Source organism: Clinocottus analis, unplaced genomic scaffold, assembly GCF_023055335.1.
Source record: "Clinocottus analis isolate CAN_PGR_092001 unplaced genomic scaffold, fCliAna1.0.p SCAF_23, whole genome shotgun sequence".
NCBI lineage: Eukaryota > Metazoa > Chordata > Actinopteri > Perciformes > Cottidae > Clinocottus > Clinocottus analis.
Genome location: NW_027175965.1, coordinates 2,126,647 through 2,268,135, shown reverse-complemented (window position 1 = coordinate 2,268,135; position 141,489 = coordinate 2,126,647). Strand labels below are relative to the sequence as shown.

The 141,489-nt window shown below is 43.2% G+C and overlaps 8 protein-coding genes across 11 annotated transcripts; 2 read left to right on the top strand and 6 right to left on the bottom strand.

Annotated features, from left to right (window-relative positions):
- Positions 1 to 24,519: 24,519 nt before the first annotated feature.
- On the bottom strand, positions 24,520 to 27,986 carry LOC137793479 (chymotrypsin-like elastase family member 3B). The gene is made up of 8 exons (XM_068589657.1): positions 27,947 to 27,986; positions 27,472 to 27,560; positions 26,485 to 26,582; positions 26,255 to 26,380; positions 25,704 to 25,840; positions 25,155 to 25,297; positions 24,906 to 25,058; positions 24,520 to 24,537 (listed from the first exon to the last, which is right to left on the bottom strand). The coding sequence occupies exons 1-8, from the start codon at positions 27,984 to 27,986 to the stop codon at positions 24,520 to 24,522; spliced, it is 804 nt and encodes a 267-aa protein (XP_068445758.1).
- Positions 27,987 to 31,548: 3,562 nt separating this feature from the next.
- On the bottom strand, positions 31,549 to 34,205 carry LOC137793772 (alanine aminotransferase 2-like). Its single transcript, XM_068590127.1, has 8 exons — positions 34,150 to 34,205; positions 33,809 to 34,052; positions 33,639 to 33,718; positions 33,417 to 33,553; positions 32,604 to 32,778; positions 32,278 to 32,433; positions 31,726 to 31,838; positions 31,549 to 31,630 (listed from the first exon to the last, which is right to left on the bottom strand). Exons 1-8 carry the CDS (start codon positions 34,180 to 34,182, stop codon positions 31,549 to 31,551), a joined length of 1,020 nt encoding a protein of 339 aa, XP_068446228.1. The 5' UTR covers positions 34,183 to 34,205.
- Positions 34,206 to 38,474: 4,269 nt separating this feature from the next.
- LOC137793594 (1-phosphatidylinositol 4,5-bisphosphate phosphodiesterase gamma-1-like) lies at positions 38,475 to 60,098 on the bottom strand. 2 transcript variants are annotated; one of them, XM_068589858.1, is made up of 32 exons: positions 59,237 to 60,098; positions 52,496 to 52,645; positions 51,983 to 52,076; positions 50,469 to 50,516; positions 49,099 to 49,183; positions 48,930 to 49,010; positions 48,554 to 48,588; positions 48,191 to 48,263; positions 47,994 to 48,089; positions 47,783 to 47,901; positions 47,100 to 47,185; positions 46,793 to 46,913; positions 46,510 to 46,678; positions 46,100 to 46,219; positions 45,898 to 46,008; positions 45,625 to 45,809; positions 45,014 to 45,214; positions 44,762 to 44,896; positions 44,461 to 44,644; positions 43,868 to 43,945; positions 43,551 to 43,654; positions 43,348 to 43,444; positions 43,179 to 43,245; positions 42,916 to 43,082; positions 42,719 to 42,815; positions 42,400 to 42,624; positions 41,537 to 41,682; positions 41,300 to 41,414; positions 41,025 to 41,186; positions 40,019 to 40,107; positions 39,746 to 39,930; positions 38,475 to 39,453 (listed from the first exon to the last, which is right to left on the bottom strand). In XM_068589858.1, the coding sequence occupies exons 1-32, from the start codon at positions 59,505 to 59,507 to the stop codon at positions 39,393 to 39,395; spliced, it is 3,957 nt and encodes a 1,318-aa protein (XP_068445959.1). In that variant the 5' UTR covers positions 59,508 to 60,098; the 3' UTR covers positions 38,475 to 39,392. The 2 variants fall into 2 exon arrangements, with proteins under 2 accessions (XP_068445959.1, XP_068445960.1); XM_068589859.1 differs by having other exon boundaries at positions 44,762 to 44,881.
- Positions 60,099 to 63,086: 2,988 nt separating this feature from the next.
- naprt (nicotinate phosphoribosyltransferase) lies at positions 63,087 to 69,954 on the bottom strand. The gene is made up of 13 exons (XM_068589860.1): positions 69,696 to 69,954; positions 68,313 to 68,440; positions 68,140 to 68,222; positions 67,270 to 67,400; positions 66,881 to 66,996; positions 66,183 to 66,379; positions 65,457 to 65,597; positions 65,250 to 65,334; positions 65,079 to 65,159; positions 64,886 to 64,988; positions 64,447 to 64,604; positions 63,732 to 63,839; positions 63,087 to 63,626 (listed from the first exon to the last, which is right to left on the bottom strand). The coding sequence occupies exons 1-13, from the start codon at positions 69,943 to 69,945 to the stop codon at positions 63,540 to 63,542; spliced, it is 1,668 nt and encodes a 555-aa protein (XP_068445961.1). The 5' UTR covers positions 69,946 to 69,954; the 3' UTR covers positions 63,087 to 63,539.
- Positions 69,955 to 70,226: 272 nt separating this feature from the next.
- On the bottom strand, positions 70,227 to 73,830 carry cunh8orf82 (chromosome unknown C8orf82 homolog). 2 transcript variants are annotated; one of them, XM_068590064.1, is made up of 4 exons: positions 73,629 to 73,830; positions 72,248 to 72,422; positions 72,073 to 72,121; positions 70,227 to 71,420 (listed from the first exon to the last, which is right to left on the bottom strand). In XM_068590064.1, exons 1-4 carry the CDS (start codon positions 73,634 to 73,636, stop codon positions 70,918 to 70,920), a joined length of 735 nt encoding a protein of 244 aa, XP_068446165.1. In that variant the 5' UTR covers positions 73,637 to 73,830; the 3' UTR covers positions 70,227 to 70,917. The 2 variants fall into 2 exon arrangements, with proteins under 2 accessions (XP_068446165.1, XP_068446166.1); XM_068590065.1 differs by having other exon boundaries at positions 70,231 to 71,420; positions 72,248 to 72,417; positions 73,629 to 73,829.
- On the top strand, positions 73,772 to 77,380 carry si:ch211-191a24.4 (uncharacterized protein LOC100150331 homolog). Of its 2 annotated transcripts, none has more exons than XM_068590063.1 (5): positions 73,772 to 73,974; positions 74,235 to 74,343; positions 74,979 to 75,097; positions 75,775 to 76,429; positions 76,538 to 77,380. In XM_068590063.1, exons 2-5 carry the CDS (start codon positions 74,243 to 74,245, stop codon positions 76,542 to 76,544), a joined length of 882 nt encoding a protein of 293 aa, XP_068446164.1. In that variant the 5' UTR covers positions 73,772 to 73,974; positions 74,235 to 74,242; the 3' UTR covers positions 76,545 to 77,380. The 2 variants fall into 2 exon arrangements, with proteins under 2 accessions (XP_068446164.1, XP_068446163.1); XM_068590062.1 differs by having other exon boundaries at positions 74,204 to 74,343.
- A 1,081-nt stretch (positions 77,381 to 78,461) lies between these two features.
- LOC137793545 (PH domain leucine-rich repeat protein phosphatase 1-like) lies at positions 78,462 to 94,458 on the bottom strand. Its single transcript, XM_068589777.1, has 17 exons — positions 92,486 to 94,458; positions 88,767 to 88,963; positions 88,054 to 88,179; positions 87,776 to 87,924; positions 86,118 to 86,264; positions 85,423 to 85,650; positions 85,030 to 85,232; positions 84,866 to 84,926; positions 84,667 to 84,762; positions 84,019 to 84,174; positions 83,634 to 83,834; positions 83,020 to 83,182; positions 82,410 to 82,540; positions 82,182 to 82,298; positions 81,357 to 81,551; positions 80,991 to 81,228; positions 78,462 to 80,439 (listed from the first exon to the last, which is right to left on the bottom strand). The coding sequence occupies exons 1-17, from the start codon at positions 94,083 to 94,085 to the stop codon at positions 79,219 to 79,221; spliced, it is 5,229 nt and encodes a 1,742-aa protein (XP_068445878.1). The 5' UTR covers positions 94,086 to 94,458; the 3' UTR covers positions 78,462 to 79,218.
- Positions 94,459 to 96,192: 1,734 nt separating this feature from the next.
- Positions 96,193 to 136,244, top strand: tns3.2 (tensin 3, tandem duplicate 2). Its single transcript, XM_068589962.1, has 27 exons — positions 96,193 to 96,276; positions 99,658 to 99,832; positions 100,571 to 100,621; positions 100,712 to 100,834; positions 100,956 to 101,020; positions 102,482 to 102,565; positions 102,872 to 102,984; positions 103,249 to 103,309; positions 103,399 to 103,474; positions 104,173 to 104,302; positions 104,517 to 104,582; positions 105,872 to 105,976; positions 109,832 to 110,788; positions 114,491 to 114,621; positions 115,632 to 115,740; positions 115,835 to 115,903; positions 129,820 to 129,979; positions 130,204 to 130,667; positions 131,607 to 131,690; positions 131,843 to 131,974; positions 132,361 to 132,456; positions 132,977 to 133,054; positions 133,426 to 133,503; positions 133,696 to 133,864; positions 133,951 to 134,019; positions 134,520 to 134,549; positions 134,822 to 136,244. Exons 2-27 carry the CDS (start codon positions 99,683 to 99,685, stop codon positions 134,961 to 134,963), a joined length of 3,792 nt encoding a protein of 1,263 aa, XP_068446063.1. The 5' UTR covers positions 96,193 to 96,276; positions 99,658 to 99,682; the 3' UTR covers positions 134,964 to 136,244.
- Positions 136,245 to 141,489: the final 5,245 nt, after the last annotated feature.

Genomic DNA, 141,489 nt, shown 5'->3' with positions numbered 1-141,489 from the left:
CTGAGATCTGGATACCCCGCTAGTGTTGGTTAGCGTTATCTTTTATCAGGACGGCGTTTCAATAAACGCTCTTTTAAACTTAAACGTCCTTCTTCTTAGGAAGTCAGGTGTAGGCAACAAAAAGACTTCGGCTTGGGCAAAGAGTGCGGTTGATATTAACTCACGACAACCCAGGTGACAAAATGTCAATGTTTACGGCAGTATCTGACAAGTTGGGGTCCCTTGGATTTATCCCAAACTAGCACGTTATTTGTAACAGATTTTTGGAATCAGCTATCTGAAAAATTAGATCATGAAACTGCTCAAACGACAAAACATCGAGACAATGCTTTGAAGCTATTTTGGTTCAACGCGAGACATCTGATTTCCAACAGCCACTCCGTTGATCATTCAGGAATATTAATGCAGCGTCCATGCGTCCCGTGTTGTTCCTATCTGATGCGTAACGCTTTCCATTAGAGGGGGTTGAATGAGGCAGAGGCCGTCGTCTTGTCAGGGAGATGAATACTGGACGGCCGCTGCGAATGTTCGGGAATGTAAATATAACGCATCCCTCCTTCTCCAGCAGTAGGTCCTCCTCCTCATGCTGTAGCGTTAACAGCGATTGGAATCACTATGGCAACGTAATTTCTACCTGAAAGCGAGGCTGACGAGAAGCAGGAGGAGGAGGAGGGATGGACGGTCGGAGGGAAAGAGAATTAAAAAGAGGGCTGGGGCCCCTTATAACGCAACATGATTTATGAAAGTCTGGTGAAGGGACATTTACAACACGACCACTTCACACCCTGAAAGAAAAGGCTCTGAGGCATTAAAGGCCAGGGAGCCATTCAGCAGGATTCTTACTCTCTTTCCTCTTCTCTTTAACCCAATTTCTCTTTTTTTCCCTCATAAAAATGTATAAAATGCTTCCATCTCTCGGTTGCCTTTGCTGCAAACAAATTACTCCCTGGGACAAAAGACATGTTATGCATTGGGCTTATTCAATAGGAACTTAATCCTTTGTTTTATCTGATGATGTGAATAAATTACCGTGCCTCACCCTAATCCCAGTGTTTTACTCCAACCATCCTTTTCTCCCCGACACCCCCACCAGCTCACAAGCAATGAAACCAGACTTGTTTAAAAAGCTAAGGAGGGCTGAACCTGACCACAGCCTAGAGGAACGTCCAGGCCACTGTTTTATTCACGGCGTCACTGGTATCTTTGGCAATTGCTTCTAAACTATTACTCCCGTTAACTTGACTGGGTAACAAAGTGACTGACTTAGGCAATGAAATCCACACTGCACAGAACATGGCTGACAAGAGAGCAATGAGTGATTTATGAGCGTTAACAAAACGGCCCTACAGTCTGATTATGAGGCTATATCTTATTCTGGCCCCCGCTGACAAACCAGTGACTGAAAGGGTGAATTCAACAAGTCATGGCTGTCTTTAAAAGGCTCCTCGCTCTGACCCGTCCTCGTGCTCTCTCACCAGCCTGCGCTCTTGTTTTCTTTTGTCGAGTGAGTGAATCATCCTCTTTAGCGAGAGTCTCGTCCAGATCAATGGAGATCTCCACATGGGTCCTCAAAAACCTCCCCGCTCTTCCTCCTCGCTCTGCCATTGCCATGGAGACTCCAGCGAGCGGCCTCGCTGCACGGCGGGACTTGACAGAGACACGCAACGCTTCCCAGTGGTCCCACGGGCCCACATGGATACATACACTAACACTTCAAGGAGATGAAAGAAATAGATTCTTCTTCTCCATCCCCCCCCCCCCCCCCCCCCGACCGTCCAGCTCTTGGCCTCCGCTCCCTTTCAGCCAGCCGCTCACCCTTTCACAGTTCAACATTTATTTTCTGGGCTTTCTGAGAGGCCCCGCGTTACAGACATCTTTAGATTTCCCCAGCGTCTGCTGGGTAACAGGTTTTAGACAAGTTCGCACAGTGACAGTGAGGTGTAGAGGGAAATAGAGCACTAGGATGGTGGCGCACACAGAGTAAGCCCACCACAATAATAAGTTAATGTGAGGAGGCACCGGGGAAATAACCCAGGCAATCTGAGTAATTCCAAAGGTCGGGCAGTAATAATTATTGCTTTGTTGCGAAAGTGTTTTCTTGCAACTTTTGTGGTCTCTTGAAATTCAATTTTAAAGGTTAACAAAATTGAACAGATTGGAGGCAATTAACATTGAGGGGAAGTGAATACAACCAATTTCATCAGATTGTCCCAAAAGGCAACTCAGCAAAGGCAACAAAATAGGCATGCAGGGTCAAAACAGGTCTCATCATCAACCAGTTGGAACTACCGACAAGCATTTATATGGCAATGGGTTGGTGGGCACAATAGTGTGGATTTGGTCCGGGGCTGTTTTCATGGCTTAGTCAACTTGAATGGAGAGAAATCTGGATTCTAAAGCATACAATGACACTTTAAAGGCAACAGTTTGCGTAGTCCAGTTCCTCTTTCATGATAAACACACGTTAAAACACAACAACCTTTCAATGGTTTACCATGGCACGTTGTAAAGAAATTCATGATCCCCAAAAGATGGATCTCACTGACTTTTTTATTCCCTTGTTTGCCTCCTGGAGGTTCCTATTCGTGCTTTTGAGTGAAATATTTCGACGACTATCACATCTATTAGAACGACATTGCCAATAACATGATTCCATCTGATGAGCATTGTACTTTGTTCAACAATTTAGTTGATGACCAAATACCTGTAAAATGAATGACATTGCCATGTTCTCACAGAGCGGTTCGCGTGACCATGAACTCTTAGTATTGTTAACGCTTCTTTTTCACCGCAAGTGTATTCTTTTTTTCCCGATAATGGCAAATCAATCAGCAAAACTGCTCGTTAGCAAACACTGCGTGCCACGTCATAGTAAGCGTGCTGCAGTCTGTGCCTCTTTTGCCCTTGCCTTGGTGACCAATTATGTCTTGTATACACACCAAGCCCCCGACATGACAGCGTGGTGTGTGTGTGACAGCTAGTTACTCAAAAGCGCTGTGACCCAGGCATCCAGCAGACAGAAGAGAGCGTCTACCCAGCGTCAACTGGCGAATCTACAGCATGAGCACTCCCCCAATGTGCTGCTGCGACGGGATGGGAGCTAACGGAGAAAGCTCCATCTTTACTGGGAAAAGAGGGGCGAAAGAGGCATTAAAACTAAGTTTGACAACCATCTTCAGAGACGAGCTGATCGCAGAGTTAAGCATTAGCAGTCCAAACAATACAAGGAAAAACTCTCTCTTGATGAATAAAACATTCAGCTTTTCCATTAATGCTGATCTACAGAGGGCTCGACGGGCCAGGAAACAGCGAGTACATTTTTCATTGTCTGTGTGCAGTGTGTGTGTGTGTGTGTGTGTGCCTGCTCTTGCTTCCCACGACAGAGTAATTTGCTAATTCTCAGAGGATGGAGGATGGAGGTTAGTGCCGTCACAAACCCCTAGCCCTTAAAAGTTTGTTTTTTTCCTGTCAGTATGCCATTGCGTCGCACTGCGTGAAATATGCGTCAACTGTCACTCAGTCAGGATCCGTGACAGCGGATCATCCAGGCCTCAGTAGGAATAGACCTACAGAAAATAAGCAAATGAGAAGCTGCAGAGATTATTCCAGCCCATCAAGCTGTGGGGGTAAATAAAGCTCAGAGGACTCCCAGAGCTCAGACCACAGTCTCTTTAAAACCAATTACTTTCATTGACGTGAAATGTATTCTGCTGCTTAACTTTATTTTATTTTGTTAAGTTGTTTACACACTCGCAGTATGGCTCTATATGGCAATGTTGATCTGTTGGCAAGTTGGTCCACTGCTTTGGTGCAGACAAAATAGCTCTCCAACTATTGGATGGACTACATTTTGCTCCAAACATATTGGTTGCGTGTTCAAATAAAGATGACCTGACTTTGACTATAATAAACCTATTGTGGTGGGAATCATGATTGTTGCCTCTCAGAGACAATGGCATTAGTAGTACGTTATTATGATAAAACAAAACCTGTGAGAGATAATTACATTGAGTGATGCTGTGGCTAGGTTCAAACATAATAATAAGACAAGTTTATACAACGAAACACAAAGTAGTGTTAAATGCTCCTTTTAAACTTTTACTCACCTGGTGTTTCCATGTAATACTAACCTGAAATCCTTGTAAAGAAAGACTTAATTGAGGGTTCAAAGAAAACCTGTGAAAAGAGAATTGAGATTGGTATTAAGAGTAATATGTGTGTATGGCATTTGTATAAGTTGTCAATGTCAGTGCAATGTTTGTTATTATGAGTAATTAGAAAGCATACCAACCAGTAGAGTAGAAGAAAGTCGTAGATGTGATGAGTGAGTTCAAGTAAACACGGACACAGAGCACTTCTGACCTAACCTGTATTTTCATATTCCAAAAGAATGGGTGCATTTCCATTTCCATTTCCTACAGTCAACGTTGGTTTACCTTTAAGCAGGGCCACAATCTTTTACCAACCACAACTAAGTTGTTTTCGTAAACCTAACCAAACCTCGGCCATTACGGTGGCCAATATGTCAGCAGCACTCATGTGAGTCCTTTCTGTAACAGTTGAAAACATTTTTGGGAGCCAGTGGTGAAGGATTTCATGGTGCTAATATGTTGCTGGATAGGAAAACTATTTCATTGTCATTTAGTTTGGAGGTCTTGTTGCAAATATCTCCAGTGAAATAACCAGTTTCTTCTAATTTAGGTAGATAACAGAGAGCTCATTTAAAACCTCATCATTTCTAATACGCTGATAAAGAAAAAAGGTTTCCAGAGCCTTGAAGGTTCATGAACTCTACAGACGACTGATTAGCTATGGTAATGGTTGGCGGTCTGGAGTTAATGGCTTGACTGAGATGCACTTAGCAGAAACCATCTTCAACCAAAAAAAAAGGTCATGGAGGACCTTCACGAGCGTGTGTCACTGTGTTGAAATACAACACAGTTCTTCTTATATAAAGACTTCTGCATTCTCGGGGCTGTGCCATACACACACACGCATGCACGCACACACACACACACACACACACACACACACACACACACTCTGGCCAACCACAATGAAATTACTGCCTGCATCAGACTGTAATCACTGTTATTGTGCTGTCTCCCCTTGCACTGCCACACAGTCTCTTGCCTGGAATGGATTCAGACTCTTGCAATCAGTGTGCTGCCAATAAATAAATAACATTGTCAGATCTGCACATTTAATGCCAGCTGTGGCCCTCCAGCTTTTCATCCTGATCTGCAAATGAGCCTGTAAAATAACCTGTAAAATAAGGTACAAATAAAGTACGCACTGAGTTTCTACTTTCGCCGATGGTCCTGCCGTTGCGCAAGGTCGGTGTCTTCACTTCAGAGACAGAACACTGCAGGATGAGTTCGTATTGCCAGGCGAAGCTTCACTTGGGATGAACGTGGGCTGCGGTTTATTTGAAACGTAGATTCTGTGCCTCTTTCATCTTGTCCATGAAAAATGCATGCTGTGATCTCATTATCCTGCTCTCCTTGTGGAGCGCTACATAAAATCAATCCAGGGCACGAGCAGGTTGAGAACACTACAGATTCTTCTTCTCTCTTCACAATGGCTGAGAAGAGGAGGAGGTGCAGAGGTGTGTGTGTGTGTGTGTGTGTGTGTGTGTGTGTGTGTGTGTGTGTGTGTTTCTGAAGCGTTACTCTAGTGGTTTTCATTTAACACATTTAATTGCATGACTTTCTGTCGGTCAGGAAGCTGCTAGACAGCATTTGTTTTAGCTCACAAACAGTTAGTGGTGGAAGGAGAAGTTAGATGATTTACTTGGAAGCTTTATGTACAACATTCCGAGCATTAATAAATCAGCACAGATCAATGCATGTATCACTTTATCGGTGCAGCTGGTAAAGGCGGAGCTGATTTCCATTAATGTTTTGGATTAATCATCTGAATCGGCAAAGTAGCCAGTGACTAAATTGATCGAATAAATGTAGTGAGCTAAAAAAAAAAAAACAATGACCCCTGACATGAAGTTGAGTAGAAGTATAAAGTTAGATGAATAGGAAATATTCAAGTAAAGTACAAGTAGCTTGACCACGCAGGCCTACTAAAGCACAGCTCTTGAACAAACGTACTAAGTCAGTCGCCACTTTACTTTTTACGTCAGGGAAGGGTTGTGTTCATGGTTCAGTGTTCATGGTTCAAAGCTTTAAGATAAATGCATTTTTCAGAAAAGATCTGAAGGTCATGGTCCAGACCTTATGCACCACACCTGGGAAAGACGACTGCAATGTTTTGGAACTTTTACCTTGCACTAGCATCATGGTCAAACCTCTCCAAGTCACACGCTTCGTCGATCCAATCATTGCCCTCGTTCTCCTGCCAATCCTCCGATGTTTCATCATGGCGTGACAAGTCGCGCTGGAGACTCTTAAGCAGTTCCTTTTGCAGTTTTCTGGTTTTTGATGTCTCTCATCAAGCCAATGCTTTTTAGTTCACAGTCAAATACATTTGTTAAGTCAATGAATGGCTGACAAATGGATGTATACTTCCCAACATTAGTACCATAGTGACAACCTGCAGTTTCTACTCTTTTTGTGTCATTTTCCATGGAAAGAAATCAACATTTCAAATCATCCAAAACTAACAATACTGTCATGTGTATTGCTCGTGCAAAAACATCCAGAGTGTCTTGAGTGTGTCAGCGTGGGAGGAAAATAAAAATATAACTGCTTATCTTCTCCTCCCAGGAGAAACTCACCCGTCATCTTTACTTCAGCATCACAGTTATTTGTGTGGTGATAGTTTTGTCTTTTATCCTCTACTGGATGCTCTCATTGCTAAATTGGCAGCAGGTGGGAGAGATACATGTAACGGCAATTTAGCCAATTACAGTAATGATAGTTAAGGGCTGTGTCTCATTTCCCACTGTAATGGGCTAAAGTGAGCACACCTCACCAAATGCACTGCATACCAATGGTACACCTGTACAGTTACGTGTGTGTGTGTGTGTGTGTGTGTGTGTGTGCGTGTGTGTGTGTGTGTGTAATTGTGTAATTGTGTGCGTGTTCAGGTTCAAGACCAGGGTGTTCATACTGTTAAGTGTATTGTAGGGAATCCCTATATATTACAGTCATGGTTGCCATGGGAACCATTGGCCAAAGGCATTGCCCTTGACCCTCCATAAAGATTAATGGCCAGTTCAGTCCCCTTTTAAATGTAAGCCTCCGTCTTCCTCCACAATCAATACACACACAGCTGTCTTTCCCATCTTCACAGTTAGATTAACGTACAGTCTTCAGGCCTCAGCATCAGCACCGAGGGTCTGGACCCGGCTGCTGTGTGGTGTCGGCAAAATGGCCATGGAAGTCTTTTCTCCTGAGACCTATAGAGCCAGTGAGCTGTCGTCTGGTCTGTAAGTAATGGAAAGCGGGCAGAAAAGGGAAGCGCAACATCCTGCTACAGCAGAACGCACCCAGTTGAGAATTGTGGAATAATTTCAGCTTGTTTCCATCAGTGCAGGTGGCGGCCGAGCCCCATACAAACAACAACAGAGGCTGACTCATTGAAATGTCCCTTTAAGGATGTGAATTGCATGTCTTTTGCTCATTTTGACTACTTGTATCACATGCTAGTGTTAGACGCTTGGTCCCGGCGGAGTTTTTGACCCCTTGTAGCGCTATAGTGTGTTTTTTTGTAAAGGTCCCTGTTGGGCTTGCATTGTGCACGTGCAATAGGACACACATACGAAATCCTGCTTCTTGTTTCAAGCTATTACCCTAATGAACTGTTGTTGGAGTAATGATGTGAGTTTTTGCATATTCAATATTTGTATCATCTTCATTTATGTATTTATCCTTCTCCTGTCATTATACAACATACACACACAGATTCAGCACAACCGGCACATGAAGTACTCTCCAGTAAAACACGTCATTGTAGCTTCGTGTAGCCGACAATTTTATTTTTGGGGAGGATAATGAAGCATAACCAATCGTTTATCTGTCCCAACTCTTCACAAACAGACGCTTAGATGCCCTTTGCGTCACTTCGGCAACACATATAGTTGGTTAGGTTGAATAAAAGATGATGGTTTACACCGAAGTACCACTTGCTGGTATTGCTGTAATGTTGCACTGCTTCCTTTAAATCAAAAGAAGCACATTATTGAGCACTATTATGCACTCTGCATGGCTGCTACTGTCATATAATGTTTGTCTCTTCTATAATCTCATTGGGATAATGGAGTGTGCAGAATACTTTTAGTCTGTTCTCAACCCCATAGCTCAGTAGGAAAGAGTGTGTTTTACATCATCGTTATGGTTCACTATCGATGGGATTAAACCCTGCAAAACGGTGCAAATGGATGAACTGATTGAACAAGACATCGAGCGACGTTTATAACGAGACAGTTTAGTGACTGGGTTTAATTTGAGCTCTGACATAAACATGAAACGGTTGACATTATCCAGAGTGGCGCCCGGATGCAGGTGGAGGGTGAACTCTCTCAGCTCTGAGCGCCGAGGCTGTAAAGCCGCAATCTTTTCTTCTGGTGTCACCGAAGTCACTTCATGTGAAAGACAACACCGCTACCCCCTCCTCCCCGAACCCTCCGTTGAACTGACGAACCGGCCGGTGGAAATGTCAGGTGATGCATGTTAACTTGCTTACGGGTCTGCGGGTGATCCTTGCGCGTCATGTTCTACGTCCCTGAAGCGCCGCCTACGGCATGAAGCGCACGGTACGAAGGGAAAGGATCATTCCAATTGCATCGTCGAGGAAGTCCTCCAAAACAGCACTTACATGCTCTGTGAAACCACGTGTAATGATATTCTTAATGATGATAATGTGTGTGAGCAAGCATTGAAGCAAACGGTGTAATTTGAAGATGAGAGAGCATGTAGCGTGGACTAATAACGATTAGAGTTTTGAATGATTCAGAATTGCAGTGAGTCTAATTTGCATTGTCGTATGAGAGGAGGCCGCCGTTACGTCTAGTCAGGTGGTGGAATCCTTTTGTGCTGGATTCTTCAGCGGAACTGAGCTATCTCTTCTCAACCAGCCACCTCTCAGCCGGCGTAATTTTCTGTTGGATTGTTTGACTAATTAAATTGTCCGCGCTTGTCTGTCGGCAATGACAGACAAAGATCAAGGCCCCGAGGCTCGGAACATGGAGGGCAGACACGAAACTGTAATGTAAACTGACATTGGTGCAGATATTGAGAGGTAAAAGAAAGCTGAGACGTCGGGGACGAGCCAGAAATTAGATCAAGAAGATGTCGCATTGACAAGACGTTTCGTTAAAATAAGGTGGCTAAGAGACATCTCCCAACAACGGAGGGGGGGGAGGAAGTAAAACAATCATACGAAAAACACAAAAGTGACAACGTTTCATCTGTTCTCATCCAGCGTGCGTAGCTATGACTGCGCTGAAATGTGTGAATATCCCACGAAATCTATTTCGGCCAATTAGCCAGACGACAGCTGTGTGAAAAGTCAGCGATGATTTATTCGTCACCTGACGTTTGCACTTTTAAGTGAGGTCACATCTGTAGTAACCTTAACCCAAACCACAATCTTCTCCTCGTCGGAACCAAACTCAGTTGTTTCCTGTGAAGTTTCCTGTGTTTATATTGAAAACACTGTGTGCACGCGGCGATGAAAACACACATCTTACACATCTTGCTGGACTACTTTCTCGGAAAAGCAGTAACTTCTTTTCGTGAGATGTCATACGAACCGCTTTATATATGTTGCGATAATACAAATGACCCTCACAGATATAGTTGATTATACTGAGAATAAAAGAAAGAGACCAACAGTCAACAGGAAGTCGGAGTGACATAAAATCCGTGTGCCACGAGTGTAAAGCGATTGATCACGTGATGTCCTTCAACATGATATCCTTAAACACTCAAGTCAATCGCTAAACTCCTTATACACACACACACACACACACACACACACACACACACACACACACACACACACACACACACCTACACACATCTCTTAAATAAATCCCCCTTGAATAGAAGGAGCAGCGTTGGGAGGTTGTTTCACAGAATAAAATCATCTCTCTTCCATTTCACACCCCGGTGGAGACGTGTAACCGATGCTCCATGATCCCAATCCAGAGGATGATGTGTCTGTCCAGCTTCGGGCTACGATGCAGTCGACTGCTGCTGCTGCTGCTGCTGCTGCTGCTGCTGCTGCTGCTGCTGTATGTGTCTCTCTTGGCTTGTTCAAGCTGCAGGGGAAACTATAACAGCAGCAGAAACAGGAGCTGCACTGAGCACTGGGGAGGATGTATTACTATGCACTCAGCCCAGGAGCTACATATGCTGGTACTTTTATATACTGCCCATAAATGCAAGTTGCCTGCAACACCACCCAAAAAAAAAAAATTGCAGACTAAAATCATCAGCAGACAGAAAATCCTTAAACGTCTGACCCCTTAATTTAGCATGAATTTGAATGTGGCTCATGATGAATTTGTCTGATTATAATCATCAACCATTTCTATTAACATTTTGCTTTGATTTTTTATTTTTTTGTATTAGATTTAAACATTCGTTTTATCTGCATTTTTTTCCCCCAGAAGGTTCGGGGCTCATCCAGTTATAGTTTATAGTTTTGTAGTAGTGCAGCAGCGGGCCCGCTAAGCCTTCTCTGCTGGCCTAAACAGAATCACAAAGTTATAGCTATTTTATAATTTTCTTTTTAATTAATTTGTTGATTAATTTTTTATAATTAAAAGTTATATCTATTTTATAATGTAATTGTTTTTCAAAAATACACTTCATGTATTATAATGATGTTTCCCTATTTCTTATTTTCTCATTGACCAGCTCCTGTCTCTTGTTTGTTACTCATGCCTCGCTCCGCCGCCAAACAGCATCCCGTCATGCGCATATTCATGTATATGATATCAGACAGTCGGCCTATGTAAGAAATGCACGGCCTGCCACTGTAGTACAGTATAGTACAGTATAGAATATTTGTAGAAATATTGTATTTAAGCTTTGGCTTTGCCTGCATTTGTTTTGTTCAGAAGGATTGGGGCTTCATCCAGTTCTAATCTTTTTTCCTAGTATTGTTTGTGATGTCTGAAAAGTTTGCAAAATATATCCAACGTATCCCTAATCTGTCTGCAAACATATCCACGACACCCAAAGGGGTCTGTCATTCAGTCTCCTTTGTAATTAAAAAAAAGTAGAACTGTTTGTTCCGTTAACAGTTCACCTTGGTTTTATATATGGACAGATACTTTGAGGACTTCTAAAAACTATCCGGCAATAATATAACGTGTAAAACAGAGGCTTTGTTCACAAATGAATTAATAATCAAGAGCCCGGCAGGTGCATTTTCATAATGCTACTAATATGCCCAATGAGTGATGTAATATTGAAAGGATTAGGCCCTCCATTGAAACCAAACTCGTGCCAATAGCAAAACCTGCACGCCAGTAAACCCGATACAGATCCCAGCTATTAACATTTCACCAGAGATGAGCTTTGTAAGCAAGTTGATAGACCTTCCCTCACGGCTTCTAATCATAGCATAGTGTTGGCATGCTGCGTGGCCCCTCCTGAATGAAATGTGAGCGAGCGGCACCGACACAATCCGTTTGATTGCATTGTTTCCTAGATTGGAACGTCCAAAACTTGCCCGTTAGCGACGTAGCGCTGCGCGGCTGAACATGCATACGTGAAGCAGTTCTGTTCCGAAACCAATGTACTATGTGCCTGTTTTGAAACACGTGTGCTTTGAATATATGTGACATTTCATTTTGAATGATGTGTCTATCTGCACGTGCGAGTTGAACCGATCAAAAAAAAAACCATACAGAAGAATAAAAACAAAAAGCACAAACAAGAGCACTAATCCAGAGCAAAGATAAACAATCTAAACGATCACACAATTAAATACTTTTAATACAACATACTTTCCGTGTGAAAGTTTATCTTTTCCTGTTGCTCCAGTAAATATAGCCATGACTAATATAGAGGCCTGAACTTCTTTAAACTAATCTGCTGTTATCTGTACCGCGGGGGCTGAAATGAGCTTAGACCTCTTTTCAAGTTTTAAGCTCCGTCCTGTTCATACTCCCCAACAGGAATAAAATCACTTGTACCGCCGACAGAAATCCCCTGAATGACACACCTCCCTGCACCTATTGTTCGGATACCTCTTGAACTGAGAGGAACCGTGATCACTAAACCCATATAAGGACAGAGCGAAATTAACAACTAGACTTTAAGGGTCCATAAGCCCAGAATCCCTCAGCAATTTAGACTGGGCTTTTGTTCCCATGACAGCGGCAGCGGGAGGATTCGGTCTGCGCACCAGGTGTGCCGCACAGCACATTAGATGCTCTTGAAGATCACGTCCAATGTCGCGCTTCAAATGAGCTCCTCGCATGAACGTCGACTGATTCGTCAGCTGCGGCGCGTTCAGATTATCAAGGCGATTAAAGTGAATGTAGTTCTGATTCATGATGAGATTGCACTGCCGGCTTAGAGCTGCGGAGGGGAAAAATAATCAACAGGGTGGAAGTCGAAAAGGAAGGTAAAACCAGAATTCTGGGCAGCCACATCCCAGGAGTCTGCTTGGTAGACAGACGGGGATGTTGAAATTCAGATCACACACACGTCTGGTAAGGATGAGAGACCGGGGGGAGGGAGGAGAGCAAGAGGGGAAGGGAGGGGAGTGAGAGAAGGACAGAGGTAGAGTGAGAGCCGGTATGACAGCATGAGGAGGAAGAAGAGGCTAGACCTTGATGAACATGCATATAACATGCGTCATCAGATATTCATGTTCATTAAAAAAAAAGAAACTGAAAAATTACTGCTCCACGGACAGTCAAAATGGAATAACAAGTAGATGTAAACTCTACAACAGAAATCGTGTCAGGCCATGCAACACTATTTATTAAAGTGGTCAATTCATGACACCATTCATTCAGTCTTTGATGGTCTAGTTTGATTAACAGAAAGGAAGCGCATTACACTTGTGATTCATGCTTTCCGACTGACCAGACTAACTTGGACTAAGTTTGAACAGTAAATCTACATGTTAGCATACAGTCAAAATGTTTATACAATATCAGGTCTTTTCATCACAGCAAGGGTTTGAGTGTCATGATAGACCCAGCGCCTCGGCGGGCACAAGGTCAATTGAGGGGTCAACCACTTCGTGACCTTGGGAGAGGTTTTCTAAATTAAGATTTTGTCATCCTTGTTATCGTCAGACTTCCGTTTTTGTCATCTTTCCGTCGGCATTCGCTACATTCAGTAATACATCTAATTTACTGGATTAGATTCTGTGTAGTCGGATCTGATGGGGCAGGGATCTCACAAGCCTATTAAATTCCCCTCTCACACATTCAGACTTTTTTTTCTCAGCTGTCTAGGCATTTGTAGTAGTACTGTTAAATCTTTGTATGTAGACTATAAATCTCTTCTAACCCAGGTTAACAAAGATAACAAAAAGATAACAAAAAAGATATCTGAGATAACAGGAGCAAATCTTAACACAGATTGGTAAACACAAGACTAGTGTCTCTTTATAATTGATATTACAAGCAGAGCAGTGCAGTGCCACAAGTGAGGCAGATCTTATAACACATTTACTCATGTGCGGAGCCAGAGCTCAGCGGAAATTTTGGTTCGTACCTCTTAAGTTTACTCTATCCGCCCACCAGGGTTGGCGTCCTCATTTCTGCTTCCAACTTTTCAACCAAATTCCGTCTTTTTCTCAGTTTATTTGCTATTCTGTGTAAATGTCAGCATGACTAAATCAACAAACACTGTTTCTGTTGGATGGCCATTTTTGTTTGAGGATCTATCTTCTTAAATGATTTTTACTCTAACGCTGTAGCTCAACAATTGTCTCATAATCTTCTCTAATTTGTTGTAGTTGATTGTAGACTCCGTCCTTATTGTCAAGAACAACCTGCATTCTGTGGGGTTTTCTTTTGGTAATTTGCCTCTCTTTGTGCAGAGATAGTGAAAGGAACGCAGGGAACAATCTACGAGTTTGTTCTCAGCTTCTTTAAAAAGATACACTTCAATTTTGAAAATCATATGAAGAGCCCTTACACATCAAACTACACTCCCTCCCCCCCCGTCTCAGTTATTCTACATCACATTTTTATAACGTGGCGTGTCGACAAATGTGCACACAGGGTGAAGGTTAAGAGCGTGCAAACACAGACAGGTGAGGCTGGTGGGAATGACAGTGAGCCGGATGAAGAGACAGACCGCTCGTGATTCTGCTGTGCTCTGTTGTTTACATACTGAGGAAGGCAGCTGGGTGACAAACACACACCCTCACATACACACACACACACACACAGAGTTCTGAATCACCTTTTATACACAACATAGCACAGCAGATTACCGACGTAGTATCTCCACACCTGCTTTGCTGCCAAGTTAAATATCCAGAGGTCAGCTTAAAGGGTCATTGCTGACATAAAAATAGACAGCGGATTTTCTGTCGGACTATTTCATATCAATGACCAAAGTGCACAACCTCCAATCTACAAAATAATCCAGGAAAAGTGTTAGGGGGAACCACCTATATCTGCACTTTGTGTATATATATATATTTTTTTTTTTTATAATGTATTAAAAATTAGCATTCTGAAAGAAAACAACAAGATGTTTTTGTGTTCTCAAAAAAGATGTGTCATTTTTGTTCTTTGGCCTTCGAAATGTGATATTTAATATACTGCCATCATCATGAAAGCCTGATTACTAATGTGATCATCATTTATTAAAGTAAATAACATGTATGTACTCGTTCCTGGTTTAACCAAACCTATATCCTTGCAAATGTTTTTACATAATTTAATTCCTCTTTTTTCCTCATTCTTTTTTTGTTGTTGTTGCATTTGACAATTTTGTCTACTTTTCTTTCTCCTCCATCTCCATGTCGCTCAGCCCATTGTTCGTGCTCCGGACTCAGCAAAGCTACATGATGTTGATTACGTCTCATCAGGAGCTCCCTTCAGCAGCATCCACGCAGCGCAATAACGGAGCAAAGACGAGGCATGATGGGTGAGGGAGAAAAAAAATCAATGGAAGGGGGGAGAGAGAGGACTGTAGCAAACTGGCATGAGACAGACTTTGCCAGTTACCCACTATACATACTGCTTTGCCCTCGCCCCTCACCGCCTCCATGCAGCTCTTGTTTTTGTTTGCGCTTGTTCATTCCGGTTAACAAATAAGGGGCTTCACTCAGAGCAACACTCAATGCCCTCCATTGATCTGCAAATGTGAGAAGGGGGCCCAAAAACACTTTTAGCTCTTCTGTCCGGAAAAACAACAAAGGTCTGAGCGTGGTTATTTGTTTACTGTCATGCAATATTTGACTCTTCTTCTGTGCCATGTTTGTTTGGGCCTGCATAAGGTGCAGGGGCCCGGAATACACACCATTGTTTCTAAAAACAGAGCAGGGAAGTTGGACAGGAGAGCGAGGTACTGCCGGGAAAGTAGTAAAGACAGGCGGAATAGAAGGAGAGCAGAGGGAGGGATGATTTGTAGTTGAAAAAAGAAAGTAGAAAGAACTTGCAGCAGTAATTATGGCTTACCATTTCAATGTGCCTGAATCAAGATGATTTCGAGAGCTAGACAATGTGGAAAGAGGATTAGCTGTTACAAAGAGGAGCAAAGACTTTGGGTCTTTTATCTGAACGTGGCAAAAGGGGCTGTGTGGTGAACTTACAGGAATTTAAGAAAATTCTAATCATTTGTTCAGTTTAGCACAAATGTAGATTTGGTAAAAATGTTGAGCAAAATTGATTGCTGTTCAAACTTAGGTTCACTTCAACACCTCCCTGAATAAACACTGTTTATTAGGTTGGTGACTCAGTATCATCAATATCCGTTACGACAGAGTTCATTGCGACGGAAAGTTAAACCTGTTCTAAAGGAATGAATGAATCTACTGTAGATAATAATATGTGGCCCGCAGCTACTGTTTGTGTATGGATAACCTATCAATTACATCTCAAGTGCAACATGATATACAGTGTGTGAGTCAATTGTTTGTCAAATGATTATTAACATAAGCTGCTATCACTCCAGAGGGACACATTTACCAATTAGAAGAATGACCACAGCCAACAAAACAGCTTTAAAATTCAATGACACTTTATGAGGTGAGTTGAGACAAAACATAGGGTTTACTGACTAATATAAAGGCACTGGTTTGTGAGTCAGGAGCCTCCAAGCAGAGCAGAGAAGGACAAAAAGAAAGAGGCCAGCAGGAGCAGAGGGCTCATGTGCAAAACACCCACAACTCAAGCCCTGTTTACACGAGGGGAAAACGCATACGCATTCATGCGGTTTGGCCTTTCATTTATTTCATTTAAATATCAGTCTGTGTGTTACTGGTTAAGAGTAAATGAAGATGACACACAGTGTGTAATGTAAAGTTTTCAGGTCCGCCTAGAAAAAAAGCACTTTTAGCATGATTTTTACCTTGAAATGATGCATTTGTAAGCTTTAAACTTCTCCCAAATCCTACCTCAAAGTTTTAACATAATTTTTGCATTGTTTCACTTTGATAAAGTGAAGCAGAACAAAGTTAGAGAGGATTTAGTACAGAAAAAAGTCAGGCGAGGGCTCACATTTGGTATCATTTGGTCACATTTGGAGAAGAAAAAATAAAAAAATTCAGATTTTTTTAATTATTTTTTTTTAATTCATAAAACAACCTATATTTTCCTTTAAAATAAAACAAGCACACACATTAACAATTATCAAACTGTAAAACAAAGGTCAGCAGTATTTGCTGATTGTACAGCAATAAAGCGATTCATGTTTCTGTGTTCTTTGGCTCATATCTCCCTGGTTCTTAGAGGTGGAAGGACTTTGCATGTGTGGCATCTGTGTGGAATTGTCTTCCTTCTGGACATGAGGATTTTTCTGATAGCACCAAGCTAAGGGTTGCTGGTTCTGGAAACATGCTGATTTTAGGCTGATTTTTGGCTTTTTTTGCTTTATACTTTTATGATTATCTTTCGTTTTTTTTTTTAATGGCTGACTGATTCTTACAGCAAAGGCTTTGGTGTTTAATTTGGTGTATAACATCAATATATTTTCTTGTGATTTATATGTTGTATTTGTAAAAAATACGTAAAACACCCATATATGGGTGCCATGGTTTTTAAAAGGTTAGGTCCTCAAACATCACCGTACGCGACTAAAAATTCATCACGTCATATACGTCCTCTGTTTACAGTTTGCTTACTAATCACGGCGCTCGGTGGCGTATTTATGCGGTTTCATGTAAACAGAAACCTTTTGGAAAACTGTCATGTGTGTACAATGTTATGTTTGAAAACGGAGGGGCAAAAATATTTGTTTCTGTAAATACCCGGCTACGTGTAAATGTGGCATCAGTGCAGCACCGTTTCCTGATTGTTTATTCTCTTCACCTGTTCTCGTTACAGACTCCTCCCTCCTTGTGTGCCTTTCCCCTGTGTGATTGCAAAGCCCCGCCCTCATTGTTTCCACCTGTGCCTCGTTGCCTGTGTATTTGGTATGTGTCTTCCCCTTGTCAGTGGGAGGGTTGTCTTCTTTGCTTTCCATATGTACATCGCCTTCGAGTGGTAGTTTTCTACCGTTTGTTTCCCGTGCCAGTCTTTATCTTTGTTCGTGACTTTGTTTATGCAAATACCGTTTTGGTTTTGCCCTCCACCTGGCCTTCTGTCTGTTTCCTTTGCTCCTGAGTCTCTGCCGGAACAACTCCCTGTGGATGCATAATCATTGAAAATTTGAATTTTGATATTCAAAATACCACTTTGATTTATAAAGCATTTACAGTATTTTATTTGAATTGAAGAAATCTGCATTGTTAATAATAAAAAAAAAGGCCCTATTATTTGCCAGACATATGCATCGTTGCACAAGCAGACACTTGGACATATTTTCCCGTGCGCCGGCAACAGTTAATCACTATGGCAACCGGCTGGGTCCACAATTTCCTCCCAAGCGTCTCACCTCATTTGAAATAACAGTAATTTCACAGCATAATGCACCCACTCCTTCTCGCTGTGTGCCTCTCCGTCACACGTCTACTCTTCCAGCGGTTCCCTGCTCCATGCTGGTAATTGTGTTGCAGTCTTCTGCTCCGTGTCTGTCATCGAGCAAAGTGTAGCTATTCATAGAGGCAATCAATGCCAACCGGTGGGGAGAGTGACAAAACAAAGCTAAACGATGTGCGAGACTGCTTTTTAAGGCATGTATAAATAAACTGTACACGGCTGCTCACCAGTGAGTCTGTTCAAAACAATTAAAGAATACATTTAGGTTTAAAAAGGACCGGCCCCCCTGGTCTGTAGCCCAGTATTCATTGTTTCCTGTTAACTGCTGAGGGAGGAGAACGTGATGGGTGGTATTTTATCTGAAGTGTAAAAGGCAACACGTTAATCTGTGCGCATTGATCAAATAAATATGTGGTTCTCCAGTATAAGAGAGCTATCAGGCTCAGGGTTGCGTTCATCTTCCTCGTCTTCCTCGACAGAAGCTGAAACACATAATAACTTTTGTCATGTATATGGTTAAGCTATATAATGTCAGAAAATTACCCCAAAAAAAGATTAGTTAAAAAAAAAATCTTTAACCGATTTAAGAGATTATCAAAATAGGTGCAAATTAACTTTTATTTAATGAACTCATTCATAATCCACTTTTTCAGCTCTAATTATGTAATAATACAAGAATAGTAGCTCAAATAGTACTTGTCCTTTTGTCAGCACAAACTCAAAAAGTGTTACTTATCATTTTGGCAATTCAACAAATTAAAAAAGCTATCGGAAGCTTAAGAAATGAAACGGGGAATTACAAATATACACCGCTTTTATAATAATCACTCAAATTATTAATAGAAAAGTTGTGATATAAATGAACAAAGCAAAATAACAAAAACAACATATTTGTTGTTTTTGGGAACTGTGTTGCTCTTTAGATTTCATTGGCTGATGAAGTGGTGTGAAGGTTGAGAGACCTGTTTTGGTTGAATGCCTTCCAAGTGCACAAAACAATGAAACAAATACTGTGTGGAAATGATGTCTGTGTGTCCTCCCAGCTGGTGCTATAGCCTGAGAGGAGCGGCGGCTCGATAAGGCACATTACTGTGTAGGCTGCAGCAAGAGCGCAGGAGATGAGAAGGGCTGATGAAGGCACAGTGTTTCCTCAGGTTGTTTTGTTTCTAAAGAATAACAGTTTATGGGTAATGTGTCGACCACAACAACCTCACACACACACACACACACACACACACACACACACACACACACACACACACAGTCATAGTCAGTCTGCAGTCCCCAGGCTGGCACAGTAAATGAGGTGGAAATATATGAAGCCTAAAACATCCCCAGGGAGGCATTATGTGCAAGCGCCACCATTTCTCTAAGGAGAGAGACACACAGGGCCGACCGAGACGCGGAGGAGAAATTAAGCTGAGAGGCAAACACAGGCCACTTATAGCTAAGCATGTACCATGTATGTGAACGTTTGAGGCTGACAAATACCTTTTAATGTTTTCAGTCTAGGAGGAATTACATGTCTATACCACCGGTAAAGGCTGTGAAACACAAACACTAAAAAGCTTGTTTGAAGCTGGTAACATGGGAGAAACCAGCAAGAGGCCTACGCTGTAGATAAAAACAATATCCATATGGAAAACCCATCCCAGTGTTGCCAACTCTTTTACAATTAAAGTTGGTAGCGGCACTTACTCCAACAGTCACTCAAATCTAGCAAGAAAGTTGCCAAGTCGGCAACTTCCGTCCCTTCAGGCTTCCCTCCAAAGCAACTCTTCAAAAATGTTTACGATGAACGTAAACAATAAACATGGATATTGTTAGTACTCACAGCTGTTCAGCTCGCAGCCTGTGGAGGACAACGGTGACGAATACATGCAGGTAGATAGACATCCATGTAGACTGTCCCACCTATACATTTAACCCACAGAAAGAATTGGACTGGTTTATTACTAAGCTGCAACTGTCAAAGATATACCAATAATACAAATTCACAATATCTAATTAATTGAATACTGTTGAATATGACAAAATGTCTATAATACATTCTAGATTCAAGGTAAAGGGAGAAAAAAAACAATTTCTGGCTTAGCGACAATCTTTTCCGGTCCCTCAACTTTACAAAACATGTAAATAGTTTTCAATTAGGCAGCTAATCCCAACATTCAGTGCCAACACAGAAAAATAAGGGTTTGAAGGTTGGAGAGTTGACTGATACCATACTCGTATTAATCCTAACCATGATTTTTCTCGACCTTGACCTTAAGCATTTATCCAAAAGACAGTGAAATGCGAAATAAAGTTATCGTTTCGTACAAACTGTTTCTGTTTTCCCCAGTATTTAAACAAAACATGTACAGTCCCACAAGACTCTATAAAACAATAACGACTCCTGGACTCCAGACAGAATGTCAATGCACAACCCTGCAGACATCTGCGGTTGTATTTCCCCGCTTCCTCTGGCAGTAATACGATTATGTATTCCCGCAGGCTTCGTGAACAACATGCTAACCGTCTAACCCTTGACCCCGGTTTCCAAGGAGCTTCTCTCTGGCTGTCACTCATCCCCGTAGCGGCCACGGGGGCAGCTGTACCTGCCAAAACCCCATCAAGCCCCCTGCTGCCCGACAGCCGGCACCTCTCACCCCCTACCAACACCTTCCACCACCTGCTGGCATCCAGCAGCTACAGCCAAGATATTTAGAGCAGAGGGAGCTGGTTAAGGGAATAGAGGAGTGTGTGTGTGTGTGTGTGTGTGTGTGTGTGTGTGTGTATGCCGGTGTGTGCGCAGTTTGTCTTGCACTCATACCTTTTTGATTTCAAAATAACATATTTATTCCCAGAATACGCATACTACGCGTGTCCTGGATGTCTTTCGCAGCAATAACATGTCGTTGGAGCGAGATGTGATGGAGTAGAGCCCGCAGAGATGGTATCCATGGCAACACTTTGTGTGAAGCATCGCTTCTCAGTGAGCTCGCTCAGCTTCACTGCGCTCGACAAGAGCATCCCTCCAACGCGAAGCGGTTCTCGAGTCCAGTCGCCTGACCCCGGCCAACGAGCGCCACATGCATCCTTCGACGAGCCAATTAGATCACACAGTGTTGGCAGTTTTTAAAAAAAAAAGGAGCACTCAAGAAGCTGTTTGTGCAACTGCGTGGGGTTGTCTGCTGGTCTTGGCCCGGCCCTCTACTTGTAGGATGATAGTAAGCGACACACAGAGAGTTAATCAGTGCAACAGCTGATCTTGAATAGTCACGGTAGTGCAGTTTTGCATGTTTCGTACTTCTAAGCAGCTCTCTGCAGCGGAGGAGACGAAATCTGAGAAAAGAAGCAAATGGAGGGTTGAGATGTGCTGGATTCACATCTCAAACTGTTTCCCCATGTGATCGTATCATCAGTGCATATGAAGAGGCAGCTGTGAAGTACTTTTAATGAAGTACGACATTAGGGAGAGCACTTAAGAGCGGGGACTCCCAACCTCGGGCTCGGCCGGGGCGTCCCCAACACTGAAACCAAAACCCCAGCCAGTTATCGCATAAGTCTTCCTCCACCCGTATAAAGTTTTGTATTTCAAAACTTAGTTTCAAAAGGGATCAAAGGAAAACTAAAACCTTGAATAACGTCAAGCGAAATGCATGATATATAAAGAGAGCTCCACCAGTTGAAGTCCCTATATCTGTGCCAGCTGGCGTGTAATACAAGTGAAGCCACAATGGGCGCTGCGAGTTGAGACACTGCATCGATAATTCTGAAAGAAGGGAAGGAAAGACAGTTATACAGACAAGAGGTGTAGGAGAGAACAGAGAGATGAGGGGAATGAAAACAAGCAGCCTGTCCTGTCAGGTCACCACAGTGAGCATCACGACAGCTCTCAAGCTCCCGCTGAACTCCTTAGAGGAGGAACGCTCCTGCTTTCTGACAGCACATTCAGTTTTCTACTGCACACTCCGTCCCCGCTGACGTCTTATTCCTGTGTTCCCATGTCACCCCTCGTTTGTCTGCTATGTTTACAGTGAGGTGCATCGGACCTGCTGTACCGTGGACGTGTGTTAACTGCCATCATGTCCACGGTGGAAATCCAGGCAGACAGGCAGGCAGGCAGGTCAGCAGGCAGATGGCCGAACAAACAGACAGACATTCGGTGCTGGGGATTGGATTAACAGGAGGATCTAATTGCATTTGAGGAACCAGAGAAAGCACATGAGGAAGAATTAAAAGTGGCATCCCAATGATTGCTCAGTTACACAGCAACACAGGCACAAACAAGAGAAGTTTACAGCAAATTTCCCTCCAACGTTATTACAGAATTTAGGTCTTGTAATGTGAAGGAAACCAATTTTGTGTGTTTTAGGGCGTTTCACGTCTACTGCAATGAAAACAACGCACACACAAACAGGGAAATGGTTGACTATAATAAACAGGAGAAAGACCAAATGAAATAGGGATTTCTCAAGAAAAACACTTATTCATCAAAAATGAATAATACATTTTATTTACATGGTGCTTTACAAAATTCTCAAAGACACTTTACAAACATTATACTCATCATAAAAGAGCTATACAATAAAAAATACACTTCCTGCCATTCCACATGTAAAAGGAATGACAGGAAGGACTTTCCATGTTTCTTATTACATCAGTGTTCATTATGGTTATATAAAACCAGTGTCTCTGCATTTTTGTAGTCCATACATCTCCTTGAATATCGTTAAACTCTTTGGTCAGGGATACAGATATGTTGCATAGGAGCTTAATGCTGCAATGCCTCTATATGGAGCTCATTGTTCTGTTAGTCTGATTTTGCTCTGTGTTTCTGAAGACTGAAACGCATATGCGATAAACCAATAAGTAAAAAAGAAGACCGTACTGTTTGAGGAAAGCTCTTTTAATTGAAACAAAGAAACAAAGGCAACGGTTCACTCAATCTCGCTCGCCATGAAAAACACTCCAACATAAAGGCCCTCACGCTAAAAGTGTAATTTGTATTTCTTAACATGCGTTTTGTAGCTACCTATTCACCAGAGCAAATTAACCTGCTCTATACCTGGCATATCTGTGGAATTGAAGCTCATGAGTGTTTTTATTTGTTGCCTTGGTTTTCTCTTATGAAAAGCTGCTGATCTTGCGTTTCTGTGCAGCCGTGCATATAATGCTGTGGTTTCCCTCTGCCTCGTACAGTGGAGCACCACGAGCTGAGCGGCGGATGCTGGGTGGAGACACGGGGGAGGGTGAAGGAGGGAGTGGATTGTGGGGCTTTGCTTTTAAGGAATGAACCCCCTCTCTCTCTCTCTCTCTCTCTCTCTCTCTCTCTCTCTCTCTCTCTCTCTCTCTCTCTCTCTCTCTCTTTTTCTCTCTCTCCCTCCTGGAGCAACTGGGGTGGAATGTGCAAAACTGAACTCCACTCTTTGTGAGGGGATAGAACGAGTAATAAAGAGAGAAATGAAGCAGGGGGGAAAAAAAGGAAAGATGGCCGCCCGTTCCTGTGGGTAAGGCAGAGCCCTGCACAGCAGTGGTCCCATTATTTACAGTTGAGGATTTAATGCGTCGTTCAGTAATGAGCAGCTAGCCAATGGCCTGTGATCTGAAGCACACTGATTCACTCACTGGGCCGAACTCCAGGCGGTTAAAGGCTAGAGGAGTCCCTCCAGATGGAAACCAAGCCAGCCAGCTGCTGCGTTTCACTCTATTCCTTTGCATTCAAGTCATCTATTACATTGGTGTGTGCGTGCGTGTGTGTGTGTGTGCGCGTGTGTGTGTGTGTGAGTGTGTGTGTGGCTGTGTAGTGTATTTTTGCGAATTCATTCCTTGCTCTAAATTTAAAATCTGGATGATCAGAGTAATTGTTTGGGGGATCCTGAATGAATTCTGCAATTTCTCTTGGTGTTCACGGCACACATAAACCCATAGAATAGTGGAATAGAATAGAATCCACGTCGCTCATCAGTACACCAGCATTGAGCTACTACTGACATCTGTTGGTCACGCACTAAAAATACACCACCTCCAGTTGAAGGTGGGTGTGAGTACCAGGCCTTTTGGCATCTGTGAACAGGTTGTCTAACACATTGTTGTGCCTCCAGAGGGAGCTGTGTGAAGTCTGATTACTGTCCTCAAGTGACATCACTCGAGTCAAACAAACACAGTTCCTACTACGTCCAAAACGACAAGGAACCAGGAAAAAACGTGAGGCCTCACGTTTGACTTGAGGCTGCAAAAGTTGTAAGAGTACAATGGTTAATCAGTATAATACGCTTAAAAAATAAATGTTGCATTACCTGTGACATTCAAAAAAAATGTTAACTTTAAACAACTACGGTTTTTAATTCTGACAAATTGTGACCCTTCTGAGTGTGCTTTAAATTTAAATGCACTGCTGAGAAGAAATTCATATTTGTTTACTGTATTATGGCTTGGACCAAAATGGAAATACAAGCGAAACATTTTTGAATAATTTGTTTTATTGATGTTTAAAAGGCTCCAGGTCTTCAGTGCTGCAGCATAGTCTGAAAGATAAAAATAAAAATAAATTAAGTAAGAAACAAGCTTTCCTCAGCAAGTCCACAAGTCCCCAGAAAAAAATAACAGCACTGTATTCCAAAAAATAAATATTGCTTTTACCAACTCCCCGATAATGCAACCAGTATAAACTGGTGTGTAAACTCTGTTTCTACATCGTACTTGCATTTATCTTAAGTTAAGTTTGGGACTAGCAAGAAAAAAGTTTAAAAGTTCCTAATAGAGGACTTTATTTTGAAAAAACATTGTTCCTCTCTAGTTTAGGCTGTTCTTGAGATTCATGGTGACCCAACACTCGAAACACTAATTAACGTTTGTCACAAGAATCTGAACTTTTTCTCTAAAGGAAACTCACATCACTGATCCACTTGGTGAAGGAAGAGGTGCGAGTGAACACTGTGGGCTTCTTGGGGGTGTTGCATCCTCGAGAGGAGACGAAGCTGGTCACACCCTGCACGTACCACCTGCCATCTCTGCCCCTGCAGTTCAGAGGGCCTCCGGAATCACCCTGAGGAGACAGACAGGAGACATGTGGGGTCTTCAGACTGAAACCGAGGGAATCAGCAGTCCTTATTAAGTGGGGATGAACGGGAGAGGTGCATACATGGCAGCCAGAGCGGAGTTCACCGCCACCGCAGATCATGGTGGTTTTCACAGAGCTCCCCCACCAGCCGCTGCTGCTGCAAACGCTGTGGCCGACCACGGGAAGGAGCGCCTGCTGGAGCTTGGAGGCAATGGGACCGCCACCTGCAGGAATAAAGATTTAAAAAAACCCAGAAATGCTTGAGGAGACACCATCACGTTAGCTTCATGGTTCTGCAGTTCAAGCAACTTTGTAATGCTGAGATGGCGAGCCAAATCTGAAATCGAATTACATTTTCTTTGAATATTTCCAGTTGACATATTATTACAATTTGATATGCCCAAAGAGTAATTGCAATTTTGGTTTTGTGTTTTCCTGCACTGTAAATACTGCTGAGGGGCGCACCATCTCATTGTAGTGTCAACGTGATCGTTAATCTGATCCCACATCTGCCATTTCACATTTCTATTTCACTACGTCACATTCAGTCCTGCGCTGCCGAGCTGCCTCACGTTAAGAGTCCCGCCGTCGCATAGAATCTCAGCGTGCCGCGACATTACAAACACTCACTGTAGATTCTTCCCCAGCCAGTGATGTAGCAAGGGTCGTCGTGAGGAGCGACCTCTCCGCTCTCCGGCACGCAGGAGGGCTGCACCTTGTCGTTCAGAACGACGGGCGAGGCCAGTTTGATCATGGCGATGTCATTACTGATTGCAATAAAGAAAAAGAAAAATAATATTATGAAAAGAAAGAACTCCAAAATGTTATGCACCAGGGGGCACCAAACTTAAGTTACCAAAACTTAAGTTCCAACCATCTGCCACTATGGCCAATTAATCAGTTAATGCAGCTTTGAATGTGTGAGTGAAATGTCATGGTCTTGGTGTCTATTTAGTTTTCAGTTGAAAACTACTATACTTATATAAAAGTTGTGTTATAAGCCGCTACTAGCTTCGGTAGTTGTCCTCGGTGTAGCCAGCTAGCACGGCTACTATCTCCCCGCTGCTGTCCCCGCTGCCCGCATCGTTCGGTGGTTGTCCGGGAGCTAGCGGGGAGCTAACTCTCCGCTAGCTCCCAGATAGCGGTTTGTAACCCAGCCTTTACATATAGTATTCACTGACCCACAAGACAAGCAGTTGTCATTCCAGCGAGGGTGAACCACGATCTTCTCCACGGTTCTGATCTGCTCGTAGCCCTCCTCTTTGGTGAGGTCATACTCGCCCATCACCACACGGTAGGTACGCGATCTGACACACAGATATATATATATATAAACGGATTTGTAAAAAGACACACTTTAGATGGAGTCGACTAGCATCGTGAGACATAAACAGAGTAAACTGTGATCCACCCGATGCAGTGACCAGCGGTCATGACCCAGTTGGGAGAGAGCAGGGTTCCTCCACAGGTGTGACGGTACGTGGAGCCGCTGAGGTACTGCAGAGAGATCTGAGAGCAGAGCAGCAGTCGTGCATCGCAGTAAGAAAGTACATTTACTCAAATACTAAAACACAAGTTTAAGATTCTTTACTTGAATATTCATAATGTTAGTCCCGCTCGATTTCCACTTCTACTAGCATATATTAATTTATCTATAGAAACCAGTCACTCGTTAACTTTCAGATTCTACATGAAAAATAGGTAAAATATATATGCAATACAATGATGAAAATCAACCAAGTGGTTGCCAATCTTTTTGGCGTGTAACCTCTTAAAAAAAAGCAGTGCTTCTTGATGTCTGTGAGTTCTTAGCAGTTCCACCAAGTAACGTATTCACTAAACCTCTCACAATGCTTATTTTAATGACTATTTGAGGCCAAAACAGATTTTTCATCTCACAAACCCTTAGATGTATCTGGTGACCCGTTGGAGGGCCCCAACCCGTAGGTTGAGAACCACCAAACTAATGTATTAATTGTATGTAAACTCCCTCTCCGTTCAACAGTTTATTGCTGCTTATGCATCGACTACATCTACTGTTTAAAATGCATTCCTGTAATTAGATGTTTTAAACATAAGGGTGAGAGATATCATATCTTCTAAAATGTATTTATAATTCTGATAAATTTGTGGACTATTCTCTATTATTAATCATTCTGTGTGTTCCTGTCCTTTTCTTCCTGTTTTTTTTCTATGTAACTTGCATTGCTGAAAAATAAACAATATAGGTAGCAGAGCTGATTATTTATTTGCAATTTTCTACAATATAACAATCAGACATATTCAAAAAGATACCAGATATCCGATAAGTAAAATGTGTAGCAGCTGGCAGATCTTTGTCACCTCATGGGACATGGTGTTGTATTATATCATATCACCATTAACATTAATAACTCACCTGCCAGGGCCAGCTGTAGGGTCGAGCATCTTCTCCGTTCACAACGCGGCTCACAGCGGGCTGATAGGTGGGCGTGCCACACCCGTGAGCTGGGCCACACAAAGAACTGCAGGTTACACAGGTGGATAAAACTCTGCTCCAGTACTGAAAGCTGTAACACCTTCTGTAACCCCAATTTTGACCTAAGCACCATATGCACAGTTCTCTGTGATTCCGTCGCTTTTCTTGAACCAAAATGTAGGGGGGGAAAAATAGCTTTTTGCTGCAGAAAGTTTCATATTAAAAGATATTATTGTTGTGTGAAAGACGTCCTCTGTCTGTCTGTCTGTCCATGGAAGTCAAACGGTATTGAGAGAAAGACAAACACATTGTTTTCATGGGATATGTTGAAGATAATAAAAAATACAGGACAACTCAAGACTAATCCTGCGAGAGGAAGAGATGCACCTCATTGAATCAGATAGACAAGACTCACCGGAGGCAGCGAGCAGCAGGACAAGCACAACGGACATCATGATTTCTTCGAGTGGACTGTCAGTGTGTCGTATGGCTTTTATAATCTCAAACTGAAACAGTTATCAGACACAAATACACACAAATACACACACGCACAGTTCAGTCTTTGACCTGGGAATCTGTGTTCACTGCTACATCTGTTTCACTCGTCCTTACATGACCCCTCCAGAGCACAATATCATACAACTTCATTACCTAATCCACTACATCTCTCACACAAGTATTACTCCACTACAATTATATGACTTCATTTTTAAATTAACATTTTTTGTTCTCTTTCTGTCCGGTAAAAACATGAACCCCAAAATGTGGAATTTTTTTCTTTTTTCACAGGACAGCATGGGTTCTCTCCGGGTTCTCCGGCTTCCTCCCACAGTCCAAAGACATGGCGCTCAGGTTATTAGGACTCTAAAATTGCCCTGAGGTTTGAATGTGAGCGTGAATGGGTTGTCTGTCTCTATGTCTGCCCAGTGATGGACTGGCGACTTGTCCAGTGTGAACCCTGCCTTCGCCTTTTGAATATATCTGAAATATAATATATCTGAAACCCTCCACCACTAGTTATGTCTGATGTGTAATATTCTGCATGTTAGTAGTACATTGTGTTGTTTGGCTTAATCTTGTGCATTGTTATGAATGTGAAGCAGTGTAGGCCTTAGGACGCAAGATACATATCAAACATCCATTGATAATAATGGGAAATCAAATCAAGTCTCGTGAATATCAATTTATTTTATTCTTCGCAGAACAATTTTACTGAATGATGATTAAAAGGATTTGCAAAAAAACATATCAGCCATGCTTTCGTGTTTTTCTCCAAACTCCGTCTCCTTGACCTCGCCGTCAGGGGAATGTGTCCAGCAGGCGCAGGTGGAAAGAACAAAGTCTTGCCAAGATCTCCTTCAGCGTGGCAGGAGGAGCCAAAACACACAGCCTGTGAGGGAAAAGTATCCCCCAGTATTAACATATGCACATATCAGAAGTACACACTGTGCTGCCCAGTTCACAGCCCAGTGTTCCTGGTCAAGAGGGCTGTGCTCAAGACCAACCAATGCTCACATTAACTCGTATAGGAAGGATTAACTTAAAAAAGGATTTCTGCCCTCGTCCCTGCTGCCACTGACCGACCTCCAGTCCGGAGCTCCTCTCCCCTGCAATTAGCTCTACAACTTTCCTAATCTGAGCGCAGGGCGATGGAAAGGTACACATGGGCCACAGTTCATTTGCAACTTTCAACTTCTACGATGCAGGGTGCTTTGTTTTTTTTTGTTGTTTTTAAAAAAAAAAGGATGGGCCCTTGAGACCTTGTCTTGACTTCTGTGGTCTTGATAAGATCACTGTTGTTACGTGTCAGTGTGTTGTGTTCTCCTTTCCCCTCTTGTCTTCCCCCACAGGTTCCTATCTGTTAATTGGTTGCCACCTGCGAAGACCAATCAGAGGCGTGGCAGCCATTTTAAAAGGAGGAAGCCAGAAGAGTTTAGGGGAGAGGGGGTGGTCTTTCTTTCTGACTATGCATGTGGACACTGTTTGGGGTACCCGGTACATGTGTGAAATTGACATAAGTACTTTGTCTCTAGAACAATAGGTAAATAGTCAGTACTCCCTCTGTATCTGTTTTGGTCAAACTCCCTCCCCTCCTGTTTTTCTTACCTAACGTGGTAGTTTCGATCTGCCTGCCCATTCTCACAGCCGGCACCCAAACACACGCCTTCCTCCTCCAGTAACCTTTGACAGTAAAGCACATTCTTTCCGTAGCGAAGGAATGACTACAACTGAATAAATATATTATATATCTCAGACACTGGGTTTAATGATCAACAAGGGGAGGAAAGTACTCCGTGTCCAGTCAAAATCTGCTTTGAGGTCTCAACTTCATCGTCAAATTATAGAAATAAAGCTCCTTACACTCTGAATCGACAGGGTTAGTCATTCTTTGCAGCAGGGGGTCGGTGACTGTTGTGCTGACATCTTTACAGAGACTTTGCCCCATCGTGGCATCCCGGATCAAGACGCTGACTGCCGGACAGAACGCAGGACTCCAGTGGGACGAGAGGAGGCGGACATTGATGCCGCTTAGAACATTGTTGATGGACTATAGTCCCTGATGTGTAATTCCTAATGTTAAGCTGTCGGCCAAAATATCAGCAGAGAAAATTATGCTGCTGATACAAATTTAAAAATAAGAATGCGGGACAGGAATGCACTTCTGTTTTTGTTTTTTCCTGTTGGTCTTGTGTAGCATACTGTATTTTGACTAGGTTACAAATTCATTTTGTTGCATAACCCTGTGTTGTAGAATGACAATATAGGATCCAACCAATAGCGGGCTGTCAGGGCCTGCTAAGCCTTCTGTGCAAAACAGAAGCATAACGTTATAGCTATTTTATCTTAGGGGGAACATTTTAATGAACGCCTCCTGCAGCGGCCGCCTGCTCTCGTCTGCATTCAATGCGAGGAGCAGCTCTAACGAACTAGCCTATTATCTGCTAGCATTTTGGAGGTTGTGATTCATCACAGGGTGTGACCATTAACATGCACTGTGATTGGTCAGTGAAGCTAGAATTTCAAACCTAGAATCTCAGGTTTTACTTGATTAATTGATGGCCCCTTTCCCACACAGGGTTGTGTGCATCTGATGAGTGAAATGTTGGTTACAGTTTTTTTTTTTTTTATTTACATTTGCAGTGGTATTTATTCATAAACAAGCCACGATTAGATGTTAAACTAAACAGCTTGCGTACGTACCTGGCGCAGGCCCGCCGCTGGATCCAATCGTTAACTTTGATAATGGATAATGATTTAACAAGTGTATGGTAGTATTGGCTGACAGGTTGAATTATAAAACCTGTTCTGTGCTTTTATATTGTCATGTTGTTACGTTGAATAAGGAAAGGACATGAATTTGTCTTCTGCTGATAATTATCTCATATTTTCCACATTCTGATCAGTTATTTCTTACAGACATAAACACACAGCTCGGATAACCTTTTTTTTTCTAAAAGATAACATTTAATTTGATATAATCACATTTGTCACAACATCCGATGTATCAAACCTGTGACTCACCTGTTCAATCTCTTTTCTGATGCGTGCAGCCAGACTCTGCAGGCCTGTTGGGGCTCTGATCCCCCGCACCGTGGGGTTAACCTCCTGCAGGGAACTCATATCTGTCTAACCACTAGTGTCTCAACAAGTAGGCAGCAACTTACACACTGTTACAACCTGTTTGGCAAGTTGGAAGACAACAAAAATACAGACCTCGCCAGTAAAATAAGTCAGACAGAGTGGCAGATGACACACCTGCACACATGTCATTTTAAGATTGTTTTATTTGCAGTTTGCAGGAGAAAAAAAATAGCAATGGCTTGTTTTATGTCCAAAAAGGTATGAATCAGTCACAGCACAGTCAATGATTTTCTTGCGAAAAAAATTGTAAAGCAAAGAAACAAAGTAAAGTTGAGGATCGATCCTTCAACGCAGTGGGGACATGGGGACACTTTGTGACCCAACACACATGTTGGGTCACAAAGTGTCCCCATGTCTCAGCTCCTCACACGCTTGTTAAGCGTGTCCATGAAGATGAAAGGAGCCGAGGCCAGCCAGGACCTCCTCCAGGGTGTCCGGAAGAACAAGGATACATAACCTTAGAGACACAAAAAAAACAAAAAACGGAATACATATGTATTTTTGAGGAAATAAAATATTCCTGATTAATCTGCCGAACTTCATGTCTCTCACCTCAGATGATGGTTGCCAGCTGTTTCACCGTACTGACACCCTGCTCCTAAAAGAACACCCTTTTCTTCGAGTAACATCTGACAATACAGAACATCTGCCTCCACATCCAATATCTAAAAGCAGAGATGTGAATATTTTAACATAATTACTTAATACATACCTTATTTCAGACCTGATTGTCGCTGGGAAAATGTATGTGATGAGTTTACAGTAGATTCAATGCCAATTAACTTCATATGTTAACTGTACTCCGAGGCTGAAAACAACAATTTGACCACCCACTGGGAAGCCATATCTGTATCATACCAATGTTTCTTCATTTACATGTAGCGATAGTGTGCTGTAATGGATTAGGCCAAGTTGATTCATTTTTTTATATCTTGAAATGGATGGAACTATGACATGGCAGACTGAGACGGTCTGTACCAACCACTACTTTAAAGAATAGTTGTGAGGAATACAAACGATATAACACTCCTTGTAAAATGTCTTAAACAAGCAAAAAATACCTAATGTCACCACATGACATTTTGTCACATGAAGGTTCCTAACCTTGGCCTTCTCTATAATCTTGGATGGTATATGCAGGCGGGGATAAAGGTAGATTCCCCCCATCGCTGGCTGACAGCTCATCCCTGGTAGATCATTAAGGAACTCCTGCGCCCGCTGAGCATTCTGGGACAAAGTAGCCTGAGAGAGGAGAATCTCCTTTAAAAAAAAACAACAACAAAAAAGATCAGACATCATATCATGAGTTACGCGACACAGGACAGGGATCTCTACTGCATAAGGATACGTCTGTCTGAGCGAACGAGGCTGGAAAATGAGCCCCGATGTGAGACTCTAAGGATCTTTTGTAGCCCAAAGAAGTGCCTCACCTGGGTGAATGTGTCAAAGGAAATGTCCCTAGGCTGTGGTGGGTTGACCATGAGATCCAGAGCAAGCTGTCCTGTGACTGGGGTGCTGATATCAGTACACAGCATAGTTTCAACAAAATGCATCACCTCTGGGTCAATGTTGACCAGCTCCATGTACCCTGCCCTCAGGCCGCACCTGAGACGCAGACACAGAAGATTTTTGGTTACTCGTTAAGTAGATTTTGCAATGTTGTGTTTGGTAGTGAGCGCTTCAGCTGCTGAAGCTGGAGGTTGCAAAACTGATTAACTCCTTTCTATTTTCTTCATTGTTGTGCAACTTCTTGTCGTATTTTAACTATTATTCAAGTTATGTTATTTTATATATATTTACACTTGTGTTCGACGTGAGCTCTATGGGCCGTTGAGGGTTGTGTGGCCTGAAAAAAAGATGCTCAGTTTTTGCCTCGCCACAAAAAAAAGTATGACAAGATTGTATTCTGTTCCCTCCTTTTATAAACACAGGATCAGTTTATCTGCCTAAGTGCCTTCTCTTCCCATGAAATCACCTATCAAAGCACGGCCCCACATGATATGCTACGTTAATCAGCCAAAGAAAATAGTCCCCTCCTATTTGAGTGACTACAAAAAAACTACAAAGCTACACAAACTATTAATTTGGGAGCTGTTTTTATTTTTTATTTTATTTACATCTCCAGTTGGAATGGTCAAGGTTACCTGTTGTATATGACGCTGTCAGCAAACACATTAGCAAAATATGCTCAAAAAGCCAGATATGCAAGCGCTCATAATACAGATATGCGATGCAGAACTCACTCTCCCATGTGGGCGCTGGATAAAGAGTGGAAGGAGACCAACTGCACCGTCTCTGAGTCCTCCTTGTCCATCTCAAAGAGGACTCTCTTATAGGAAATAAACTCTCGGCCCTGTCCATACACACTGTCCTGGTACACCTGGAGTGCAGAGAAAAGGAATTGATAGATGCTGACTGAATGTGTGAGCGAAAGTCTTTTGCTATTAAATCCAGTTTGTGATCACCTCATCGACCAGCAGTAAGAGTCGCTCAGCGGCTGCAAACTGAATCACTTCCTCTATTGATTTCCAGTCCTGCACATGACCTAAGGAGCAGGATACACAGCAGCATACACACAGTGACAGCAAGGATGTTTAAACAGGTGGCTTTAATGTAGCTACTGTGTGTTGTTTACCTGTGGGGTTTCCTGGGTTGCTGATGTAAAGGGCTCTGGGATCGCATCGCCCCCTAGCAGTCTTTAAAGCTCGATGCAGCTCGTCCAGGTCCACAGCCCAGCCTTGGCCCTCCATCAGCTGGTATGGCACCAGTGTCACTCCAGCCTGGTCCAAAAGGGCTGGCATCGTGTGCGGGCAGGGAATTGGGGTCAACACGCCTGTCTGGGTCTCCTCTTCCCCTCTGGCTAGCAGCTTGACAACCACCTTAACGCCACAGATCAATAACATGTCCCATATGTATTCAGTCTTCAATTGTTCCATAATTATCACCTTCAGAGCTTTAAAGAATCATTCTATTTACCGTAAAAGTCGGCTGACGAGCCGCTACAACCATCGGTGGGTGTGCCCGCTAGCACGCTAGCTCCCTGCTGTAGCCAGCTAGCTGATAGTTCCCGCTAGCTCACCCCGGCTCGACGCCCAACTCGGACAGCGGGGACGCGGGCAGTAGCAGCAGTAGCAGCAGGAAGCTAGCAGTAGCAGGGAGCTAGCAGCAGTAGGGAGCTAGCAGCAGTGTTAGCTTGCTATAGCGGGGACAGCCACCGAAAGTAGTAGCGGCTTGTAACCCGACTTTTACAGTAGTAGCGATGTGTCTTATTTTGAGGAGTTTGGCCTAATATTTCTACTAGTTATGACATTTTAAATATGGCAATGGTGACTTAGATCTGGGAATTCCAGCTGGTCGAGAAACACGAGTGGTCAGAAGATCAATGGGTTGTAAACATCCAACACGCTGTATAGCCTGATGCCATGTCTTTGAAAGCTTTTATTGGTTGGATTTGGCTGACCTTTACAGATTAACATTTTTTTGTCCCATGCTTAAACTATAATTAATTGCAATGAAATGGAGAGTGGCATGGGGCTAGTTAGAAACATAATAATGACTAAGACTGAAAAACTAAAATGAATGGACAAGTATTAAATAGTATGTTATTGACCCATCAGTTAAAATTTTTCAGAAAATTCTAAATTCAATTTTTTATGAAATGTAAAGGTTACATTTGTAAAGCAAACTACATGTATAGTGCAAACATGCAAGATTCATAGAGGACAATCTGCCACATTTCACGATCTACAAAGATAAAAGTTCCCCCTAAGCTTTTTCAAACTCTCACTGTGTGACATCTCCAGTTTTTCTTATCTTTGTTCTCAAAATAGCCTTGCCGGCACCAGAGCACCAGAACTCAGAAATTATGGCCAGAATAATCCTTAAACATCCATGTACTTTTTGTGAAAAGTGTTTCTGGACAATGAGTAGTGGTGGTACATAATAAATAATGACAGTGTGTTTTTATTTTACCATCAGGGCCCTTTGACAGCCAGCAGAAATGAAGATGTTTTGGACACAAGAAGGCACTCCAACGTCTCTTCTCGTGATGAACTCAGCAATGCTTTGCCTGACATGAAGCATGCCAGAGGAGGCTGTGTAGGAACCTGTGGGTGGATTAATTGTTGAAGAGGCTACTGTATTTTTTTAAAGTTAAATGCAAGTATGTCATGTTTTTAAAAGTTGGACGCATTGTACAGAAAAGGCCTCTCTCAAGTCCTCACCCACACTTCCTCCATCGCAGGCCTCCAGGAGCCTCTGAGCCCTCAGCCTGACATCCCTGGGGAGTGTTTTATCTTTTAGCAGCTGAGGGAGTAGGCACACTGCCAAGACCTGAGGAAATAGGCCAGATGAAGGGCAATAAACTGGAGATTATGTATGTAACTTTGCTTACCAGCAGGGTATCTTGCTGAAAAGAGTATCGAAGTCAAGAAATTTGCAGCACGGAGAACATAGTTTAGAAAAATACAACACAAACCTAACATAACGAAGAGAATATAAAGAGAGTAATCAAGGATCAACAAAACATGTGGGGTTGGAAGGATAATATAAAATGCCTCAAATGACAGCAGTCAATATACCATGAGAATGAATACCAATAAAAGGAGGAGAATAATGAGTGTAAATGACCTGAAACTAACCTGGCGAACAAATGTAATGGGTTTGATTCCAGCTCTGTGGGGATCACCTGAGCTGACGTCGATAACTTCTTCGAAGGGTTTCAGCACCCCCTGCAGGATTATATATTAATGCATTAGTTTTGAAGACCATAACTTTTACAAGAAACACAAATCATGGGTTACAGGAAATGCGTACGTATGTGTCAGCTCATTATGACACTTTTAAATTGTACAGTATATAAAAATGAATTGTTTATTGTTACTCTGGTTACTCTGGTTTGATGGAAGTTTTTTTGACACATGGACTCCACATCTTAAGGACCACAATAGGAATAAATCTTTAATTGTATTGTACAGCCCTCCATTTGTAAATGCACAAACATATGCAAAAGAAACCCACACACCTATGTCTCCAGTATATACACACACTATACACACTGCTTGTGAAGCTGGATAAATACAGATAGATGATTGGCACTTACCAGTGTGATGTCCATTGTGATGTGTGCAGCCAACTGCTGCAGTCGACTGTGTGGTGACACTCGGATCCCCCTCACCCTGGGATTCACATGTCGCAGGGAACTCATTGTCTTTTCGCTAAAATAGCATTTTTCGGATTTCCAAAGTTTTCACCTTCAACTACCGACTATAATTTGGAAAGATGGTCCTGAGAGGTTTTAGCCAAAGTGGCAGAATATGGGAAATACTTCTGGGAGACACTTTGTGCATGCAGAGTCACCCAGTGCTCCTGTTTGATGAGTTACCCTTCATGGTAATGTTCAGCTTTAGTAAACCAACTGATTTCTGAGGTGGACTTTGTACACGAGAAACCTCTCCACAAAACATGTTGTGTCCAAAATAACTCTCTATAAAGTGTGAGAAAACTAGGTTTAAATGACGCTCCTAGTGGTAGCTATTATGTATTACAATGGGTTTACAGGTTAAAGGTCGAGCCAAATAAGTAACACTAGATGTAGGATGGAAGTATGAAACTGGACATGTAAGAGCCGCCTGCAGAGGAGCAGGAAGAGGACTTTCTATCTTATTAAAACTTCAGACATTCTGAGGATTGACGGCTTTTACTCACAGACTATCGATCAGACAATGGTAGTCTGAACGATTGGATGCACATGGGGCCCTGCTCCGCGGCATTTTTTTTATCGTACTTTAAAGCGTTATTCTACCTCTAATTGTTTTTGCTGTACTTTTTCTATACACTTTTTTTAATTGTAACTGGAACCATCAATTCGGCCTGATTTTCTTGAGAAAAAAGAGCACCCTCTTCTGTACTTTAACTGAGGATTTCCACGTTATGCAACTGTATACTTCTACTTTACATTTGGATTAATATTGTAAATGTTTACCATGCTACGTGCATTTGTCAGCTTATGTAATAATTAAGTGATTAAGCTGCTGAACATTTATTGCTGTATATTCACCAAATCAGTGTTTCTTACTGGGTTTGCCTGCCATGAATATATTCGATAATGGCCATTCACCATGATGACTATACTGTTGTTTTTGGTACTTATGCTATATTTTTATTCAAATATACTACATTTTGAAAAGAGTCATGGTATAGTATGTCCTGTCCTTGCTTACACGTTTCAAAGAGGCATTGAAGACAGGTGTACATTAAAGAGCTTTATTAAATGGAAACTTGCACAGCGTTTTAATAGAGTCATTATACTAGACCGTTAGCAAAGGTACGAAGAGATTTCAATTTGCGTCAGCCTAATAAACAATGGCTATAAGCAAAGAAAACTTTTTTTGCATAGAAGTCCCAACTCGGCATCGGGGGAAAATAGGTTTGTGTCTATGGTGACCTCTAAAGAGACACAACATTAATGCATAGAGTTACAGTATCATTCATCTGAAGTCCATTATCATTCTCTGATTATGTTCTTTCATCTGTTATAACAAGATCGCCACTGGTTTCATAAATAAAAAGTTATATACACAATGTGACATTAGACAGGAGAGTGATGAGGGAGAGGGGCCTTAAGCCATGCTTTGGGTAGATTTGAAGCAGTTTTTTTTTTTGGAGATCTAGGACCAGTTGAGTCACATTTGTTGATTAGAGCCAGATGGGAACTGATCTTTGTTGTGTTCTGCTAGTTTTCATAGATAGCCTTTGTTTGTTGACTGTGTCTGACTGTGAGGAACACACCTGAACCCCTATGCAGGTGAGAGTGTGTGTGTGTGTCTCTTTAGTGTAGGTAGTTTATTTAGAGCCCTTTGAAGAGATATTAAAAAGACCTTCTTGGTGTGGTTTGGTGAGGATGTATTCAATACAGGTCATCCAGTTTGGGCTCCCAGGTAGAACAGCAATGTCTGACCACAGGTAGAAAGAGGAAGTAGAACTCGTCAAATTGGTTTTAAAACCCATTTCATGAGTCGTGGTCTGAGCCAAATGAGTGGATTTGTCCTCCAGTTTGTTTGTAGTTTTCCATAAAAAGGTCACTATTTCAATTGTAGGGAAAGTTTTTTTTACAATATCAAAAGGCACATACATGATATTCACTTGTTTTGCACTGCTCCCTTTAATTCATCCATTTGTGTTTCCTGAGTTTTTTCCTACCTTTATATATTCTGAGATATATATATATATATATATATATATATATATATATATATATATATATATATATATATATATATATATATAACCTCAAAACACAGTAAGAGTGAACTTCAAACTTAAACTGATTCAAATGCCTGGATCTGATACCATTATTTTAATAACTAACAATTCAGGACATCTCTATCCTTGTAGTTATATTTAGTTTTAACAATACAGAAAGCAATATTTAAGTCAAGAGCTGAGGTTACCTTTCACATAAAAGAAAGATCACAGTCACTGGGACACGAGACTGGTATCTGTTTGGTGCTCTGTATTGCTGACAGGACTTCCCCAGTTATGTGCTGTTATACCAACTACACTAAAAAGTTCCAGTTTTGAAAGTGTCAAGTAGCAGCCAGGTCAACAAGATTGATCTTGTACTGGCCTGGCGTTGGACAGCATTAATCTGTGGATGTAAAAATGGACAATGTGCAGAAATGTACTTTTTTGTTGTTGTGGCAGTTGTCCAGCTGCACATTTTATAATTAGCAGACGTGAACTACATTAAGTGTCTAAAACCGTCTTTCAACTAAGGAGTAACATCCTGATTATTATTTCCATTAGTCGATTTAATTGTTTGGTTCATAAAATATAAATATGTATTTCCTTAAGCTCAAGGTATAGCATCTTCAAATAGCTTATTTCTAAACAATCATCCAAAACCCAATTTATGATTGCAAAACACGACTGAGTAGTTGTTTGAGGTCTAATCATGAAAGAGAAATTCATCTCTCCTGTGTGTATTGTTTCTATGAAAACACCAGGAGATAGATATCTCACTCTGAAAGCGTCTCAGCATTGAGTCCGTGATTGGTTTTACAGCTTACGTTTGTGAGCTGCTTCTGTTCGCCACGTTTTGCTCTGATGCCATCAAGTTTCACAATGTATTGTTTACAGTCCAGTTATGAATAAGCCCGTTCTCCTCTTTGGCTGTCGAGCTGGTATTGCAGTGTAGCGCCCTCTGGTGGATCTGAGCATTAGCTGCGCTTTGCTGCCACCTGCTGCCTCAGTTTCTCTCTTCTCTTTTTCTCCATCAACCTGGACACAGCACACAAAAAATATAAAACTAATACAATGTCATCCCAGGCCTGAATTTTGCAGATGAGAACATTCTCATCCAACACTCACTTTTCTTTTCTTCATCAACAGAAGCTTTGAACGTTATTTAGCACAGCTCCTCTCGTTAACATTTTGTTTGCATGACTAATCTATTTATTGTTTCCGGATTAATAATAAAGAGTGTGTGTATAATATATTAAAAAAGGTGGAATTGAAATAGCTGTCTACACAAAGACTTCCAGCTATCTTTTTCCTCTATGTCATCAGTCACCTGTGGTTTCGCGCCTCCACCAGCTCACTCAGCTGGTCCTGAGCTGCTCTGAGCTCCTCCAGACTCTGCTGGTAACCCAGATCCCCTGAGCCCGACCTCTCCAGGAGGGAAACCTGGTTGGACAGCTCGCTGGTTCGATCCCGCAGGCGCTGGATGGTCATGTACATGTTCTCATCGTCTTCCTCCTGCAGCCACAGCGAGCGAGACAAGTGTGAGTTAACAGGTATGAACTTGAAGGAGAATCCACGCGTCTGTCTCTCAGCGGCGGTTTACCTTTGCATTGACAATCTCTATGTGGATCAGTAGTGACGCCAACTCCAGCTCTTCGCTGTAGCTGTTCTTCAGAGGGATGCTGCGGTAGCCTGACAACACAAACGACACAACAAATTCAAACTTCAGGTGACAATTGTCTAGATTATTAGTGTTGGAAAGAACAAGTAACAATTCCCACCCCTCAAAAGCAGACTGGCCGATCGTAGCATCCGACAACTCTGTGCTCCATCGTCTCTCACGCAATCGGTTCAGGTTCTTTTCATATTTAGAGGTTGGAAGGAGAAGTGGAGCGTTCATCTACCACTGTTGCTAGGTAAGCTTCTGGGGTCCTTGCTGCTTTTTAGTGCGAGTATAGATCGACCTGAATTTCTATACTATGATCTGTAGGCTTTAGTTTTTTAACCCGTTTTCACTGCTGAATCAATTAGACATCCTGTATATGTCATTCAAACATATGATGTAGAGCCTTCTGCATCACTCGCCACTTTCAAAACAGCCCTTAAAACTGATTTATTTAAATCTGCTTTTTACTTGTAATACTAGTTTTTCTTTTTTTTTTGCCACTATTGTCATCTTTCTTGTTTTATTGTTTCCTCTATTGTTTGTCTTCACCATGTAAAGTGTATTGAGTACCTTTTAAACCACTAAACAAATAAAATGTATTATCATTATTATTATTATTATTATTATTATTATTATTATTATTATGCGGGGTGCTTCTCCCTAAAATTGCGTTTTTGATAAATTTGAGAATATTCATGCAGACAGTGACACTGTGAGCCAGCTGGTAATTTTAAACCTGACCCCTGTGTGGAAGTGAGTAAAACGTCAAAAGGTATCTCCGGGTAATAAGTTGTCACTATTACACATTACCCGCGCACAATGTTTAACCATGACAAAAGCCACAAAATCAGACCGTGTGGATTAGTGCCATGTAGTCATCAGGCCCTGTTCAGAAATGGCCGATGCGATGATTGGCTGTTCGTTAAACTGGGGTGACGTTCACCTGTTCGTAGCAGACGGACAGGGTAGGTCGCCTGTGCCAGGAAGTTAGGATCACTGAACATGTCCTCCTCGTAGACAGTAAAGCGCAGGATGGAGAAGGTGGGGTTGTGGATGTCAAACACAAACTGCTTCTGCACCCACACGGGATTCAGTCCGTTGTCAGCTGGGAGGGTCAGGAGGAGACAGTTGGTACAAATGCATTGGAGCCCAGGACTCAAGGCGCACACATTACCGCAGGACTGTGAATCTTATGAATTGAGACTACAGCTTTCTGACCTACGACGTCCGTCTTGCATTTGCAGCTGTCGTAATCGGCTCCACAGATCTCCACCTCCACGAAGGGGCAGACGATGCTGCGGCCATTTTTAGGGAGATGACGAGCTCCCAGCAGCTGATCCAGAGACAGTGGAAGAATGTGAAAAGCAGGTAAAAGACTGTGGAAACGAAATGATTCTCACCACTAGTTAATATAAGATATACTAGTTAAACTTGTACTTCTATGATCATTTTCACCTGTAGCTGGATGGTGATTGGCTCCACGTGTAAGGTTTCCTTATCGAACGGGTCAAAGGCATCGTCCCTCATGACATCAGGCTGTGGGACGAAGCCGCTGGCTCCTCCCAGCATGAACAAGGCCTGGTTCAGCTGCATGGGTTTATCTACACACAGACACACACTTTCATCCCCTGTTGCATTACCTAATATGTGCAATATCCATTACGTTGAAGTACTTTTACACACATTTCTTTTTCCATTTAATATTCTTCTTACTGTTAATTGTGTTTATTACAGTTATATTGTTTATTTATATTACTTGATTTTTTTAAAATCTTTATTTACTTGTGAGCAATACTGCTGTAATCCTGTAATTTCCCCACCGAGGGACTAATAAAGTACTATCTCATCTTATATTGATTCAATCGGTTTTTGGATGCGGTCCATCAGAAGACCGCGAGGCTGAACCTGATTACCCTCCCCCCAAAAATAAAGTCTAGCCTCACTAAGACCAACTGTGCTCTGGTTCTCTGTCACCTTGCAACAATGTGAACGTGGAATCGTTATTATAAACATAGTGTATTGATCTGTTGTCCCTGGTGGGCTCATAATACCAGAGGCAAAATGTGACGATCGGGGTTGACTTGCTAATGAGGAGATACATATTTTTACTATCAGTGCATGTCAGTTATCTAATCTTTTACTGCAACATTCAATTCTATAATGTAGTATGCTTGATGAGAAAAGTGAAGTACCTACTTAATCAACCTCACGTCTGCTCAGCTCTCTTTGTGAAAAGAGATGTTTATCTCTTATACATGCTATGTGTACTTGCTTTGACCTTGTCTGAAAGTACACATACTGTATACTTGTACACCGACCTGGGGTCTGGAAATTGAGTGCGACCAGCTGGGAGCCGCAGAGCCACACGGGCAGCGGGTCGTAGTTTGACGAGTCCAGCCTCTGTCCTCTGGGATAAACTCTGGAAAGCTGGCGCCGATTGTACTGCAGGAAGCGCTTCCCTCGACTGCGTGTCGCTAACTTCTCTGCCTTCGTCTCCGGGAAGGAGGACATGTCCCGGTAAAATGCCCTCTCTGTCCCGATCTCTAGCAATAGCAGCAAATAAAAAAAGAACGTTTCAAAACAAAATCTTGGGAAAAAGAGCGGCAAGAGAAGAAGTGAGAGCAGTTTGATCCTTACTGTCCTCGTTGAAGGGGACCGGCCTGCAGTAAACTACGAGCTCAGACAGCTCCACCGCGATCTTCTTCCTCCTCTCCATTTGCTTCTCCTCCTGCATCTGTCATCGTGAAAGATAAGGTTCCCGATTTCAGAAAAGCGTTCCCATCAGGAAAATGAAGTCCCAAGATGTAGCTCTGCGTCACGCCGGTCATACTAACCCGTGCATCCGCGTTCTGCGTGGCCTCTCGGATCTTGCTGACCCAGCTGGTCACGTCCTCCAGGCAGTCGGCTGCCACATCGAGAGTCTGAACCGGGTGAGACGACAGCTGCTGGGAGTGGATCGTGAACACGTGGGGACGAGAGTTCTTTCCATCCTTGTGCACCACTGGACAGATGCATGGTGGGGGTAGAAGAGCTTTGTGAGAGAGGGTAGTTTTTGAGAATTGAGAATTAGATGCTATTGTCTGTTTATGGGACTCACCGACATGGCAGGTGGGTACGTCAATGAAGCCCTTCAGGAATGTTCCAAGAGGACTATTCTCTGTTGACTGAGACAACAGAATAAAGTGACGGAAAGTCAACATTTTGGTTTCGAAAAGCAGGCTGATCGTTTGACATTCTTGCAGCTACAGCTGAGAGTCAGAACTCACGGCTTCGTCCAGCTCTCTAGTGGGAGAACTGGGAACCTCCTCCACGTAGTTTGCAGGAAACCACAGCTGTTTCTTTCCTCCGTAGTCACCTTGCCACCTTAAAACACATCACTCAGCTTCAGGACAAGCTGCTCTTCATGTGAAGGAGACAATGCAGTGTAGCAGACGCACAAGAGGTCACATGGCCAATGAGACGTACTCACCAGCTGCCCTCCTGCTTATCCACATTGAGGATGAGAGCCTGTTTGGGGAAACAGAGCTCATCTTCCCTCTGAGCGCGGTAGTCGTACAGAGCTTTGACCGTACACTGAAACGCAGCAGTGAGGGACACCATCAGCTTCAGATGTTGAACCGCTGCTGCTGCTATGGGTTGTGTAGTTTTACTTCTAACGATATATATAAATATTTTTTAAAGTATAATCATATTACCTTAAAGGACAATCAAATTTGACTATACTTTACTAAATAACAAGATACTGTTTAAAAATGTGGGTCCACAATTCAGAAAGATCTCACTTACCCGTGCTGTAGGCATCTTATTGGCTTCCACATAGAAATGAGGACTGCGGACCTCATAGAGCGCCCCGTAGTCAAGCTCCTGAGAAATACACAAGTTATGGTTACTTCTGCAGTTTAATGCCGTTATTTAATTTAATGAAAGGTGTCATAGTATAGTATAAAAAAAGGTTTTTACGAGAGTGTCACGGAAATTGTGATTTTAAAAAGTTATGGTATAGTATGTTGGACCAAAAAAATAGTCATAGTATGGTACGTCAAAAAAAAAAATAAAGGTAATGAGAATGCCATAGTATAGTATTTAGAAAAGAAGTCATACAAAGTCAGATTATAGTCTGTTGAAAAAAACACCAAAAGGTTGAAGTATAATATGTTGGAAAAAACATTAGCAGCCGTATTATAGCAAGTCTATAGTGTGGTAAAAATAGGAAAGATGTCAAAAGTAACAAATAAGTTCTAATATTGTATGTAAAAAAAAAAAGAAAAGTCACAGTACAGTGCGTCATGAAAGTCATAGTATAGGATGTCAAAAACATCCTAAAGTTGTTTAGTCTTCTTCCATGGTCACACGCGATTCCTGGGCGGTGTCGGACTCACCGCGGTGCCCATGCGGTCCAGCGTGTCCTCGTTGATGGGGTACCGGAGCCTCATCTTGCGGTACAGAGGATGCTTCTCATAGTAGCTCACAAGGTCCACCAGACTCTCGAACTCTGCCGAGCTGCCCAGCATGAAGAGACGGCCCTCCTGCTGAATGCGACAGTGTTTGATCTTCCCCTCCGCCCTGCAGAGAGGTGGACGCAGAAGGAAAACTTGAGCCAAAAACAAACAAAAAAAGAGAGACTAAATATTTTTGGTGGGCATCACGCGATCGTCCCTCAGGGTGCGTTGGTCTTTCCACCTGAAGGAGATGGCGTAGGAGTTGCTTTCGCTGCGTTTCCGCACCAGGAACGCTCCGTCTCTGGGGACGCGCATCAGCATGTGTTCTGCCTGAACGCGGGACAGACTGGAGTGGTACCACCTGGAGAACACAAAACTATCCATTCACTAATTGGTGAACTTTATTCTCCTCCATCTTCTCTCACTTCAAAAAAAAAAGAAAAGAAAAGAAAGCGAGAAGGTGAGACATCTTTACAGACTTTAAATCACTCACTCTCTGCTCTCGTGTGCGTTGGGCTGAGGCACGGGGCTGCCCAGCCTCATCTCGAACTCGTTGCAGCGCAGAGGCGTGTCTCTGTAGTGGCAGATGAGCCGGTAGAGGCTGTCAAACACCAGGTTGTCGGTGAGGTAGAAGCGGGTGGAGCCGGACTCCTGCCGTGAATGGATCCTGCAGTGCTGGACCCGTCCGGAGCGCCTGGAGGAGGAGGAGGAAGATGAGGAGGAGGAAGAGGAGATGGATATGGGGGAGTTAGCAAGGTAATCTCCGGTCCGTCACAAAACTCTGGAAGGCTGGAGACAAAAAATGTATCAATACTGGATTGATTTTCCAACAACTACATTTAGAGAGATATGTACTTTATTAATCCCCAAGTGGAACTTTTTGTTATAGTAGCAGCACCACACACTTTACAGACATACCAAATGGAATAAACCAAACACCCAAAATCAAATCATTTTTAAAAAAAAAGGAATAATTTAAAGAAATACTGAGGTGTCTAAATATGTTTTCCGCCTCCATGATTACATCTTTCCTCCACTGACGAATAAAAAGGACAACGAGAGGAAGCGGAGATTACTTTTAGTGAGATGTTAAGTATCACCGACCAGAACGAGAGGGTGTAGTCTCCGACAAACGTCTCACTCTCCCGAACCAGGAAGGTGCCGTCTTTGGCCCCGCCCTCGCAGTACTCCTGCAGGAGCTTCTCCGCCACCTGTCGACCATCACGGCCTCCCCCCAGCTTTCCGTGGAACCAGCGCTCTGCACAGTGCTGCTCGTTGTTGTTGCACTCCTGACAGATTACAGGAAAGAGGAATTGAGTACAGTCTTTATCTGATGAATACCTTTTTTTTCTCCATATTAGAGTATCATTTCCCTACCTCCTTTCCTTCAGCGTCCTCCTCTTCTTCTTCGGCTGACTGGTAATGAGACGTCTCCTCTGAGTAGTAAATCTTATTACTGGTCAGGACGAAATAGTGCGGCGTCCACGTCTGGGAATTGCACAAAACCACGAATTTAGTAGCGCCACACAATACTGCCCGTCACTGACACTCGACGCAGAAGAACGTATGCACAACGCACGTGGTCGATGGGGTCTTCAAGGTAAAGGATGCCGTTCTTCAGCGAGTTGCTGATGTCGTTTTCGGAGCAGCTGGCTGAAGTCACCTCTTCGTACAGCGTGCCCTCGACCAGTTTCTTGTGCTGCGACACGGTGATGAAAGTTGAGACGCACTGTTCAATGTGGGAGCCTTTTTACTGCTTCCGACAGGTTTTGAAATGGAGGTCACGGATCTTGCTCGAGGACCCTGTAACTTTAACTTGGGTCATTAGCTACTGTTGGTCCTTGACCATTTGTTACAAGCCGCAAGAGCTGCATACTAGATCTTTCTAAGGGCCTTTGGGTGGGGGCCCTGAAATCATTGCTCAGTCTGTTGGCTTATCTTATACACTGCTGACCTTGCAACGAGAGACGAGGGTGTCGGTCTGTGTACCTTGATGAGGATCTTCCTGCGGAGCTGGTACGGCGAGGGCAGCTCCTCCGCGTTGTTATCGATGGGCTTGGTGAGCAGCAGATCCCCGAACACCTTCCTGAAGTGCGTGGCCATGTTCCTCTGCTGGACCACACTGCAGTGGTCCTCGATGGACAGGATCACAGGATACCTGCACAGACGCGACAGCAGGACGGTGAACCCGTGCGTTAATCTCCAAAATGAGAATCGGCAGGTTGTTCCCTTCGCACTGGTGGGGAAGTAAAAGAACCCTGGCCAAGCTCACTCGGACGTGACGAAGGCTTGTTCTTTGATGGTGTGCAGCACATCCAGGAATTTGATCTTGGAGGTCAACGTGTGGCCGTGGTAGATGATTGGCAGGTCGTCAGGTCCATCCCAGCAGTCCACTGCGATCAGAAAACAGAACAGAGGTGTTTAGCGGGACCGGACCAAAGCAGACCACAATGCAACGCTGTCAGTCCACATGGGGCCAGTTTTTTCAGGGGCGGCATTGGAATGAGCAGCAAAATCCCCGAAATGTCATCACCCTATCATGTTCTTGTTCGGTAGAGTCAAATGCTAGAGACGCTTACGCTCAATGCAGCGGCAGCCCATCCTGAGGCAGCGGGCGTAGGCTTCTAGAGAGGACTCACTGGAGAACTGGTCACCTGTCAGGTAGCTGAGAGAAACATGGAAACACGTTTAAAAATGTACTTTTCTAGTAGAGGAAATTTGATTATTTGCCGCCTCACTGGGAGTTAAGCTTTTAATTTTTGGTGCTGTAACTATAATGACGGTCCCTACTGATGATTGCTGAATTAGGTCATCATTTCTTCTTAAATCATTTCGATCAATTAAATTATTTTTTTTCTAACCATTTAAAAAGAATCAGATTTTTTGTAGTTTTTGTTTTTGTCTTGATTAAAAAAATAAAAATAAGAATAATATAATATAATATAAATGTGACATGGGCAAATGCTATGCTCTTAAAAAGTCTTACCAAATCTGGTTTGGTAAATAAAGCATTCATTCAGTCGTTAGTACATTCAAGAAAAGTTAGCTCATCAAAGTTAGTCAATTTTGGACACACTGGGATGAAATTGATTCTTTCATATGAATCTTAATAAGAGTCAATAAGTAGATTTTCCTAAACGTGGAGTGTTTAAAACCCCATTATTCCCATGAAGCTCCCTTAAATATGATAACAAGATCTCCCTACGCAGTACAGGGACTCCTGAGACAAAGATGTAAACATGTAGGAACCTGTGCGACCTACGTGTTGTGTGACGAGGAGATCCAGTACTGAGACAGCGGCCTTTTCATGTCGTCAGCAACGACAGGGGAAAGTCGAGGATCACACACAGAATTCTCCTTGGAGAACAGGAACGTCAGAAACTGAAGGGGAAGAAGAAAAAAAAGGAACGTGATCAGGCGGTGCGCGAGGAAAGAAATCCCCGCAGCCTAATTCAGTCGGGTCTCCGCTTCACCTCGTCGAGCTGCAGCATGGGCTCCGGCTGCGGTGCGCCCCTCATGTACCCCGTGAGGAACTCTCTGACGCGACTCAGATCCGACGCCCAGGACTCCTGAGACCAGTCGGATAAAGCAGTGAGCACAGGGCGGTTATTTTTATTTTTTTTAAAGAGAGCATTTTCTGTGTGTTGTGCATGTGGAGTCCGCTCAGTACCTTCTGGTCCATCTGTAAAAACTTCTGGAAGTCGTAGAGGGAGATTTGACAAAGCTCCGGTCGATCAACATTCCTACAAACACAAGGGTTTTTTACAAGATGTCACGCAGCAGGAGTGGAGCTTCAAGAAAAGGTTCATTTTCCACTACGTTAAATGTTTCACCTCCAAAAGTACCGTTAAAATGTCAAAAACACATGGCAATGTTCCACTTTTGTGAAAGCCAAAACCTCCCTTAAGACACTGATAAATTAACTGTGTGGACGGGTAGAAGGACAATAGCGATAGGGGTGGAGGGGGTGGGGGGGTGAAGATAAGGGAGTGCACACCGAGGAAGAGGAGGTGGTGGAGGTGAAGGGACTCACCGCAGTGGGAAGGAGAGCTCCAGCTGCTCAATAATCTGGGAACAAAAGGGAGGAACCAGGTGACAGACAGGTGAGGGGAAGCCAGGTGAAGCATTCACGGTAAGTGAGCGTGGAGTGGTGCGAGTACTCAAATACAGTACTGAGGTGGGACTCTGATGTACAAAAACTTTACTTTTCCACAGAGAGGGATTTTAAACTTATCCATAATTAAATTTCAGAGGGAAATACATGATATCTGATGGCAGATGAATCTTTCAGAGTCCTATTTTTCCCCACTGTGATGCAACTACTTCAATGCAAGTAAAAGGATTTGAGTACTTCTCCCACAACTGTGGTAGTGCGTGTACACGTGTCCAAACACAAAACTGACACTCACAGTCTTCTGGGCGTCGAACATCAGCGTTCTGTAGAGCTGTGAGAAGTTGGGATATGACAAGTCACTCCGGGCCTCCACCTCCTTCGTAAACAGAGAGGATGAGAGTTAGTGTGAGACGTGAGTCAGAGCATCCAGGACAGGACGTTCACAGAGGCACAGAAGCCCTGACCTGCAGCTTGTCTTTCAGGAAGCGCATGTTAGGGACTCTGTAGTTGACCTGAGGCAGCAGAGCTTTCACATCCTTCACTGTGATACTGAAACACAAACCAGAGAGGAAAGGTACGTCAGAGGCATTCAGGAACCGGCAGGTGGTGCTGCTTGGTTTAAGGCGCTGATGTCAATGTCGAGATTCCACATTTCCAGGCTGAGCGTCCAGCTTTCATTGTTTAACTCTGCAGACACTTTTACGGTACTCTACTTTCTCATCATTTAACAGCACTAACTCTTCAGAATCAAATACCTTTTCATTCAAAATAGTTCAAAACATGTTTTGTTCAGTTTCTAACGTCAGACATTGTGTTATAACTATGTCAAATGTCATTCGATGAGCTAAAAATGTGTTGACAACATACGGTTCCGATGCATTTAGCAGCTGTTCAGGAGCTTTTGATCACATCACACCCTCCTTCACAGCAGTTGGAGTTTTTCCAGCTGTCCGGGAAATGTAAATGTTCAAAATTTCCATTTTAGTCTGAGCACTTTGTTGTCCACGTTGGCTAAAGAGATTAGCTCTTTTCACAGGGGAACTTGGACTTTTAAGCCAACACAGAAAATCCTCTAACTACCTGTTTCACCACTGTTGGTCCTTTACAACTGGGCAAACTCCATTTGAACATATGAAGTGCATCAATTAAAGAGATGATGAATTAACCTCGTTTCTATCAATTAAAGAGCTTATTTTCTTATTTTGCAGTTTCTTCTGTGGAGTTGCTGATGTCTTTACCGCAACATCCTTTATTCCTTGGACAAACAGCACATGGATAATCCCTTTCACTGATTAACAAAGCACATGCGCCCGTCAGCCGTCTGTCATCGAATAGGGAAAAAAGCAAGAGGCAGGTAGCAAAAATAATCCAGGGCAGTGCGCTGAGAGGATCTTTTGGGGTTAACGACCGCAATCACTGCCAGGTCTGATTCCTCTTTCCACCCGCTTCCCTCTGTCTAGCTACTGTTACTATTTTCACAGGAGACAGGAAGTTGCCCTCTCCCAGCCCATCGCATCACTTCCTGCTCCTTATCAGGCAGTGGCAGGTTGTTTGTCCTGGAGCGGCTTCCACCCAAACAGAAGCCTGGATTTATCCATGCGAGCGAGAGAGAAAGCGTGCGCAAGAGATACGCGGAGCTTCTGGCTGTGGATATGTGGCGAGGTCAAGGTCACTGCAGAGCCCTGACAGAGGTGCGACACGCCCTTTGATGACATCTGGATCTGGTTTCACATCCACGTGCCACCTGCTGTGACAGACGGGCCGAAGAGCATCCATCACAGGCTGCTGTGAAGGCTCCGATTGGGTGTTGACGTGTTTGAGGCGAGTCACCCACCTGCCCTCGTGGCTCCGGTCCATGACTTCAAACTGTTTCCTCAGCCACCTGCAGCGGCATGGGGAGAGAAAACAGGAGACTGAAAAAGACATTACAAGAATCCTGTTGGCAATAAAACAAATATAAGTCATACACAATTTCTTTCTCAAAGAAAAAGCGTGTGATCGCTTAAGATTAAAGGTTGCACTGCAGTGCTGGAGACGGAAAAAAGGAACTCATATTCTGATTGTTTTTACTTGTGCACTTCGCTGATCAAATGTTTCATTACTAAAATGAAGATTTTACATTGAACCCTCTACTTTAAATGTTTTCTCGTTGTTTTTGTAATCTTTTTTAAATAATATGTCATTGAGCTGAGAGGAAGGCTTTTGCAGACTGTTGCTAGCTCATTTAATCAGGAATAGCTAACTCGATAAGCCAACGTTGGCACCATGAACACTCCGGTAGAGTTTTAAAATGAAGTTTCTAGAAAAGAAAGGTAATGCTAACAGATTCGAGGCAAAGAGTCAGCATGTTCACCAGCTATAGAAGACATAGGATTAAGCAGCATTGTTCTTGTACCGTAAAGCTATTTAGTGCTAGTACAGCTAGCATGATAACACTGTTTGAAGGCTTATCTTAAAGACATGATTGTGTATTTTTTTTAAAAGAGTGACTTCTTTTATGATGAGGACATGGAAATGGAATAACAATCTGGAACAGTTTTTAAAATATGTATTTCCGTACACAGAGAGTGAGGATAATTCAACTTAAAGCAACATGTTGACAGTAAATGGTCTGTTTTTGTCAAGTCCAGCGAACACTGTTGAATCTACAGTTTACTTAAGTGTCATAGACAGACAGAATTAGCCATTTCATTTCCTCTGACCATTTCCAAATATATACCGCTCACATTATGTCGACAGCCACCTTCTGTTCTCCTGCTCGCGCCACGAAAGCCAAAACTGCCCCCGCACATTCATCTAGGGTAAATAGTTTCATCCCAAAACAAATATTTGTCCTCTCCTCCTCTGACCAGCACCTCCCTTTCCCGTCCAGGTCTCTGCATCTTTTGATGCAACCCGTTATCATTTAATCACACACACAGGGGGTGTAAGAACGTGTTAGGTGCTTTAAAAACACATATGTAATAGTTCAGTGATGGAGGCTTATGACTCAGCCACAAATTAAGGAAACAAGTTGCTTTCAAAATCACATCACTCACACCGCTGATTCATTTCCCTCCATTCATTGTTTGACCACTGAAGCTTCCAATCAGTGAAGACGACAATAACCAGTAAATATTCATGTTTGAGTCACTCTCTCTCGTTATTTGCTTAGATTTGATCAAAGTTGCTGCCAATACATTTTCCGTTGATCAACTAATCAAATATTTGACTAATTGATTCAGTGCTGGGAGCCCTCTACAAACGCTCAAGCATACCTGAGGTCAGTTTGACTATAAACAGTTGAGCTATGCACTGGAGTGATCCTTTAAGTCAGCGCTGCAGACAGTTGAACACACCGACACACACCTGTCTATCTGCTGTGGTGCTGGAGCTCTCTGAGTGTCCACCATCAGCCAGTTGAGACCAGTGATCCACATGTTGACCTCCTCTTCGCTAAAGGCTGCAAAAGAGAGCGGACGCTATAGATGTAGTGTAAAAAAAACAACATCTGACTTTGGTGACTCAATAGTTTAGGCAAAACACATTTAAAAGCATATTTAAATTAAATAAGGTTCTGTGTGTGTCAGAGATTTAAAGTGAAATGTCATTGTGCAATCCTGCAAACATGTAAAATGACAAATAAATGTATTCTTGTAACATGCTGTAATCACATCAAAAAGATGTTTTGAAAGTAAATAATGACTGTTGGGTGATAGACGACGAAAGGTTGTCAACATGACAAAGGGAAATGTAAAATTGTTAGGAATAGTGCCAGTGAAAATACATTGGGAGTCACTTGTACACACGCACGCACACACACACACACACACACACACACACACACACACACACACACACACACTTCTTAAGCACACTGACCGGCCACGCTGAGCGTCCTGAGTCGAAACTCCAGCCCGTAGAGCACGATAAAGCAGTGGGCGGAGTCAAGTTTACGGGCCTCCTCCGGGTAGCGCTCAAAATCCCGGGAGCCCTTCCCCAACCGCAGCTCCCGGATCTCTCGTATGTCCACTGGAGGAGGGAGGGAGAGAGAGAGGCAGGGAGGAAGGGAGGGAGGGGGCAGGAAGGAAGGAAGGAAGGATAGTGTTGCATGAACACAAATATGCACACAACCATGAATCACAGTTTGGTACGTTGTTCGTTTCCCTGCCAAACACAGAAATCTGCCGCTGGAGAGCTCAAGAAATGTAGTGCGTGCATGCGTGTCTGTGTGTGTCTGTGTGAGCCCACAGAGCCAAAAAACAAACACACAAACATTTCAGCTGTCAGTGGCAGGATGCTCCCAAATCTGAAGAGGTTTTCAACAGCAGCCAAACAAACAGACATTTTCTGCAACCTGGCCTTCATTCTTTTAAGAAAAAGAAGCACAGAAGTCCCTGAAAACCTTGATGGGTCGGAAACTTGAAGTGTTTGACCCCTAAAAGCAAATACAAAAGCCCTAAAGATGTTGTTTAAGCTCCTTAGTCAGCTCTTACATTAATGTTTAAGGTCGTTAATGACCAAGTTGTTCTATTTTTACTAAATAAAACATGATTATTGAAGCTGCTTTTCACAAAACCCCATGTAGCTTACATTCAAGTCAACGAGTTAGTCATCTATTTTTAAGAAAACAAATACAAAGTTAAAAAAAAAAAGGTACTTCAAGATTTCTCAAAGACTCTTCTGTCCATATTGATGCTAAATTAGTAACTTTGGGACACATATAATCATCATCGGTTTAAGTCGTCACTGACAGCTGGAGAGTCGCTCAAGGGTAATTTTCGCATCCAGAAAAAGCAGCAGACTGCAGTGTCGATTGTTAGAACGACACCAAAATAAAATGGCAGACCGTAAAAATGCACAATATTGGAAATAGGCAGTGATTTCGGAAACAGCCTAAGTATAGTTCTAAGATAGCCAAGTGGTTATGGTTCACGAACGTAGCCTTATATTTAGATACCAAGACACCCTGAACAAAATGTTTTCATCACTTACACATGCCACCAGATGTATTTCTAGTTGTGCTAATACTCCGTGTACAAAATAGCTCCAAATATTGTTTTTGTCCCACAAAACCTTTTTTTTTTAGATGTTTGTGACAGGATGCAAACCAAATTTTCCAAGGATCTGCTCAATACGCATCTCATTTTATTCAATGCGAATTTGTATTCAATGTGAATACAAATGAATGTTATACAAATGAATTCATTTGAGCTTGATGTTCCTTCATCATACATTGCCATGACAGAAAAAAAGATATAAAAGGAACTGCAAGTTTATATTATGGAGTATTTGTACAGCTTCTAGGATAATTAAGGCAAGTTTGAACTAAAACAAGTTCTACTTAGTTTGGCATTTGTTTAATGGGCGAGTTTCCAGCTGTAGTTTGGCCTCATCGCTTTTTCTTCTTACTGGAAACAACCTTTTAAAAAAAGGGTATCCCCACAAAGAGAAAAGTCACTGGGAGCTTTGGTTGCACCAGAGGGGTTAACAGAGCGGACGAGTCAGGCGACGCACCACAGAGTCTGATGTAAACGCTGGACTCTACTTTGACACTTGCAGCAGTCGACACGCCCGCAAAGAAAACTGTGGCTTATTGACATAGCAGATGTCTTGTGCAAACGCACACACAAACACATGAGCACACACACACACACACACTCAGAGATGCTCTGGCATTCGCACACCAAACACAGGCCCGCTTGAGCACATACACACAATTAACCTGAATGTGACTTTTGTAAGCCTCAATGCCATTTTCAATTCCGCCACAACTGGACATATTGAGAGAGAAAAGAGATGTTTCACATCCAAGCGTTCTGTCCGGCACGAAGACAGTAGAGGGGACGCAGGACGGGACAATCGGAGCCCATTGCTGGTCTTCATTGGGCCAAACGAGTCTTCCTCAGCAGGTTGTATGTGATCCTGAACCATAGAGCCAAGAGGAGGAATGTGGTTCCTATCCTAGCATGCATGTGCAGAGGACAGGGAGTGTGTTTGGCATTAGATTAAGAAAGAAATCCATTATCTTCGGATGGAAACGTGTCCATGATTTAGTGGCCGGGGGTTCAGAGCTGGAAGCAGCAGGAGAGCACATAAATTATTCCCTAAAGACGACCTGTTCTGTTTAAGCTTGTAAGGAATATTCTGCCACAAAGCGCAGCAAAACCACTACATGATGACTTCTTAAAGGACACGTCTGATGACGTTTTACGTTCTTCTTATCGTCAACAAATCCCACTTTTGAAAAAGCCCAAACAAATTAAAATATAATAAGTATACCCACTAGAGCCCCAAATGCAGATTAATATGCCTCTGAAAATAGTTCCAAACAAACGTGTGTTTAAGTAATGTCTAGTGAGAACTACTTTAGGAACTAGCGAGCAACTTGTTCTTAAAGATTTAACTCTTAATTTGTAACCAATGGGCTTGGGGCTGAGAGCCACAGACAGGAAGTTGGTGTTTTCAATGGATTTGTTGACAAAGAGAAAAATATTCAATAATATCAGCCTTATTATTTGGTTTAAAAAAAAGAAACTCCCAACATAATGTTTGGCCACTAAACCTTTAAGGGGAAAAAAGCTGTAGAGCATCTGGACCAAAATCCGTCCAACGTATTAACATATTTCCTGCTTAAAAAAAAAAAGAAACCTCAAAACAATTTATCTTGTAGGATGAAAGTGAATGACTCCCTCTTCAAGAACAAGGACATTAATCTCTAAAGCTGCAGCTTTCAAGGGCGAGAAAAGACCATGAAGCTTGATAATGTGGCTAGTTTCAGACTAGACGTTATGTTACACACAGACATTTGATACATACACATGATTGAATAAAAAACAAATGAATTTCTTGGATAACATGTTTATAAAAACAGTTCAGTGTTGGTACTGAAACTCAGGTGTCTAAAGACGTTGGTAAGTTATGTTAGTACAAAGTTCCTCACAGTCAAAGTCGACTCAATTTCCTCCCAAACCGATACCCCAAAATCTGTATTTGCTTTTCCTCTGGCCATTCCCTTTATTACTTCCTGCTATGCCATCTGGACGTTGAACATACTCCCTGCCTGTCTCACTCTACAACACACACAGACGGCGTTAGGCACACACACGCACACACATTTCCCACCACTGTGACCTTTGACCCTGACACAGGCTGTAAGCATGGTTGTGATGAAGACACACTCGAAGAACCGGTCTGATGTAAAAAAAAAGAAAAGTCTGATGTAAACCTAACAGGAGAGAGGTGTGTGTGTGTGTATGTATGTGTGTGTGTGTGTGTGTGTGTGTGTGTGTGTGTGTGTGTGTGTGTGTAGGTGTGTAAAATGTACTGTCAGCAGTCTCATAGAAAGAAAGAAAACGCAGAGATCATCGTCAGAGAAGCTCGTAAACGAACCGCGTGTCTGTCTTCAGTACGTCTTCGGAGCTCACTGCTTGGACTGAATGAAAGGTTCCCTGAACGCACCACGAGTTGTGTGCACTGCTGACCTGAAACCACCAGCCGTGGATAATTGCAGTGCATTTCCAGTGAAACAAACTGTTCTTGGTACAGCTGGTGACATCACTCCTGACCAGATGGCAGAAGTCGACTTGGAGATTATAAATCACAGGGAAGCGAAACTCTGGGATACGAGAATGAAAAATAAGCTTGGGGGCGAGTTATAAAACGGACAAAGAAATGGGTGGCTGGGATGCAGATTGAAAATAAATCTAAATAAATTGATAATAAACAGAGAGGAGTCAGTATAAGGCATGACGGGGGGGTTTCACAAACTTATTACAAATTCAAAAAATGTCCATTGAACAGGGGAAAATATGACTCAAACTGTAATCAGAGTTTAACCTCGTTGACCTTTCAGGAAACTAGTTAATCTTGACCTTAAACTCAAAGTTGCTGCAAATTTCAGTCGCACAGAGCTCGAGGAGGCTGATCTAATAGAGGTATATATATATGTCTAAATTATTTAAGGGCCGCATCAGTGCGTTAGCAAACAGAGCCGTGGGCCTGATTCCGCTTTAAACGTCTTCCCATTGGTGCAAGCCACCAAAGCGGCGCCTCATTCATGGTCCATGTCTCCGCTTCCTGTAGAAGATGCTGGACCTTTTGTTTTCCTGCAGCCAGCCAGTCCTTCAATCTGAGACGGGAAGCGAGACACTCCCTGATAACCCCACACTTCCTGTGCCTCGGGATTTAATACCTCCACTGTTTGCCAAGGAGCTCATCTCAAAGACAAAACAGCAAGGCCGAGGGAGAAACTGTGTTTGAAAGCAAACAGAGCGGGGGCTGGGGGGACAAAAAAATGAGACAACAAAAACAGAGGAAGGAAAATCAGGAGAGAAGTGGTGGGGGAGGTGAGAGGAGACAGAGTGAAGGGGTCACTTACATAAACATGAGTTAGATTTCTGGGAACAAAAGCAACAAATGAAGGACCTTGTACTTCAGAATGAAAGTGACACGGGAGGTCAGTGGAGACCTTGAATGCGAAAAGGGCGTTCAGCTGGGTGTGAGGAGGGAGGAAACTGGGAAAGGATAGCTGGGAGGAGGAAAATGGAGGGGAGAGAAAGTGGGCAGCTGAGAGATCGAGCAGTGGGAGATAAGTGAAGGAGAGACCCGCTGAGTTCACGGAATGTAGTGGTGGGTTTGGGAGGTTTGTAAAAGGCCGTTTGAGGGTTACAAAAAAGTGTGTGCGCGCGTGTGGGTCTTCATCTGTGTGGGACTGAGCATTCAGGTGTCCGTCGTGGTTTTCACACAAGCTCATCGTTGTTGTCCCTTGCATGAGTGGAGGCTTTATGGTTATGGATAAACAATTGACACGGTTTCCCAACCAGAAACTACACCTACATGTGTGCAGCTGCTGCGAGGCTCATGGCATACTGAAGTGGACCCCCTGTTGATGGTGTTGGCTGAGGAGCTAAAGACGACACGTTGATACGATTATGAGCATCCAGTTTTAACGACATTCATACGCACAGATAACGACTTGCCATAAGGTACAGATAATGTGTTCGGGCAGGAATTTTTTTGTGTCATCTGGAAACTTTTTTGTCTCCTAACTCTTTGAAACTTGCAGTGTCTTTGAAGTTGTTAGCTTTTTCAGCGTCACTATGATGCACACGTGTTGTCATTTGGTGAACATGTTTTCCTCCACTTAAGTTTTCTTTAAGTTATGGCAAAAAGAAACCTTTTCGCGGGACGATGGAAAAACTACCCTGACAGCAGTAAACCTCTCTTTTTTTCTTCTTTTTAGTTTTTTTTCTACACAGGGTGCTACCATAAAGTCTGAGAGTTAGAATAACACATGGCAGACAGAAGGAAACTCTACCATGCCAGTTGTGAATGCTGTACGTTTTCTCCGTGCCAACGGACACTGTAACAAATCCTCCCCCAGGCCACAAAATCCAGGGCGAGGACAAAAGCCCCCACACCCGACACGGGCGGACCGGCGGTCCAACGGGACGTTTCAACAGCACAACAGCAGCCCGCCCCTTGAAGTGTTCCACGGCTACTAGACTCAGCTCCAGTAGACCTTAGCCCCCCCCACCTTCACCCCAGCACCACCACCCAGCCAGTCCGTGTGTCAGGCAAGACGACAGGAAGCACCATGCTGTACCGGGACTTAGGATCCACACAACAGCAGCATGCTATTCTGTTACTGGCCGGCTGACACGGAGGAAGAAGAGGTCACGGGGCCATGACATCACCTCGGTTGAAAGTTGGTAGCGGGGCTACGACCGCAACACGTTGCATACCTTTCACCCAAACTAAAAAAAGATTTTTTTTCTACGAGGGATTTGCCAATCAGACTTTTGGAGCCACCGCCATTTGATTCAGTATGGAGTTGATATCAGTACCGCACCGCTGCAGGTCTATTTTGTGTGTTTTGGTTTTTCGGCGCAGACGTTTCTCGGTAACCATCATCGGTCGGTCGTTTTTTCTATACTTTAAGAGTTTCAGTACCAAAACAAATGAATTATTGACCTTGTAAATAGTTAGTTGAAGAAATGGTGTCACAGCTCTCGTCTATAGGACAATGCAGGATGTCGTCTGCTCAGCTGTCAAGTGCTTGAAAGCTCCGAGTGCTTCTTCAGTTGAGATTACTTGGTCAAAATACATTTCCTGATGCCAAACTTATAATATAACCCGTTTCTCTTTCAATCAACAACCAAAACTGACTTCAGTGCCATCTGACACACAAGCAGCCATGACACAGCATTGTCCATTTAACAAATTCTGATTTAATGCAGAAAGTATCGGATAGGACTATGGGGATATTTGACTTTGGTTCCACCAACCTGTGATGAAGAAGAGCTAACCAGCAGAGAACTATATGTTTTTTTTGTTGTTTTGTCACAAGCCAGAAAGTTGGGAACAGCCACATTGAAAAGCTGCACACGGAGAGGAGGAAACTGTCCCTGGTGTTGGGTTTCTGTGTTCGTCAGCAGGTTCTCTGATACTTCATTCTCAGCTGACTCTTCAGCACACAAAATCTGCAGCTGGCACATTATCTAAAAGGATGTGAAGAAGAGACTGAGACACATCAAGGACCTCATGTGCTTCTCTTTTATGCATGAATGAACCATGAGCCCAGTGGGTCCACTCAGTAACCCTTTTCACAGCAATACTTACCCTCTCCTTCTACTTTGTCGGGGTTTCGGCTCCACACTATCTGCCGCATGTCTTGCTTTATCTGGAAGGTTCTCCTCTCGGGCCTCTGGGACTTCTTCTGGTAGAAGACGGTCATCACCGTCCCCATCTCAAGGCTGTGGAGGATGCGGGGACCGGCCTCCGTCCAGTCCAGCATCCTGGAGGCCGGGACCGGACCAGCGGGACCCGCGGCACTGCTGGCGGCTTCCTCGCCACAGCCATTGTGGCAGCCGCTGAACCTGGCCGCACACATCTTCAGTGCATAGCTGCACGCACCACCTCACAGGATTACTGATCTATCGGGGTTTACGAGTAAGGATGAAAAAAATCACTTCGCTCACTGAATGCACCAGTTGGCCAAGGCGTCCAAACCCGCTGGTGCCAGGAGGGAAATCTTGGTATCCAGATCACAGCAAGCACAAGTTATGAGTGCATGTGGGATTTAACTAAGCTGACTTTGAAACAAAAGTTAAAAGACGCCAATCAAGAGCTGAAACACTGAAATGTCTGCCATGCGAATTCTCCTCTGGCTCTCTGGAGGGAGAGTGTATGGGTTATCCTTTCCAGATGCTTCTGGCAGCACTCCAGTGAAATCCTCTCGGAGTCAGAGCTCATCACCGCTGGACTCGGGTTTCCACACTCTCGAGCCTCCTCCTTGCTGCTGCTCCTTTCAATCCAAGGCGGTAAAAAAAGAAGAAGAAGAAAAGGCACCACGGCGGCCCCGGCTTCGAATCCACGCCGCGTCGCCGCCTCCCTTTTTGGCCGCTCGCAACTCCTGCTGGTGCGGCACGCGCCTCTCCAACTCCTCTCAGTTTGGAGAGAGAAGTTAACGCGAGCGACAAAGTCGCCGAGTTGCGCAAGGACGAGTCGGGCGGACACCCCGGAGGTGAGTGCGGCTGGGCGGAGGAGGAAGAGGAGGAGGAGGAGGAGGAGAGGACGGGCAACGGCGGGCGCTCTGCTGCGACTTCACGGAGAGGCGCGCGGATGGGAGACCTCGGAGCGGCCGCGCGCCCATCCGCCGAACCATTCTTGCTCTCCGCTCACACACTCCTCCTTCCTGGGCACGTTAAGCCGCCGGCGGGGTGCATGGTCCTACGCGGGAGTAACCGTACAGTGTGTGGGGGTTGCGGTGGTACAGGCAGCAGACTGGGAGTTAATTGCTCCCGGGTTTCCTCCTCGACCAGGGGCACTCTCTCCCTCCACTCTGTCGGTCTGCGCGTCCGCTCAGCTCCAACGCCAGAGGTCTTGAGAGGAAATTAGGGCTAGCCGACCGGAAAAGCTTGATCAGATATTTTTTTTTTCTCTTCCCTCTCTTGTGCTGTAGTATATGAGAGAGGATGAGGGGAGGGAGAGCAGCAGTGGAGAGGAGGAAGAGAGCAGAGCGACCTCCGCGGGTCTCCAGGAGACCTGCAGGAGAGGAAAGCTGTGAACAGAACCCGCAGTGTAGCCAAGAGGTCCAAGAGGTCAAGTGGGGTTAAATGACGAAGGTCTCGACGTGTCAGACGGTCATCTGCCGCAGCAACAAATCATCTATGTGCATTTTACGCAAATTACTAATTTAGTTTGTTTTCTTTGTTTCTATTCTGTGTACATGGTTAGATATACAAATCCCCTTTTTAACATAGTAATCACCATACAAAATGATAGTAAAAAAGCTATTTAAACTCAAACTATAATAATAATAATAATAATAATAATAATAATAATAATTATTATTATTATTATTATGGATAATGATAGTAACACATTATATAACTACATAGGTGTATTCAGTAGTAGAATATCCTGAAACATATTTAATTCAAACTAAAAAAAAAAAAGAAAAAAAAAGCCTTAACATATGTTGGTGCCAAGTGGATCTAGACACGTGACACAAGTTTTCCAAAAACTGTATTACACTCACCAATCTGTTTGCCTGTGTAGCAGCAGCACGACCGAGAGGTGCACAGCAGCAGCGTGTGTACTGGTAGTTCAGTTAGCCAAACACACCACAAACGGTTTTCCCCCCACTGTGGGGACCATGGAGCGTATGGAGGTCGAAGGTGCACACTCCGTTGTGTTATCACTAGTGACCCCTACTGGCCTTCGGGTGAAGAGCAGTGAGTGAGGATCAATAGCGGTACAAAGCTGTACAAATTCCATAAAATCTGTGCCTTTTCCGTGCCCAAGACAAGTTTCTCTATAATACATTATATAATACATATAATCAAGCAAAAACTTGCAGAATTGTCCTTCAACAGTAATTGTCCACCCAGCTTCAAGAGGGCTTTAGGAGGAAATCTCTCCATGACTAGCGTCACATTATCATATAAAGATTGTGATTTAATGGAATAATAATAATGGAAGATAAGAACATTTAATCAAGGGTTGGTGCTTATTGTTCTTTACTTCAATAGTTCAAGTGTAAACCTTTCATACTTCTACTCCACTAAAGGGAAACATTCTACTCCCTATGGCATTAGTTCATGGACAGAAAAATATACTTTAAATTGTTTTTGTCGTTTATCACTTTTATATCAACACAAATGGACATGTTTAGAATTTTGGTCTGTTCAAACAACCTAAGGACCTATTTTTTCCCCAGTATTTCAGTAGTTAGAATTAGCTTCACGTCCACCAGCTAAAGCATTAGTCTTTTAACACAGATAATGAATATCACTTAGAGTATGCTTAGTAATGAATACAACTTCAGTATTGTGCACGAACACAACACAACAGCTGACGGCTCAGACTGTGGACTGTGTGAGACTCGGTGTCGTCCATCTCAGAGAGCGGAGACAGTCAGGGATGACATCACAGCCTCGTACCCCATGTCTAATCAGCTCCATATGTCGGCTGGGTGTATCTGCATGTCTACTACCGCTGGTCAGAAGGCAGCCAATCCGAAATCAAGGAAGCATTCTCACATGTGGAGCAGAAATGTAGGGAGGGTGGAGACATCTGTAGCAAAGGGTTTTCATGAATTGAATCCTCCTGAGCCGGATCTCAAATCCAAAGTCAAATGCCAAAACGAAGGATTTTCACATACGAGCAGGAAGTAGAACTAATTCAAAAAACACTAAGTTACAAAAGAGTAGACATTTTGAAGTTTGTATGCTGGAATCTGTTGAAAAAAAAGTAACAAGTTGAATCTGCATTAATCCATTTTTGGACACTAGGGGGCAAAAAAGCTCAGAGCATATGTATTAGCAAACAGCCACCTATATGTGTCCACCTGATTAATGCTACTCCAATATTCATTCTCCTTTAAGCTTTGATTTTGGTCTCCACCAACTCCTGAGAAAAAAAGCATCCGTCTCTTGAGCTTAATTGTCCACTATGTTCGCTAGCTCACTGTGCCGGTCTGCTGTTCTTGAAAAAACTGAACTGAAACATGCACATTGTGTTAATATGGAAAATAGCTAAGTTGTTCATTTTAGTAGATAATGGACTCAAATATATAGTAAATATTTAGTTTAAAAGCAAAAAACATTGTAGTGTTATTTTTTTCATTTGCACACACCTCATAAAGTTTTGTCTGTAGTATGAAGACATTCCTCAGTCCCATTTCATCTCAGTTCCTCTCTCATTTTGGTGAAAGTAGTGGCAGACAAACACTTAAAAAAAATACGATAAAAAATTATCGTACAAAATTTGGTATTAGACATACATTTACATGTATCTACCATTTTATTCATATATTTCACTACTTTTGTGAACCTAAGACCTTTGGTAAACCAATTTCGAGCACCAAAACAGTTCGTCAACATGAGTAAATGTATGTTTTCACAAGAGATAAGAATTTCTAAAATGGAGCTTTAATTTTTCAGATTCAAGGCAATATTATGTTTTTACTTGGACAAAAGGTCTAAAGACAAATTAATAGCTTATTTTGACTGCAATGATTTGTCAATGTAGAAAGCGTGACAAACTGTGCTCCACCTTTTTTATTTTCCATCAATTTAAAATCCTTAACAGCTTCTCGCTGAAGACATCAAACCACCAGAAAGAAAAGTCAGCAGAAAGAAAAGTCCATAAAACCCAGAGGCTGTTCTTCATTTGCTTCCATCTGTCCACTCTCGGCTTGCAAAAGAACAAAGTCATGTTCTGCTCCTCTTAATCCTGTTTTACAGACATTATCTGTGAAGGATTCCTACATTTGGAGAGTATGGTAGGGTTCATTAGGAGCATGCTCTACAAACGTACGCACTTCTCTCACCGTCAGGCACTTTGGAAAAAAAGTTAAATAAAAAGACAAAACAACAAAAACAGAAGATGACAACAGAGCAGTTGTCAACTATTAGATTTAGTTGGCTAAAAGAAAGTTGCTGTTGTTGGAGCTTCCTTTTTGGATCTCTGTGACCAGGTGATGGAGTTTCTCTGACAGCGCCACCTGGTGGAAGAGAACGCCAGAGATAAGATACTCTGTTGTGTTTGTGAGAAGCTGTGCATTTATTTGTATGTATCCAGCACAGATCTGTTAGTGTGTGATGCTCACTGTGTAAGAGTCTGGCTCCTGCAGCTTCTTGTGTCGGGGGTGCAAAGTCTGGAGGGAACTCTGGACCTTTACTCTAGTTTCTGCAGCGCTGCACAGAGGGTGTGTGACCTAGAAAGAGTGGGAGACGCATTCATGAAGACTAAAATCCTACACAGTCCACTCCTTATCTTGTACCTTTCAATATAGGTATGAAACATCAAATCTATGTTTTTATAAGGTATGAAACTTACTTTCTTATCTCATATTCACAGTGGTTTATTGTTATTTTTATACATTCTACTCAGGTGACCTTTTCTACTTTAAGGACCACAAAGAGCATATTTTTTTATGCTTTATCCTTGATTGTTTTTGTAATACCGTTTGAATATAATTAACCCACACAAAATGTTTCTGATGTGGCTTATGCAAAAGGATTCATGAGATAGACAAGGGCTGAATTCAAATTGCAGACTTTACTGGTTTGTCCTCCCAATGAAGTCCAGAGTGTCTACTGCTGTCCAATATATCAAGTCAATAATATATCAAGTACGGGGAGATAATACACAATGTATACAGACTTCCAGTCCACTTCTGGTGTACAATACACCAGACCTTTTTCAGGCAATAACCGAGAAATATGGATGTGATGATGGAAAGGAAACCACACAAACCACAACAACAGGGCATCAGGAAACAGCAGCCAGTTTGCCAATTTAAAACGATTGCCCATCCTCACCTGTCCTTTGGTGAACACCTCCTGGCGCAGACAGGTGACTTGAGCTGGAGTAACTGAGACCAAGGAGTTGTCACACATCAGAGGATAGCAGCTCAGAGCGACTCCTGCCTCTGGAGGAGACTCCACAGCAAGACACATCAGGTCCAGAAAAGGATGGCCTGCCAGAGAGAAAAAGAGTGGTAAAGCCGTGGAAACATTCACAAGCACGCAGGCAGCCCAGTGAGGCCGCGATGCTCATTATGCACCAGGAAACCAAACAGTTCTATTGTTACAGCCTGAAAACTGAAAAACAATGGAAACACTTAAAAGTGGGGTGGTGTCAGTGGTCCATTGTGTATGTCAGAACAGCCAAAACTAAGTTAAGATGGTGAAAACAGAGAAGAAAAAAAAAGTGTAGAAATTGGAGTGAAGGCAGTTGAAGAAAGACGAGGATTCTCACCCTCAGTGTCTACCAGCCTGTAGACGGCTTTCCTGCCGGGGACAGTGCTTTTCTCTGGGTCCTCACTGATCTTCATCCTGGGCCTCCCCCTCACCTCCACGAGCTGATACACATAAATGCAAAAATGGCGCCGTGCAAATGTTGAACAGAGAAGTGAGTTTGAGGCATTTGGGGAGACAATGAAGCTCACTACCTTATACACACAGCCCAGCGAAGGCTGCCGTGTGCATGTGACCAGATGTGTTCCAACTCCAACCACATCGATCTCATTCTCCTGAAATAATAATAATACACAGAACATCAGGGAGAAGAAAAAAACATTATGTTCAACATAAACACTCCACATGTTTCAGTCCCAATCTACCTTCTTGTTGAGCTCCACCATGCTTTGCTCTGTGATGTTATTGGTCCCAACGATGATCAGTGAGTCGAAGGCGGAGATGGAGAAGCTGTTGGGATGAAACAAAACGAAAGGAACAATCAGACATGTGCCACAGACCTTTGAAGGAGTGAGCTACGGTCTCACTGTGGGTTTTAAAGAAGCACACATACAGCATGGCACCTCACTCACTGCTCGCCACAGAGTCTGAAGACACGACGGACGTCAAGCGACTGCCTGCAGAGGTCCCCGCTGTCCAGGCGGACTCCTACAGGCCTGTAGTCCAGTTCACACAGCGCCAAGGCCACAGCGCAGAAGTTCAACAGGCCACTACTGAAATCACACATACACACACCACATTAGCATCACACATGAACGAGTAAAAATTAATAGGTCACAGTTTTCTATGAATTATTACTTGGAAAAAATGTAATGCGAAGACTAGCTGATAAATCAATAACAAAGGGATTCATTAGTTGCTTCCCCGGCTGAAGAACGCAGTATTTCATCGTAAAAAACAGTGTGCATCAATGCAATATTCAGAAATGCTGGTGAAATGAAGGTTGGGGTTAGCCAAACTATATTACTATCAGATGCTCCAAACCTGATTTAACTCAGTGTACAATAGTGACCTCTGCTGGTGAAAACGGCACATTGAACAACTGCTGGAACTAATGAGGACCGTTCTGGTCTACCTTACCAGGTTCTTACTTAACCAAACTATTTTTCCTGCTACATGTGTTGTTGTAATGATGCAATGTCAGTCATATATATATATATATATATATATATATATATATATATATATATATATATATATATATATATATATATATATATATAAACGCACACACAATCAATTCACATGATAAAAACTCCAATCCATCGCTGTTCAGTATCAAAAGTAACACCAGTTACCAGCCAACACTGTAGCTGTCAATCACAGGCAGAAAGTTCTGCGGGTAGGCGATGGCGTAGGTAAGAAAAGCTGCCAGCTCGCCCTCGTGGATCTTCCCGGACTCAGCTCCCAGAAGCTCACACACACGTCTCAACCAGCCCTTTGTTAACGAAATGATGTCCACCGGATCTGGGTCCTTGTTCAGCGCCACAAGAGTCTGATCGTAAACACAGACACAGAGACAGATTATTACTGACTCCGTTAAATCCACTGTTGATATTCCAGCTCCTTCTTTTCCATGCTTGAGCCACTATTTTTCTTCAGGGAACGTTGCCAACTAACCTGAAAGATTTTACAAGTTCAAAACATGATTGTGTACTGTATTTTTCTGATGCATTTATGCCATCATGTAACCGGTGAAGCCACAATTAGGTTACAAACTTACAAACTAAATAACAAAACAAAAAAAAGTTAAAAACAAACAAATGGGCATTAGTCTTTAGCTTGATTTAACTGTTCTTATTAAACTGTACTACATTAAATGATATGTCATTGGCTAAACCTATTGATGTGAGCACATGACACTCCTATTGCACTACATAGTGCAATAGGAGTGTGATGGATGAAATCCATCCACAAATTAATCCTAATTTTGTAGTTGATGAGCTAAAAATTTGCAAAATCATTGATATGGACGATTGGAGGAGGGAGTACTCACTTGTGGCCAGACCTCCTCCAGGGAGGTAAAGGAAGTGACATACGAGTGTGCCATGGTCCCCGTCACTGGGATCCCAAACAGAAAACCAGCCTGAACGTTACTGGTGAGATCAAATCCTGAAAGACAGGTTCTAGTGTCAGTCTCCATGTGTGTCAACTTAATTACGATCCAGGTCAGAGGGGGATACACCTGAACAATAGTAATTTTTGGAGCATTTCAAATCACCTGCGTTGGCTTTTGTTCTTTGGGTAACAAGTCATTGCATGCATCTCTGCGTCCTCTCAGTGAGAACGCCTACATCTATGCATGTGTTTTGTCGGGGAAGGCAAGTTGATGTAATCCTACTTAAGGGATACATATGCATGTGTTACAATCCACACAACATTCACCTCCAATGTGTGTGTATCGGGAGGCGGTGAGCCCCCCGTCTGGTCCCTGGGCCCTCCTGAGGCCCATCTCCAGCAGCTTCCTCTTGGGGCCGGCCGCCAGGCGGAAACGGGCGGCGTTACTGCACACCAGACTGACAAGAGAGGGGAGGCAGAAGAGAAACCGGCTGTTTAAAGTCTTGTGCAGCTAAACTGCACAAGACTTTGCACAAGTCTGGACTTCCTGTCACTTGTAGTGTCGCAGCTCGCAACTATGTAGTCTGTAAGACAAACAGGACAGTTTGTCAGGTGCAACATTTAAGAGTGTTGATCAGTTTGTCTGCTTGACAATCACATTTTGCTGCAATAAAAATGATTGAAGTGAGATGAACAGACAATAATATCGTATCGTGACTTAAGCATCGTGATAATACTGCAGTATTGTGATAATATCGTATTGTGGGACCACAGGTGATTCCCAAGCCTAATATTTAGTATCTTAATCTCAGTCATTTTCATCAAGCAAAAAACCCAAACAAGGCTGGTTCCAGCATCTCAAAGCAATACAATTCATTTATAATGATTTATGATCATCATAATTTGTATTTTTGACTTTTTTTAATGGGGCTTTTTCTTTTCTTTAAATATTGTCTATGGCATAGGATGATATTAGTCTAAAGTGTAGAATGATGCTGGAAACAACGGGAGAGAGAGTGACGATAGGTAGCAATGATTCCTGCTCTTGATCGAACCTGAAACATCCCAATTGTGTGACCATTATGAAAAATCTCGAACAAAATTAGATTACTGATTGCAGCAGTCCGCATTATTGTATATCAGTTATTTTTTCGAGGACCACCTGGTTCTTCTGTGTGCACGTTTATTGGTTGTTACCTGGCATAGTTGACCAAACATAGCAAACTGGTCTCCAGCAGTTGAACCACAGCTAACGGACCAGACACCTCCATGAGAGGCACCTGCAGAGATGTTAAACAGGTTACTTCTGACCTCCCCTACAGAACCCTGAATTTAACCTTTCATCCTAAAAAGGCTGCAGCCAAACTCACCCTGGCAAAAACCACGGTGCCCTCGGGAATGGAGCGGAGCGTGACGCCGGAGCAGTCGAGGCCTCGCAGGAACTGGAAGAAGGCGGGGTCGGTGACAGGGGGCAGGACGGAGCGCAGGAACTCTACATCTGGATCCACAAAAACACGCCGTTAGCACACCGTCTGGAACACAGTGAGACCAGCGACAGATGCCATCTTTCATCCTCTCAACACATGTGCTCTCACACAAGAACATATGTCCTCCACCGGCCCTCACATGTCCTGGCTCACCGCACACTCAATTACAGGAACAGAGCTGACTCTAATAACTTGCTGTACAGTATCAGAGGTTGGGACTGTGCGTATTTCCGTGTTATGCAGCTTTAAACTTCTACTTCCCTATTTTTAAATCGGCCATAGTTGATATGCAGTTTGCAGATTAAGATTCAGTATACAAGACATATGATATCATGAGGATCTTCTTGAGATGGATGAAAAACACTAATTGCTGTCATTGTGAACTGCAGGGAATTTGTGTGGCAGGAAATTGGGACGCCAAAAAGTACTGAACATTAATTATTCATAAATTGTCAAACTTTTGTAGTTTGTTTCATAAGTCTCTTAAATGACCTCAATGAAGGATGTGTTATGTATATATTCCTTCATTTTACAGTTTATTATTGTTAAATATATTATTATCACCATCATCATCATCATCATGAAACAAGATGCATCATCAAACTGAAACTCAAAGTACAAGCTACAACTGATCTGCTGCTTCCTTAATCAGTAATAACAAATCCCATTACAGTATACAATTTTTATAAGACATGCAAGTGCAATACAACAAGGTCAAAGGGGTCATCCTTAAATGCATGGCTTTACGTGCGTTTCCCTCATTACTGATGTATTGCAATGGAGCAAAGTACAAGTCTTGCACTCATTTATTGTATGCAATGCAATGCAGCGCATGTGTTTTTGTTTTCTCATGCGTCCCTCGCGTCAACTTCATCATCCCCTCTAGCTCACTGACATCTGTACGAATTTTGAATTTTAACCAAATTACAAGCTGTGATCGCGCCCAGCTTCGCCTCTCTCGGCATGCAGTATGTTGTTGCTTCACGTGCACCAGGGATTACGGATCACTCGTGTGTTCAAGTTCAAGTCTGCACGTCAAAGTTCAGAGAAACGACTCCATTCATGAAGTCTCGCGGAGACTCTCTCGCAGGGGTCGCGCGGCGAACTGTTGCGCCACACCAATGTGAAAAAGTTTCAGGGGGACCCGCAATGGCACAGCCGACATGTGAGGACACTTTAATTAGACTCTTTACTTAATGCGCCTTTACTTAAAGCGGTTGAAATACATTGACAGAGACAATAAAGATACAAGAGCGACGTCCTCACCTTCGTCCGTGAAGCGAAACGTGCGGAGAAACAGCAGGCAGTCCTGCTGCCCCGCGAACAGCGAGAAGCCGCCGCCGAACGGGTTGTCCCGGAAGAAGAGCTCGAACACGGCGGGCTCGTGGTGCCGGCCGCTCCGCCAGTACGCGTACGCCATGGAGAACTGGTACAGGTCCGTGAGCAGCGGCGGGGCCCGCTCCCGGAGAGACCGCTCCATAACTCCGCTCGTGTCGCTGCTGGACGGCGCTGCCATGTTACTACAAAGCCCTGGGCTCGAGGTTCATCTGAAGCAGAGCTCCCTGGGACATGAAGTTCTTTAAACAGCCAAACAGCGGCAGAGGCGTGGTGCGTGTTGGAAGAACCAGTTTAAGAGGAACTTTATTATTATAAATAAACAGACAAAATCACTATGTGTACTCTTAGGATGTTTTCTTTTTTTAAGTACACATACTGTAACATGTGTAGAGTATACCATGTTTAAGGTGTTACTGTCAGGGAAAGTGACAAGAACTGCAGGAGCAATTCCATATCAAACAGTTGTTATCAAGATTGCAACAGAAGACAATACAAAACGAAATATGCAGAGTATTGCACTTTATTAAAGGAGGATCTGACTGTATGGCCTAAATTCAGTAGAATATTTTCAATGCTTCTATTATATAAGTAAATATATGATACTCACAGTATGTTTTCATCATCTCAAGAACATTAAATACCATTTGACTCAAATCCACACCAATATATTAAATACAATTTTACCATGAATTCAGCCAAATTCTGTTTCTGAAGAGTGACTGTCCTGTGACTGAAATTGAGCAGTTTCTTATAAATTGTATTTATGTTAAATGTTATTCGTATTATTCTGGCCGTTGTCATGTACAATCTCCAATGTGCCAAGTAAATGGCCACTTCTCTTTAGTAAAGTATCTTCGATTACCTGCTTTAATTGTGACATACCGGATAGTTCTACCGTAAAGCTGTTGGAATCAAAAGGGGGAACTGCAACCTGTCACGATGGGAGACGATGCTTTGTTTGAAGGGTCTCAAGCCCCAAAAGCCCAAAACACTAAATCAATAAATATCCCATATCACATGACATGCGAAACATGAGCTCAGGAGTCCAACAGTAACGATCCCATCGTGATCAACAACTGAGAAAGAACACGGTTGTTTTTTCCCGCCGCCGGTGTGGGATACCGACTAGCTTTACATGGACAGCATTCCGTTATCCCTGTTCATCCTGCTGCCCGCTGCTTTCCTCCGCAGTGGGAAAGCATCCTGCGAGCTCATTAGTCAGTGTGTGCTTCCGCCCGCCCCAGTGAAAGTGCGTTGGTTGTCCCGAATGGCCGAGCTCCGAAGCGTAGACAAAGAATGGGCTGAGCTCGATGGCCAGAGCCGACCTGACTAGGCCGACCCCGCCTCCGCCCGTGCGCTCCGAGCACGGGTGGTAAACTCGGCCGGTGGTGGGGTGCATGTACAGCGCCTCCGGGCGGAACGGGGCGGACAGCTTCTCTGCCCCGCCGCAGTAAGATAGCAGCTCCCGATCCGCCATCAGTCCTGGCGACCCCGCTGGGCTCTGCAGCAGGTGGGTGAAGACCACAGGGCGGTCATCGCAGCGCACAAAGTTCCTCTCCCTGCCGCACGGGGACAAGAAGGGGAAGTCCTCTTCATAGCGGCCACTCTGATTGGAACGCAGCCGACTGAAGAAGAAGACCAGGAACGGTGTGTCTGGTAATAGAGGAGAGAGAGCGAGGGGCATATGAGCAATACAGAGACACCATGTACCAATAAGTCAGATCAGAAAGTCACAGAAGGCATCCACAGGTGTTTCACACTTCAAAACACCGGTTTTAAGTATTTCAACAATTGATTCATGAGCTCATATTGAGACCTTGTCTTCGTAATATTCTGTTGTTCTTACCACCAACAAAACCGATTAAACAACAATTAATGTGTGGACATATGCCACGGAGCTCCATTGTTTAACACATCAATAAGCCTCATTGTTGCACTGAGAGACATGTTTCTTTATTAACTTGAGAACACACACAAACACACTTTGACTCAATCCCAGAATACTGACGGGCTCGCCTTTTGAGTGCACGTCAAATATAGTTTTTAAAATAGCTCAACTATTTGAGTCGATGTGGTGATAAAATGATGGATAACGTGATGCTCTTAATTATTCAAGGTTATTATTCATAGGAACAGGGGTTCAAGGTTAAACCTTTAGGCTGGTTAACACATTAAATAAAGTCTATGATGGGGGATGTATGAATTATAAGCTCTTAAATAAGCACTTTAGTGTGTGTGTGTGTGTGTGTGTGTGTGTGTGTGTGTGTGTGTGTGTGTGTGTGTGTGTGTGTGTAATGTGTTTTACCTTTGAAGCAGGTGACAAAGTTCTTCACTTTCGTGTCATCGAGGAACAGCTGGAAGTGGAGCACAGACCAACATGTCATGCAAGCAGGGAGATATATTGTATTCGTGTGTTGTTGTTGTTGTTGTTGTTGTTGTTGTTGTTGTTGTTGTTGTTGTGTGCCAGTTCACACACTCACCTGTCCTTGGTGGTCAATATAGTAGAAGTACTCCCGGATACGCGGCTCCGGGCTCTGGCCCTGGACGTATGTCGCGGTAGATCTGGAGGCCCCGTGGCCGGCGGGCAGGCAGCGCGGGGCGCCTAGAGCTCTGCAGCGGCGGGCGGCAGTCCGGAGGAACAACATGGCGACTGAACTGGGGAGAAGATGTGTTTGCGGGATGAACTGAGACACAGACAGGACGACCTGTGCGTCAGGCTGTCCTAGTTGTGCCCATGGTGTTGCCCTCGCGTTGCTATTGATGTTTATACAGCTACAACCCGGAAGTAGTTCATTATTGCGACATTGACAGCTTCTGACTACTGCCACCTTGTGGACATTGATTATAATTACAGTATTCACAAAGATTTCTATAGAAACTCAATATTTACTAATAAATAAAGACGGACTTCCTTTCCCGAGCAGTCGACGTGTAAGTTATATAAGCTTGCATACAACCGAATGACTTAATGATAAACTGCGGTGAATATAAATGCAGATCTCACAGTTTGTTTGTGTTTTTTATACTTTGACAGTTTAACTTTAAAAAAAAAATGCAATACAGTAAGTCCATATTAATCTTGTTAGATATTTAACCCAATTTGGTTTTGCAAGTATGTCTGTAGAAAGTCATGATTTGATTCAACAATTGATTAATCACTTTGTCTTTAAAATGTGTAAACATTGATGTAGTCAAATGACAGTCCAACCAAACCAAAAGATATTCAGTTTACTTTTATATATTGGCCTACGATCATAAACTATCAAAAACGAAGAATCCTCACTAAATCACATTATATATCAGTCTGCTGCCTGTATAAATATACCAGATTTTCTAACTCTGCTATATTACGACGATTACCACTTCCCACCACTGTCACTTTTACCTTGTGAAGTTTCTAATTTGACTTATTCCTACTTAAATAGCCTATTTATTGTGTATAGCCGTGTATATTCTTTATCTTGTTTCTGTCCTTGTGTTGCCTGCAATAATTGAATTTCCATTACGGAAATAAAATAAGGCTTATTTCATCTTATATAGAACCGAGAAAATCATTACATCTACAGCACAACCTGCAACCAATGAATGTTAAGTGACTTTTGGTTGAATATTTAACCAATACTTCACGAGCAGTTCAAAGTTGCTTTTCAGCAAGCAAGTGACTTTGAAAATGTGTGTAGAAGCCAGTAAGCTTCCCACACATTGCGTATAATAACTTGGGAATGTGTGATTCCAAGCAGAGGGATGTTTACATCGTGGAGTGAACACAACAGGGCCCTTCAGGGGGAGCTGCATGCAATTGGTTAGCTGATGAAAAGAAGCACATAAATAACAACATTCCTCCACAACAGACAGACTTACAGGCTCATGCCAGAAGGCCGTCATCCCTTAGTACAAGTGGAGGATTCTTCGGCCTTGCAGACGGAGGATTGACCACACACAAAGCGGCTGATTCAAAACAACTGGTAATGACTTGAACTTCTTCCAAAAAGCAAAACCCTAAAAAAAAAACCCTCATTTGAAAAGCTCCAGCTGTGAGCGGACAGGGCTTATCCCCTTGGTTACCTGAAGCTGTAGCTCCTCCCCTTTCCTCCTCCCCCGTTGGGTGGAGCTGTTTGTACCTGGACGCCGAGAGGGATTTAAAAAAAGAAAAAAAAATGGCGTTTTTATAGTTGGACTTTAGAGTGCTCTCATCAACACATTCACCGTAAGTGTACCTTTGATAGTTTACGGTCAATTTAACACGTAATTGGTCACATTTTTTTGTGAGTTGTTATTAAACAAGCTAACGTGTCGTAAAGCAATGTTTTCCCCCTTTTTTAAACTGCAGTCGTTCCGCTGTTGCTTGACGTGAGGTTTAGAAAGCTTCCTTGTTTTATGAAAAATTAACATGTTTGTCTAGTGTTTATTAACTCGTGCGGTTTCTGTTCGTTTAGAGGTCCTTTCTGTGTCGGTTTCGATCAGCAGGTCGCGTCATGAGCCAGCCGCCCCGTTCAAACCGGGGACACCGGGACAGAAACGGGGACCACCGACAGCCGCGAGAATCTCGCGATGACAGGCGCTCATCGCTCGACAGGTGTGTTCATGTGCTATCGGTAAATGAATCATCCCCACCTGTGTCTATCTGAGTTCATGAATGAATGCATGTCAGTGCTGTCTTTAAACTATTTTTAATAATTGTTATGTCATTATTTGTTCCTTTTTTGTCAATTTTGTGTTTATTTTTTAATATTTTCTAATAACTGTATCCATAAAGACAGAAACGTTGATACAATCTCCCTCCAAAAAATGACAATGAACTCTTGCAATACTATTCCATGAGTAATTCAGTAGAGTCTTATGATAACATGAAATAGCTTTATATCAGTGAACAGTTAATTATTGTTTTAACCTTCACAAGAGTAGCTGCTGGAACGCTGCAAATCTAACAAAAACAAGTTTACCATGTTCCTACTATTCATTTTATGAGTGTCAACTAAAATATCTTGGATTTAGGAATATATATATATATATATATATATATATATATATATATATATATATATATATATATATATATATATATATATGTAAAACAAACCACTAAATTAGAAATCTTTTTTTTCTTTGATCGTATAGTTCTCACAATAAAACCAAACATGGAAAAGATTCCGTTTTTGAGTGACACCAAGCGGTAGATAACTTCCCCCAGTGTGTTTTTCTGTGCTCCAGGTCTTCGTCTCGACCCCCATACTACCCCAGAGAGGCCGACTCCCCTCCCCGACATGTGCAGGAAGACCCTCGAGGGGACCACCAAGAGTCCAAATGCACAAACATCTGCTCCAGGAGAGGCAAGTTAGGATCGCAGGGGAAGCTCTCCTCAGAAGCTGCAGCTGTGTCACAGGGCAGACTTTGGTTTCAGTCTCATTGCAGATTCCACATGTCCCGCCCTCTTGGAATACTGGACAGACCGGTTCTTACAGGCCTCCTTTCTCAGAGTCAACACATTGGCTGAGTAACTTTTAAGGAAGGAGAAAGCTGAAGACCTAATATCTGAGTGTGTTAGATTAAATACATGTTTCTGACCATTCATGTGCTTAGTAACACACAAAAAAAGATCCTCCAGGAATGTTAATAACAGATTAAGGACATTTACACCTCCCGATGCAGAAGGAAGGCCTGAACTACTGTGGAGAACATGTACTGAAAAAGAGTCTCCCCCCTCCACCCAGGCAGTTAGACCGCAGAACAGCAAGCACTTTAAATAACTCACAATACTTATTATTGTAGGATTTGTTGTTGTTTTTGTTTTTTTATGTATTATATATATGGCTGAGAGACCCAGGGCAGATGCATTTCATTGTATTTTAATAAATAATTGTACTTTTTGAAGTTGGTGTAGGCAGTTTATTTTTGGCGTCATCTGGCTAAAATTCCAGTCTTACAATTAGTTTACTGTATATATTTGTGTATGATATATACAATTTTGTGATTCCTTTCCTCATATGTTCCATGCATCCCCCTTCAGGCATCGTGCTGATCTGCGCGGTGTTGACCAACTCCCTGGTCCTGATCTGCGTGGTTGCAGCTCAAATGGTGTCATCAGGGATGTCCTCCAGGGGCGGTCTGGGCGGCTTCGACATCAACTCCAACTTCAACCTGCAGGGCACTGAGCTGCAGAAGGTGCGAGAGCTGGACATGCAGTACAGCCAGATGCGGGCGCCGGGCGTCTACGGCGGCATCCCCTTCAGCCTCACCTTTGGGGTCCTGTCGCTGCTGTTCGTGGTCTCCGGGAACAAACCGCCGCACCGCATGTCCCGCAAGCTTCTGTTCGGCGCGCTGGTGTTCCAGGCGGTGGGTGCGGTAGTGTACGTGGTGGCCGTGGGGCTTTACCTCCACTTCATCATCGGGGTCAACGCCACAGACGTGTGCCAGCAGCGCGAGAGGCTGTACGCCCGGAACGGTTACACCTGGATGAGCTGCGACGTGGGCGGTGCCGACGCCGCCGTGGCCCTGTTCGGGCTCATCACGGCCATTCTGTACACCGCCGGCACGGTGCTCACCTTCCAGACGATCCGGAGGGTGAAGAGCTACCTGCAGGAGCGAAAACGCCGCGAAGCAGAGAAGCTGCAGGCCCGGGCAGGCCCGCAGAGGGCCCCGCTGAGGGCTGACACCACCTCCGTGTGAGCAGTCCCGGGACAGACACCTGACCAGATCAGTGTGCTGCTACTATGACAGAGGGATCCTGGTATCATGAAACTGGCTTACTTTCTTAAATTTTTTTTTACCAGGTTATAGATCACCATGGAAACCAACAGTACGCTGCGGGTTACCCGATTATGTACAGAGCATCAGATCGCCCGCTGACCAATCCCGAGTCCTCATTCTTACAAGATCCTGAGGTGGACGAAGTACAGAGCTCACAATAATGTCTTATCTGACGCTCGGTCAATAAATCGCTGGCTATAAAATCTACAGTTATAAAACACAAACAGCCACAGCCCAAAACATCACCACAGCTTAAAGCGACAGCGCGGTCAGGGCTCCGTAGGATTCCATCTTAATTACAGAGAAGAAACGTCTTGCCCGACCATATGTCCAGGTGAACGGAAAGATTGCTTACTATATTCACTCTAATGAATGATGCTTATAGCTGCCTATTCTTTCATGCTTTTACACTCTTATTTCGTCACCGCAGCCCAAGACGACACCAGGTTGAGTATTTAGCTGGGTTTTTTTTACATTCAATGAGATAACTGGAAGTAAAAAGAGTGAATTCTCAGTCACTCTGTATCCGCACTGAAGTCTATGTACCTCATCTTGGTGCTTTAGTGCTGCATATCACTGTTTTTATGGTAATGTCAAATCAAATATTCCACGTGGTTCTGATGAAGCTGCATGTCATTGGCTCCTAGTTGCCTGTGAATGTGCTCGTTGGCTGGACCAGTCAATAACCAGCTTAGAATGTCGAATCGGACTGTGTGAACTCGGGCAGGGATTTACAGAAATGTTTTTAACATGTATAATGAATGTGTTTTAACATCAAAAGTTTGACTTTATAATGCAATGTTTTTGATACTGAAACTGTACAAGGATGTCTCTACTCAAATTAAACCTCAATCAATGTAAATCTGGTCAACGGGTCTGTTTGTGATTTAACGGCGTGATGAACACGGCAGCCTGTAGGGAGCGCCAGAGCTCTGCACACGTCCTGCTCTCTGTCCCCCTCCAGAGGCTTCCTGCCAGCCATGACATCACCGCTGTATGTCCCCACTCCCTCCCCTTTGCTGTCACACAATGGGCCAAACATACACTGAAGGACACGGCAGTGATGTAACTGTTGGACTGTTAAGCCAAGATTTAATTACTAACAAAAGAAATCCTCCAGAGTGAGGTAATTACCCGAGTTCTAATTTTACCATTTTGGATCACACAATGCAGTGATTGTATTGCAGCAGCACTAACGAGACAACGTGACATCAGCTAGGGGAAAAGCAGGGTTGCAGCTTGTTGTCGTGTAGTTTCTTTCTCACCTTCCAAATAGTTAGAGGTTTAAGATCTTTAAAAGGGGGAAGTTCTCCCAATTTACAAACACATTTTTAATGGTGCAGTTTAAGTATTGATATAGTATATGATATATCCTCTAAGATTTCTGCTGCCAATCAAATTCAATAAAAGTGAACACAATAGTTGCATTAATGATCTATGTAAAGCTGAAATTATTAGTCACTAGTCCACTAATCATGTCAAGAAAAAACACCAAACATTATCGTGTTCCAGCTTCTCAATTATAATTGGGAGGGAAATTAACCCCAAATTTAATGCTAACTATTTTCTTTATTGTTTGGTTTTAAAAAAATGACACTAAAGTAGAAGGAAAATGCTCATCACAATTTCCTTAAACTCAAGCTGATGTCTCCATATAACTTGTTTCGTTACCACTGCTCTAAATTCACAAGCAGTTGAACCAGGCCAGCTCTTTGGGATTATCCGGCATTGTTTTAGAAAAATCATGTGATGGTTCAATGTCAGAAAGCACATATTTGTAATTCTTGTCAAATAAAACCCAAAACTATCTGCATGGCCAGATACTATTACATACTGATGATACTTTTAAACTAATCCTTTATAAGCTCTTGGCATACAAAAGGCAAAGTATCATAAAATGTGTGTATCCTTTATAAGAAGTCAGTCAACACGTTGAGGTTATCTGAATACTTTAATTTATTATATAGTAAAAGTAGCTCTCTTGTGCGTTTCGCCATTATCAATATATCAAGACGTCTGTAACACTGTTCTGAGAACATTCATTGAGCTGGTCGTCCTGTAGGACCCCCCCTCCCACACCCTTCCTTTAGCATTTACTCAGCACTGCAGCACCACGCCGAACTCTGCACTCAACCCCGAGAGCAGAAACCTGGAATATCCGCCTTTTGAAATAATCATCTTTTCTCTCAGAGAATATTAGTATGCTTCAGTGACTAGGTCACTTTAAAAGTATTAAACTCCTAGGAGTTAGTTTAACAGTTCTAACTCCAACAACTGTAAGGCCGACAGCTGCGACAAACAGGAGAAACGTCTGCTACAAGAACAAGAACGGTCCATATCTCAAAAGTACCACTTAACATAGAATGAATCTCAAAAGTTGAATAAAAAAAAAAAACATTCAAAGTGTTCTTCAAATTAAAGATGGATTAGATGTGAAGGTTTAGTCAACATAGAGTGTTATAAAAATTGCATTGCGTTTTAAGGGGGATAGAGTAAACAGTAAAAAAATTAAGTAAATAACAAAAAGCCATACCAAAACACAGTTTCTGTGGTCCAGAAGCATGTACAGAAAAACTCTGAGGATTTTGGAGGGAGTGGTACAACTCAACGCAGTGCACAGCATCAAGACAGACAGTCTAGTTTCCACAGTTCTCCATCGGAAATCCTGGATGAGAAGTTGACGCCAGATTTTGTAGAGCAGAAGTTAAAGGGGTGTGACAAAATAGTCTGCAGGCTTCTGGTAGTTGTGTGCTGGCTGGTTGTGTGTTTGAATTTGTTGCTGCTGCTGTTGTTGCTGCTGCTGTTGTTGTTGTTGTTGTTGCTGCTGTTGTTGTTGCTGCTGCTGTTGTTGTTGGATGATCTGCCGGACTTCCTCCTCCAGCTCTGGCGGGATGATGAGCTGGTCATCGGGGTCTGGCTGGGCAGGAGCGTTGAAGTAGCCCCCCTGCTTCCTGACGGGGGCGTCGCCCGCCTCCTCTATGAGGTCCTGGTTCCTCCCCTGGCAGGCCACGGAGCCGTTGGCTCGAGCCCTGCGGCCCAGAGTCCCCGACTGACCCTCCCCGCTGAGACAGGGAGAAGAGGGAGGGACTGGGGAGGGAGACGTGGAGGAGAACGGAAGAGGCGAAGGCTCGTGACGCGAGGCGACAGCAGGGGGGGTGTTTGCGCTCGACTGAGCGCGAGTGTGCGTTTGGGGGGCGGGGCCGTCGTGGCGGTGCAGACAGTGGACATCGGCCTCCACCTCGACGCGGCTGCCGTTGGAGAAAACGCCAGCGATGGGCTCCTCGTCCTCGCTGTCGACTCCGTTGTCAGACAGAGCGCCAGAGAACTGTCTGTGGAAGTTCCCGACTCCACAGGCGGGCCTCCGCAGGCCGGCTCGCCCCAGCACATTCAGGGGACACGCAAGGGGCTCGGTCTGAGGCGGCGGCTCCTCTGAGGACGCCGTGGACCCCACCTCGCTGCTCATCTCGGACGTGCTGAACTCGCTGCTCATCTCGCTTACCGTGCCTGAAGAGGTCGGGGGCAGCGGTATGCCGCCGACGTCGCCGCTTGCCGAGTAGGGGTGTGTGCTGGCGTGCGTGCCCAGGCCGGGACTGGGAGGGGGAGGCGGCGGCTCGCAGAAACAGCAGCAGTCCTCTGTGATACTGAGCTGGACGACAACGGCGCTGAGGCTGTCGGAGCAGCCGTAGCTCTGAGCTAGAGTCACCAGCTTCTTCGCGGCGGCCAGAGCGTCCGGCACATTCCTGACCGCCTCCACCGCCTCGCCAGGAGACAACATGTTCCACAAGCCCCGGCTGCCCAAGAGAAAGAACTCATCCTGCGGGGTGAGCGTCACTGTGGAGACGTGAGGTCTGGGGGTCACAGATGGGCACAGGAAGGAGTAGCCCATAATTCTGGTGGAATCAGTTACACCACTGACTTTGTTATCCTGCGGAAGAGAAGGAGAAAGCGGCCGTTATGTAATTTTTGCAGACAAAACCTCAAATGGACACATTAGGCCTGCAACTAATGAAATAAATTCACCTATTTTAGTGCATTTTGGTCATCAATCAATTGTTTCAGTATAAACTAAAAATGCCACGTTTTATTTGTAATTTGTTTCCCGCTTTTTGTACCATTGGTCAAACTGAATTTAGAGACTCTGGGACATTCAACGGCATACTCTTTAATCAATTACTTTAGTGTATCGAATGTCCAGGAATAGTTAAAGTGAAGTTAATTAGTTGCAGCCATAATCTATTCCTGAACTGAATTCATGAATTTTTAATAAAAAGTATATTTTATCAAACAGTAATAAAAAAACCTCATAATTCCTTAGAGAACCAGGCAAAGTATTCAAATGATCTTAAAAATCCCCAAAATTTTAATTTAGAAAAATATAACACAGAAGAACGACAAATTGGCACATTTGAGGCTGGAAACAGGGAAATAAAGAATCCACTGCTCATACTTCCTTTAAGTACAGGAGTTTGTCCGTACCTCGGTGATGATGGAGTTATACAGCCGGACCCTCTGGTACTCTGGCAGCTCTTTGACGGTGTGTGTGGTGGAAAGTTGCATAGCTTTACCGTCGCGGCACAAAACAGCCTGGCATCTGCCGACATTGGCGGCCTTCAGGGTGAAGCAGCCGCCGTGCTCACCGGGAGCCACCGGGTCGTGTCTGATGTGACACAAAGCGGCTGAACCCCCCATCCTCTGGCCTGCTGTGCCCAGTTTCCTGCATGAGAGCAACACACAAAGACGGTTAGCAAAGGGAGTGTGCCTGTTCGGCACTGCGATAAACAGTGGCAGAATTCGGGGTCATTGTGTTACTTCTGTGTTCAAGGAATTGAGCTGCGCGTCTACCGTTGCATGGTGAGAAAAGTGTTGGTCATGTAATCTTCCTGCCTCTGGCCCCTGTGAAGCTCCTCTGCTAGCACGTCTCCCATGGTGCACTGCAGCAAGTAAGGCACCTCGACGTTCTTGTCTCCGTCAAAAACTCCATACAGAGCTTCACGGATCCCACAGAAGCTGTCGAGAGCCAGAGCTGCGACACACAGCCTGGGAACAACAGGAACATCGTTATTCATAGGAAATAGTCCAAGAAATATAGCTCAACATCCCGGCCTGCTCACACTGCAGTGACTTTCACCGCAGGCTAAAAAATGTGGAATCTTGTTAATTACATTTTAAACCTTTGAGGCTTTGCTATATGTATGTTGTGTATTTTCTGATCAAACTTCACATTCTCACAGGACAATAGATCAGGATCCTGAAAACATATCTGCACCAAAACCGATGTGCAGACTGGAAGTGTTTAAAGCTTTGCTGTCCAAGCTAAAAACTATCTTGCGTTAACCGTTTAGATGCAACACAGTCAGCTGCGTCAGTGCTTTTTTAACAAAACATTTGTTAAATGTAGATTTAAATTAATTGCCGTTTAAATCAGGATATGCTTGTGTTGGACAATTTTCATTCCACAACTATCGTTATTCTATTTCAGTGTTTATTCTGAAAGCACATTGTACCTGTGTGGTTTGGAAAAGTGCAAAATAATCTAAATTACGTTGACTCACTACTTAATTATGTTCCTATAGATTTTGAGCGATCAATAAAAATGCATTAATTCAAAAGGAAAAGACGGCAGTGAGAAGATAGATAGAAACAGAAATAAATGGGGGGAGGACTGACTTGTTTTTGACTCCAGAAGCTTCGGTGTAGCCGTGGCTCCAGACTGCAGGAGCCCCGTGGCTCTCACTCACACACGGAGCTGAATGGGATGGATCGACCCTGAAACATTTGATATTACTGCAAAGAGGAGAAATAAAAAAAAGATCATGAATCAATGAAGGAAATATATTTTCCATAGATTATTTATTATCATTATTATTGCAAATGCAGGATCTTTCCGGTTCGTACTTGAGAAGCTCCAGGCTCTTGTGGTCCAGGTTGAGGCGAGGATTGCCTGTGAGGTCCAGCTCCTGAAGCTTCTGAGGAAGAGTCTCTGGCAGAGTGACCTCAGTGAGCTCGTTGCAGCTCAAGTCGACAAACTGAGGGGGGGAGGGGAGAGTGAGCAAGAGAGAGCGAGAGCGAGAGAGACAGTTCACCTTGCTACTTACAAATTTATTTGTCCTTTTTGCAAGGGTTCTGTTCGTTTTTTTAGACCAAGGAGTTTCTTGCATCAATACAGAGTTATGACACATCTACGAGTGTATGATATTGTTTGCATGCACGCACGCACGCACGCACGCACGCACGCACGCACGCACGCACGCACGCACACGCACACACAAAAAGATTAGGAAGTCACTTGGAGATTACAAAGGATTTCTAGATCTGGCCCACACACAGGTAGAGGAGGAGATAAAAAGGGGAAAGAAGGCATCTCAGAAGAATGTGCTGACCTTTACCCTTTTTTACCCAAACAAATTCTACGACGGCTTATACTGATCTGCCTGATAACAGTTTATGTGGGGATGTGTGTCTACTATGAAAAACTAAACAAAATAACTGCGTATATCAGACTAACCTTGATCTCGGGCAGCTGGAGCACCTCAGGGAACGTGTTGATGCAGTTGGAGTGGGCGGAGAGTGTGTGCATACGCTGACAGCTGAGGATGGTGGTGGGCACAGCCCTTAGTCTGTTGCCGCTCAGGTCCAGCTCCTCCAGCTGCTCCAGTCGTGCCAGTTTGCTGCAGGAGGCGGAGGTACGCATCAGAGCCCTAGCACTGCAAACGTTATTTTTGGGAACCGCATTTATCAAATTCATCTCTCTTGTGACCTGAACCTGATTCTGAAGCGAGGCACTTCACTGTGTTTGTTAGGATTAGCTCATAAAAGCAATGGATTGTGAGTTCAAGTCAGCTTAGGGTGGGCATACACACCAACAATTAGGTCCACACAATGGGGTGATGTTCTGCAACCTATCCAGAGCCAGCGGTCGCTTTAAATATCAGTGAGTTTTGGGACGCTAAACCTTCAAAACTACACTTTATATAACTCTACTGAAACGCTTCAGAAGGTGACTGTTGTATTATTTAAATGTGTCCTTCAATGCAGAAAAGGTACAATGCATACTTTAATGTAGTACATTGGTTTATTTTTTTTGCAAGCTCAGTTCATGTTGAGTCCTGTTTTTTTTACCTGGCAGTGAAGGTCTGCAGCTGGTTGTAGGCCAGATGAAGCACCCTGAGGTGACTGTGTCCAGTCAGCAGAGGTACACACTTGTCAGTCAAGCTGTTATTAGTCACATAGAGCTCCTCCAGGCTGCTGAAGCTATCCTCTGATAGGCTGGCCGCAGGGATGTTGTCCAGCTTATTGGCTGACACATTTACGTATCTCAAGCTGTGATGAAATCCCAAAAGAGAATACAAATTCAGCACATAAACAAATTATTTATTTAAAAAAACAATGCAGTTGTGAAAGGATAAAGCAGAGAAAGAAAAGATCCCAAGAAGTTCAAGAGAAATAAAACAAGGAAAAAATAAATAGGGAGAGAAAAAGAACATAGACGTGTTGTTGACTTCACCTCTGGGCTTTGATGAACAGGTTGTGTGGGAGCTCTGTCAGATGGTTGTGTTGGAGGTCCAGGACCTCCAGCTGTGATCTCTCCAGCCTCTCAGCCAGCCGACACAAGTCGTTCCAGCCCACTAGCAGTTTTCTAAGGCTCCCACTGGATAGCAGCCTACATGACACACAAACAACACAGCGAGCTCAGTTCCTCTGTGTGTACCGTAACGCTGTCAGTGTGAACGTAGTTTTAGCCTGATGAGAGCGGGCCACTTGTGGTACAGTGACACAATTTTTCACTTTGAAAAGTTTAACTCTTGAATCATGGTTTGCTGGAGGAGTGCGTGACCTTGAGTTGGAATTGCATTGGTGCTTCATGAAGCCTGTAAGTGGACCACTGTCATCATACAGGTTTGAGGAGCTAGGAAATGATCTTTTATTTATTCATTGTTAATTTTTAGCAATTTAAACTAATTGTACCAGAGTTAAAAGCTAATTTGCATTTGTATTCCTGGGAAGGTAGAAAGAAGACAACAGAGCTTTATGTGTGTGATTGCAAGCTGTGTATTTGATATTTGCTGAAATAAACTTTTACAAGCACATGCCCACCCCAATTATATTGTGTGAAAAAGTTGTTTATGAAACAGGTGTTTTTTGTATTACTTACTGAATAGGCAGCTCTGTAACAGAATTGTGGTTGATGTCCAACACTTCCAGCCTGCTGCTCTCACACACCCAGCTAGGGACACATCCCAGCTTGTTCCTTTAAATACACACAGACACACACAAAACAGTCAGCACCCAGCTTACATAGCCTTCTTTTCCACACAGTAAATAGTACAGTTAGATATTCATAGTCTTCATACCAAGACAAATCCAGAACAGACAGATTCTCTGGCACTGGCTGCACCTCCAGCAGCTTCAGCTCTACAAAAACAACATGCATAATTCTTTATAATCTGCATTTGAATGTATATATAAGCTCCAGACATTCTCTGTTAAGCATACAGCACATAATAAATGTTAGTACCATTGTGTGCCGCGTAAAGGCTCTTGAGGGCGTGGCCATTGACTCTGAGGAGGGAGAGAGAGTTTCTGTCGCAGCGGAGGAGCTCCAGCTTACAAAGACACCGAACATCCAGCTCCTGTAACCCTGTGTCCCTTAGGTCTAACTGGACAATGTGGACAAGCTGCTCCGAGTCGCCAACTGTCACTTTTTGAAGCTGGTTCAGCCTGGACAAGAAAAAAATGAACAAAGGGAAAGAGGTAAGAAGGAATCTGTGTTAAGATTTCTAAATCAAAACAGGTTGTAATGCAAAAACAGAGATTTTTTATTTCTCAGCATCTTGTTTTTTTTTCTCAAATGAGCTTTGTTCCAGTGTTGTATCTAAAAACATCAATAACTTTGTGTGGATGTGTTTACCTGAGATCTATGTGGTGAGCAGGCAGCCACTGCAGTGCTGCCAAGTCCAGGACAGAGAGCTGGTTCCCTGCCAGACAGAGTCTCTCCAAGCCTCTGAGTTTCTCTAGGATGGGGGGCACGCAGCTGAAACAATTGAAGGACAAGCCGAGGTAGGTCAGGCCATCCAGAGAGCCCAGCTCCGCAGGCAGAGAACCCAGGAAGTTACCATCCAGGAGAAGAGTCTGGAGGCTGGACAAAACAACACGACAAGAGAATTTAAAAAATAGTGCCCTGCACTAATCTGCATCTATGCTTAAAAAATATCCATGAAACACACGATAAAAGTCCTCCAAAATGTTAAATGTTGTAGAGGGACATTTCTTGCATCGGAAGACATATAAACCGTACATAACCACGCACAATTTGCTGCTGCACACAATAATGGAGGCTTTGACCCCAAATTCCCTGTTATGCGGAGACAGCATCAGCATGACTCTGCACTCTGATCACCAGCACAAAACCTCTCCACCGCCAGGACAGAAGTCTGGTGCACAGCCAGTTGTTCACTTAATACAGTATGCCAGCAAAGCACAGCTCCCTGAGGATACATTCAGTTCGTGGGCAAATACCTGGCAAATTGTCATCATCATTATTAACACCATTATCATTAATAGCCGAAGCCAAGAGGTCATCATTCTTCCATTCAGCGCACTTACTTGTGCATGGTTCCTACTTCAGCGGGCAGAGACGAGAGACGGTTTCCAGACAAGTTTAGCTCTGTAAGCGAGGTGATGTCGCACAAGGCCATGGGGAAGTCTGACAGCGTGTTATTTGACAGACCGAGGCTTCTCAGTTTACAAAACCTAGAGAGGGGGTTAGAGAGAAAAAGGGTCGATGGGGGGCACAGGAAGGAAAGGGCAGAAGGAGACGGACAAAGGCATTAATCTCAATGTGCTATAATCAGACTGAGTTTGAACAAAAATAAACAGTGAAAAGCTCTTTTAGTTGCATGAAAACCTGTCTCATAAACAAGGAAAATTACAGGAGGAAGCCTGCACAAGGTCTCAAGGAAACAGCCCCATAGCACGAAAAGAACATACTATTTGAAGCTAAATGTTTACACAACTAAAATATTTCACAATAACAATGCAGCATGTGGTTCAGGTAGGTGTGTGTGTGTGTGTGTGTGTGTGTGTGTGTGTGTGTGTGTGTGTGTGTGTGTGTGTGTGTGTCTTTCTTTCTTTCCTGGGCTATCTGAATCCAGTTCACAGAGGGGTCTGAGTGAAAGCCAGGGCCAGGCCCATGTCCTTCCCAGGGAAAGTCACAGGCACAAAACCGGAAAAACACATTCCTCAAAACACCGCCTGGGAAACATGTGTTTATGAAAGAACAATGGCAGTGTATATACAGTACAAATGTAATCTTCACTTGAGTATCTATGAAGAAGCCAAAATAAGAGAGACATACATTGCAGCTAGTTAAATATTTGATCAGAAGCCTAAACTTAAGGAAGAAAAGATTTGGGAACACGCACCAAGGGTTGCACTGCGTCTTTTCAGCTAATAAAAAATATATACGGTTAGATGTTTACCTAATTGCTATATAACTTTTAATTATCTCAGTGCCATATTACTAGGCATTTAACTTAATCTGAAAACAAATAACATTATGTGGCGTCATTAAACAGGAGATGCAGTCCTGTTATAAAGTAAAATTAGGAGACTGAGGAAGCCTAGCCATATTTTATAGTCAAAACATAACATCAGTCCTCTCTTACTGCCATATATGGCATTAATATGCAGAAACAGGCACACTTCATTTTTCAACGACAAGTCTGTTTATTTTCTGGTTGACAAATACTGTGACAAGATCAGAACCAACACTAAACTAATCCTGCAAACAAGTGCTAAACCCACACCGAGCTGTGTTTAAAGATGTACATCTTTAGGAAGAGCCAGTGGGCTTTGGGTTCAGAGCTAGAGACACTGTTGGGAACTCAAAAATATTCGAGGGAGGGACGGACTAGCGCATTGCAAGTTCTAGCCTTTCCACGGGATCTCAAGCCTTGTGCTTTACATATGACAGAGCACAGAGTTTCAAAGTTCCACTGCCAATCGAATTTGTTCAGGGATTGCAATCTATAACTTCTTTGCTAAATTCTACCAAATCCTACACACCGGCTCTTTTGGTATTTTGACGGGGCATTTAACTCACAGCCATTGACTAAGGCAAGGGAATACACACACAGTCTTAGACTGAAAATGACGTTGCTCGACAAGACTGCGACATCACCGACCAATTTAACAAGACCTCTCATTACTCTGGTACTATTACTTATGGTGGTAGACTGAGTTGGAGCGTTGGTGAAACTCACCTGGTGAGTGCTGGAACACCTTTGTGCAGGGACATGAAGTTGTTTTTGAGATTGAGATGTGTAAGGTCCTGGCTGTAAAAGAGCTGAACAGGCAGCTCTTCCAAGCTGCAGCCTGACAGGTCAACTGAGTTCACCCTTTGGGATGCAATCTGACAGAAGGGGGGAGGAGGAGGAGGAGGACAGGACAACATGATGAAGAACAAGAGGCGTTAAAGAAAGTCAAGATAAATCAGCCCAAATAATGTATTATGAAAGCAAAGAGGGAACACTTTAAGTACCTTTGAGGCCGTCCTTTGCCAGCGGAGGTGCTCTGTATACGAGTCGTAGCTGATGTAGTAGGTCTGACTCTGAGGACCAGCTGAGCTGAACGCCAGACAGTGGCTGTGTCTCCTCACTTCCTCCACCTAAAAAATAGGCCATATTTTAGTTTCCTTGAAACATTTTCTTCAAACCAACCTATGTCTAGCTAACTTAATGACAGAGATATAAAAAAAAGATTACACATTTCCCATCACTGACACTTGTATTTTTATCAGAAATTCTTTAAAATCTCTTTTGGAAATGGCCGGCACTACACATATCTGCTGTACAGGTGTGATGTAAACACATAAGGGACTTACAACGATAACCAACAGATAAAGTAATTTACTCTATGATTATCCTGCACTGATTAAATGTCAAACAAAACTATTAACAAGTTGTGTGTCAACTATTTGTTGGCTAGGTGCAGTGCTTTCCGGGACCCTTCGTCATTCCTTTTACATTACGGTGTTTGTATGGTTTACACAAACAAGACACAGCATGTTAATTGGAGAGCTTTGCTGGGAAATATATTTCGTGAGATCCGGGCTACCGGTTTCACAGTTTCCACTGTTAACACTAAGGTAACTGTCTGATTGCTCAAGCTTTATATTTCCTGTAAAGATATGAGACATGACAGCCAGAACACTGGTCAATCAAGTTTAAGACATGACAACACTTCAGAAAGTACCTTTCCTCCGATGAGAGGGAGGATGTGCATCTTGCCGGTGTGGGCGTGTTTCACAGATGAGACAATGAGGCAGGTTCCACTCAGTGTTACCTGCCGCTTCGACCAGCGGTTCACTGGCAGAGCCAGCTTCCCTTTTCGCACGTTGAACACCCCAGAAATCTGCACACGCTCAGAACCACCCACACTTCGTGGCTTGCCTGGAGAGAGAAAGAGAGATAACTTTGTTACATGAGATTAAAAGAGATTGCTGATGAATATGAGTGTTGTGCTCTGCTCTCTATACACCCTGATTTGATTTGTTTTTATAATGGCCTTTTTGGACAACAGAACATGTTATTTTTAGCCAGCTGGGATTTTGTGAATCAACTCTCACACACAGGGTTTCTCTTTCAGAAAATGAGTATGACAGAAAGCTATGTGGTTATGTAACTGAATTGTAGCGGATAGCCTGTGGGTTGAGTGTGTGAGCAGTCACTCAAGCGTGAGTTGTTACATTAACCCCTTGCTGACACTAAACGCAGCCACAGTTCAGTTACAATCACAGGGCAAACCAGGGGATTGGCCAGAAACCGGTTTGGCATTCCCGTGCTGGGAGTTTGAACAGAGGGAAACCAACTATAAACTGGTTTATAGTGGATACTTTCACTATGAAGACCAGAGAACAAGAGAAAAGGGAGACACATGCGGAGTCTGACCCAATGAGTGGCCTGAAATCAGATTAGTCGTTATGCAACATCTTATAACACCAGCACCTTGATCGTCACTGGTGCCTCCTCCAGTGACGAGCCAACTCCAAACTTTGGATGAAGAGTTTTGTTTAGTTATTCTTTGAACAAATAGCTCAAGACTTAAATCAGAGGTTCAACAATGTTAGACACTATTCATTTCATGCAAAGTTCCTGTACAGTTGCATGTTTTGAACAACATTCAACATTTCAAAACTTGTGAATGCCCCAAAGAAAGGTTTCTGCAAAAAGTCAACGAAATTAAGATATAACAAAGACAGCAATAAAATAATTTGAAAACCCAACCCTACTCTTGGACTTTTATAAAAATGTTATGAACAAGCAGCTCCATTTAACACAATCTAAATTCTGACATCTTTTTTTTTTTTTTTTTTTAACAACTACATGCTAAAGACCAAATATACAGATCCCAAAAAAAAAAAAGATATTGACAATTTTGGCTCTTAAAATATTCACGACAACGACTCTGTACATTATTAAATTACCTGTTAATTATTTCTTTATTGATCAATTCATCACTGCCAATATGAAAAGGCCAGAAAATGGTAAAACACACTTAATATATGTATTCACGATTGCTGCTAAATTTCTGTCGATCAACTAATGGTTTCAGCTCAGATGACTGCTGTCCATATTTAGCAGCTTTTTAAAATATATTTCTGGATAAAGAATCATCCTATATGAAAAATGTTCCTATTGTTTGTTCTTTATGTACCCTCGGTTCGAACAGGGAGTCCTCACAGTGCAGACAGTCAATAAATACAAATAAAGTTATGATGGAAGCCACTGAAGGAGAATTCATGATAAACATAGCTCTGGTTACAAGGGCAATCAAGTCTCATGATATTTGATTCCCATTTAGTCAAAGCCTCGCTATGTATTTCCTTGCATTATTAATGTGTAATGAAACCAGTTTACATCATATGGTGTCTTCTACCTCAATTGCTCAAATGCATAAAGCTTGTGATTGGATGAATGTGACGTTAACTTACTGATGTAACAGATCAACGTCCTTCCATCAAACCCGCACAACTTTAAACTAAACAATAATGTGGAATGTGTCTTGTGTGGGTCCGTCCTTCCCTGCGCTGTACAGGCGTCAGACGAGTGTGTTAATGTATACTCATTCATGCCCTTTCCTTCCGTCTATTTCTCCGACTGGGTAACATCCTGTCTCTTGTCAAGCTACAAATGGCCATTTCCTGTTCATGCAACGCCTTTTTGTGTGTAAATTTTGTCCCTGACACGCTCAGTGTCCTTAAGTGCACCAAGTGTCTGAAAATGTCTCTCCAAGTTACTGAGCAGCAGTTACAAGACTGCTCTTTGGATTTCAGCTTCATCTGAACCAGTATCTTGGTTCCCCCCGAAAAAATATTGTATGGTGTTGCAATGGCCACACCACAAGGACACAATTAGAAGTGACCTCTGGGTAGTGCAGTTCTGAGCTGAAGAGGAGTCTGTCTCAGAGAGACCTGAAACACTGAGGGGGTGAAATCTGAGTTCCACTAAGGTCACTTTTCTCTTACCATCAGCACAGTGTGTGTGTGTGTGTGTGTGTGTGTGTGTGTGTGTGTGTGTGTGTGTGTGTGTGTGTGTGTGTGTGTGTGTGTGTGTGTGTGATGAGAAAGAGAATACTTCGTACTGTGCATTTTACCAGAGGGATTATGCAGAGTCAAACTCATTTGGCTCGAAACGTGAACAACAAATAATGAATTATGCTTACATCAGGAAGAATAGACATAATAACGAATAAAACTATTATTTTAAAACAGCCTGAAAATAAATAACTCAAAAGGGTTGCGAGTTAACTTTGTGTCATCTTTTAAAAAAGGCTCTGAAGACAAAATCAAAAAAGTAGGAACTTGTGGTCATTTTTTAACTCACTTTTCACACCACTTCATCTGTAATTGTGCCTATCAGGCCAGTAGCACTTCCACTTTCCTGACATACCAGCCTCTTGCTGCTTGTTTCACGGTCGAGTGTTGTCTGCAGTGGCTGGAAGGGGCCTCGCTTTTAGCGGCCTTACCCTACATCATGCTTTGTTTCTCTGTCATGCTACTGTGGGAGCCAAGAGTGGGGGGGTTTAGAGAAGGCAGGGGAATTTGCCCAGCTCTCGTAACATTTTCAGGAGAGAGGAAAGCCAGTTTTGTACTAAGTCTTGAGTATACCTCTAGAGTTTTGGAAAGTGTAGTAATTGTGTGTATTAAGGCGTGTTTCTTGTTGAAAAAAAAAAAAGGTAGAAGAAATTAAAAAACATGTTCTTGAATGCTCGTTAAAGTAGATTTAAGACGAGCACTTGAAACATTTCAAACAAAATTGTTAAATTAACTTAAACGTAAAACATATTTTCTGTTTCTTCCTCCATCATCCCACCATGTCTCTTTAGACCCACCATATTTGCTGATGGTGTGGAAAAACAAGGTCAAAAACAATATTGAGTTCTGCTAATCCCGTAAGAGATCATAGCTGTTTTTCCATCCTCTTACCCTGCTTGTCAGCAAAACAGTATCTTTATCAATAACAACAACATCCACAGAAGAGAAACAGAATCCACACCGCCTCATGATGGGCGTGCCCAAAGAGCACACCTGTTACCTCCAGATGTGTCTCCCTACAGGCCTACACACAGAGGGGTTGGGTGGGTTTACAGGCAAAACACTGGGTATTGTCCCACCGGGACAATTCAATACACTTGTTTAACAGTCTGACTGACCAAACACAATGACAGCACTCACGGGTACTCTGAAAATGGATGAACAATGAATGAGCAGGACCAAGCCGAGCACGACTAAAGTGGTGTGGTGTAACGAACAGCTAACGGCTCAGTGTAGTAATTGGAAAAGGAATGATTAAATTTTTTTTTTTTAAAAAGGCTTGCCTATCAAAAGCATACAGTACAAGCTTTGCGAATCATCACCCTCCTGTAAAATGTTTTGATTTTAGACTTTATACAACTTAAGACAAAGTACTCACCAAAGTAGAAGCGTATCAGGCAACCAACTTCTGGATTCATCCCCTCCCCCTGCACCCTCCATGGGTCGTCAAATCCCAGATTCGTAAAGTACTCATTAAACATCTGAAGAGGCTTCTCATCATCTCCCAGCCTCCGCACAGCTCCACCATGCAGCTGGACGAAGAGGGCCGGTGTGGGACTGGTGTTGATGGGCTCCGGCCATCCTCTGCTCCCCCCTGGGGGCTCCAAGTCCGACTGGGCAGATGCCTGGCTGGACAGGGGCCGAGTCTGAGAGCTGCTGGGGCATTTAGATGGCGGTTGGATTAAATTGGGGACGTCTACACCATCACCAGCTGCAACTACGGCATCCCCTGGTGTGGTTGTCGCTTGGGTGGAAGCGCAGCAGATGTCTGTGGTGGGCAGGTCCACTTGCTGATCTCCAGCGGAGCTGCAGGTTGGATGTGTCGGGGAAGAGGTGAGGTCTACTTCATCGGAGGAGCTCTCAAATGGGTCAGGTCCCTCAGTGGCACTGTCACCGGTTGGACTTAACACAGAGGAGTCTGTGCCTAAACCCAGCCCATCACTGAGCTCTGTGCTCCTGGGCCCACCTGGGCTGAAGTCTTCACAGGTGCTACTTTCCATGTCTGAACCAGAGTAGACCCCATAACAGTCTGCCACACTCAGGCTAAAATCCACGCCAATGTCATTCAGATAGACCTCTGATGAAGAGTTACTCCCTGTTTTATCATCCAACAAGTTTGAGGGCAGTTTAGTGTCAGTACAATGCTGTTTAGTATGTTCATTCTCCTCCACTTTAGGGTTTTTGACATCAACGCTGATTTCGTCAGAAAGTCCATTATTAGCTCTACAGTTATCGTTTAAGTCCACCAGAGCAGCAGTTTTGCAGTTCATTCTCAGCACGGCCCCAGCTTTGCTCCCTTGCAGCCGACTGGCAACCTCTGCAGCAGTGGTGTCCACCGTGCAGAGCACCGGCCGGGGGTAGGAGGGCGTGAGCCAGTCGTGAACGTGTATGCAGCCCCGCCGCAAGTCCGATCTCACCCAAGTCTTATCCGAGGCCTGGAGCTGCTTGGACTGCTTCTGCCGAAGAAAAGTCTTCCGGTCCAGGCTCAGGGTGCTCAGCGGCGAGGCGGAGGGAGCGGGGCTGGCCGCCTCGGCAGAGGACACGCCGGGCGCGCTGCCTGTCGGCGGAGCCCCCAGAGACAGATTCCTCTTGTGTCTCTGGCGCCTCTTGCTCAGCAGAGAGTTGACAGAAGTGGTGCTGTTGACGGATGTCAGGCTGTATATGCTGGCCGTCTTAACGGCGGGAATGCTCACGTTTTTGGCCGCGCCGCCGATAGCGTTGGCAACCTGGTTTTGATAGATCCCGTTCCTTATCGCGATCTGGAGCAGGGAGGTGGCTGCGAGTCCCTTCCCGAAGAGTTTCGCCTCCGCACCCCCGCTGTCATCCTCCCCGATGGAGGGTCTCTTCCCCGCAGACAGCGCCGTTAACGTCAAGCCGCTTGGCCTCGCAGAGTTACTGTCGCCGCTCGGCTCAAGTGGCCCCTGTGGCGCCGGAGAAGTTGAAAGCGCTCCGGGCTGGTTTTCCTTTACACTTTCCATCCTTGCGTTAGCAGTGCGAGCGGCGAAGCCAGTTAGCGCCAATTAGCTTAAGCCGCCCGCAGGTGAAGGCTCGCCTCTCGTTAGCTCGCAGTCGTTAGCTCTCTCCCTTGGCTACGCGCCCCAAATGTGTGTGTGTGTGTCTGTGTACGTTAGCTTCGCGTGCTAAAGTACCGTGCGGTTCGTCCAGAGAGTTGCTCCGCTACGTCGTCCCATTTCGCAGAACACCCGTTAGCTCGCGTCAGGGAGCTAACTGGCTGGTCGACATGAGAAATGCCTTTTTTCCTCCACCTAGTTACTCGCCATGGAAGCTAGCGCGAGAAGGCGCGACTGCAACTGTACAGACAGATGAGAGAGAGTGACGGTCAGCGGTACACCGTGGACAGGGCGGGGTCTCATTGGATATGAATTATGACACATTTGCGTGCTCCCGAAAGCTCGTAATTTGCAATACCATGCACGCAATTTGACTTCTCGGCGTGGCTGACGTAAAACTAAACAACTATTATCCGTAATGTTTATTATTTATTCAAGAGTGCAAGGAAACTGACGCTAAATTCAGGAGTATTAGTCAGCAATGGATGGAGTAGTTTACTCACATAATTCTTATACAGTAAATGCTCTGTACCCTGTGGTAATATATTTTGCAAAAAGTCTTAATTCGTAAAATATCTAGTAACTAGTGCAGTCAAACGTAACGAAGTAAAAATGTAGGCTAAAACATTGTTTAATACGTATTTTAATATTCCACTACAACAAACAAAAAATCATTGTCGCGCCAGACATAGTTCTGTCAACTCCAGAAGCCACAAAGTCCAAGCTTACTTGAGTCAGTGAAGGCAACATACAGTGCAGTTACATGAGCTTACTTTATCTGGCTCAATCAGTCACATTTTAAGAGCATACTTTTCAGCCTGAACCAGGAATATTGATTCGTTGTATAATATGATTATACCGCATATTGCAAATGTATACAATTTAACGTATGCGATAACTCGGTGCATAGTTTATTTTTTGTCGGTAAGAAAAGAGAAGAGTGGTAGCTCGTCCTTTGGCGCCACCTAGTGGAATAAAGGCCGTATCATCATGCGACCAGTCATTTTTTTAGAAACCTTTTGTTTTTCTTATTACAAGTCAGTCGTGAAGGAAGTATTCAGATCCTTTACTTATGCTAAATAAAGTAGCGTGTCTGTTTTTTTTACAATTATTGCATTCTAGATGGATAGACAAAGACAGATGTATTTCAAGTAAAACGTACAGTATCAGAATCAAAATCAGCTTTAAGGCCATGTACATTCTCATATACATGGAAATTGACGCCGGATTCTGCGCTTTGTACTTCTTTTCAAGCTAGATATAAACGATATTTTTAAAAAGACATTAGGAAACAGTAAACAGTAGTCCAGAAAGTGAGAAAGTGCAGATAATGCAGGTGTAAGTGACTGACTAATATTATACAATGACCCACTGACAAGGATGAACATCACAAACCACACAGACTGGATTAATACAATTTATGAAAATGTCTCTTTTATGCAACTTAAAGGTACAATTTACATAACATATCCAAAGTAAAAGTATTATTATGCAGATAAATGGTGTAAGTTGCGCTATAGTGGGTCATGGTGAAGCTTTTTATAACAATTCTACTTTGTAGTTTAACCCCGATCAAAGCCTCATATTTTATACAAAATCTTGATCCACATAAAAAGTGCATTTCTCATGCAGTGAGGTAGAAGCATAATGTAACAGATCATGGCAATACTCGTCAGCACACTGATATAACAAATCATTGGTGTGATTCAAAGTAGTTTCTCTCCTTTATCGGATGAGGTGTTGGATTGTGATTGACATGTCAAAAAAATAGGGTTTCTATGCTTCCATGGAGCACAGAGAAAGTAAAGGTCTCTCTGTTTATTCTGCCATAAATGCTCATTGTTTTTATGGTAACTGCCTTAGCCATTGTCAATTTCTCATACACACCAATGCTGTCACATTGCAGTCCAAGAGAGGGCAAAGTGCACGCTGCACTGTGACTGTATAGTTTATCATGCGCTCTCTCTCTCTTGCTCTCTTTCTCTTCCTCCCTCCCCCTGTCAAGTCTCCACCTCGGTTTCCACACCAGTCAAGACTTTCACTCTTCAGGCGATAGATTTTAACTGCGATTTTCTTGTTTATTGCAACAAAAGCAAAGGTAAGACCCCTTCCTCTTGTCTTAAATGTTGTGTTTCTTTGATCTAAAGTCATCTACAGCTATGTCAATCCACTGCACCTTTCAGCCTTTTCCAGTTCAATGTTCATTCATGTGGGACAAACAGGACATATTGCTTCTCCCTCCTTGAATGTTAACAGCCACTGATACAAGTCCAAATCTTATTCTCGACCACCACTTTCAGTAAACAAAGGGACATGTGATGGGTGGTAAATCTCGCGAGGGATTAATAGTAAAAAGTGCCTCCCTGCAGCTGCACTGAGAGGGGTGAGATTAACCTACTGACACATTAAGACACTGAGCCCCGGGAGACGTGTTTCCACTGGGATTCAGTCCATTTTAAGAGGTCATTTAAGCTTGCAATGAGTCTTAAAAGCCTCTCTTTCTAAGGTCAAGTGAAAAACACAGCCGGAGGGGATGTGATAATCCCATTTGTTACTAATGCAAATGAACTTGCCTTGAATCCAGTGACATGGATTTGATACTAATTAGATGGAGTAGCCTACTAATTGATTGAGATATCTTTGTAACAAGTAGAATACAATTAAATGACCTCATCCCGTTGGCGGATTTATTTCAATGTATAACGAATGTAAGACTGTATAACAAAACAGTCTCTGTGGGGATCAGATGAACTAATGGGAGATTAGTTTACTGCTCTAATAAAAAGCCTTCAGGGACGGAGGTGGAGGAATGGGGGTGGGGAGGAGCAGAGAAGAAGAGGATCTGAATGGAGACAACACACGCAAAACAATAGTGTGTCACAGTGTGCTGTTGCTGACATTTCTAGTTCTGGTATTTTGCACGAACATGTTTAATTTAAAATAATCTGTTGGTTGATTTACAGACACTCTCCAGTGGCTCTATTCCTGCTGCCTTTAAAAAGACAGAGGATGTTAGTTTGACTGCTAGCTTGTGTGAAAAGGACAGAAAAGAAAGAAAAAAAGATGGCTAATCCATTTCAAAATGCCTTCCTTTTAAAGTGGGAAATAGAGACTATAATTAGAGTTCAAGCTCAAGGACATTGCTGAGCAGCTTTTCCCTATAGCAATGTGTGTGTGTGTGTGTGTGTGTGTGTGTGTGTGTGTGTGTGTGTGTGTGTTTGCATGTGGTTGAGTATCTCACTTCCGTTTGTTTTTGGTTCCGCAGGCCGAGCGCTGACAAATTTAGTTTGCAGCATGTCTAAAAATGTTGAGAAAACACAGCAGGAATACATAATTGTTGAGTAGTCCCTCATTAAGATGGTTTGCCCAACCCAGTCAACTGTTTCAGCCAGGAAAACGTCATGCTCTTTCAAAAACAGGGCGAGGAGTGCATGTTGGTACCGTGTTTGTATTAGAGCAGGTTTCGTAAGTGGTCTTTTTTCAATCACTTTCTTTCTCTTACAATACCAAAGAAATGGGGGGAAAATAGCACAATGATTCACTTATATTAGCTATTCTTTTCACCCAAATGGGTGACTTGCCACTGTTACTGCATTTGTGCCCTTTAAAGGTACAAATTGGTGATATGATATTGAGGAGTACCTTGAAGTACAAGCTACTGCCCCAGAGATTAGTACATGTTCTCCAATATGTACACTTCTGCTGTTTGCCTCATTCTGAGAATGTTGGGTTAAATCATTTATTCAATTTAGTTTGGATTTTGTCAAAAACAAACCCAATACATTTACACACACACACACACACACACACACACACACACACACACACACACACACACACACACACACACACACACACACACACACACACACACACACACACACACACACAGACTACATAAAGACACCTATCCTTCAAAAGATTGATCTAAAAAATCAAAAATCAAATTGAAAATAGCAAATTATAGGAATATTAATTCTGAAGAATATTTATATTTAACAAAGAAAGGACTACACTTAACTAGTTTGCGACCAAATAGAATATACTTTTTGGACTAAGTTGATTTAAACTTTGAATGCTCCTTTTATTTAGAATGTGGGTTTTAACACAGATTCATAATCTCTTCTTTGGAAACGGGATCACCACTTCGGTCCGGTCTGACCTCATGATCCTGTTCTGGTGATGTCATGTTAAGGTTTAGACAAGTTACCACCGTGACCATAATATAAACTACACTATTCTGTTTACTGTATCTACCAGCAACATAACGAACCTCCTTACATTAGAGAATACGAGTGTGGACCAGAAGCCTGGGGAGACGCGGTTGAACCGGATCATTCGTACTGCACTGGTTCCCTGTGGGCTATTCCTGTACGTTGTTACCATTTCTTAAACAGTTGTAACATTGTTTACAAGGCGGTGGGCACATGGTCTGGGTGAAGGCCAGGTTAACCACAGCGCGTCTGTTGATCTCACGCCCGTAGACATGCACTGACATGCGTGTAACTGTGCTTGTCCACTCTGCACTCCATGGTTCACAGAAGACTGCGGCAGGATGTCATATTCTTTAGGACTTTGGAGCATTAAGGTCAAAATAACAGTAGCCTAAAGGCACTGCAATGGCAAAATCACATCACATTTTCATATGGGGTATTAGTTTATTATTACTATACTACTGAGATATTCTCAGCCAAATTTACCTATATGTCAAACTATTCCTTCAAGGTTTGGGCCTTAATTGCTGTTAACCTCTGATACAGTCACTATGCTTTACTATTGATAACATTAATTTGCTAGCAGAGAATCAAATTCAGCTTAAAGAAAAACTACTCTCAATTTGTATCAATGTCATCAACGCTGCATTTGATAAAATAGTTAATTATTATTACGCCGTCTTACAAATCTTCCCAGCTCCTTTAACCTAATCACAGATAATAACCTTATCATGAGTGAGGAAGCAGAAGTTCGGTCGTAGTTGTAACTTCGTACAAGTGAATTAGAGAATAACTTTGTAGCTGGAGATCATAGGACCATCATTGCACAACACTAAAAATAAAACTTCACAAAACATCAAAGCCGTGTGAATCACTCGTTATCATTCCAAGGTCGTGGTCTTCCGTCCTTATCAGAGTCTGTGTTTTAGTTGATGATGATGAGTAAAGGGGTTATCGGCATCATTCGTCTGTGACTCATTGTCACCTCTTATCCGGTGACAAGCCTCAAAGGAGGCTTCCAGTGACTCAGCCTTTGGTTCAGTTTCTCGGTATTTGGTCAATGACCCCTCTTTGTGTGAGCATCACAACCTGTAAAAAGGATTTGAGGGTTATTATAAGGCTGACCGGCTTTAAACTGCGTGGGCCAGAGATATTTGCCTCGCTTAGTGTTCTCAAACATCTGCTGACCTGCGGAAGGAAATTCTCACTTCCCTAAAAAAACTATGACTTTCATTCTTACACACCCTGCGTGTCCCTCCCTGTAGGCTGCCCATATGACCGAGATCAGTCATGGAGGAACAGCAGCGACTCGATCTGACCTACATCACCGAACGCATCATCACCATCCTCTGCCCTCCTGGATGTCCAGAGAAGATCTACCTGCAGAACCTGCAGGAGATTATTCCCATGCTGCAGTCCAAGCATGGACACCACTACATGGTGAGCTGTAATAACACAGAGTTGGAAGAAATACTCAGATCTTGAGAGAAAAAAATGGAGTAATACCACAGTGTAGAATAATCTCCAATTCACATATCGTCACCTTCCTAAAATAATGGCCAAAAAGTCTTTTTTTGTTGTTTTTTTTTTGACTGAAATGATTGTCTTGCCTAAATCATCTCCTTGTGATACTAGCCACTTCTGGTGAAACCGCTTACATCCTCAGTTAAACAGATCATGTAATTCTACCGCTGTAGTATACAGTAGTACTATCCTTAAACTGCAGTATACTACCCCTGTAGTATGTCATTGATGACCATTCAACAGCAATATTGTGATTAAAAGTAGTGCAGATATGTCAAGAGTGAGACGTAGGCCATTTTATTTTGCCTAAGTCAAAAGACAATTTGATTTAGGCAATTTTATAAGCTTTCAAGATGGTATTTTGAATCCAGCATTTAAGCTAGCAAATGAGTTAACATTTTCGCGGGCATTTTTGTCAATGAAAATCTCACTCGACCATGATATTAGAAATCATACCACCATTTGACGGGTATTACAGTATGCCGGCTGTGCAGTGTCTAGAGACAGCTTGTGCACTTCTCTTACATTTGGTCAGGTTTCTTGTGTTTTCTGAAATAATGACTTGGCCATTATTTTAGGAACGTGACAATATATTTTAATTTGTCCAGTTCGGACCTTCAGTAAGAAATTCTGACAATTTTCTTCCTCCTTCAGCTCGTCAACCTCTCGCAGAAAAACAAAACTCTCACCCAAATGAACCACAAGGTACTGAGAAACACTCCTAAGTACCTCGTTGAGAGGTTCAACGTTGTAGTGTGTGTATGTATGTTACGGTTTGTGTGGTTTGTCCGACAGGTTCTGGACACAGGCTGGGTGGATCTCCTGGCCCCCGACCTGGATCAGATCTTTAGCGTGTGCACCACAATGAACAACTGGCTGCAAACGCATCCGAAGCACGTCCTGGTGTTGCACTGCCGGGTAACCGCCACCGATTCCTCTGCACACACTGACACTGGCATGTTTTATACATATTTTTTTAATCAATCAATCGGTGAGGACGTTAAGTTTATTCATCCTGATTTTGTGGTCGTCTCCACAGGGATGTAAAGGCCGGCTCGGAGTCCTGGTGGCGTCTTACATCCACTTCGGCAACATCTCGGCCAGGTAACACTGATGTGAATTTGTTCAAGTGTTACGGGGGTAAAGGAAGACTTTGATCATTACCAAACCAATGGATGACTGTTAAAGATACGGCTTATTGTTGGACCTAAATGCAGATCAAAGAGAGCTGCCAGAACAATGGAGTGAACAATAGGCTGATCTACTGTATGTCCCAGACAGCCAAAGGGCAGGAGCAGGAAGGCTGATTAAAGAGACTTTGAACTGGACTGTTATTTGATTTTTGGGCAGGGATCCTGTTGCCGTTGGACACTAGTGAATTTATTTACTGTTAATTTACCTGCATGACAGAGTCTGGGCCTAGAAGAAACAAGACAAAACGTTACAGCCTTTGTGGTATTTTCTATTTTCTGGTTTAAATATCAGTTGTAAAAAGTTATTAATACCCTCATTAACATGTCTTGTCATGGGATGATGAGATAGCTTTGGTCGAGGCAAATCAATATCCACTGAAAATGCAGTAAAAAAGAGGAGGATGAAGTTAATGTCTGTACTGTTGATGTGCTCGTGTTCATGGCTGACTCACTGTTCAGAAATATCCGATTGTGACATTGTCCTTGTGTGAGTGGGTGCAGGTATGCAAAGGTTTGTGCACTGCTGTAAACCTGACATGGTTTTAAAGTTACAAAACTACAAAAGAAATACACGTTTACTTAGTTTTCTTTTGCTTTGCTTTTGCTTTTCTTAAGCTGATTTTTGCTTTGTGCTCTAAACAGTAAAGACAAATGTAATGTCATTTGTGGTGCGTTAAAAAATGAAACTTCAAATGTCAAAATACTTTTAAAATGACAATTAAACTGTTTGCGAAGGACTATTTTAACTCCTTATGGGGACTTGCCATCTATTTGAAACATTAAAGTATTTTTACAGGTTTTAGAGAGTACTACTGCATATGTGTAAAATTGATTGAAGTCTGATGAATGTTTTTGTCGTTTGGGGCCCGACGGGTTTGAAAATATAAACAAAATGTGGAGTCCAAAAGAAGTGAGTTTACCAGACCTGTAGCCCGCTGAGCATAGTGGCTCAAGGCCGCTGCTAGCATAACACACACACAAATCTCTGACTTTAAGTGACTGGCGTTGAGTTGCATTGTGGGTAACACAGTCATTTGTCGAGGAAGAAGACAGCTGGGAATGAAAATGCAACGAAAACAGATTTCCCACCAAATGTAAGCGGACAAATTTGGTACTATGAATCAAGATCATCAATGTGGTTGAGAAAACAATATCACTGCAAGGTTTATATATTCATTATGTGCTCAGGCTTTTAATCACATCACGTGATCTTCCTTTCTGAGTTTTTGCTGAGTGGCAGAAATCTCAGCGATGGATATTTCAAAACCTCAGTACACAAAAATCTGCATGGTTAGATATGACTCCAGGTACATTCATGTGGAACTGAGGAGTGTGAAATGCATCCCCATCTGAACATATGCCTCTCTCTCAGTGCAGAACTTTCTCTCGACCACTTTGCCATGAGGAGGTTCTACAACGACAAACTCTCAGCTCTGATGACCCCCTCGCAGAAACGGTGAGAACAGGGGTTAGTTGAGCAGGATCACCGCGGGTCAAAGGTCAGCTGTGGTTCAGGTCTTATAGCCTCTGATCTTCAGTGTAGACCGAGGACTCTGCTGTGACTGTTGATCTCAAGGTGCAGGGTCACTAAACACCTGATTTATCCTCTTGTGAAATAGTTGCTATATAACAAAGCTACAATAAGGCTGTGAAACAAGGCGAAAGACTCACATGACATCTCAACCACACTTTCATCCAGTCAAGTTATTTGAGACGCTTGTGTTGGGATAACAGCAGCAATGCGTTGCTCTGTGCTCTAAAGGTGCGTGTGGATGCTGGGAAGCTTGTTGAAGGGCGGACTGAGGATGCGTCCCTCGCCGTCTTTCCTCCTGTGTGTCGTTCTCCACGGTCTTCCCAAAATAAGAGCAGATGGAGGTAGGCAGACATCGGATCTGAAGAAGAGGAGGTAGCAGCAGTAGCTGGCTGCCGTAGAAGCCCCTGATGATGTATTATTCTTTTTATCTTATTGAGGAAGAAGAAGGAAAGAAGACGCTCATAATTTGAAAACCTGTAATGTCCAAAAAAAATCCCAAGCCTAAAGTCAACAGTTCTGCTCTAATGACATGCTTCTCGAACAAAGCTGAATATTTCTTTGTCAACGAATGCCATCTTTTGTGATGAAAGTCTTCCTTTTCCCAGCATGTTGTCTCTTCCTGAGAGTCTACCAGAGTCTACAGGCTGTTTGCACATCAGCAGTCTAGTAAGAAACCACATCAAGTCACATTGTAATCAGCAGCGTGTTATTCAGAATAGCATGCAGTGTGTAATGTGTGCTTGTATCCATCTCAGCCATGTAAATGCAGCCCAGACGGACCGCCTCTACTTTGTGCTGCAGCCAGCTCAGCTGCTCAAAGGGGACATCATGGTGAGTGGTGATGCTTTTATTATTATATGAAAGTATGGATTTCTACTGCAGTATAAGGTACATATTGTAAATGATTAGAACCTAACCTTGCAGAAAGCCTATTTCACTTGCCTTTTTATGAATGTATAGATACTTTTTCTAATTTTAAGGAAACCAAATATATATATTTCAAATACAATTCCAAAAATTCAGCCTCCATTTCTCCCCCTTTGTTCTATTTTGTTTTCTGTGTATTTATCATCTTTCGGGTGACACTCTATTTTCTAATCTGAGAAAAATACCGTATGAATTTGTACTAATACAAATTTTAGGGAAAAGGGGGATTTCTTTTAAATAAAGGCACCAATTAAAGTTAGGTAAATGTGAATGATGTATCTAATATTAAAAGCTATATTCCATATATGTTTGTAAAAGTTTTCCTATTGACAAATATTTTGTATGTTCATTGGACACTGGGTCAAATACCCTCTAAGAAAATATGACAAATATATCACAAATAAAAACACAAATACGGAATCCTTTATTCAAAATAAAAAAATATATGTCCAATTATAAACCAAATTGACAGAAAGTGGGTATTTACGGTATTTACTGGCCTCTTATTTAGCGTTAACGACTGCAACAGAAAGCCAATAATCTCAGTGAATGGGATTCGAGCAGCACACACTGTACATGTGTCTTCTTCTGTCTGATTCCAGGTGGTGTGTTATGATAAAAACGGCCAGTCAGCCAGCCGCCAGGTCGTCTTCCGTCTCCAGTTCCACACGGGCCTCGTAGAGGGACACACCCTCACTTTCTGTAAGGCCGACCTGGACTGTGCCAGTGAAGGTATTTATAACCTGCACAGTGCCCACTGTTGTTTCAGCTGCTATCACTTCTGCAGCAATATGCGTCTCAACTGATAAATCCCCCAGTCTTCCTCCAATGTGAATACCATCTATCAGAACTAACCTTGGACCCCGTATCAGCTGTGAAATACACATGGAAAAATGTCCAGTGTGCAAGTTAACTTTCCAGCTGTCTGATGTTGTTAATATTCCAGATGCCCGGTTCCCAGAAGATGGAAAAGTGGAGCTGTTGCTTTCTGAAAGCCCTGAAAAGATTACAGGTACGCGTATTCTGTAAAGTAAAGGCAAACAATATTGCAGTAACTAGATAATAGAACAGAGATTAAATATGCAGGTGAAATGTGTTTTTGGAGGTTTTGTCGAGCTTCAATCCAGTATCCACTTGGACTATTGGTCCAAGATGCATACTTCTTTTAGTATTCAAAAGAAACAAGATTAAAAGTCGACAGCTATGCTGCTCTTTGAGTGTTTTTAACTAAATATTGACAGTAGCAACATGTTGATGTTTCGCAGGTGTGCTGTACCCCAGCGTGTTAACATTTACTAATGTCCACGGAGCATGAGGGATAAGGAAACAAATATGTATTTGTATGAACTTAAATGAACTGAAACCTTTACAGCACCCTGAGAACTTGGTTGTGAACCCTTTTTGGCTTTTGGCCCTTTAAAACAAAGAAATGTCTACCTATCACTAGTCCAACATAGGAATTATATGTATATTATATGTTTTCTTCAAAATATAATTAAAAAAATAACTCTTAAAAAAATCCAGTGATTTAAGAGGGGAAAATTAATTTTGATTATTCGTCAGTCATCCTGTCTGACCCCGTTGTTGTGAACCACTTCTCAAACCGACACATCCAAACACCTGGACACCGAGAACACACACACACACACACACACACACACACACACACACACACACACACACACACACATATACGAACAAAGGCTGCACCAGGCATCACTGTCTCCAAGTCGAGCAGAAGAGACAGAATTGACTCAGTTTGAAACAATGCACACAGACACGCACACATACACACACCCACACCCTAACACACTACTCATGTATGAATCGCATAGCCATCAAGTTCAACAAATCGTCCCCAGATGGGGGCAGTGTTGGACATCAGGAGGAGACATGAGAGTTCATTCCCGCTCCTCGCCTCCTAACCGGAAGCAATACACACACACACACACACACACACACACACACACACACGTACACATCTGATAGGAGTTCTGATTGGAGAACATACTGTGAAGATGCCAAAACACAGAGGTGGGGAAAACCAAGACGGACACACACACACACACACACACACACACACACAAGACACACGCAAGACACACAGACATTGACGAACAGGCATAAAGCCAAAACAACATTAAAGTTCACACTCTTTGATAAGATCTGTTTTTGTGTGTGTGTGTGTGTGTGTGTGTGTGTGTGTGTGTGTGTGTGTGTGTGTGCACCATTGTTGTTTAACTTACTTCTGACCAGGACTGCCTCCTTGTCTGCTGGTCTGTTTGTCATTTCCATGTGCAGGCAGAGAGGTGTGGAGCAACGGGCGCTGTGTGACGGTGGACTATGACACCTTAGACCCTTTGGTGAGGCGAGATTCTTATCAAGACACGTCCTCTCTGGAGACAGGTGAGGTGCATTTTACTGCCTTTCATTCTTTATTTCTTTCACTTTCTCTTCCTGTTGTTCTCAATTTCTGTTGCGTCTCTGGCTTAATGATTAGACAGGATCCAACAGCAAGGCAGTATGTGTGAAGACACGGCACATTATGGGAGGTAGCTGACCGTGTCTGCTCTGCTCTTACGAGATGGTGACCTTTATTCTGTTTCCATGGCATTCTTGGGAAAACTAGAATGCCAATCCGGGGCTGCTTAGTTTTGACTTTTAAGTGTTACCTCCTTCACAACACTTCATCAACTCCTGCCAGACTTGTGTGGTTCTTTAAACGCTCCACTCCACTGCGGCCAGAAGCAAAGCTATGAGAGCTGTGGGAGTCAACTGAAACGGTAAAGTTGTAGGCCGGACAGATAAACAGTGCATTCATGTGATTTCGAGTAAATAGTGTGAATCTTTAAAGATTCTCTTACTCAATAGATTTACATAGAATGGATCTGAAGTCTACATCATTTGATCTCAGCGCTGAACCAGAGAGAACAAGGCCACGTCTTGTAAAAAAACATAAAAAATAATGAGTGCATCCGCCCCGTGATTTGGAAAAAAAAAAAAAACATCCATAACTAGAAGGGAATTTGGAGAACGCAGGCCATTTCCATAAGTGATTAACCATGTGTGATCCCGTCCAGTGGTTTGGACCAGGTCAAGCCAGAGCACGGACCAAGCATCCTGTGAGAAGCTTTACCGGCAGCTACGGGGCGGGTCTTAGAGCGTGCGTGTGAGATGACAAGGAGAGGTGGCTGGTGTTCGCAACAACCCTGTTTGTTCCTGAAGGGGTTAGCGTAGATGCTGCTATAGCATCAGCTATATCAGAACCGGAGAGTAAAGAACGGCGCTGATGGCTTATCTCGATGGAAACAATGCAAGCACGTTCGTCTCAACGACTTTCAAAGATGAATTGTCAAAGTTTTATTCCGCCAGCTTGTTGTGGAGTTTTTCCTCCTCAAAAGTGGCAAAAATTAATCAGTTATTAATGTATCTCTAGCTGCTCTTTGGGTGTCGTATCCGTGCAGATCCAGTCTCGGGGATGGTTGTTTCGACTCTGGTCTTGGCTGTGGTCAGTGCTGTGGGTAATTGTCTGGTCTTCAGACTGACAGTTTACAACAGTTGTGGTCACGAGGACTGTTCCTGAGGGAACGGGCGCTAAGACAATCCTCGACACTCAGCCAAGATCAGACCCGTGCATTTGCACGCGGCTGTTTGTCAGAAAGTTTCCATTGAGTTAGAAAAACCACTCACACACACAGAAAAACACCCGCACGAAAACAGGCAGCCAAGACAGCTGAAACAATCACTTAAAGCGGCGGTTGAGGTTTCAGTTCCAGCTGTTTTATGCCGCTGCTAAATCCGCTATGCCAAGGCATGTAATTTCAATGGTCCTGATCGCTGAGGGGAGAAATGTAGAAAAGTGGCATGTAAACACACATTTTACACAGACGCTCACAAGAACCCAACACTCACACACGGCCATTACCTTCAACTGTCAGCATGCATGCACATGAGCGTAATGAGGGTGCCGGCTAGTTAGCGACGCAGCCAGTCACAAGAATGTTGTTTTCAACTACAGGTGGTTCTACTTTACCCTCTCGGCCCACTCACACCACTCGCCTCCACTACTTCTACCGCTCCATCTCCCCATCTTCTTGTATTCCCTTTTTTTCTTCTCTCCCTCTTTATCTGGTCTTTTTCTAGCTGAAGCGTGTTGCTTTCAGGTTCAAGTTGCAGGTTGCAATTTGTCCAATCTGTCCCCTTCCCCCTTCTGCACACAAGTCTCTCCAGAGCCCGCCCCCATGTTTACATTCCCCTCTCCATATTTGGCTAGCTCAAGGTCCCTTGTGCTTTGTGTTCCTTTTCTTGAAAGTGCATTGTGTGTGTGATGCACAAACTCCTCCACCTATATATGTGCTCGCATGCAGCCCGGTGAATGATCCACCCTTCAGTTGTCCTTTTACTGCTTTTCCCCCATTGACATGACAAATGCATGAGTGCACACTCTCTGCACAGCATTACCTGCCTGTATCAGCCGGGACAGGATGCAGGGGGAAGGAGGAGGAGGAGGAGGAGGAGGAGGAGGGATGAGGGTATGTCTGTAGCGACGGTGAAGGCGGGGATTCGTAGTGCAGGGACGGAGCAAGCGAGGAAGTAGTGACACGAGAGAGGGGAAAGAGCGAGAAGGGGTGGGTGGGGGGGACACTGGGGGGCTGTTAGCACCTTAAGAGAAAGAATGTTCTTTCTTGTCTTCCTGTTGCAGCCCGAGAGGACGACAGCAGAGGAGCAACTTTAACTAAGCCGGTCTGGGTCTTTTTCAGCCTCCCTTTCTCTTTCTGTCCGTCTCCTCATCCTCTTCATTCTGTCCTCGTCCCGGCCCCCTCTTTCAGCTTGTCATCTGTTTCTCTTTTCCTCTTTCTCTGACTCCGAAGGGAGGCTTCAGAGAAGCATTTCCATCCTGTTTCTAGTCCACAGTGGGACCAGTGAAAGTTTACTGACAGACTGCTGGTGAGTAAGTGAGCTGCTTTTTGATGCTGGTTGGCTATTTCCTATACTGCAGTTCTTACAGTGTTGTGAAAGTTACACAGAGTGTTTACCGCTGTGTGGACGTACTATTCTGTGCATCTGTGTGTGAGAAACCTAACAGACCAGCTGTGAGGCTTTACCATGCATGACTGGTATTTTAGTTTTATTACCTGTCTGGACCTAAGAGGCTGTGCTCATACAGCTCTGGTATGCACGGTGTATCCATTGTTACAGTTACTGTACGAGGCAGTCTTATCTTCTTTGAATGTAACGACCTTTATCGGGGAAGGACTTGTTTGTTTAGTTCCAATACGCATTCAGCGGTGCAACTAACTGTAGTTTTTCATCAACACCAAAATGTATTCAATGCACTATCATATAAGTAAAAAGAAAAACAACAAACCTTTTGTAATTGTGAAGCAAGTACAAGGGACTGCCAGGCATTTTTGCATGAAAAAACAACTTAAATCATGAATCAAAGATCAAATATGTTTTGTTAATTATATCTCTTTCACTTTTTTCTTTATGATGCCTTAATATTTAGAAATATACACTCTATTGTTACAAAAGACAGTTAAAGTATTACAAAATTTGTGCGTGTGTGTGTGTGTGTGTGTGTGTGTGTGTGTGTGTGTGTGTATGTGGGTGCAATCAGCTCTATCTGACCTACCTGCCTATGACGGACGCGTCCTTTGTGTGACACACACACACACACACGCATACACAATGAAACACGCATGCATCCGCTGGCCTACACAAAGGGCCTCTGTGTTACCTCCATGGAGTGTGTCGGGGGGTGATGTCTGTGGTCTAACAGGTGGAGTGTTTGTGTGTCATACTGAATCACACACAGTAGCAGTGCAGGTTTACATGTGATAAGAATGTCTTCAATAGAAAGGTGTTATGTGTGCTATAGTAAAACATGTGTTAGTTAGATTAACTCACCAAAATCTCCTTAAACAGTGTCCATAATACAAATTTGAGAAGATAGGAGGTCAAAATTGTTGGTATGATCCTTATATACATGGACATAAAAAAAAACACTAATTGGAGGAACTGCTGCACACATACAGGGGACAATTATTAGTTTAAATTACAGCAGAAACAATGAATCACATAAATGAGTAGTCAATTGTAACAATTTCCATAAGCGATTTATCTTCTTTTTACTGCAAAACCTCTGTGGTTTCAGCCTCTGATAAGTGAATATTCATTGCGCTACTTTGTCATTAAGATTTTTCTTGATTGCAAATTGAATATCTTCGTTTTCTTTCATTTTGGATTTTGTCTTCATAGCTTCACCACCTCATATCCTGGACACTGGAAATGGCAGCTTGTTTGCCCGACGGAGGAAGACGAGTAGTGAGGAAGGAGCGTCGTTCCGCCTGACCACCAGCAGCCCCGGCTGCAGTGACCGAGCTCCGTCTGCCAGCAGTGACTCGGGCCTGTCTGTCGCCTCTCAGGGGCGGACCGGAGCCGGACAGAGGAGAGGGGCCGCACGGGACAAGTGCACCCAGGGAGGGAAGCTGCTCTCTGGGTTGGACTTTGAGATTGCTCAGCCTCTCCTGGAGGTCATGGCTGAGCTTGCTGCGTCCAGCGGATGGAATGGTGAGATGACTGGAGATGAATCTGAACTGGGACGCGCTATCAACGGCGAAGATTCGTCCAACGAGAGAGAAACGGACATATTAGACGACGAGGACGACGTCGACAACGTAGCACCTAGTGCTTCAGACATGCCGAGCTCAAGCAGCATCTGCTCCCTCTCCTCCGAGAAACTGCCTGAAACTCAGAGATCTGCCCATGCTGAGTACTCCACGCACTCCTGGGTTCGGCAGCAGCAGAGAGTTGACGTCGTCACCGAAACCTCCCTTCAAGTTGATGGGGAAGAGAAGTTGACCCGGGTGAGAAAACAGAGGCCGCCGCCTCTGGTGACTCCTAACACCCCACCTCGAGGACTCAGCAGCAGGGTCGCAGTGCAGCGGGTTCTGGTGAACGAGGATGGCACACACAACGTTACGCAACACACAGATGTTACACACGACATAAAGTCTGTCGATAACACACTCGCGACGGCTCTCCAAGACGAAGATTTGACCACGGATATGGACGAGTCCATAGAGCAGCTAAACCAGCTGATTCTGGATTTGGACCCCACCTTTGTTCCTGTTCCTACCCGCTGTTCCCCCCTGTCCCGTGCCGCATCCCTCCACTCCAACGGCCTCATCCACAAGGGAAATACCCCTCTGTCAGGTAAGGACAGTGATAATGAATGGAAAAAAAGAAACATCACACCACATAATGAAAATACTAGTTACTTTGACCACCAGAATGGCCCTAAGGTTGGCAATGTTGATTGGTTAGACCAGTGTTTTTCAACCTTTTTTGAACTGCGGCACATTTTCTACAATAAAAAACCCTGAGGCACACCAATAACCCCAAAAAGTTACAGAATGTCACATTGTCGCATAATACAGCATATAATGTATGGAGGCTAATTATTGTGCTACCTACTGGCATGGAAGAGTGTTTAATTACTAGACCAGACACTATATTGCAGGCTCAGACGCTCAACAATGGCACATTATTTGCCTCACACAGCACAGTGGTTGAGGATGACTGAGTTAGACCACGAGACTGAAATCTCCAACAACTATTGGATGCATTCCCTTGACATTTTGTCCAGACAGTCATGGTCCCCAGATGCTGAGTCCTACTAACTTTGGCGATCCACTGACTTGTTCCTCTCTTGCGCCACCAGCAGGTTGACATTTGTGTCTCAACGCTTCTTGAGTTGTTTGTCATGACATTTGGCCCACACATGATCCAATCTTTGGTTCATGACCAAATACCTGCACAGCTGCTGTACGTTGTACTGCACGTTGTGTACCTTGTATAACTGCTTAACCTCAGCATATTAACGTTGCGACATTAGCATTTAGCTCAAAGCTCTGCTCTGTTCAAGAGCGGACTCTCAGAGCTGGTTGTGGATGTTTAAGAGGCTGATCAAACCTCAGCACGTATTGCTAAATCCTTTTTCTGTATAGCTAAATACAGCTATTTAAAAAATATATATGTATTTTGGGTAAACTGTACCTTTACACAGCTATACTTGTACAGAGACATGAAACAGTCCACTGTAATAGTGTGAGCATGCACCTGTGCCAACAAGCTGGCTGGCAGATGAAGCTTGTACGTTGGACTTGTTATACAGAGGAGCTCAGTACAGCTTGCACTTACCGAGAAACGTTTATAACCCAGACTGAAGTACTGAAGCGCTGCCAGATCATGTAAATCTGCTTCTGGGTTTGTCCCAGAACAGAAGGCGTGGTTTGTTAGCGCACCGTGTTTGCAGAAAGGGTGGAAGCGTTCGATTAAACAGGTCGTGGATATTCCTGCAACGTAAGCATGATTGTGTGTTTACCCTTCAAATCCGTCGTATTTTGAATGGAAATATACAGAGGTGGAAGGAAAGGTTACTGTACATAAGGTGTGTGTGAGGATGCACTCTGGAATTCAGGATGGAGCAATGGCATCAAAACATAATCCATTGACATAATTACAGAACGTACAGTTTTGCGAGCAGCTGAATGGCATTTAATGAGTTACTTCTTATCAGCGAAGATTCGGTCAAGGATGACAGACACCGTGACAGCTTTCTCACGAGCCCATGACGTGAAGGAGCTCAAAGCTTTGGCAGATGTAGCGCAAGACTAAATCCCCTGCAGAGCTTCTGATTAAATGTCACAGAATAGTTCAAACGGTCGGGACTTTAACTGTCCAAGTTTCCCCAGAATTGTCTCCAACACACCTGCTCATGCACACCAGACCTCATGTAATTGGTTAATGATATCCACATGTCTGATACCATACAGACTACAACATAATCTAATGTCATTCAGATATATTCTATTGTTAATAATTTGCAGTCTATTGCTCATTAAGCTCCAGTGCAACAGAGGTAATTGTTAATAAGAATGGATTCAATGGATTAATACACCTACACTACAAAGTGTTTTGTATTGTCCCTTTTCAGTTTGGGTATCAACAGATATATGAGGAAGGGAAGCTTCTTTTATGGAAGACAATACTGCTGTAATGCCATACACAAGAAGTTCTGAGACTGCAAATAATTTACACATTTTAGAGCTCTGCGTATTTTACTTTAACTACAGTACTATGAAGTTGTTAATGTGGCAAAAGCTAAAAGATGTCCACTGGCCCCATTTTTATTTACTATCTGAAGTAGCGAGAGGAGAAAAAAGTTGATCCTTTGATGTATTCGACTCATAAATTCACTCTGACTTCAGCTGTTTGACTTGGAGACGACCTGATATCTTATGACACGTTTACGACTCAAAAGTTTCGCTTTTGGTACTCGATTTTGGACCTCATTGTCGAGACTTGCGGCTTACTAGCAAAACCTTTAAAAAAAAAAACCTAAGCACGTCATGGTGATGAGTCCTGACTGTTTTCCTGATGCATCTCTGTCACTGTTTCTTGTCAGCCTGCTGGCACGTATGACAGATTTACCCCCTCTTAATACCCACGGGGACGCAGCCAGGAAGAAGAGGCACATTTCTGCAGCGACCTCCACCCTTGATAAATGTTCTGTTCAAGAACAGCGGGTCATAGGTGTGCGGGGGGATGTCATCGCTTCCCGGCTCTTTGCATACGGAGCAGCTGGTCCATCAAAGCTAAACCCCCGAGTGGCCCGCCGGTTCTTAAGGGAGCTCCTGACAGTCGGGAGCGTCCGTGACAGCTCTTGAATCTTTACCCCACGGCCATGTGCCTCGCAGGGGTTACTTTACCGCCGACATTTAACCTCTGACCTTGTGTTTTTGCACAGCGTCAGGTCAATGAGAGGCCTTGTGGCTCTCCTTCTGATCAGGGAATTTCAGCACAGGAAATGGAGCATGTGCATGTATGAGGGTAGGCGAGTTTGAGAAGTTCCCATGGGCTCCATGATTGAAGCAGTGGCACAAATATTTCACTGCTGGGCTGCTGCAGCAGTTTGTAACGTGTGTTTTTCAAAGCAATGTTTTGAGGCGGGAGTTTGTAAGTGATCAGGAATGCTTTTGAAGCTCGACACAACACTTTGCTCTCCAGTGTGCCTGCATCATCCCCCTCCCCTTCTTCTTCTTCCTCTCTCTAATCTTTGGAGTCGAAGTCTTCCAAAGTGAATAGCCTCCTCACAAGTGCAGCGGGTATCAAGTGATACTCGACACTGTAAAAAAAGAAAGAAAGAGAAAAACAACCCATTTTCAGCTGGCCCTCTGGTGTAGAAGAGGAACCGGATTAGTTTCAGTTGGACTAGCATGTGAGTTTGAGATGATGGATGCTCACAATGAAAGCCGAGCTCACAATGTCCCACATTGCTGTTTATGGTTGATATGCACATTTGAGTGTGGTCCCATATATGGTCAAGCTCAATCATGACACACACATCACACTGCAGTAGAGACTTTCTGTTCTGTTTTCGGAGCTCTAATACTTCACTTCTGGTTGTCGAGCTGAAAGAACTAAAGTATGTCTTCCTTTCCTGACGATACACTCGCATCCAAAAAGAGAACTGGACTGATGCACCAACAGATGTTTTTTTTGTTTTTTTATGTGCCACGTCCCGCCATAATGTTCCACCATCTGGCCACAGTGCAGTCTTGTTTGATCACATGGCGTCTGACCTGATGACAGGAGCTGTTAGACACTATTGTCAGAGACAAACACGCTAAACATGAACCACTGTCATTGCCTGTAATTGCCATCTAGTGTAAGATGCGTCAGTGCCATTTCATGCTGTGTTTTTCTTAGACCCAACTGTTGGTGGGCATTCCATTTCCGAGAAGAATGCATGACTGAGTTTGATTTTTTGGTTGATTATATTTCAGATAAAAATCTGCCTGACTGTCTGGCTCCTCCCCCTCCCACACCTCTCCCCCACTCTTGTTATCTCAGGTTGGAAGCAGCAGATGCAGGTGAGCGATGTGACGGACTACGCCGGTCTCCAGACTTCAGGATGGAGGCGGGACGGCGCTCAGAGCTTCAGAGGCTCGCCCGTCTCCAGTCCCCCCTTAACGCCCTCTACGGTAAACACGGTTTCCCCGTTCACCTCGCCTGCTGGACACTTTGACACTGATGTACTGTTTTCAGCAGACTGCTGATGGAGACGACCCGCTCAGCAGCAAACAGCAGAGAGGACGCAGTCAGAGTGGCTGCACAGAATATCACGCTAATGTTCATACAAGATTAACTTGTCATGATTTTTTACTGTTTCTGTGCAATGTACTATTGTACAAGTAAGCGTCCTCATTTTAGTTGAGTAGTTTTATGTACACATTTTATTTTTGGTTGTCTCGGCTTTATGTGGATTTATTTACTTTTTTATTGTTTTAGACTCAAGCTTGTTGAACGCCAATTTGATTTCAATGTCAAAACTTTCAAAAACTATGAATTGTACATCTATCTATCTACAGAACTACATGAAAGTGTAATACATGAACTACAATGAACAACATGAATACATTCCAATAATACATTACAATTATAATGAATACTGATGATGATAATATATCATAATAATGATGATAATAATAATATTCATAATATATGATAATAATAATGATATTAATAATATATCATAATAATGATAGTAATAATACAATACAATGAAATCCATGAAGGTTGAAATTCAGTTGAATCTTTTTAAATTCAGTTAAACTATCTCTGTATAGATTATGATTATGTAACTTTATCTGCATCTCTGTGATGTTTCTTGTCTTTCTCCCTCCCTCTTTTTTCTGATGTTTCTGCTCCTGCACTCACTCTTACGGCTGGGTGGCATGAATGGCCAAACTGTTTACACCAAAACAGAGGCAGTAGCCACACAGATCACAAGACTGATGTCTGCTGATGTGTGCATGTGTGTGTGTGTGTGTGTGTGTGTGTGTGTGTGTGTGTGTGTGTGTGTGTATGTGTGTGTGTGAGTGTGTGTGTGTGTGCGTGTGCGTGTGTCTGTCTGTGGCCTCTAAGACTTACAAAAACATGTTATTGACTTTTCTTCTTATTTTTGTCTTACTTTCTTTGTTCTTTTTTAAAGTATGGCCATGTCTACAAAACCAACAGCGTGGACTATAGGGGACAGTCGGATAGCCCTGACATGGTCCCTGCTACTCCGGCCTTCCCAGTGTCTCCTCCGACGCCTTACGGTAAGAGATAAGGTCAGAATGGACACTTGATGTGTCTTGATCTGGGCGTGTCCGCAGCTTGGAATCTTATCAGCATGCGCCTTTCTCTTTCCAGTGAAACATTTCTCAGAGTTTTCGCAGCTCCGGACCGGTGGGCAGTGGGACCAACACAGCTGGACACAAGGTACACTTCCTAAAGAGTGTGTGTGACCATATAAACTGTCCATGTATGTGTGTGTGTGTGTGAGTGACTGGCCAGACCACTGGAGTTTAAAGCCAAGTGCTTGAGCTCCTGATTGCTGCCGGACAGGGTTCAAGGCCCGGCTAGAATGTTCTCTTGGCATAATGTACCAAATACACACACACACACACACACACACACACACACACACACACACACACACACACACACACACACACACACACACACACCTGGCCTTCCTTTGTTGCCATTGGCTGGATATGTGGGCATGGCTCTGTTTGTGGTAAGTCGGGTCTGGCTTGAGGCAGACAGATGGCTTGTTTATCATTTTTAGGTTTGAGGTAAAAAGTGGTCTGAGGACTTTAAATGGATTGGCATGTCCTCGCGGGCCCATGAAGGGACAGCTGATATTGGACGTCTGTGAATATTAGTGGACGCTAACAGAGGAAGAGACCACTGCAGGCAGGATGTCCACTCACGTCCTGTTCTGGGAGGGGACGGGAGGAGAGGGGAGGGTCTTTTGTTGCTGGGACATCCTGCCCGAGGAGATATGTCCCACACAGCTGCAGAAGAAATGTACTGAAGTGTCAAAAAACACAAGCGTCTTTCAGCGGCTGCGTCTCATATCGGATCAGAGGGTCATGTTCCTTTCGTAGCTACAAATCTTTTGTGCTTCGCCGTAGAGGGGGAAAGCACATCATGATATATGACGTGACAGTAATTAGCACGGGAAGGGTGCTACTGTGGTGACACAACGGTTTTTGTTGAAGTATGAAGAAGATTGTTAATGTGAAGGATAAACATACACATCTGTATCCTGACACAAGTGCCTGTCTTCACGTAGTCATATAATTATAACTAGTAATATTAAGTTGAATAATTATATGTGATATGTTATTTTTGTGATAGGTACTACTTTCTAAAAACGTATATAAATGGTCAAAACGAGGCATTGAGTAATGAAAGCAAAGTAAATGCATCCTTTTAAAATGTTGACTTTGGAGAGATTTCCATGATTGCTTGTCAACTGGATACTTCCTAATAAACCACATATAGGATTCATAATCCTGAATTATAAATGTCATACAGTGCTGCGATTGAGGTGATTATTTATTTTTGATCTTGCATGAGACGTTTGGCTTGCATCAGGACAAAATCAGAAACAAATTGAGTGATTTTTAGCGCCCTGATTTTATTGTTTGAATCTACTGCACCTGACTCTGAGGGTTTTCTTTTACCTTCGCCTCAAACAAAGCACCTGAAGTCCTTTATTTAAGGACTTGAAGGTGTTTATGTTCATGTTGTTAATCAAGTCAAGCTTGTTTTAATCTTAAAATTGAATGATAAAAATGTCAATATCAAATCTGTTTATTATCAGTTCATATAAATAATTGGACCATATTGTGACTATAGCACGTTGTCATCCATTTATTGATAACAAAACCAAAGAACTATTTATGATGACATTTTGCTCTGTATCGCAGACAAATAGGTTCACTCTTTTGAAGGGCAGATCCGACTGTTTAGTATCAACACCCTTCAAGCAGGATGGAGTAGCAGCGGATGAAAGAGTCATTATTTCTTGTGTACAGAAAAAACATCAGATTCTCTTCTTTTCTCCACTGGATGGAGTGAAGAATTAACAAAGGACACAGAAAATCTGGGCTAGACAAGAGTTTCCTGTTTCCCACGTTGAAGGCAGACGATTGTCTGGAAAACAATTCAAATTCGCCATCAAATTATTTTTTACTTAATGTTAGCCATTCCCGTGATCACAGTTTGACCCGAGGCTCCACTAATGTGGGGAGTGATTACCGTGTGCAGCAGCAGATGCTCCAACACAACAAACCTTTAGCTGTGCTCAGACTGTGTTAGCGCCGGGCTCAACACAACGGGCTCAACACAACGGGCTCAACACACTGGGGTAAACACACTGGGCTATACACACCAGGCTATACACACTGGGCTATACACACTGGGCTATACACAATGAGCTATACACAATGGGCGAGAGTTACATGAGAAGATTGGTATTTTTCTACATGTGGTCAAAACAATATTCTTCATAACATACAATGCATAACACATCAATGAAAATGTTGTTATCATATAGAAAAATACTAAACAATGTGGTCAGTTCCAACATATCCCGTATGTGCGTGGTTATGCGTGGTTATTTGAGTCAGTGTTCATAACAGTAAACGCAGCGTTAACTTACTATTAAAGTTGGCAAATTTGTTGTAACTAATCCAGAAGACATAAAGCAACACTCGCATTAATTAGAAGCCACGTTTGTGTCTATTTTATGAGCATAAGTAAACATCTGACTCTTTCGCTGCTAAATGCTCCACCACGTTCTCCATCGCGTCTCTCACTGTGTCCGTCTGCTGCTCTGAAGGTTCATCCAGCAGGGGCATATTTTTCCCAAAACAAAATACTATTTCATCGTATTTTCAGAACTAATATTAGCGCTAACAGACTTTGCTGGTTCAACCACCCTGCCTTTAGTATTGTAGTTCTGATTTCCTCTATTGCGCAAAAAAATCTGTAAAAATCAGTAAAATTCTTACTCCAAATCAAGACAACATTTCAGTGTATGTCAACAGACTGATAGAGAACGCATTCTACACGTCTCTTCTATACCGAGACCATGGCAAAGTCACCACAGCGCTCTGCCTTGCACCAACCCTAAGACGAACTCAGCTGCTGTCTCTGCACTTGTATACTTTCATGTCCGAGTGATGGCAAAAGCGCAGCCCTGAAATGTTACATAATAACATTTCCTTTGTGTATTTGTGGCCGAGTCAAAATAAACAGCGATAAACGCAGAAGCTCTCAGCCAGCGGAAGCAGGGTTCAGCCAAAGGAATGTAGATGCTGTTATGAGCCGAGGCTTCGGCGAAGACATACGCTTGGTTCAGACAAACACTTGACTGTTTGAACCTCAGAGGTCAAAGGTCAGGAGAAAGTGGGTGTGGGCAGGCAGGACAAGGGAAACCTCTCCTCCTCCTTCAGATGATTGAATTTGTTGTCAGTGATGAAGGAGAGAGACGATACATCTTAAACGTTTCAAGTGTTTGCCAGTTTTTTTCGCTGACCAGCTTCATGCTGAGCAGCCATTCCGTGGTATTGTTCTTCCTCAAACTCTTGACATGAACGTCAATAAACTTTCCCAAAATGTCAAAACTATTCCTTTTTAGATGAACATCAGGCAACAGCGTACTCTGAGTCATTATCGTTTTCCCCCGGTGCTTTTTTAAGGTCATCGCAGATGGACAGAGCTTATTTCCTGTGTGACACGTGGGCAGTTTAAAACAATGCACGCAGCACATGTCCCCGCTGAAACACAAGGGAACGCAACACAATTCAATCAAGAGCTTTGTGGTGTAATTTATGATGTGCTAAGATTAGACACATGGCAGGAGACGTGGTTCGAGTGTGTCTGCATGCCTTTGTCTCTGTGTTTGTGGCGAGCAGATGGTGGGAGTGGACACACATGCCTTGACAGAGAGTCCATAGAGACCCTCTCCCTCTCCCCCTCCACCCCTCTCCTTACCCGACCACCACCACCTCCTCTCTGGTCCATAAAAGGCCACACATGACCTCTGACCACTGGAGTCCATTCTGATTGGGGGAAAGTGCTTGCAGTGGCCCAGCAGGAACAATGCTCAGTGGTCAGTGAGAGGAAGAGGAGGGAGGGTATGCAGACATGCATGGAGGGAAGGGTGGAGGAGGGGGGTGGGAGTAATGCTCTACCTCTCGGCCCTCCCTCCATACAAACCCAGACGTGAAGCTGTGTCACAACAAGCCAGGAACAAACGAGGGGAGCTTATTTTTTTTTTTTCCATCTGGGGGACTCGTTGGAATTGGGCATGGCAGAGAAACGATCCAGACGCTGAAAAAAACACTTCTGCGAGTCGGGCTCAGATTGCTTTCAAGAGAAAAGGGGGAGAGGAGGAGATTCTGGTAACAGGGAGGGTTTCATTCACACAGGGAGGCAAAACATACGAGAAGGAGATAGAGACTTCGGAACAGGAAGGTGAAGGAGCGATCCTGTAACAGGAAGCCGGCAAATATCGTGGATACTTCAGAGAGTGTCGTATCATGACTGCGTCTCTCGGTACGTATGCGAGCATGCACGTGTGTGTCAGAGAGCTTTGTGTGATTCAACCCCGTTCTTCCCGTGTGTAATCCCCCAATCGTTCTCCGAGCGGTTTATGAACTCCAGCACCTTTTCCCTTCACCCTCGCATTCTTTACATTGGTTTCTCTTCGTCTCTCAGCAGGACTTTTCCTGTTTTCTGCTCATTTTCTCGCTTGTTTATACAGCGATATCTCCGTCCCTCCTGGGAATTTTAAGGAGGGCACACATGCACAGAAACACTTTGCATCCCTCCTCCAGGCCGCTGGTCTTTGCAGACAGATTCTGGGATTATTTTTGTCAGATGCTTTTTCTCGTCCTCCCATCCAAACTTTGTATCTTTTGTCTTTTTGTGCATGAAAATCCGTTTTTTCTTTTTTTTTCTGTTCTGGACATGTGCGGCCCCTCTGACATCTCACACTCGGTGGGATGATGAGATGGTTTGTTCCACTGCGTTGTTCATGATCTCATCCTGTTAAAGGCTATTTTGGCCTCCAACGTGCAGTCATGGAAGACTGATGTCTTGGTGGTTAACCGATGGAGGCTTTTCCCCCCCTTTTTTTCTTGCAGAAACCTTTGAAGATCCATTTTTCTTTTTCTTTTGTTGGGGTGCTTATTGCTTCCCACATCTCCCAGATATGTCAAACATGATGAAACTACATCTTGCTGAGCCACAAGTTTAATGATTCGAAAACGTTTTTGCAGTCATGTCACACAAAGAGGACATTGGAAGTCCAACACATATTTTCCACGCGAGTTAAAACTGGAACGTTGGTGTGCTTGATGCCCCTTTATATTACGTGAAATATCTCAGCCTTTACAGCCCTGCAATAGTCGTGTGGTTTTGCAGAGCGCAAACACACAACAAAAAAAGTAGTCGAATAATCAATCAATTAAAAAGGAACACAATCGGGCGTTATCTATATGAATTATCAAACCAATGCTTTCTAACTAGCTCCCAGCGACACCTTGGACCTCTGCAAATTGTATTACGCTTCTGTATTTTTTACCTTTAATGTCCACAGTAGTTTATGGATATAACCTTGTAAGTTTCTGATGATAATAAGTAAAGTAAAATAGCAACAATATGTTCAATTCATTTCCAAGCGATTAATTCCGTAAACTAGGAGTTCTTTAGTTACTGTACACCACGGTCTTCATGCAAAATGTAATATTTGATGACAAGCAAGCACACAATTCAACACATTAGAATGACATAATAATGAATACTTGGGTGTAAATGGAGCATTTATTCAAATAAAACTAATATTTCCTTTTAATTATCCCATCTACATTTAGATCTTTCCATGGAAGATAATCTAGGAACTGACCGACAAGCATTTCTCCCTATGTTATTACATATTGTAGACCTAACAATTATGAATCAATTCAGAAAATAACTGGCAGATTAACCTATAACTTCTATAGCACCACAACATAAATGTCCGGGCAGTGTTGAAAATCGATAATTGCTGCTGCGAGGCGCTGTACTGACGTCTCCTGTGTGAGTAACGTTCAGCTTTCACTGGACTGCAGGGAATTAAGGGCCGAAAAAAAGGCCAATATTTTAAGCCACAAGGACGGAAAATGTTGACACCACAGTGGACAAAAGGCCAGTTCAGGGTGCAGAGACCAACGTGGAAAGAATGAAACAAGGATGTTGTGGTCTGTGGTGTCACAAGCTCAGTCAGAGATGTACCAGAGCATCAGTGGTCCTACATGTAATGAGGGAATGGTGTCTTGTTTATCTATACTGGAGTAGATAATATGGCAATAAGACACTTGAAACTACAGGCTGTAACAGGTCGATACGCAAACTATGGGACGTGCGCTCTATAAAAGCTGCTGGAAAGCAGAACAATGTAGTCAGATACGTCTCTTCTTTCATTCAGCCAGACATTCAGAGTTCATGTTAGTTGGCTTCATGTTGGGAGGTTATTTTGTTTTCTGGTGTCCTAACCAGTAAGAAACATTTGTGTTTATTGTATTTATTCTTTTCAATTTCAGTTGAGCTGTCGTGTTAGTGGCTCAGAGCAGTTACATTTATGTTTTTCTAGTGATCTTAGAAATATTCAGAAAGAGTAAAGACATTATTATTTTTATTAACTCATACTTTGTGTTTAATGCTCGTTGTCATTGTGTTTTGAATGTAAATGGTAAATGGACTGTTGTCTAGCGCTTTTCTAGTTTTCTGATCACTCAAAGTGCTTTCACACTACATGTCATCATTCACCCATTCACACACTGGTCTACCTTGAAAGACTAACATTTATACCGCACAGGCACAGCTACGGGAGCTATTTAGGGTTAAGTGTCTAGTCCAAGGACACACGCGAGCGGAGCCAGGGATCGGGCGGCCGGTCCTCTGATTGACACTGTAGCTAGCTGACGTTGATATTCTGGTGTTGACAGACATTTCAACACCAGACTTCTTTAGAGTCTTAATAAATGAGGGATGTAGGTGTTGATTCAGAGGACTGGAGCCAGAATAGTACTGCATATGGCAGCCTCCATCCTTAGACCCTTGATTTATACATACAAAATAACTTCCAAAAAGTTAGATATATGCAAATCTGACAACTCTTCTGTCAAACAATCCAATCAAATCGATCACCAAACATCAACCGGATGTTAGAATTCAGTTAATATGTTATCATGGATCACTGTAGAGTACCGTCCAGCACAGGCTTACTGATCTATTGAGGATAATTGACGGTGAAACCCAAAATGCTGCGGATGCCCTCAGAAAGCGGCATAAGAACACAGTGTTAGTGAAGTTTAGGGACCCGGAGTCATAGTGACTTGACGGCATCTGGACTGTGGATAGCTCCCAGCAGACAATGATTTTGGTGTTTTGATTCAAACTAAAGTTTTGAAGACATTGAGGTTAAATAGATATGCTATTTCAACAGCATTAAAAGATCCTAACTCAATTGTAAACTGTGAATAGACAAGTGTTTTGCTTTAGCTTGTCTTTATGAAGTAAATGTTGATTGACCAATGTAAGAGCTACAGAAAAATGACACCATCAGCAATGATCTCGGCTCCTGATTACCCTCGTTTTCAGTATGTTATTCCTTCGGTCATCGGATACGATCTCCCAGGGAATGAAGGCTTGATTTACGACATCAAGGGAAGTCCATCAACTTTTGCGTAAACAAAAACAAAAAGAGGATTGCCTATTTGTTTTTCCTGTTTGCTATCAGTGTAACTGATATCAGTGTGTGAAACAGTTAAAACTGTAGCTGAGTCGAAAATCATCAGTACGCTATTACCAATATCCGGCTGGGGTCTGCTACAATCAGTAGCCATCCCCAACCAATGAGTATCCATGCAAGTTTCTTTTACAGTTACCTCCTCCAATAGCAGAAATGCGGCACAGTGGAACAAGCAAAGTAACTGTGTCAAACAAAACGCACTGTGTCCTGTGTCGTTGGTAGCTTCTAGAAACTAGGGTGAAGCGAACAGTGATCCGGTTGTCTATGCCACAGTAATACCGCTGGGAAACTCTTTAAAGTCTGTTTCCACTTAAACGTCTATTACTTTGAACAGCCAACCACACTTCATGCAGGTCAAAGATATGATGCAGTGTGAAGCTGAGCATTGCGTGTCGAGACCTTTTTTAAAACAACAAGTTATTCCTGCAACACAGCGGCATGTTATAACGACAGACATGTTTGGACCCAACAGGAGAACTACTTATGATCCATGATCACTTCCCCACATGGGTAAAGGCGGAGGAATTTCACTTCAGCTTCAAAACATGATCAAATGTCTGGGCCTTTTTTTTGTTGCAGTTAAGACTTCCTCCCTTCAGACATGAAAAACACTGAGCTTTAGGAAAACTGAACCTTCGTATCCCCACATCCGATCCTAAACTCTGAAGGGCCGTGTGATGGATGAAGAGTCAGAGTTGTATATCTGATTGTGGTTTTATAGAGCCATCAACTTATTACCACAATTCTTTAGGCGCCAATAAACACCTTGGCGATGACAGTATTCTCTTCCATAACCTTTTCTTTTAAGCCGCCTTCACTGCCATTACTCTTCACCCTGCTTCCCTCCCCTCCACTTGTTTGCAGCGCTGTTATTCTTCACTCCCTCCGCAGCTGCCTCGTAACTTTAGCCTTCCTCTTTGCCACTTCACTGAGTCGATAAAGCTGTCCGTTCACACACCCAGGAAGAGCAATCTGATTTACAGTCGACCGCCTACTAGTTTGTCTTCTTTTATAGATAAATCCTCTGTTTCTGTAAAGCAGGGTCTGAGGCTGATTGATTTTCACTGAAGGAGGGAGGGCAGTGGGCGACAGCTGATCGCATTCTGATGTCGCACCAAGTGATACCAGGGAGAGAGCGGCATGTCCTCTGGCAGATAGTGCTTGAATCTTGACTAAATGTTTTTTGTATAGTATCAAAGGATCAGAGAACTACCTGCTATGTGAAAGGGCCACATATAATTGTCACAATCTCTGCAGATCTACTGAACTTTAAATCCTCTTCTGACTCAGTGTTATTTCGTCTTACAATCATTTACAGTGTAATTCAGTCACTCATCAAACCAGCTAACAGCAGACGCACACAGTTAAAGACAAATGTGGAGCATTTAGTTACTGAAGAGTCCGGTATGTTCTTTGGCGGATGATCAGAGCTAAAAGGAAAAAGCAAAGTAAATGATGCACTTCTATTTATTAGGTGGGAACAAACAAGAGAGCAGTGGGATGATTATGTTGCTTTCTGTTTACTGGACAGCTATAATGATTAAAATTAAGTGATTATATTGGGTGCTGTTCATGTATCAGTGGTGTTCCTCTGGCTAGAAATGTTAAGACACTGGCAGAGGATTTTGTCCATCACATATTAATTATAGAAATTCCTGCCGTTTAATTTGTCAGCACCAGCTTTAGAGGTGCAGCAAAAAAAGCAATGTTATAGTAAGAACAACGCAACCTCCCTGGCCTCAGAGCGTCGCTTCCCTTCATCGTGCATGCAAGAAGTCGGTGGAGCTCTGCCAGATATCCCTGCTCTGCACGGGCTCTACATAACTAAGTCTATATGTCATCTGTACAATTTTCGAGTGACACCAGTCAGTTCACAGAATTAGAACAGTGACTGAAACTTTCTCTCAGCGTTCCATATGTGAGTATCATCGGAGCATCAGCGTCCAGTATCGAGAATGAGCTGCCTCAGAGAGTTTAGGTGATATCCAGCATCTTAATTTACCGTGGATTATCAATAAGAGCATCATTGTTAAAAACAATCACAACAGGTGTCTTCCTCCTCATTGTGTTCCTATTTCCTCTCAAGAGTTGCTCTTTCGCTCCCTATTGCCTTCATCCCCTGAGAAGCTGAAGCCTATGATCATTGTGAACAGCTGTAACATGCTGTAGACCTTCAGACCTGTCAGCCTCAGTGTGTGGGGGTGTGTGTGTGTGTGTGTGTGTGCATACAAAGTGCTTGCGCTCACATTCCTGTGGTCAGCAGGGAGTCTGCAAACCCACTGTTGTTCTGCATAACTCCACATGCATCCCTGTGTTTACGCATGTGTGTAGGCTCACCCTTCTGTCTAATGCGATGCTGCTTACAGAGTAAATGTTTGGATGCGTGAGAGGCAGAAATAAAGAGAAGCGTTTCTTTGTCACAACACAACACAGGAGCTCTTTCGCTGCACCGAAACATGTGGCGGCTGCATGTTTCTCATCGTGCCTTTCATTCCATTCTGTTTATGCAACCACCTGCGTGGTCTGAGGTGAGAAGTATGAAGAGAAATATTAGCTCCAGATGACCTCACTGTGCTTTGATTGATTAATAGGATTATGTCTATATGAAGCATGAAGGTATGCAGTTTCACTCTGAGCCATATAAGCGTTTCTCTCCACGATCAAGAAAGTGTGTGTGTGTGTGCGTGTGTGTGTGTGTGTGCGTGTGTGTGTGTGTGTGTTATGGGCAGGGGGTATTGGCTAGTGGAGGTTGGCAGTCGTGCCCACATGGGTCTGTGCCATCTGGAATTGTTTTTTGCACGGTTCGACCCGAACTGAAGAGCTTTTGTACTCACTTGGAGCTGCACAAGTGAAGAGAAAACAATGGACAGAACAACAAAAAAAACTAAAACTGCCAGTTCGGCCCAGAGTGGAGTATCACTGGAATTTGACCAATATTTTGCCAATGTGATACCTGACATTAACAAAAACATATTTGTTTTGTGGCGACCTGCTTTTAAAAAAAAATTCTATGTATTTACTTGTTTATTTAACTGGGACAGCAGATGATAATAAACCTTACTGGAATCTTACCAGTTATCCAAATACCCCTGACTGTCTGTCCCCAAAAAAAAAAACCTCGGCATCAGTCGGTTCAGAGAATACCCAAAAAACGACACGCTCCGTGTTTATGTTCACGCGAAGAAGACGCAAATGTACGTAATCAATGGGAAAGTATCTCGACACTGTTTCAGAACCACAGACGAGAGAAACCGCAGAAACTGCTGTTCACTTCCTGCCTCCAGCAGACATTAGTCTCTCATTACCGCGACCACGAACGCTCCCCACCCTGACGAGTTGGCTATTGTCACCATGACGACGAAGCTAATGAAGTACTTATTCTAACCCGAGCAATTATCTTTCCCCAACCCCGAGCTAGTGTTCATGCTTAACCCTGACCAAACCTTAATCATGGCATTCAGAAAGCAGCTGAGAGAGAGAGAGGGAGAGAGAGAGAGGGAGGGAGGGTGAGAGTGAGAGAGAGAGAGAGAAAGAGAGAGAGAGAGAGAGAGAGAGAGAGAGAGAGAGAGAGATAGAGATGTGTGTGTGTGTGTGTGTGTGTGTGTGTGTGTGTGTGTGTGTGTGTGTGTGTGTGTGTGTGTGTGTGTGTGTGTGTGTGTGTTGTGCATTAAGAAAGTTGCTTCTGTGGCCCCATCTGTTTGGCACTGGGCACACTGGGAGCTGTTCTCTCTCTCGGCCTCGCCACTGGTTTCCAGCTGAAAGCGAGTAGTTATGGATACCGTGCGGCGCAGACACAGGAGGCGAAAGGTGCATCAGTGTGTGATAACGACCAGCGGAGCCTCACAGAGCTTCTGGTCTGAGGTCAGAGGTCGGGGTGAGGTCCGCCAGTGTTGCCACAGTTTGGGCTGTTCTGTAATTAACTGGATGAGCTGCGGAGCAGCAGATGTGACAAACCCACAGCGAGGACAGTCAGCCGTGGGAACAGAGAGAGACGACGCCAGGCTGCTTTCTCAGAAACGTCCCAGGAGAGAGGAGCCGCCGGCAACTGTGGGAATGTTTGAGGAGTCCTCAGCGCATTCCCCTCGCTCTTTGTGTTTGTTGTCTTCATGGAGCAACAGCACCTTTCACTACGGTTATCTTATTTTCGAGCTTGGAGTCTGCGTGTCAGTGACGAGAAGTTTGGGTCAAATCGAAGGCGGAACACAACACAACCTGCTCAGTGCTCCTGACCTTTAACCCCTAAGGCCGCTAGTTGAGAGTAGACTGTCTGTGTGTGGTGTATTATGCTCCACTGGGAGTATTAGATGGTCCCAAACCATCATAACTTTGTCTTGGACTAAAATAAATGAGGTAAACAGATAAACAGTGTTTGAAATCAAGATTCAAAAGCATTAAAGGAAGATATTGCTGTGCGTACAAAGTCTTACATCATTAATGCATTAGTACATGCAAGCAGCACTGGCCCAAGTAGAGCCACATTTATCTTGAACCCTCAGCAATTGATCATCATTAATACAATTATCAAATGTTTTGTACGTTACACTTTTAATCTGCCAGAGAAGTAGTCACCTCGTCAAATTAAACAAGTGTAAATAAGTGACAAAGTAAAAAGTACTAAAAAGAGTAAAATGTCCTAAAAAGTACAATGTTCTTACTAAACTTAAACAGTACCTTCACATCCTGAGTAAATGTACTTACCCAATGGTTGTTATTAAACTAATTCATATTTTGTGTGCTAATATAATACATAAGTTGATGAGCCGAGAGCCAGATAGACACTTGACAAACAAAACATAACTTGTAGTAAAAAGTTTAAAGAGCCTTCAGTATCCAAAGAGCTGCCAGGAAGTCACACTCGTGGATATCTGATACACCGCACATAATGCTGCCACGAAAAAAATGAGAGGGGGAACGTTCAGCCGTGGGAAAGTCACGTCAAAACCTCAAACAATTCATCGCCAGCGGAGAAACTATTCAGATCCTTAAAACTAAATAAAAGAAGCAACGCCAAAATGTGGGGATAATCAGCTGAAACTGACGATGCTTATTGAATTAACATCATACAATAATTAATTAAATGATCAAAAAACAATTGGCACACAGTGAAGCTAGAGCCTTTGGGACAGCTTTTGAGACATGTTGTATCATTATACACTTCGTAATAAAAACATGATCATAGAAAGAGCATGTTTTAATTTATTTTGGTTTAGGTGCAGCTCATTTTAACAATTTAATACTGTGAACAATTGTGTAGTTTATTCTATATCAGCACTCTTTGATCATTAATGTGGAGAATCTTGATCGACCTAATAACAAGTAACTACAGGTATAACTAAAAAGTGTAATTTCTCCTGTAAAGTACTTTTTCCTTTAAAACTAAACATTTCCACTGTGTGTGTGTGTGTGTGTGTGTGTGTGTGTGTGTGTGTGTGTGTGTGTGTGTGTGTGGCCGATGCATCATGCAACACTCCAAAATTCTTCAAATTCATTAAGAGCCTACGTGTGATTATATAATCCACTCGAGACGATGCAGCTCGTCCAGTTTGATCAGAGACAGAGCTGAGTCCAAATCCCTCCATCTCAGAGTGCTTGAATGGAGGGAAGGAGCGGAAGAGAAGAGGAGGGGTGGTGGAAGGGTGGAGGGGGGAGAACAAGGAGCTCTTTATGATGAACGACTCTTTACACGGTGACTCATCGTACTTCACAGTCCCGTCTGTGGCCTGAGGAGGCCTGCCCTCGTGTTTACTGAATGACACACTGTGTTGTCAGAATGTCATGTTGGGATGTTTGGAGTGAGACCCCCCCTCCCCCTCCACACACACACACACACACACACACACCTCTGCTCCTGTCATCATGATCGTAATGATACAGATGCAGTTTGTGTAAGGTCTCCAAGCTTAACAAAAAAGAAGATAATTATGAATCTGTAGCAGCGACCTCGCTTAGCATAAAGAGTGATGGGAGGTGGAAACAGCGAGCCTCGCTCTTTCCTGAGGTCAAATAGTCGCCTGTCAGTGAGGCCAGTGGCAGCCTCTGCTTGTCGGAGTAGGAGACGAGGGTAACAGGAAATATTCCTTTGTCGTCTTTGAGGATTCGGTGAGCACTTTATTATTTGATGTGAACTATTTACCACCAAAAATGTCCATTTGATGGTAATGCTCAATTTAGATATGTTGCTGAATCAAACACATTATAGATTTTTAGAAACAATCACAACTTTGGTAAAAAAAAAAAAAAACTATTTAGAAGTTTAAGACAATAAGTTCACATCAGATGACACAAAACATGATGTCATAGATAATGTTTATTTTTTTGTAAAAACATTCCACCTTTTAAGAAACGTGCTAATGTCTGTCAAAAATGACGGGTGGGGTTCTACTCTGCTGATACACGTTGGTGTTTCATCATCCAAACAAAGGTTGGACGACAGGAAACACACGTAGCAGTTAGTCGTAGGCAGTTATTACAGTTTATGGAATAACGTCCAGTACGTATTTAACTGTGGAGTAAAAGAGTTTTTCTTGCGTCTCTTCATCAGACTCCCGGAGTTTCCTGGACAGTCTGAACCACACCGGCGGCTCCACAGAGGGAGAGCTGTTCAGATCTGAGGTGTCGGCCACCTCTGCTTCCTGTCAGAGGATCTTTGGCTCTATGTGCTCCATGACATCCGACATCAGCCCCGTCCCGCACGCAGACAGGTACGCTCAGCGGTCTGTTTCTGGTGTTCATACGACAGTGTGCAACGTGAGTGCTGGCGAATGGCACCGTGTGATGCATCGTAATGTAAAAAGTTCCAATTTGAATGTCTTGAATACTAGACTTGTAATGCTTTTATTCATCCTGTTCAACACAATGACACGATTACTGATTGTTAGCCTTGCCCGCCTTTTTACCTCTCCTCCTCCCCACTTCCCTCCTGCAGCTCCACTCCTCCCCCCGTGTGGCATGACCGCACTGCGAACTCCTTGAACTCCCTGAACTCCCTGTATCCCCTGCAGCCCTCGCCTCCCCTCTCTCTCAGCACCCCCAACGCCCACAGCTCTCCCCGGGGAACTCTGAGAGGCCTGGGTGGAGGTTCGGGGGTCCCGCGGGAGACGGACAGCGCAGATTTGGCCTCGTTGTTGTTGGGGAACGGCGGCCTGGAGCACAGCCTGCTGGAGGCCATGGAGGGCCTCGGGAGTCTGAACCTCGGGGGAGACGGGGGCCTCCCTCCGCTGCTGCCCGAGAAGAGGAGAGGGGGCGAGGGGGCGGAGCTTGGCTCCCGCTCTCCGTCTCTAAGCGGGTTTTCTAGCCCTCACAGTGGGAGCAGTCTCAGCATCCCTTTCTCATCCTCCATGACCCCCGACCCTCTCAGGGGACTCAGTGGGGCCCCGTCGCCTGGAGCAGGTACACTGTCAAAGATTACTCTCTCTGTCTCTGGCATTAATACGTTTACTTCAGTCCACCTCTCTCTTACAAATAGCAAAACATAGACTGATAGAAAACATGGAACATTCTTCAGTCCCTTGACTAAACAGGATCAATCTCAATAATTGTTATTTCACTAAGTGTGTATGTTTTTACCTTTATTTAAAAAGGAAACATAACTAGTCCGGGCTAATATGTACTTACTTACTTAGTTACTGACTTACTATTGCACAGCAGATGGATTCTTGGTGACTTTTAGTTTGACACAACAATGGAGGCAATTGTTTGCAATGATAAAAAATACATTGTTTGTTCTTCTTCTTCTTCAGAATGCCATACAAGTGTATCAATACCTTTGTGCTTATGAACATAATTCAGTTCAGAAACACTTTTATGCTGAAGTCCAATAAAAGAATTGGCAGAATCACAACATAAAAACGTTAGAAAACCTAACAGCAGCTTTGCTGTTTGTTTTCCGTTACGGGTTGAAGCTATAAATATGGCATTTTGAGAATAAAGTTTAATAAAAGTAAATTTGACAAGTAAAAGTCAGATGAGAAAAAGTCATAATAACTATATTTTGAGAACAACATTAATTATTATTCCAATAAATGTGTTTTAATTTTAAAACCACATGTAATATTTGGAATATAGCTTGTACTCCATCCTGCTTGCAGGAGATCCTGTGGATTCTCGTGAGTAACTAAGACATCGTTATTGTAACTACAACTTGAGTTTTTAATATTTTCACTGGTTTTAGAACCACAAACAGCGTTGCTTATACATAAATATGGCTGGGTGATATTTGTAATTTGGGTGCACTGACCCTTCAACCAGACTTCTTATTCTCCGCCCTGTCTTGTCATATTTGGGCCAAAGCTGAAACCTAACGTCAAGTCTTAAATCGGTGTCTTGCAGACTTTGGCAGCAAGCAGGACAACGTGAAGTTTGTTCAGGACACTTCCAAGTTCTGGTACAAGCCTGAGATTTCCAGAGACCAAGGTAAATATTGGCGTTGGACAGGAGCGCCGAGCGGACACTTCCACACAGATCATAATACGCTCCCTGTGCGAGGCGTCGCTCCTTGTGCAGCATGAACATGAGTCTAACTTTAGCTCACCACTGTTTCCTCTTCCTGTTGACCTACTGAACAGCTATCGCAGTGCTAAAGGACAAAGAGCCGGGCTCGTTCATTGTCAGAGACAGCCATTCATTCCGCGGGGCGTATGGGTTGGCTATGAAGGTGGCCACGCCCCCTCCGTCCGTGTTACAACAGAGTAAGAAAGGTAGGTTTTTCGTGCATTTGATTCCTGCTACCATGTTTTTTCTTCATGAAACTGTCTTTTATTGGGAGAAACTATATGCAGCTTCAGTGGTGATTTCTAAACACAACCGTGTGATTTTTATGGATACAAAAATGATTTTTGGATTGACCATAGTTCCAAATCAATGTGTTTAACGCCCACAAGTCCAACACAAAAGAAAGCACCACACGCTTACGTTTTAAAGCACTTCCTTTCAATGCATGTTGTACAATGCAAGTTCTATTTTCACAGAAATAGATTTTCTGAGGGATTTAGTCTCCATTAAATTACATCTACCAGTATTATATCTCGGCAAATGTACCAAAATATACTTAATAATGCAGCTTTTTTTGTGTGTGTTTTTGCAGCGGGAGACCTGTCCAACGAGCTGGTGAGACACTTCCTGATCGAGTGCTCGCAGAAAGGAGTTCGTCTTAAGGGCTGCCCCAATGAACCGTACTTTGGTGAGAATGCTGAATCTTTCCAGTTGTTTCATCATGTATCACATTTGGTGACAGTTTATCCAATATCTGAGTCTAAAAGTCATCGTAGTATAGCAACACCTGCGTGTATGTGATCACATCACCTGCACCGGGTTTCGAGAGGGAAATATGAATAACAACTGGAAGCAATGTAAATAATGCAACATGTCAAAGTCAAAGTGACTGTTGTGTTATTATCACTGTTAACAGAATGACAATTATCAGGAAGTTACTGATCTGTAAAACCAAGAAGCATTGCAGAGTAATAAGAACATTTGGGACACAAGCAGAAAACTGCATCAAACTGCATCAAACAGCAATACTCATTGTTAAAGTAAAGTACAAGCACTCTCCGCCAAAGAGGAATTGGTGAAACACTGAGCTGACACTGTGTCGCCCTCTACTGGACAGCGTGTTGAGGTGCAGCTGGCTTCACTGTGCATCTGTCTGGATATAGAGGCTGTTTGTGAAATGTTCATTTAGTGGGGTTTTTTTTTGGCAGGAAGTCTCACAGCTCTGGTGTGTCAGCACTCCATCACCCCTCTGGCTCTGCCCTGTAAGCTCATCCTGCCCGACAAAGGTAAGCAGCAGGAGCCCTCGCTCCTTTTCTACAGGCAGCATTGTGCAGACACCTGATTACACGTATAAATATACAACTTTATCACTTGGATTAAACAGAACAAGAGACAAAGCTCACTCACATTAAATAAACTGACACGTTAGCAGCAGAATACAACTTCACCATAAACACACATATTAAAGAAGAGCGACAGCGTGTAATGCCATTCTGGATATTTCTATTAGTCAACCTCACCTAAGTTTTCTTGTTGATGGTATTTCAATGTGAAATTGTAATTGCAATTCCAAGCCGTGCGTGCGTGTCTCGTTAGCGTGTATAGATGAAAAGTGTGCATTTGTCGGTCACTAAACTCTCCGTGTTGTTGCTTACAGACCCGGTGGAGGAGCTGAATGACTCGTCTGCACAGACAGCCACAAATTCGGCAGCTGAGCTCCTTAAACAGGGGGCAGGTACGGCGCAGGCACACCACATATGCTCTCAAATCTGTGTGTTCGCTTGACTTGTGTGTTCAGGACATCCACGTATTATCTACCACAAAACTCAGCTTTGCATCAGTTCATCAAATCAGTGGATGACAACTTTAAAATATCTATTATGAGGCGAACCGCTCTTTCTCTTTGTTCCCTCCTGCCACGTTGCAGCGTGTAACGTGTGGTACCTGGGCACCGTGGAGCTGGAGTCTCTGACGGGACATCAGGCGGTTCAGAAGGCGACCACGCTAACCCTCGCCAAGGACCCTCCTCCGGCGTCCACCGCCGTCCACTTCAAGGTGTCGGCACAGGGGATCACGCTCACTGACAACCAGAGGAAGTGAGTGTGCACACATGTTTGAGAGAACAGAGACACGGGAGCAGCTCCACATGTTCACACTGAACCGCCTCTGTTTGTTCCTGCAGGTTGTTTTTCAGGAGACACTACGCGGTCAACACCGTCATCTTCTGTTCTCTCGACCCACAGGGCAGGAAGTGAGCATCCTCTCTTCTAGTTTTTCATATTCACATGTACATCATAAACTGAACAGGCCTTTAAAATGTCATCCACAGGTAGCTGATGGCCCCTCCCACAATATTTGGCGATTCAGCATTACCTTTTTATCTGTCTATTATTGGGCAACACTGATTATTGCTTTATGCTAAATTTGGGAAAACACACTGTTGTTCCTTCATAGCAAGAAAGGAGATTTTTTTGATTGAAAATACAGGTGCGGTCTGATACGTCTAACAACTGAAGGGCTTTATTAGAAGCATCATAATACATAGTGTATCACACTTGTATTAGATGATTGCAAAAATTGACGAAAATTTGAGTTGTGTATATTATTATGTGTCCCTGTCCTGCTTTGGCCATATTTTAAAGGACTGTCTTTTATATGTATTGTAATATTAATCTATATTTGTGATGTATAAATGTTTACCTTTGATGGCCAACAACAGTGTGACAACTTGTGTGTTTCTGTCCCAAACAGATGGACACGAGGCAGCGCTTCCACTGCAAAGTAAGTGCCTTTCCTCCACCGTATGTATTGCCACCTTCATTGAACATCGGCAGATGATGGAAAAGTACATTTTGTTGCAGGAGTGGTCTGAGAGTTTGTTTTTTTTGCCAGAAAAACCTATTCCCATCAAAAATGAAAAATATACAAACTTTTTTGGCATCTTAGGCCTGCAAAGAGGGATACTCCAGACTTCTACCTGCTCACGATTGTTATTTAAAATCCCTCAAATGTAGGTCAGCTCATTTCTCTCCGTCTCTGTCCCTTCCTTCTAGGATCTTTGGATTCGTAGCTCGGAAATCTCAGAGCGAGACTGAAAATATGTGCCACCTGTTTGCTGAACACGACCCCGAGCAGCCGGCGAGCGCCATCGTCAACTTTGTCTCAAAAGTCATGATTGGGTCACATAAGAAATGAGGAAAAAAAGAAACTGAAGAGCGTGGACTGGGGATTGACTTCCAACCCCGGAAATGTATACATATGAGTGTGGATCTATAAAAAAAAGAAAAGAATAAACAAACTCTTCCCCCCAAGAGCCTAAAAAACTATGAACCTACACTCTGGTCCTGTTGGTCCAGCCTCAGGATGAACTTATTTAGTACTGACTGCACTACAGGATGCCGCCAACAGAGGGAGTCAAGCTTGTCATGTATAAAGTTAAACTCATCAGCAGGAGGCTTTAAGATGGATCCTTGGGATTTTTTTTTTTAATAATAAAATGTGTATAACATCAGACCAATTTCCGATCTAGTATAAAATAATCTGACTGTATCTTCAAATATACTCTAAATGTACTATACTATACTGACTTTGCTTTCTGATGACAGTCATAGCCAGACAATACAACACATTTACTTCTGATCAAACCTGGAGAATATATGATATTCTGCACATGCACATTTTTTAGTATGCCTACAACTGTAAAATCGTTTTTTTATTGGTATCATGTATAAATCAGGTATCAAACATCACTTTTGTGCGAGCCACATGCCCACTGTTGTATGTTAAAACAAAACCAATGATATCATCATATGACAAAGCCAACAGGGTTGCCTTGTACTTAAGATGGATTTATTGTCCTGTGTTTATAGTATTTATCCCTTTCTACAGATGTGTAAATGTCTTTCTTTTTCCTAAATATACGTGTCATATATTTTTGTATATTAACATCATGTACATTCGGTTTAAAGGCAGTGAACCTTAGAATGTATACGTTTATTTCACATATTGTTGAAGTACTTTACATAACAGGAAGATAATTCATATGCTGCCCATGTATACTTGTTGTATCACTAATATAGATGTCAATATGTTCATTTTACCGTAACTCAATACAGATTTTATGTACAGTTACTGTGCCATAAAAAAACAACATTATTTGCATTTTCTCTAATAAGAGATCAAATACAGTCATAGTGAGAAATGTCACACTTTAAATCCACATCAGCATTATTTCCTTATTTTACAGCGTCTTGTTTTGCAGATTTGTAAATGAACGTTGATCATCCATCGAGGAACCTCCAGTTCCGAAATAACATTAAAGCGTTGATGCGCCAAAGTCCCGTAAAGAAAAATGCATTATCTTATTTCCTTTCAGTGGTATCCAGACTTGCAGATTGTTGTTTTATTTGACCACATTTAGTTTCTGTGATCTGCGTTTTTAATTACAAAACTCTTTGGCGGTGACCCAACCCTCCTTGTAATCGCCACGAGATCCGCAACTATGTTAATATTGTCACAGCGTCACTTCTTGGATTCATACGAGCAAAAAGGCTGTTAGAAATGATTTAGGCCAAAAGGCTCGAAACAACGCACATGTAGTGTAATATCCACAATATCATCTTTGGTTTAAAACACACACACACATACACACACACATATATATATAGTAAAACACATTACTAAGTCAGTATTGAGGGCAGCAGGACGGTGTGTGTGGGATTAGTCAAAAGAAACTACACTGTGTGTGTGTGTGTGTGTTCATAGTGATGAAGGAACATGTCACCCACCGCAACAGTGTGACTCATTGATGTGTTTTTAATAGTTTCTGGACAACAATGGAGCTTTATGACTCAGAGGAAGAAGGTATGTCAGGCTTTGATACGGATCAATTCCTTGACAATAAGTCATGCAAGTTTAAAAAAAGTGTTTCAAAACCTCGAGAAATAACACTAAAACTATATTTACGTGTCTCGATAAACTAGATGTGAGAGAATAGGCTGTTTTAGAGTTCTGTGGCGAGCTGACCCTTTAAAATCTAAAGTTGTAGTTTACAGTTTTGCTAATAGATGGCAGTAATCAGCCACCAAATGTTCAGACATCATAATGAATCCAAGTACCGATTAGTTAAGTTCTCACTATGCGAGCTACTTTTTATAATATTTTGAATATACTCAATTTTCTGGAGTTGTGCTGGCTTTTATATTCACACTCGTTTTAATACCAAGAAGCAGTTGCAGATGGAGCCGAGCAGGTCCACACATGAAGAACCACTCTCTTGAATAAACTTGGCAATGTCAAAGTAGGTCCAAGCGTGTGTATGTGTGTCTGTGTGCGTGTGTGTGTGTGTGTGTCTGTGTGTCTGTGTGCGTTTGAGGCGGAGAGCATCCGGGGCTGTGCACATGACACAGAGACAAAAAGGTGGTTTAAATGCCTGATAGGCCTCCAGGTGCCTCATAGATCTGCTGATCTGTCTGTCTCCAGCCTCCAGTGTGCTGGTGGAGGCTTTTAGAGGCCAGGTCATCAGATACCAGTTTTGAATGAGGCTTTATTCAGGTTCCCGGTCTCTGTGGAGAGAGCTGAAGAACTGGAAGTGGGACAGATAGACGTGGGGACACATCCCAGTCCTGCCTGGACTGGAGAAAGGGGACTGCATGGAGTGTGGAGGGGGGTGGGTTGGAGGGGGTGTCGTGATGGTGTGTGCGTGTGTGTGTCTGTGTGTGTGTGTGTGTGTGTGTGTGTGTGTGTGTGTGTGTGTGTCTGCGTGGGGGGTGGGGGTGATGGGGGTGGTTGTCGGTGGTGGATGACCTCACCATTACGGGAAACTTTCCCACAGCCTGCACACAAAGAAGGCCGTCAAAAGGTAAAAAGGATGAGAAAGAATAGAAATTTAACACAGTGTGTAAAAAAGGAGGCAAAGTGTGGAAGAGCAGTTGGCCGATGAGAAAGAGGCTCTTTCGGAGGGGGAGTCGTCTTCCCTTTTCAGCGATTCAGAGATTTGTCGGGGTTGATAGAAGCTCGGAAAAGGCCTGAGAGAGATGCTGCTCACCAGCAGCTCCTGTCGCTCTTTCTGCTGAGTCACCTGCCGCCATTTTGTCACCAAACTGGCCCTCTGCTTGCACTTCCTGCCGCATTTTCTGTCAGGCAAGCCCACCGGCACCTGGCGGCGCGGTGGTTTTCACAGCCGCCGCCGTTACTGGACGACATCACATTCCTGGCATTGCTCGCTCCGAATGCTGTTTGGAAATCCAAAGACCGGCTTCCGTTCGGGAATGCCTCCCTCACAGAGTCCCTCTCAGCCTCTGATCCCCGGCCTCCTCTCACTTTATTTGAGTTAGCTATTTAAAGCTCATGCTAAGTGCGCTGCTGCTCTGGCTGCACAGGGTAGCAAACACACATTTCATCGCACACACTGGAACCACAACGGCCCACAAATAATCCCTCTCCTATTTTTAATTTGGTGGGTTGAAGTCCGCCTGCGGGGCCGACTGCGACCAGGCCGACACGCTTGATGATTTTCTCTTTATTCGTCTTTGTTACTGCACGTAATATGGTTAGTATGTAATTAACCTCCAGTGATATGAAGATTTATAGCTGTATAGAAATTATCGCTAATTACACTCTTTCTCACATGTAGAAACATGTGCTCAAGTATTTCTAATTCGTCTGCGATACATTTCATGGGTTGGCTAATATAGCTGGTACTTAGTTACAGTAAAATCGGAACTTTTAATTGTAATGAAGTATTTATACACTGTTGAAACATTTCTTTAAGTAAATGTTCTGGGCACTTTTTTACCTTTTTGCATAGTATGTACTTTATGACAGAGAAGAGCATCCTATAGAGAGAAACATTTGTATTTTTTTCATAAGTTTTCAATAGGGCTGGGCAAAGTTGAAAAAATGTAGCTGATTAATCGCATGATTTTTCTGCGGTCGGTCTCACAGGAGCCTCTGCTGGCTCCAAGTCCAGATTGAAAATGAATCGCGCATACGCAAAGCTCCTGTCTGATACACTATGGCAGCGCACTTTAAGTCAGTGTCCCTTCTGGATCTTTACTCTTCTCTCAAAGAGGAGGCATGCTCAGAATATGTTCAGTGCACTTGTTCAAGCCAACATAAGACTGTACTTTTTTTTCTGAGTAAAAAAAACTAGAAAACATCAAAACATATTGCTCATGTATAAAATTAATCAATTGCTGGTCTTTAACATACATCTTTAAGGTAAGCAACAGACTGAACATGGATAAAACAAGGAGTTGTTTGTCCCTAACAGGGCCCTCTACTACTGAACACACTGTTTACATTGTCCCCTGATAAAATACAAATGTTCCTTCTGGTACCTGTTCAGAAAAAAAAGAAAACAGGTTGATATATACTATATATGTATGTATGTTAACTTGCTGTCGCTTCAAGAGTTATATTGTTCTGATAACAGGACTTTAAAATAAAAGCGTGCAATACACTGGTTTTTACTTTATTCTTGAATTTGGTTCATAATGCGATTAATTGCAGAATAATCATATAATTAATCAGTTACATTTTTTCAACTTTGCCTAGCCCTAATATTTAGATTTGAACATATATATTTATACTATATGTTCATTATCTCTGGTTTATTATATGTTATATCAAGGGCAAAATATGCTGTGAAATCATAGAAATTGAGATTTTATGTTCAGATTATAGCTGAGCTTTCTTTAAATCTCTTTTAAATCGACCATCGAGTAGGACTGCGATATAAAAATATCTGCCGGATTGTTGTGTCAATGTGATTAAAATCTGTCAGGTATTTAACCCTAAAACACTTACACATTACTGATCCCTCTTGGTAAATACCCTCCAATACATTCCCTTAATGCACAAACACACCAGCATGTAGAAATCAGTGTTACTCCACATCGTTTTTTGACAGATGTTCGTGACACTTCCAACAACAGCGAAGCATGAACACACCACAGAAATATGGTTCTAATACGCCGCAGTATGAGCAACTCACCCCCCCCCCCCACACACACACGCACGCACACGCGCACACACACACACACAGTCACTTGCTCACCAATAAAGATCTAGCCTACGTGCTCTCAAGCACATACTGAGAAAGCAGTGCCTTTATGGCCGGTCTCTTCATTGCATTGTCTCTGTATAACTGACGCACACACACACACACACACACACACACACACACACACACACACACACACGCACACACACACAGACACACAAAAGGCCTGGGTACTTGGGTATCAGCGTCAGTCTTAATGAACCTGTCTCCAGGGGGCGGGGCCGGGGTAATGTCCCACACAAAGAGCTCCCGCTGGGCCACCGAGCCAACCAGAGGCCAACAGATTAACTTGCATTACATCAGCATCCCCACAATACACCTAATGAGGGAGGGATTATGTATGTGTGTGTGTGTGTGTGTGCGTGTGTGTGTGTGTTGGCTCTCATGCCATTGCATCACTAATTAAATGCGATGACTCACTTTTGCTGATTCAGTGCGCGTTCAGCTGCGCAGACGGACGAATCTTAACATACTTAAAACTGTTCAATAACTTTCTATTGCTCTTATATTTGATCACATGTACGATGTGCTGCCCGTCGTGACGAACCCTCAAAGGATTATCTTCCGCTCTTAGCGTCTTTCAGATCAGTGTTCAAAAGTGTTTTCTGCAAAAGACAAAAATACTGAGAAACCCGCGACAGTAACTACTGAGAAGAAAACAGCGGATGAACAAAGTAGAGCATTTTGCACTAAAAGAAGCAGATATTTCGCTAAAACATGAAAATTAGACTTGCATCTATCAGGTGAATACAACTCAACATTAATACAAGATTCCCCAAATGACCTTCATTAGATTGTTGATTTTGTGTTTTCAGCTTGTTCAGCTGCCCCCTAGTGGTGAAAAGAAAATCAGTAATGCAGCTTTAACGATTCATTACAACTCGGGGCTTACCTTCATCCTCCTTCCCACTGATCATAATAAAAGATCGTTCATTTCAGAGAGGACATTATGACTAAAAGGACATCGCACAAGGAAAGCAGCATGGTTGCATGCTGTGACAGTACGTCATGTGACATACAAATCACGGAACCTGTGATTTTGATCACATAGGACACAATCGTGGTCCCCTGAGTTTAACGTGTGTTTGGACCATCCACCATGGCTCCTGCTCGCCCTGAGAAGACCTCTCGCTCCTAATACTACGCCGTTGCTCCGCCCGTCCAATAATGGCGTGGATGGGTATACTTTGGAGTTATTTGAAAGATTGGTACATTAACATCGACATGCTAGTGTGCTGTGTGAGTTTAGTTTTGAGTGAGGAAAGTCAGTGGAATGGTGTTTTTGTGTGTCTCTTTGTGCTGGTTCCTGCCTCTTTCCACATTGTTTTATTAGACCCAACGTACCTCTGGTTCACGTTTCAACTATGTTTTTTTTCCATCTTCAGTTTCCGCCTCATTCTTTCTTCTTTTCTCTTTTATTTCCTGTCTTTTATTTGGATTCGTCTGTGCACTTAAAAACTTTACAGAATGTGGGAACAAAGTAGTGAGTCTCCATGCGTCTCCTGTGGAGAGAGACACATGCTGCCTGTGCCGTTTGGCCCTCTGCATCCAACTCTCTTTCCCTCTTTCTTGCTCTTACCCTCTTTGCCCCATCAGTATTCCCATTCAGCGTTTCTACCTTGTGAGTTTTTTCGGATGCCCTGACCCAGATTTCTT

What these genes read in the sequence shown, in the direction of transcription:
- LOC137793594 (XM_068589858.1), bottom strand. Translation starts at nt 59,507, where the DNA reads ATGTGTGCGGCCAGGTTCAGCGGCTGCCACAATGGCTGTGGCGAGGAA. An exon ending in ATCTCCTCGTCACACAACAC is followed by an intron (nt 47,186 to 47,782) that starts GTAGGTCGCACA and finishes TGTTTCTCTCAG; the next exon opens with CTACCTGACAGGTGACCAGT. An exon ending in ACTCAATTTCCAGACCCCAG is followed by an intron (nt 41,683 to 42,399) that starts GTCGGTGTACAA and finishes GTCTGTGTGTAG; the next exon opens with ATAAACCCATGCAGCTGAAC.
- si:ch211-191a24.4 (XM_068590063.1), top strand. Translation starts at nt 74,243, where the DNA reads ATGAGCCAGCCGCCCCGTTCAAACCGGGGACACCGGGACAGAAACGGG. An exon ending in AGGCGCTCATCGCTCGACAG is followed by an intron (nt 74,344 to 74,978) that starts GTGTGTTCATGT and finishes TCTGTGCTCCAG; the next exon opens with GTCTTCGTCTCGACCCCCAT. An exon ending in AAACATCTGCTCCAGGAGAG is followed by an intron (nt 75,098 to 75,774) that starts GCAAGTTAGGAT and finishes ATCCCCCTTCAG; the next exon opens with GCATCGTGCTGATCTGCGCG.
- tns3.2 (XM_068589962.1), top strand. Translation starts at nt 99,683, where the DNA reads ATGGAGGAACAGCAGCGACTCGATCTGACCTACATCACCGAACGCATC. An exon ending in CCCCCTTAACGCCCTCTACG is followed by an intron (nt 114,622 to 115,631) that starts GTAAACACGGTT and finishes TCTTTTTTAAAG; the next exon opens with TATGGCCATGTCTACAAAAC. An exon ending in GTCTCCTCCGACGCCTTACG is followed by an intron (nt 115,741 to 115,834) that starts GTAAGAGATAAG and finishes TTCTCTTTCCAG; the next exon opens with TGAAACATTTCTCAGAGTTT.
- LOC137793545 (XM_068589777.1), bottom strand. Translation starts at nt 94,085, where the DNA reads ATGGAAAGTGTAAAGGAAAACCAGCCCGGAGCGCTTTCAACTTCTCCG. An exon ending in GTTACAGAGCTGCCTATTCA is followed by an intron (nt 84,175 to 84,666) that starts GTAAGTAATACA and finishes TGTGTCATGTAG; the next exon opens with GCTGCTATCCAGTGGGAGCC. An exon ending in TCCAGCTGCCCGAGATCAAG is followed by an intron (nt 82,541 to 83,019) that starts GTTAGTCTGATA and finishes TCCCCCCCTCAG; the next exon opens with TTTGTCGACTTGAGCTGCAA.
- LOC137793479 (XM_068589657.1), bottom strand. Translation starts at nt 27,986, where the DNA reads ATGATGTCCGTTGTGCTTGTCCTGCTGCTCGCTGCCTCCG. An exon ending in GACAACTGCTTGTCTTGTGG is followed by an intron (nt 25,841 to 26,254) that starts GTCAGTGAATAC and finishes TATTGCAATCAG; the next exon opens with TAATGACATCGCCATGATCA. An exon ending in AACTCCGCTCTGGCTGCCAT is followed by an intron (nt 25,059 to 25,154) that starts GTATGCACCTCT and finishes CTGTCTCCTCAG; the next exon opens with GGTGATTCCGGAGGCCCTCT.
- naprt (XM_068589860.1), bottom strand. Translation starts at nt 69,945, where the DNA reads ATGGCAGCGCCGTCCAGCAGCGACACGAGCGGAGTTATGGAGCGGTCT. An exon ending in TTCAGACTCTGTGGCGAGCA is followed by an intron (nt 65,335 to 65,456) that starts GTGAGTGAGGTG and finishes TCATCCCAACAG; the next exon opens with CTTCTCCATCTCCGCCTTCG. An exon ending in AGGAGCCAGACTCTTACACA is followed by an intron (nt 63,627 to 63,731) that starts GTGAGCATCACA and finishes CTCTTCCACCAG; the next exon opens with GTGGCGCTGTCAGAGAAACT.
- LOC137793772 (XM_068590127.1), bottom strand. Translation starts at nt 34,182, where the DNA reads ATGGTTGTAGCGGCTCGTCAGCCGACTTTTACG. An exon ending in TCTTACTGCTGGTCGATGAG is followed by an intron (nt 33,554 to 33,638) that starts GTGATCACAAAC and finishes TCTGCACTCCAG; the next exon opens with GTGTACCAGGACAGTGTGTA. An exon ending in CCTTTGACACATTCACCCAG is followed by an intron (nt 32,434 to 32,603) that starts GTGAGGCACTTC and finishes TTTTTTTTAAAG; the next exon opens with GAGATTCTCCTCTCTCAGGC.
- cunh8orf82 (XM_068590064.1), bottom strand. An exon ending in ATATTGACCACCAAGGACAG is followed by an intron (nt 72,122 to 72,247) that starts GTGAGTGTGTGA and finishes CTCCACTTCCAG; the next exon opens with CTGTTCCTCGATGACACGAA. An exon ending in CTTTGTCACCTGCTTCAAAG is followed by an intron (nt 71,421 to 72,072) that starts GTAAAACACATT and finishes CTCTATTACCAG; the next exon opens with ACACACCGTTCCTGGTCTTC.